Below are 101,016 nucleotides of genomic sequence, written 5' to 3'. Positions count from 1 at the left end.
CTGTCGGTGATGCGGGTTGCGGAGAGTGGTCACCTGGCTCTACCCACGGAGCCTGTTGGGTCGGCCCGAGCCTCCCTCCCTTTCTCGGAGCCGGGGCGACCCCTGCCCAACTTTGTAGCCTTTACGAAGCCCTCCACTCCATCTTTGGGTAGCCCGACTCAGACGGCGCGCCCTCAGGCCCAGCGGACTTGGCTGGGGGCTCTAGGCCTTCGATGCTGGCGGCTTCGACTCCGGTGTTGCAGGGCCCCCGGGGATCCAGGCCTGGATCCAGATCGGGGCCGGTTGACCTTGAGACACCTACTCCGGCGCCGAATTCATTGGCCCCCGCCTCCTCCGACGCCGGTGGTGTCCCCAACCGACATCGACCCCAGCCTCCCCCTCGATGTGGACACGGAGCCGGATCAACATCGACCGATGTCGGGACCGGCGCCGACCATTATTTTTGTACTCCAGTCCTCCCCTGGGGTTCTCTATCGCCCTGAGTGGCTTCCAGAGGAGGGTGAGGAGGACTGGGAGGGGTCTGTGGACCCTCTGGCAGACCAGTTAGAAGAACTGGACTGGAGAGAGGAGTTGGGTGAGGCCAGTGGTCTGGACACTCCCCAGACCTTTGCATGCTATCTCCTCCTATCGTGGCTACGGAGGTGGGTGCATCATATGCAGTGGTGTTGCGTAGGGCAGCTGAGGCCTTAAACCTTGAGCTTCCTATGGTGGCGGTCAAGACTAACCTGACCGAGGTGCTTCAACCGGCAGCGCCTCTTCGGAGCCCCTGCTGCCGTTCAATGAGGCCCTCACGAACATCCTTTTGGGCACTTGGTCCAAGCCCAACACAGGTGCTCCTGTGGATAGGATGATTGCCCGATGCCACTGCCCGGCCCCAGGTGACCCCATTTTCCTCTCCCAACACCCCACCCCTGAGAGCTTTGTGGTCCAAGCCTCGACTTCCAAGGGCGCATTCCCTACCGCACCACCTGATAGGGAATCGAAGAAGCTGGACCGCTTTGGGAAGAATTTTTTTTTTCTCCAGCTTAGGTCTGCGGTCAGTGAACACTGCATGTCTCTTGGGCCGTTATTCCCACTCTGTGTGGGACACAGTCGTGCAGGTGCTACCACAGTGCCCGGAGGAGGCCGGGGCCGTGCTCTTTTGCGCAGTTGCCGAAGTGTTAGACCCAGCGAAGTTCGCCATACGATGTGGGCTGGACACCACCAACTCGCTGGGCAGAACGATTTCAATGTCAGTAGCCCTGAGACGCTATGCCTGGCTGAGGTCCACTGGCTTTTCGGGTGATGTCCAAGCTACGCTTTTGGACATGCCCTTTGATGGCCGTCGCTTGTGTGGCGACAAAGCAGGCAATGCACTTGAGCGTTTTAAGGACTCCAGGGCTACGGCCTGCGGGGCCCAAGGGGGCCTCAATTCTACATCTCACCCGCGCAGTCTGCTTTTTGCCCCTTTCGTGGCTACTGAAGGGGTGCCCCGCCTTGTTCCGTCCAGAGCCACAGGACTGCGCAAGCTGTCCAGCCTCTACACAGCCAGGGATGTGGGACCCACCGTTGTGGGTCTGGGGGCCAGCAGGCGGGCCAGTCCACCAGCACCCCCTCTGCAGCAGCCTCCAAGCCCTCCTAGTCTGACCTTTCAATGCCACAATTCACCAGTGGGCAGCAGGATTCGCCATCACCTCCCCCACTGGCTCAACATCACGTGGGACAGGTGGGTTTTGCAGATAGTCTGAAGGGGCTACTCCCTCCCCTTCGAGACTACCCCTCCGTCCATGCCACCTCAATTCCATCACATGTCGGAGGATCACTTGGTCCTTCTCCAACAGGAAGTTGCGGCTCTCTTGGTAAATGTAAATGTATGTGTCTTGTAAAGCGCACTGCTGCCCTGAGGCGTCGTGGCGCTGTAGACCGCTGGGAAACCCGTCCTGGCTATCCCTGTGAGATGGTCCCTCCTGGGTATCTCCAAGGTGAAACCAGGCATCCCCGGCGAATGTGGGGGGCCGTTGTGGAGATGAGGCAAGCTAATGCCCAGAGTTGCCGAGTGTGATCCCTGGTTAGAGTAGGCACCGAAGCGAGAATTATCGAGTCCGCTGGCCCTGGTCCACGACCCTGCCGCGTCGGGAATTGAACCCTGGTCCCGGGCCGTCCTCTGCTTCCGGGTCTGCTGCCTCTAACCAGTGAGCCACACCACTCCACCAAGGTCAAGGGAGCCATCGAACGAGTTCTTGCCCCAGAAGTAGTTCCTGGTTGTTATTCCCACTATTTCTGGTGCCCAAGAACGACAAGGGCCTGCGTCCTATCTTGGATCTCAGGAACATCAACCGCTTCCTCCGGAAGGAGAAATTCAAAATGTTGACACTGGCTCAGGCCCTGTCTGCCCTCGACCCTGGAGACTGGATGGTAGCATTGGACTTGCAGGACGCTTATTTTCACGTCCCCGTCCTGCCAGCTCATCAGCGTTACCTACAGTTCACGGTGGGCCATGGGAACTTTCAGTTTACTGTGCTCCCCTTTGGCCTTACCAGCGCCCCTCGAGTGCTCACAAAGGTGATGGAGGTGGTCGCAGCTCATCTGCGCAGATCAGGGGTTCCAGTCTTCCCCCATCTCAACGACTGGCTATTGAAGGCGGGCTCGCCCCAGGCTTTTGTCTCCCACCTTCAGACTACGACTGATCTCCTGCATTCGCTGGGGTTCACCATCAATGTGCCGAAGTCACACCTGATTCCCTCTCGGAAGCTCATTTTCATCAGAGGGTTCTGGACAGAGCACAGTTTCGGGCTTATCTTCCCGGGCAGCAAGTCCGGGATATTCAGGCTATGATTCCAATCTTTCAGCCTCTATGCCGGGTTTTGATCTCACTGACCCTGAGCCTACTTGGCTTCATGGCCTCCTGCATCCTGCTGGTGGAGTATGCCAGCTGGCATATGTGGGCTCTGCAGAGGGACCTAAAGTTCCAGTGGGCACAGTATCAGGGGAATCTTTCAGATTGCGTCCAGACCTCGGAGGGCACTGCACACTAATTGCTGTGGTAGCTAACAAACTAGGATTGGGTCAACGGTAGGTCCCTCTCCCTTTCCCAACCAGAGTTCACTGTGGTGACAGATGCCTCACTTCTGGGGTGGGCCAGCCACATTTGAGATGCTGAGATCTGAGGCCTCAGGTCTCCGGCGGAGTCCGGGCTCCACATCAACCTTCTGGGTCCTTGGGCGATCCATCTTGCACTGAATGCATTCCTTCCTTCTGTCAAAGGGAGAGTAGTGCAGGTGTTGACGGACAACACCATCGCCATGTGGTACTGCAACAAACAGGGCGGGGTAGGGTCCTGGACCCTATGTCAGGAGGCACTTTGTCTCTGGAAGTGGCTGGAACATTAGGGCATGTCTTTGGTGGTTCAACACCTGGCAAATTCTCTGAACGCCAGGGCGGACAAACTCAGCTGCCGGTGCATGATGGATCACGATTGGCGTCTTCCCTCGGAGGTGGTGCAAGGTCTCTTTCAGCAGTGGGGAGAGCCTTGGTTAGATCTATACGCCACCGAAGAGAACGTGCAATGTCAACAGATCTGTGTGTTGGAATTTCCAAGGCGGCACTCGCTAGGCGACGCTTTTCATCGCCAGTAGAGTTGCGGTCTTCTATACGCCTTTCCGCCTATACCATTCTGCCCAGAATGCTGAAGCAGATCAAGCATGACTGGGCCCAAGTCATTCTTGTAGCCCCGGACTGGGCATGAAGAGTCTGGTATCCTGAGCTTCTACACATGGCCATCGATCCTCTTATCAGTCTGCCTCTCCGGGAGGATCTTCTGTCGCAGCAGCAGGGGACGGTCCTCCACCTGAACATGTCCAGCCTCCACCTCCTTGCGTGGAGATTGAGTGGCGACAGTTGACAGCTTTCGACCTTTGTCCCGAAGTCTGTAACGTTATCTTGACAGCTAGGCGTCCCTCAACCAAAACGGTATAAACCTGTAGATGGAGCAAATTTGTGGCATGGTGCGCAACAAAGGCTGTGGATCCCCTTTATTCTCCCCTTTCAGAGGTTCTCCTCTTCATTCTTTCTTTGGCCCAGCAGGGCTCTGCTCTGGGCACTCTAAAAGGCTATCTTTAAGCCATTTCGGCATTTCTTCGGCTGCCTGATAAGCCTTCTCTTTTCAAGTCCCCTATTGTAAATCGCTTCCTTAAGGGCATTACTCACTTGTTTCCTCTCCTTTTCGTAATGCCCCAGTGGGACTTGAACCTAGTTCTCACCTACCTTATGTGGGCTCCTTTCGAGCCGCTGCATAACTGTCCCCTCAGACTCTTAAAACTGAATTTTTAGTTGCCATCACCTCTGCTCACAGGGTGAGTGAGATTCAGGCTCTTTCTTCCAAACCTCCTTTCCTGGCTGTTCATCCGGACAAAGTTGTCCTTCGCACTAGACCTTCTTTCCTTCCCAAAGTGGTTAACTCTTTCCACATAGGACAGACCACCACTTTGCCCACCTTCTTCCCGCCCTGCATCTTTCTAAAGAGGAGGAGAGGCTCCACCGTCTGGATCCAAAACGTGCTCTTTCCTTCTATCTGGATCGCACAAAGCAATTTCGGGTGGATGACCAGATCTTTGTTGGCTATGTGGGCACCAAGAAAGGTCGGGCCGTGAAAAGCAGACCATCTCTCGATGGGTCGTTCTTTGCATCAAAATCTGTTATTCCTTGGCAAAGAAGGAACCTCTAGTGGGACTGCGCGCCCATTCCACCAGGGCGACGGCAGCCACTACTGCTTTGGGACGTGGAATCTCTCCTAATGACAACTGCCAGGCAGCCACATGGGCTTCATTAAACACGTTCACCAAACATTATTGTCTGGACAGCCAAGTCCGGAGAGACTGCTTCTTTGGCCGTTCAGTTCACCAGGACTTTATGGTGTGAACTTAGTTCGCAGACCCACCTCCGGGGTTGGTATTGCTGGGGTATCGATTCTAAGGTGAGGAATCCATAACTAATAGTCTCTTTCAGATGAACAAGTTACTTACCTTCGGTAACAATATATCTGTAAGGGATGTATATTAGTTATGGATTCCTCACCGCCCCACCCATTCTCCCCGTTCTGTGAACTGACTTCTAGGGTAAGGGACTTCCTTTCAGGGCCCTAGTTTTTGTGCACCAGTGGTCAGTGTCTTGCATGGCTCTACACTTCTGGTGTGGAATGTCATGTAAAGAACTGATGTCAGCGCGCAGGGGCGGCGTCTAAGTAGATATCGCGATGTTATTCCGGCGATCACGACGCCAACGACAAACGCGAAGTCGACCAAAGCCACCTACCGACGAGCAGAGATACTGCTGAGGAAAAAATTCTCTGGATCCAGTCTGACACCTGGGGGTAATTCTAAGGTGTTGAATCCATAACTAATGTATGTCTCTTACAGATATATCGTTACTGAAGGCAGGAGGGCTTTCCTAGAGGTGAAAAATGAGTAGAAATAGATGACAGTCACTCCCAGATCTGAACTACATTTGGAAATTACCACACAAATATTTAGACACATTTCATAGAAATTAGTGGGATGCACGTCTGAAGTAGAAACTATTTCTGTTTCATACAATGCACAAAGTTTTGTGTCCATATAAATGTGATCAAAAGCTTGATTGGATTAATTTTATCCAGTGTCGACTCCTAGCATATAGACAGACTGTATCATAGGTAGGCTGTTCATGACACTCTGTCTGTACTCAAAGAGAGAATGAAGTGGAGGCAATGTCTCGTACCAGCAATGTGGTAGTAAAGTCTTAATTATGGCAAAGATCCGTTCCAGTGTCTTCAACAATAGTGTAAGCCATGTGGGTTACCTGAGAGATCCTCGCTATTGCAAGTTATGTTTACATCAATGTACCTCAGGTTATACGTGGATAATATACACAGTACCGATCGATCTCACATTCCAACAGCTGCAAAATTCAGTTGACCTCCTTCAGAAGGGAAAACGTTGTTGATGATAGAGGCCCAGATTTTCAAAGGTTCTGCATCGGGTTTGCTTTACATTTTTTACAGCAGAGCCGACACAAAATCCTGTTTGGGATTTACAATCATTGCAATTGGCGATTTGCATTGCTTTGTAACAAAAAGATGCTTAATGTACTTCATTGCATCACTTTGTGTCAGGGGGCTTTTAATTGGTGTTGCATGGGTGTTCCAGTGCATCCATCCATGGATTTTGATGCAAATCCTTATCTACAAAGATTACATCATACAGGTGTAATGAGGAGAAATATCTTTATTTTTTTCTTGTTTTTTCCTCTTTGCACATGTGCTGCATTCTAAAACACATATTCATAGAGTGAATAGCATTAAAGCATAGTTTTCTCAAGAAGGAGTGCCTTCTGGCATAAAAACTATCCAGACTGCAATACAGACACCCTTGCACTATGACGCAAGAGTGCCTGCAGAGACCAGAGTTATGCCATTTCTTTGTAGACGTGGAACAGTTCTACTCTCTCCAGTTCATGCAATGCAGAGCAACAACTTTGCTTGCTGCCCTGCTTTGCATGAACTCTTAGTAAATCTGTGCTAGAATGCAAACAAAATGGAGCTCATTTTCCTCTGGCTGAACAAACTCTGAAGAAAATAGCAAGCTACTGCTACTAAAAGCCTGGTGTGGTTATTGACAAGAGACTCAACATGTCTTCCTGGAGCAGATCTGAGAGTATGCAGGTGGGAAGGTAGGGAAGAGGCTAGCCAGTAGAGGGTAAAATCATGTAACATTTATAGTAGGTAATAACTTTCACATGAATCACAGTGATAAAGCTCAAAATTGTGGGGCTTCTCATCCGAATTTGGTAAGAGGCCCCTAAAATAATGCGAATGGTGACCACCTCAGTGATACACATTGGCATTGATACTTCTGTGCTCTGCCCTGTCTGAAAATGCACACAAAAGGGGGGTGACAGTGTGTTTGTGTATTTATTCACAAGCATCATAAGCGCCTGAATTTCCAAACTAATTTCAGTGAAGGTAGGTTAATAAAATATTCATTAACGTTACAAAAAACCTTAGAAACTCCCTGAAAAAACAAAGGTTAATGTGATGTTATAGTTAGGTATAGAAATAAAAGACTGCCTTACATTAAAAACCTCAAAAATCCACAGAAAAAACAAAAGTTAAAGTGGCAATATAGTTAGGTGAAACTGTCAGTTTAAACATAACATTTTTAACATAAAGAACACTAAAGTTCATCAATTAAGGTTACTGACACCTATAACTCGTGCTCCTCGTAGCCCCTCTCCTTTTTAGGTCTCGCCTAGCTTTGCATCGCAAATGCGCTGCCATCGCTTTGCGAGGCATGCAGTATATACTGTAGTGTGGAAGCTTCGTGGAAGCTCCGCCCACTTTCTGCCCATTGGCTTTTGTCTTTAATGCTGCCTTCCGATTGGTTTGAGGCTTGTTAATCCCTCCTCATCCATCATTTGTATCCTTCCGCGGCTATTGGCTCCTTTATTCCTGACACTATTTTCTTTTAGGTCTCGCCTAGCGTTGCAGCGCGAATGCGCTAAAATCGCTTTGCGAGTCATGCAGTATATACTGTAGTGTAGAAGCTTCGTGGAAGCTCCACCCACTCTCTGCCCATTGGCTTTTGTCTTAAATGCTGCCTTCCGATTGCTTTGAGGCTTATTAGTCCCTCCTCATTCATCATTTGTATCCTTCCACGGCTATTGGCCCCATTGCTCCTAAAACTATTTTCTTCCCTTTCTCCCACCCCACCGCCCCTTCCCTCAGTCTGTGATTTCTCACCCTCCCCCGCCCCCCCACTCCCGTTAGTGTTTTCTTGCCAGTCAGCACTTGCGTTTTAATCTTTATTATTGCCACCTTGAAATATGCGAGTTCAAGATACGTGCTGTACAAAAACTTCTTGTATTTAATGAACTAGATTTTAATGTTACTCTAAATATAATAAGACTCGGCAACATTCGGGGTGTGCATGGCAACTGACGCCTCATAGTTCACAAGTGGCATTGTTGTCGGGCAGGAGGAGCAGCAGTGTTTTAACTCATGGTTAAAACAAGCACTTTTAATAACTTCCTCTCATTCAGTGCTATCATCTTGTGTACTGAGGTGACGCGCTAAAGAAATGCACTTTTTTGAATTCTGAAGAGTCATTATCGCACATTTACATCATGTTTACTGTATGATTAACATGCCGATCATTTTCACGGCTCGCCCACTGGCTCGTATACACTTGGCTTGCCTCTGGCTGGCTCTACCTGTTAATTAATATATTGGCTCGCGCACCTCTAACAAAAAGAGATGAATGGATACATGACAGTGAGCACGGTAGATGGTAGAGAAATAGACTGGTGCAGACAAACAGACAAAGTCAGTCTCCATTGCCTCACGTCAGAATCATCACTTTCAATAACCTGGAAATCTGCCGGCAACTCCCGTATGCCCCAACCTCATCCCCCTAACCTATTATTAGCAGAAGCTGCAGATTCTGAGCTGTGCCCTACTGGTGCAGAAGAGCACGGCAGAGTCTGTAGAAGCGCTGGGATCCCTAGCCTCTCCGGGCGGGCACCTAAGCCTTCCGGGTGCCTTCATACTCAGGATAAATGAATGCATTTTGTTCTGTGCTTTATTCTCCCCTCTGTGAGCACTGTCTGGTAGATTAAGCTCTGTGTTAATAAACACAGTCAGAGAGGTGGTTATGTACAAACACACAACAGCCACAATACCGTACGTTTTGAACGTGTAGTTAAATACCTGCTCATCGAGTACCTCATTGGCTGATCATTTCATGGCACTACCAAAATTACATTTGGACACATTTGTTCAACTGTAAAACACTCCCTTCTATGGGTAATTTACCAACTCTGGGCTTTGGGGTTAGGTAACCTACTGTGGATGCTGTGTAAAAGAGTAAATACAAAAATTAATGCAATGAAACTTAGAAACCAGTACTGTCTAAAACAGTGTGAAAACTGACACGCATTCTAAAATTTTGTTAGTTAATGTCGAGCAATGTACTCTTAATATCTTAATGAAATCTGCATACTTTTAACCAATAGCACCGGGCGACCTTTGACAGCTAGGCAATGAATACATTTTCATGTACCCATGAAGCCCCCCTGCCCCCGCCCCCATGGGAAACTTCATTGCCTCCCAGTGTTTGGGGGATAACCAAGACGCAGGAGAGTGAGTCAAATAGTCTAGAAAATGAAAGAGAAGCCGGTATTCGGATTCACATGCTTAGATCCCCATTGCGTTGGTTAGTCTGTAAGCACTACTTTTATTAATGAGTTTTGCATTAGTAAAGCACCACAGTGTGCATGTGTGGCGACACTTCACCCATGAGGTACGTGCCAAGCAATTGTTGACACAATCCACACTTTGCATCTTTTTCAATATATTTATTACGAAGTTCAGGACCTTTACAAGGGATTTTGCACACTACATACATTCACTCCAAAAATAAAATGTGTAGGTAAAAAACATTGCCATTTACAATGTCAATAGCTCTAACTCACAAATGCGAAAACTATTTGCATTGCAAATGCTTGTTTGTCTAAGTTGTTAATCAAGACACGTGCCCACCTTATTCCCTTATAAGTCATTCATATTTGTAAGCATAAAATTGTTAGCTCTGCTTGATTTATTTCCAAGGATCTCCACTGTACCCTGAGCATAGTTACCTTCTGGAGAAGGCGCATGGACAGCCTGCTCTGTAATTCGAGTCTGCCAATCGTACCTCTTGTTCCAATTGCTCTTTATGTGATCATCTCTAAGCCTCTGAGTAATTTTTATTACACCAGAGTAATTGGAGTAATTTTGTTAATTATGTGTTACTCGTTGATGCGGAATTACTGATAATACTGGAATTATATCTCCTCATGTAATTAAGAGTTTAAAAAATCCATTAAAAAATCCTACAGTGAGAGCACATTTAGCAAGCTCTAGCAGCTGCTTATGCTGCTGTTTATGTTCTGGTGCATTTTTTCTTAGACCAACATGCATCCTTTCATCCAGTTGGGCTGATAGAGGGCAAAATAGTGCTAAGTTGCAGAAGTAGTCTTCTCTTGCTACACATAATTATGCAAGTTACACCCACCCCTAGTCATCTCATCTTCCTTACAATGGTCCTCAGCCCAGTGGAGTGGCCTCAAAGGCCAGATAGCTTGTCATTATCTACTAGGCACCCCTTCCCCTGCCATTTCTCCCTCCTCTGCAGCTCTATTCTAGCCACTGCGGTGAGCTTTTTCAATGCCAGGTGCTTTTAAAATGTAATATAATTGGCAGCACACCATTCTAAATGTACAGAGACTGTTTTCTATAATTTCAAGATGGCCACCACATTGCATGATGGAATACAGTGGGCATATGAAAAGTATAGAAAATATTGTTTTCTACAAGATGACTGTCAAAGTGGCATTGCAATGTCACATTGCATGACGCAGCATGACAGCCATCTTGAAAGTATATAAACAGTGCTTTCAATACTTTATGCCGGATGGCAACAACCATTGGCAAATCCAATAGCTTACCTGTTTAAAGTAGACCTTGGAAAACTTAAAATTATGCTGTTGTTATTCTTGTAATTTGGGGGATTTTGTAGTATGCTTGTTACACACAATTTCCCAAATGACTCCATTACACCATGAGTACATCGCCTTTTGCAGCAAATTTATAGCATGGGAACAATACAAACAGCCAGAACAAGCAGCTGTTGTTTGTGGCGAATGTGATGTTTGTGCTGTTTTATCTTAGCACAAATGTTTTCTTACATCATTGACTCGTGGACACATTTTGTGCTACAATACAGTGCTAAGTGACAGGTTGTAAATTTGCCTAGTTGGATGCAATTTTGCATAGCTTTTCCAAACTTTTTCACAGTTGCATGAAAGCAACTTTGGGAAATTTTGCACACCCCTGATTTAAAGACAGGTTTTTTTGGGGATATTTAGTGTTGAATGCAGTATTTGACAGTGGAATGCTAATTCCCCCTCTCGGATTTATATATTGGTATATTTTGCATCTTCATTCTTGCCGTTTGTTTCTTGATTTCATTGATGATTTAAGATTCCCACATCTTTATAAATTTTCCCAGTCTGCAGTAGATTTTCAGACACTAAACTGTGCAATGTATCCTTTACTCTGAATACTCCGCTTTCGTTGATGAGAATTGTGCCCAAAATTCCTTCTTTATTAATCTGACCAATGCCGTTTTTATTTCCTTTATTGCATTAATTTTTTCTTAGTAAATTTGTGTGCCCTGTCATATCCATTACAAAGTCATACAAGTTATGTTCCTTCCACCTCCTATACATGCATAACATAAACTGGTGATGTAGTCTATTGTTAGGGTATAAGTTTTGAGTGATAGAAGGTTGAGTAGCTGAATATGTTCAATAGCATAGAAATAGCAAAAACTGTTCTCAGTTGTAGCAAATAAGTGTAATCAGTGTGGTGTATGGTATTATAACTCTAAGTCAATGCCATTCAATTAGGAAATTGTAAGTATGTGTAGGTATTTACACACCGCACACCTAGCTGTGAAGCAACAGAGTGCTACATATTACGTGAGGGTGCAGGAGACAATCTATGCAATCATGTACATCAACTGGGAATAACACAAATCCATTTTACACACAGTTCAGGCACAAGTAGATTAAATTATTTTCCCAGAATCACATGATGTTGATTCTATAACCGGGTCCGGGATCCAAACTTAGGTTCCCAGGTTCCAAAGGCAACAGCTTAAGCTGCAAGGCTACATCTCCTCCTCCTTCGATTATTCTCCTTGGAGTCCATAGCTTTTAATGCTTCTTGATTTTTATTCACACTCCTGTCAGATGTATAGATCCCACTGCCTCTTCAACGGGATCAGTAAAATGGCCCATTAGACTGTAAAATTATGAGTCTCCTCATTTGAAAAGATAGGACAGTCCTATATCTTTATGTGCTGAGTAAAGACAAAGAGCGGCAGCTAGGCATACATTACCGCACCACCCAGTATGGTCACATAAAGAGTTATAAACTAGCCATGCTGCCCACCTCAAATGACCAGCTGCCTCATGGCGACAAATTAGAAATAATTGAACCATGGCTGGTTGATTCACAATTGAATGTTTGACCTGATGAAAATTGACTTGGGTGCCACTGGCTCGAATGTATAACTACGGATAATCTACTTAAAAAATTGAAGAAACCTTTTTGGAGTTTTGCCTGGAATTTGGCGTGTTCCTTCTTGGCTTGACTCGTACTCTGTTGAATTGGTGCCCTGAAGAAGCCCTTGTATTTGGGCGAAACGCATTGGCGGCGTCTGTATATTTGAAGGATTTTGAATTTTTAGAGAAGAAGAAATAAAAGAATAAAAGACTTATCTGGTTCAAACTGAAAACTTTGGACTCTGTTCTTAGGATTATGATTATGTTGCCTCTCATCATTTTTATATTTATGTGCTGAGTCTCTGCAGTCATAGAGATACTTCCTGTAAAATACCTGTCTCAAAAGCAGACAATCATAAACTTACACAAAAGTGTAAGTTTACTTTGCAAATCACACCCCAAGTCACCAAATGCAGGTTTTCTATACATGTACTCTAAGTATCAATGAGACAACATTTTCTGAAATTATCATATAATTTAGAAAATCACCACACTTTCCTAGTGTGCTTAAAATAGATTTAAATCTAACGGTTCTGTATGTAGTCCTTAGGCACATTTAACAAAGTGATGTGATTTCTAAAGACACGCAATGTCAAACGTTGTTCTCTGTGTCAAATTTGAATTTCTTACTTTCTTACTCTGGCATCTCTGGAATACGAGTTTTAGAAATTGGGTTCCTCGTTGACTGGGGTATTAGCAGTAACCTCAATCCTAGTCAGGGTAAGTCACTGTGAGAAACTACGTTGTTGATTGAGGTGTGAGCCCTGGTCAAGCAACAGACACAATCCGTTGCAAGGTGAACCACAAAGGATCACTAAATTAACCTGTGTGTAACCCTGGGTAGCTTGGCACAAAAAGCAGTCAAGCTTAACTTAGAGGCAATGTGTTTATGCAGTACACAAAAAGTAATAAAGTGAAAACACAATACAAGAAACCAATTTAGAACAAGAGTGCATTTTAATCAATTATTTGACACCAAAATGACAAAAAGCTAATCAGTAGAACCAGAGTTATGAATTTTTTGAGTTTATGCCTCAAAATAGCACCTAAAAGATGAAAGCGCCAGATGTGAACATCTGATCACATTTAGCACCACAGCCAAGGGTCCAGGAGTGTTTGGAAACCTCTTGGGGGTTCAGGACTCACTCAGGCTGGGTCTAGGTGCAGGTTCAAGATGGTGGGAGCTTGTAATGTCCCTGTGGCTCTGAACAGTAGGCCAGCAAACTAGCCCTTGGACTCACTTCTGGAAGTCCTGGGTACAGGTGATAAAGCAGAGCTGACCTCTGAGGGTTCAAGGCAGGCTCCAGGCTGCAAAGCAGTCCTTTCAGATACAGCAACAGTCTGGCAGAGTGCACAGCAGCAGGCAGTCCACTGAGAGTCCTTCCGCAGGTCCAGTAATCAACTGAAGTGAGGGTCTGAGAGCCCTATGTTTATACCCTGGTACCCTGCTCCTAGAAGGTGGGAGACGTTTCTGGAATGGCTCTTTGAAGTTCTGTGAGCTTGCTGCCTCCCCTGCCCTAGCTCCTAGCTGCCTGCAGTGACAATGCAGGGTTGTTAGGCCTATTGTGAGGAGACAGGGCACACAGCCTATTCAGTTGCAAGTGGGGATATGCTCAGCTCCGCCCCTCCGCCAGTTAATTGCTTATTAAGGCTCAGCTATTCCCACTAGTGTATGACTTGTCTGGGAGGAATTGACAAAGTCTAACTGTCAGCTACACCCAGCCATGTGATCCAAGACAGACTACAGGCACAAAGGGCTAAGAGCAGGAAAATAGCAACTTTCTAAAAGTGGCATTTTCAAAGTTTTCCTATTTAGGAATTACAGCTTATTAAATGTAGTAAGGAATCCCCAATGTTATCCTGCGAGGGGTAGGCCTCAAAGTAGTGAAAAACAAATTTGGGAGTTTTTCACTATCGGGACATGTAAAACTTAAAACTTAAAAGTACATGTCCTACCTTTTAATTACTCAGCACCCTGCCCCATGGGCTTCCTAGGGCCTACATTAGGGGTGACATATAGGTAATAAAAGGGGAGTTTAAGGCTTGGAAAGGGGTTTTCAATGTCAAGTCGACTTGGCAGTTGGACACCGCATTCAGGCAGAAGTGGCAGGCCTGGAACATGTTTTTAGATGCTACTTAAGTGGATGACACAGTAAGTGCTGCAGGGCCACTAGTAGCATTTAATTCACAGGCCCTGGGAATATGATACACCGCTCTACGATGGACTTATATGTAAATTAAATACACCAATCAGCTGTATGTCGATCAATCCATTTTTAGGGGAGTGAGCTCAAGCACCTTAGCACTGGTTAGCAGTGGAAAGTGCACAGAGTCCTAAGGCCACCCGAAGCAAAAATACAGGAAACGTTGAGGCAAGCAGGTAAGAGGTTTGGGAGATGACCACTCCTAGGGGTGACAGTTATAACAAGTGCCCCTCCACCAGCTGAAAGTGGGGAGAACTACCCATCCTCCTGGGAGTTCTCAGCACTAAGGCAAAAGAACCTGGATAGACCATCAGCATTAGTGTAGTGTGAACCAGGCCTATGTTCCACCATAAAGTCCATTCCCTCTAAGTAGATGGCCCACACAACCATTTTGGATTCTCACCCCACATTTGCATTAGCCACCTTAGGAGCATGTGGTCTGCCCGAATCTTGAAGTGAATCCCTAACAGGTATGGTTTCAGGTTCTTCAGTGCCCAGACCACAACAAATGCTTCTCTCTCAATATCACTTCACCTCTGTTCCCTGGGAAGTAACCTCCTAGAGATGAAAGCTACAGGTTCGTCTAGCCCCTCATCATTAAACTGTGAAAGTACTGCCCCTATGCCATGCTCTGAGGCATCTGTTCAATGAATTCTTTGGAAATGTCAGGGGCTTGAGCACAAGGGCTGTGCACATGGCCTATTTTAGAGAGTCAAAGGCTTTCTGGCAAGCCTCTGTACAGATCACCTTTCTTGGCTGTTTCTTGGAAGTCAGCTCAGTCAAGGGGCAACAATGGTGCCATATCCCTTGACAATCCTCCTATAATATCATGTGAAGCCTAGGGAGGCCCTCACCTCTGTTTGAGGTTTTGGGGGCTACACGTTACCGCTTGCCCACTAGATGTCCCAAGCACACCAATGACCCCTGCCATATCTGGCACTTACTGGCCTTGATAGTCATGCCTGCATTCTGCAGAGCCTGAAGCACTTCCTGGAGGTGAAAGAGGTGATCCTCCCAGCTGCTACTGAAGACAGCTATGTCATCCAAGTAGGCAGCACTGAAGGCCTCCGTACCAGACAATACCTGGTCCACCAGCCTCTGGAAGGTGGCTGGGGCATTTGTCAATCCAAAGGGCATCACTTCAAACTATGGCCCTCTGGGATGGAGAGGGCTGACTTCTCCTTTTTCCCCTTCAGTAAGGGCAATCTGCCAGTAGCCTGAGGTTAGATTAAAAGTGTTCGGGAACCTGGCAGCCCCTAACCTATCAATTAGCTCATCAGCTCGGGGATGGGGTGAGCATCAGTCCTAGTGACTGAGTTGAGATACCTGTAGTCCACACAGAACCGGAGTTCTGGGATGTCAACCGGTCGGGCAGCTTTTGGTGCCAGCACTACAGGGCTGAACCAGGGGCTACTGGAGGGCTCCATCACTTCCAACTCAAACATCTTAGAGACTTCCTCTTTGATGCTGGCCCCCACTTTGTCAGACAGCCTGTATATTGTGTTTTTTACAGGGGGCCTGTCTCCTGTATCAATGTCTTGGGTCCAAAGATGTGTAAGCCCAGGAGTGAGGGAAAACAGAGAGGCAAACTGCCCCAACAATGGAAGACAATCTCTCTGCTGTTCTCTGGTCAGGGTAGGGGAGAGGCCCACACCTTCCACTGACCTATCTTTCTCTTTTGATGACAGGAGGTCAGGGAGAGGTTAACAGCATGGTGACCGCAGACCTTTCAAAGCGGGGTTTGAGACACTTGATATGGAGGACCCTTAAAGGGTGTCATGGGTCTTATGATCCACCAAGTAGGTAGCCTCCCTCTTCCTCTCAACTCTCACAAGGCCCAGTCCAATGATCTTGGAGGGCCTTGGGCTCCACTGGCTCCAACACCCACACTTTTTCCCATGGCTGGAATTACACAGAGGTAGCCGTCTGGTTATACCACTTCTTCATCACCTCCTGGCTGGACTCCAAGTTCACTGAAGCCTTCTTTCAGAACTTGGCCATCTGGTTCTGGAGGGCTAGCATGTAGCTAACTAAATCTTGTGAAGGCTTCTTGGGAGCTTGCTTCCAAACCTCCCTAACCAGGCTGAGAGGTTCACTTACAGGGAGACCATGCAGGAGCTCCAGGGTTTTGGTACATCCCTGTAAGCAAAGAGTAGGAATTCTAAGAGGACGTCTCACTTCCGCCTCATGGGCTCAGGCCGGCCCATAATCATGCCCTTCAGTGTCCTGTTGAATCTCTCCACATGCCCATTTGTTTGTGGGTGATAGGGTTTGGAAAACTTATAAGTAACTCCACATTGACTATATATAAGCAGACATAAAGTTGGTGCCCTTTCAGTCACCACTTCTTTGTGGAAACACACTCTAGTAAAAATCCCCATTAGGGCCCTAGCCACTGTGGGTGCAGTTGCAGTCCTCAGAAGTATGGCCTCTGGGTATTTTGTTGCACAGTCTACCAAGACCATATAAGCCTGTTGCCCGAGGCAGTCTTTAGGTCCAGGGGCCCAATAATGTCAATACCTACCCTTTCACAGGGGGTGCCAATGGCGGGTAAGGGACACAGTGGAACTTTCATCTTTCTCCCTGTCTTCCCAATGACGTGTCAGGTCAAGCAATTCTTGCAGAATGCATCTGAGGACACCTTTATCCAGGGCAGGTAAAAGAGGGGAGCAAGCCTGGCAAAGGTCTTGTCCTGCCCTAGATGCCCTGCCAGGAGAATCTCCTGAGCCAGCTCCAGTAGGAAGGCCATGTATCATTGGGGAACAACCTGTGCCCATTTTACCCCATGCACAGGTGCCTCAGACACACTGTACAGGAGGTCATTCTCACAACAGATGCAGTGATCTTCAGAGTTATTACCAGCTGCCTGGGCCTCAGCTTGCTGTCTCATGCCCTCCAGGGCTGGGCACTCTCTGTGTGCCTTGCAGTACTCCTCTCCGGTGAGCCCCCTTCTGCTTGCCATCCAGCAACCTCAGGCAGGTCACTAAGGGAGGCAATGTCCTCTATAGTGGGCTTTAGGGTATCCTTCTCCAGCGCCCCATCCACCTCCTCTAGGGGACACTTAGGGCTGGCTTCCCATGTCCCTTGCCCTTCCCTCTCTTGGCAGCTATCTGGGCTGTCTTTCCAGGCTTCAGACCTCTTTGACTCCTTTTCTGGGCAGCCATGGACCTGGTGGTCACACAAGCACACTCAGGCAATCCCAACATTCCCAGTTGTGACTTGAGATCCACTCTCTTTCAGACAGTGTGCTGAAGATCTTTCCCTAGAAAACAATCCACAGGCATGGCAGGGTGCACAGCAACTTTGAGAAGGCCTGAGACCCCCCCCCCACTCAAAGGGAACTAGAGCCACAGGATAGTGGCTATTCCGGTTGTCTGCTACTACAACCTGGTGTAATGTTTTGTGAATCACTTGCTCTGAGGACACCAGATGACACCTCATTTAGTCATACTGGCTCCTGTGTCCCTCAGAGCCTCCACCATCTGCCCATTGATGGTGGCCCACTGCCTATACTTTACAGCATTGGAAGGCAGGTGGGCATTGGAAACCATCTCCTTGTCACCCAGGGATACTAGGGTAACCTCACTGACTCCACACCTACTAACCGGAGGCATCTCGTCCCCGAGCACAACACTTGCCAACCTTTATCTCCAGTAGGAGACTGTGTCTGCTTGGGGCACTTAGAATTACTCTTGTAATGGCAATATGTGTTACACTCATAGCACTTGAGGTTAGAATTGTTGTGATTCTTGTCAGAGAAGCCTTTCTTCAGGTGGCCAGATTGGGACTGGGACCCTTTCCCTTCAGAACTATTTTGGGTGCCTTGAGAGGGCTCCTTTTAATCTCCCCCTCTTTCTTCTGGCAGGAACCCTGACCACCCTTTGGGTGTCCCTCCCAGATGCCTTCTTGGACACTCTAGTGCTTGTCCAGAGGTCCGCCTCATCAGCAAGCATCCTTTGGTCAGTCAACTTGCTATCTACAGGTGTTAGTGCACCTCAGGAAAGCAAGTATTGAACATGTGCTCCCTTAGAATTTGGTTGTACAGCCCAGTATAATGTTCTACCTTGCTGCCACTCACTCATCCCTTCAGTGCCTTACTGAAATATTCTAGAAAGTTCACTCAGGTCTGGGTGGAAAGTGTGTGGCTGCCCCTGAACTTCTTTCAGTATCCCCCAGGGGCAACCTAAATTTATTAACAAGAATGGCCTTCATGGGAGTGTATTCTGTCTGGTTTTCTACCTCTAGTGTACCTCGCCCCACCGTGGGCATATACCTTCACAAGCTACCCCCACAGTAGCTTTGTGAAGGTATATGTGCACCCTTAGAGCCACTTCATATACTGAGAACCACTTGTCAATGTCATCTCCCGCCACACAACTGGACACCAAATTCTTGGGTATTCTGACCCTTCCTTCTCCAGTGGACACTGAAAGTATGCTGCCACAATTACCGCTCGATTCCACCTGTGTGATGTCCAGTTCCTTGAGTTTATGTGCCAACTTTTTCTTCTCCAGCCTTAGTTTGGCCAGCTCCATTTAGAGCTTTCTTTCCTCTTTTTTGTCCTCCACTTCCTGTGGGTCAGGCCCCTGGCAGGCACACTGCTTCCTGCACCGTCCTGGTCATCAAGGGCATCTAGGTCATCTGTTGGGGTCAAGTGGGGCCCTCCTGACAGCTTAGGACCCTGGACTGTGTCCTCCTCCTCTGTCTGTGCTCCTTCCTCATCATTGTCATCCACCTCATCTTCCTCTGAGGTGGCCTGCCATCTCAGCACTTCCTCAAAGGCCTCATGCGGGCTGAGCCTCGGGGTGTTGCCACAGGTTACTTGAGTAACTGACGAGGATAGGAGCGTGGTCACTATAGCAGCAGCTGACACCCGAAGTTGCAAGGAGCCGTCCACACGTGGGCCAGCAGTTCAAACAGACAAAAGATTTTGCCGCATCCCTGCACTCAACCCCCCAATTAAGAACAGGACGCGGAGTGGATACGCTGCACCCTAAGGCTAAGCCTGGTAGCTAAGTTACTGCGATCTTCCCAAGTCCTGAAGAGGCTTAAATTAAAGTGGGGCCGAACCGCGTCGACAGTTCCCTTAGAAGGAGTCATCCAATCTTCAAAAGATAAATAATTATATGGACACATAATCAAAAGGTTCTGGGCAGGATTGACCACCAATGTGACACCATTCAAGGACTACCTCCTATGTGGACTGTGCATTAAATAAGGTGTGCAACCACATCTTGCTTAAAACTGAAAGAAGTCTGAAGACAAGATTGATTGTGTTTTAGTTGTCACTTTTGTGTTGAGATTCTTGGTGATTTCTTTCCTTTCTCTTTTCTTTTTTCCCATCTATTTTTAACATACACTCATGGTTTTATATGTGAGGAGGGAGGATTACTATGCCATAATGAAGTAAAAAATGTTTAATGTAAATCATACTCACATCCCAGTGACTAATTAATTGTGTTAGCTCACTTTGCCACCCTCGTTCAGACACAACTATATGCAAATCAGTCTGGATATGCCCAGACTTGGGCCCCTTGCTCACTTTGCCACTGGATTCAAGCTAGCCTGGGTGATGAGGGCTGTAAGCCCGAAACCGGGTCCAGGGAAGACATGGCTTGGCAGTTTGGACTGGACTGTTCCCATGAGGCACAGGGTTAAGACTGATTTGCATATAGCTGTGTCTGAAGTAGGTTGGCGAAGTGAGCTAAAGAACGATGATGGATTCAACCCTGATCTGTGACTGGGGTGAGTGTCTTAAAGGTTTCAGCGCTCCATCCATCATCCCCTTGTGTTTGCTTTGTTCGCCCTAAGTGTGCAGGATATGCCCAGACGTGGGTCCCTTGCTCACTTTGCCACTGGATTCAAGATAGCCTGGCTGATGTGGGCTGTTAGCCCGAAACCTGTCCCAAGATGCTTGTTTCCGGTACAGGGAACACAGGGCTTGGCAGTTCGGGCTGGACTGTTCCCATGAGGCACAGGGGCAAGACTGATTTGCATATAGCTGTGTCTGAACAGGGGTGGCGAAGTGAGCTAAAGAACGATGATGGGTTCAACCCAGATCTGTGACTGGGGTGAGTGTCTAAAAGGTTTTAGCGCTCCATCCATCATATCCTTGTGTTTGCTTCAACTACTTGGAGCATTGCTGTTTTAATACTGCTATATGATCTGAACCCCAATTAATAGTCTTGAAACAGGTTATTCCTGATGATATGCTCTGGTAGCAGGATATCGACTGCCTTCTCGATGATTTTTCAGAATATGGAAGGTGGGTTTTTTAGATGGAAGATGGCATGGGTAGCTGAATCAACTATTCATTTTTTAACAGTGGAACGGTCTATCTGGTCTTCAGGCTGTTCTGGAAGGTGCACTTGGTTGGTGCGGCATTTACAATGTGGAGGAGGAGTGTGAGGGCTTCTTGAAGAAACTTGGTGATGAAGGAGGGACGCAGTCATCTTTAGAAGAGATGGCTTTTAGCAAGTTCAGAATGTTGGTGATGCCTGTGTCGGAGATAGTGTTGAAGGATGATCAGTTAGTGGTGTGGCAACTGGATAAAAGTGATGGGGTAGATGGCAATCATGAATTGGTGGTCCTAGATCAGTTTTTGTTGAATTTCTTTTTGAAGATGAGGCTGTTGGATATTGCTGGGATTATGTATTCTGGGATGGGGGTGACGCACTTGTTGACGTCCTTAAAAAGGTTTGTGCTTCAGCTAAATGCTCCCTTGGTTGCAGTTGGTAGCTTTAGCCATGGTGATATTTGAAATATGGTTGGAGCAAAGTGATTTCAGAAAGGTAAGATCATCTTTGCATTTTGATCTTCTCCATTTCTTCTCCTATGCTTTCAGTATGTGCCGGGGAGAAACCTCTCATAGAGTTAATTCACATTTTAGCTGGTTGGTGTATATATCATGTATATTGCAGACAGTTGCTGGTTCTTTATATCCTGTTTTCACTAGATACATATCTGATTAACTTTGTATTATTCTGAAGGAAACGCGTTGTTATGCAACAAAAAGAATCAACTGATTGCTTCACAGAGCCACGTTCCTAAACTATTGAACATTCCTAATATCACAGAAATATAATCAGGGAATGGCGTACTCTCTGCAGATAACTAAGTGTGACCTGGAAAGGTAGGTTTCAAAGGGAGCATTTCAGCCTTCAAAGGCTAATAAAATGTGGACCACAGAGTAAGGTAGTGTATTATAGTGGGCTGCAAATTGAAAAAAGCAAAACAGCACTTCCAAACAAATAACAAATCATTAACACGTGTGGCCTCGGTTTACCAAACAAACTTTTAACTAATGAATTTGACAAAGTATTATAGGCACCATGGAAATAGTTAAAAGAGGGTGCTGTCCTTTGTGTGTAGTGTGTGTGATCCTTCTCAGTGAATCATACACTCAAAGTCATTAGAGAATAATGCAGCAGTACAACCACATTATGAAAGTAAATGCAAAAACAATTTAACCTGGTTGTAAAAATGCATAGTGACATTGTAGCAATGAAAGTAAATGAAATGGCAATGATAAAGTCAACAAATTAAAATGCAAATTATTTAGTATAACAGCTATATGTGCAATGATGAACAAAAAGATTTAGAGGAAAATGACACACGTTTTTAATGTGCAAACTGCACCAATAGCTATTAGTAAAGGCCACAGAAATGCTTAAATAGAAGAATTATTTAACTAAAAGTAAACTCGATATTGCTGAAAGGTGCACAATGCAATTTAGAAGCTTAACCTTAATGTGACATGCTTAGAAACATTTGTCATAACTGCAGAATGTTCAATTTAACAAATGTATTATTTTTACTAAGCAACATTTTATCTGTAATGACTAAAACGTCCTATCTTCTCATGCTTCACATAAAGCTTGAATAGAATGGTTGTACATTTTACACAATTTGCTTGTGTTAAATGAAATGTATTTCCTAACAGTGATTTTGCAAGTTGATTTTTCTCTTCTTTAGCATAGTTCAATGTTCAACCAATTAAACATTTATCAAAGGTGTTTGATGCCTATGATAAAAAAGGCTTATGAATAAAGAGCCACATACTTAAGATGTCTTTAATAAACTTTGTGATAAATGTTTGCATGCTCCATGGTATTTTGTGGGAAAGGTAGAGCTGAACCTGCTCACAGACGAGTGCTGCCACCTGACTGGACGAAAGAGGAGAAGTTTCCCACAAACTTTGCAACATATTTTCTTGTCTTTTAAATTAGTGTGTGTTCTTAGTGTAGACACATACACTTTTCCACCACTCCTTGCCCACTCTCTCACTCCTTCCCTTGTCCTCGACTGATCGTTGTGGCTACTGCTGCTTCTGTTCGTCGTTTGCATATGCGCAATTTTACAGATTGCTACTGCTAAAGATGTATTGACTAATTTGAATAAAAAGAAACTTACTAATCTCTTAATGAGAAATAAAACTTTAAACCTACTTCAAACTCTAATCATTGACTGAACTTATAATCAATGTTGTGATTTAACTTGTGGTGATGAAATAGCTCCTGGATCAAAACAGAGCGACAAAGATCCATCACCTGAAATGAGATTTCCATGGAACAAACCAGTGCAGGAACAGGGCTTGACCCTGTAAGTGAAGAGAAGTTTGAACCATATTATTTAAATTTCACCCCAAATCCGCGCTATCAGCAGATAAATTGATCAACTCTGTGAGCAATGGCACAATTTATATGATGCTGTGGGTTGAGGATCCGGTGAAATCAACTGGAAGAGCAAAGAGTGTGGTACCAGCACAAACAGGGTCGATTGTAAAGCATGAGGAGGAGAGACAGGGAGCAGAGCGCCACTGGTGTCAGCAGCAATAGGGTTAAAAGAGTAGAAACAGAAGCAGTTTGATTCAGGACAGAGGTGAAATCCTGTCTGTTTCTTCTTTTGAGTGGTATATCTATTTATAAATTATGATCCACCAGGAGATGTAACAACCAATTGTTTGCGAGCGACAACATATAAAAAGCCGTGATAATCTGCCACATCATGCAACAACTCAACCTGCCTAGGCAACACCAATAGCTCCTCAATGTCATAGCCAGCATCACCAAGCACTTTCCTCACAAAACACTCTTCAATACATAGATGTGGAAACTTGAAGCTCCCAACCATGAAATACGTTGCTTCAGCACAAATTATCAGTATGAGATGCCCTTCTTTTTTTAACAGTGATGAGACATTTTTCAGGGCACTGCAAAACCCCTCTTCGTCTGTCACGTGACATTCCAAACAATGTGGTAACAGCAGGCAGTCGGCCAGAGGCAGCGCAGTAGGACACAACGGGTTACTTTTGCTGACATCATATTTTAGAACTTGCTTGATTTTGGTTTGGAATATGGTTTCCTTCTCAATCCATGCTTCCCTAAAAAAATATAAACACTCAATAAATCTCATGTGTAAAACCACATGCAGATAAACAAGCATCAACAAAGTCAATAGGCCTAACTTTTTTGTGGCAATGGATACAAACACTGGTATCCTGAAACGCTTCTTGCTGCGAATAGCACAATGAAGGTAGATCAATTTCTTTTTTTAAAGGTGGGGATGTATAGTAAAGCTAATGTTTTGACTAGAAAAATCAGTAAAATCTAACTATCTAGACACTCCATAATAGTATAGCTGTTAAACTGAAAGACTGTTCACTTTTTGATAGAAAGCTGGAAGTTGGTACAGACATTCGCCTTCGTAATAGTAATCATATAAGAGCACGAACCTTGTCTATGACATCATATAATTTAACCGAAATCCAAGATGACCAACTTCCGATTTGCGTCAAATGTGGCCCAAAGGTTCATGTGTACACATCAGTGCTGGTCATGTGTATGCCCATGTTTATCTAGACTGTGACGTCATAAGTATAAAGCCAAAATGGCTGCTTAAAGCATGTACAAAACTTTAAAATTAAAATCTTTTATATATTTGATGTCTATAAATATTCATACTTATTGACCAGTATCAACATTTATTAATATGTATTATATATTAATATGTACCTTTCTTTTTTTTCAGATTCAACACGTCTTCTGTACTGCCTGAAAATGAGTAGCGTGTCGAAACAATACCTTATTGCTATACTCACACCAGTGGTCATGCTGTCCAGCAAGATGATGTTGTTGCAACAAATTGGTCCACCTGTGTTTTTTTTCTGGAAAGCACTTCAGAAAGACTTATTAGCCCAGCATTATGGGTCTGGATATAGTATTTTAGCCCATAACCTGAAGAGATTTAAAGAATTGGAATTTGTACCTATGAATATCGAGCTAGAACGGCTTTTATGATGGTCTGCTATTGAGCAGACATTAAGGACTAACAATGCAGTGTGGCATAAATCATGTTTTAACAAGTGTGACAATCTAAAGCTGCAACGGGCTCAGAAAAGAAAACATAGTGATGCAGGTCTATATAGTTGCCCAGCTAAAACACGTTCGGAATTTCTAGTTCCGAATAAAATTCCTGAAACAAAAGCATGTTTCTTTTGTAACCAATAAGATACATCTGTATTGCATAAAGTGAAAACAGATGATTTGAATGCTAACGTTTGTCAGTGTCCTGAGTTAGGTAAAGAGAGCACTTATTGTCTTTGATTAGGCTGGGAAACAGGCATTACAACAAAATGTTCACAACGCATGTTATTACATTGTATGCAATTGCAACGCAAGTGCCATTACAATGTACTACTATCACAATGCATAGGCTTTTACCACGCATGCCTTTACAACTAATTCCGTTTTAAAGTCATGAATGGTAAAGGCATAGGCATATGTGTTTCACCTGTAAGTAAAACACACATATATATATGGTAATTTTGGGGTTGAGGGTGGGTTTCGTTTTTTTGGGTGGGAAAGGTCATTTTAGGGTTTAGCGTGGGTTTGAATTTTGGAGTGAGAAGGGTAATTTTAGGGTTTAGGGTGGGTTTTTGGGGTGAGAAGGGTAATTTTAGGGTTTAGGGTAGGTTTGGGTTTTGGGTGGGAAAGGTAATTTTAGGGTGGGTTTGGGTTTTGGGGTGGGAAGGGAAGGGTAATTTTTGGGTTTAGAGTGGGTTTGGGTTTTGGTTGGGAAAGCTAATTTTAAGGGTTAGGTTGGGTTTGGGTTTTGGGTTCGGAAGGGTAATTTTAGGGTTCCGGGTGGGTTTGGGCTTTGGGGTGGGAAGGGTAATTTTAAGGTTTAGGGTGGGTTTGGCTTTTGGAGTGGGAAGGGTAATTTTAGGGTTGAATGTGGGTTTGGGTTTTTGGTTGGGAAAGCTAATTTTAAGGGTTAAAGTGGGTTTGGGTTTTGGGTTCGGAAGGGTAATTTTAGGGTTCCGGGTGGGTTTGGGCTTTGTGGTGGGAAGGGTAATTTTAGGGCTTGGGTGGGTTTGTTTGTTTTGGGTGGAAACGGTAATTTCAGAGTTTAGGGTGGGTTTGGGTTTTGGGGTGGGAAAGGTAATTTTAGGGTTTAGAGCAAATATGGGTTTTGGGGTGGGAAGGGTAATTTTAGAGTTTAGAGCAAGTATGGGTTTCGGGGTGGGAAGGGTAATTTTAGAGGTTAGGGTGGGTTTGGGTTTTTGACTGGCAAAGGTAATTTTAGGGTTTTGGGAAGGTTTGGGTTATTGAGTTTTTGGGTGGGAAAGGTAATTTCAGAGTTAAGGTTGGGTTTGTGTCGGAAAGGTCATTTTAGGGTTCAGGTTTTTGGTTTGGAAGGGTAATTTTAGGGTTTGGGGTTGGTTTTGGTTTTTGCATGCAAAAGGTAATTTTAGGGTTTATGTTGGGTTTTGGGTTTCGAGGTGCGAAAGCCAATTTTAGGGCTTAGGGTAGGGTTGGGATTTGGGGTGGGAAGGGTATTTTTTGGGTTCAGGGTGGGTTTGGGTTTTGGGGTGGGCTGGGTAAGTTTAGGGTTTAGGGTGGGTTTGGGTTTTGGGTGGGAAAGGTAATTTTAGGGTGGGTTTGGGTTTAGGGGTGAGAAAGCTGGTTTTAGAGTTTAGGGGGGTTCGGGTTTTGGGCAGGAGGGGTAATTTTAGGGTTTAGTGTGGTTTTGGCTTTTGGGGTGGGAAGGTTAATTTTAGGGTTTAATGTGTGTTTGGGCTATTGGCTGGCAAAGGTAATTTTAGGGTTTAGGGTGGGCTTGGGTTTTTGGGTGGGAAAGGTTATTTTAGATTTAAGAGTGGGTTTGGGTTGGGAAAGGTCATTTTAGGGTTTAGGGTGGGTTTGGGTTTTGGGGTGGGAATGGTAATGGTCATTTTAGGGTTTAGGGTGGGTTTGGGTTGTGGGTTGGGAAGGGTAATTTTAGTTTAAATCAGGTATGGGTTTTGGGGTGAGAAGGGTAATTGTAGGGTTTAGGGTGGGTTTGGGTTTTTGGGTGGGAAAGGTAATTTTTGGGTTTAGGGTGGGTTTTGGGTGGGAAAGGTAATTTTAGAGTTTAGGGTGGGAATGGTAATTTTGGGGTTTAGGGTGGGTTTAGGTTTTTGGGTGGGAAGGGTAATTTTAAGGTTTGGGGTGGGTTTGGGTTTTTGGATGGGTAGGGTAATTTTAGGGTTTAGGGTGGGTTTGGGTTTTGGGATGCGAAGGGTAATTGCAGGGTTTAGGGTGGGTTTGGGTTTTGGGGTGGGATGGGTAATTTTAGGGTGGGTCTGGGTTTTGGGGTGGGAAAGCTAGTTTTAGGGTTTAGGGGGGTTTGGGTTTTGGGGTGGGGCGGGTCATTTTTGGGTTTAGAGTGGTTTGGGGTTTTGGCTGGCAAAGGTAATTTTAGGGTTTAGGGTGGGTTTGGGTTTTGGAGTGGGAAATGTAATTTTAGTGTTTCGGGTGGGTTTGGGTTTTGGAGTGGGAAGGATAATTTTAAGGTGGGTTTGGGGTGGGAAGGGTAGTTTTAGGGTTTAGGGTGGGTTTGGGTTTTTGGATAGGAAGGGTAATTTTAGGGTTTAGGGTGGGGTTGGGTTTTTGGTGGGGAGAGTAATTTTAAGGTTTAGGGTGGGTTTGGGTTTTTGGGTGGGAGGGTTAATTTTAGGGTTTAGGTTTTGTGGGTAGAAAAGGTAATTTTAGGGTGGGTTTGTGTTTTGGGGTGGGAAAGGTAATTTTAGGGTTTAGAGTGGGTTTGGGTTTTGGGTTGGGAAGGGTAATTTTAGGGTTTAGGGTGGGTTTGGCTTTTTGGATGGGAAGGGTAATTTTAGTGTTTAGGGTGGGCTTGGCTTTTTGGGTGGGAAGGGTAATTTTAGGGTTTAGGGTGGGTTTGTGCTTTGGGGTGGGAAATGTAATTTTAGGCTTTATGGTGGGTTTGTGTTTTCGGGTGGGAAAATTAATTTTAGGGTTTAGGGTGGGTTTGTATTTTGGAGTGGGAAAAGTAAATTTAGGGTTTAGGGTGAGTTTGGGTTTTGGGGTAGGAAGGGTAATTTTAGGGTTTAGGGTAGATTTGGGTGGGAAGGGTAATTGTAGGGTTTAGGGTGGGTTTGGGTTTTGGGGTGGGAAGGTAATTTTAGGGTTTAGGATGGGTTTGGGTTTTGGCGTGGGAAAGGTAATATTAGGGTGGGTTTGGGTTTTGGGGTAAAAATGTATATTTTAATTGTATATATATATATGTGTGTGTGTGTATATATGTGTATATCGTATCAGCAAACAACTCCTTCCGTACTCGAATGGACCCTAGGGGAGTGGCGTACATGCCGGCGGAGAAAAACCGGCTATTCAATAATTGTAATTTAACCTGTTCCAGTAAGTACGCTCTCAGGAATCAAAAAGAACCAGAAATGGTTTCAGGAAAACTGCTGTTTATTTAAACACAACGCGTTTCACCGTCTGGCTTGATCACGTGTTAGTGACATCACTGAAATTGCCCGCATATATATCAACACATAACTATGAACATAGAAAGAGGACATCGTAAGTAAAATCATATTCCTCACAAGTTCTTGATGTGAAACAAAATTAATGTTGAATACACATTAAGTTACAGTATCTCTTTGCAGACTCGATCAAAATGACATGTCATTGTAAAAGAAAATGGTCAAATCATGCAATGTTGTTAAATACTAAACAGCAACGTAGGACTGCACATCACAGTTAAAGTCTACTATTGAAGGCATTGTTCATTGTCACCCCTCAATAAAGTTGTGTCTTGTTGCCGTCAATTTATGTGTGCCTTGAATAAATGGCAGTGCACTGCGCATAACTACTAAATAATCTCTCAGATCTAGCGTGTTCCAACAAAGGGTAATCCCGATAAATCTCGACATCGTGTTAGGATCATCCATACAGATGCACACGTGAATTTCGTGTAACATCTCTGTCAAAGAGAAAACTACAGGATCAACCTGTTTGCTAATGACAAGTGTCACGTGTCAGTATTATACCAACCAATTTTCACGGTGTCCACCCAACAGAGCCCTGTTGGCAAGTGCCTGAAATATCCAGTTAATCTGCTTATGTGGCTGGCCAAGGACCCGTAAGTCATTCCCAAAAATTAGTGTGTGTCATATTGTATGCGGTCTGATTTATAAACAGTGTGTCGTGCTCGTTAGACAAATAATAATAAAAAAATGTGAATAAGAAGAAAATAGAAAAAGAGTGCAATAATGCCACTGAAATAGGTGCAGGAAAAGGGGGGGAAAAGAGTGAAGGGGAGGAAATTTGTAGGGATCATGTGGGTAGACCTCAAATGTCTAGACCCCGTCCTCACTTCCTGTAATTGAAACATAAAACCACCAATTAGAATTATGTCAGTAGAAACAACAGCAGTGTATGCTTCTTATATACCAATTACGAACACTGTAACTATACAGTCATGAATTTAGAGGATATTTATATGTATATAATACAAAAAGAAGAAGAGCAGCATCAAAGCCATCATTGAGTTATGATATACAATTCATTCCTTGAGATGTACGGACAATTCTTCTTCCTGATTTAACCCACCCGGGGTCTTAGTCTGAAAGTCAATTATTAGTTTTGATTCTCGTTGTCTCAATTTTAAAACTCTGTTGCCCCCTCTGGGGTTTTTCTCTACCTGTTCTAGGAGGATGAAACGTAGTTATTTGGTATTAGAAGAGTGTCTCTCCCTAAAATGTCGTGCCACGGGGTATTTCTGGTCAAAATTGGTAATGGCTCTGCAGTGCTCCAGTATACGTTTTTTGGCCATGCAGGTGGTGCTGCCAATATACCACAGTTTGCAAGTGCATTCGATGGCATATATGACATACACAGAACTGCATGTCAAGAATTGGGTGATGTTTTTGTTAATCCCGTTGTACGATACTTTTTTTTGTGATACACTGTTGTTGCAAGCCCTTCAGTGGCCGCAAGGATACAACCCCTCAAGACCTTGTATGTTTGTGGGTGGGTATATGGTGACGTCGCTGTGGACGAGCAAATCCCTGATATTCTTGTTTCTGCGGTATGTTATACTAGGTCTGTCTGGCACACTGCCTCCAATCACAGAATCATTTTTTGAGGATACTCCAATTTTGCGTAATAATTCTCTTGATGGTTTTAGAGTCTGACCCAAAAGTCATGATCATTCTCGTGGTTTCCTCCTCTGTGTTGGCTGTAGGAAGTGTGTCAGAAATGGTCTGGGCCCTTTCTGTTCCTGCGGCTCTGGCCAGTGCCTTCTTTAATACCCAATTGGGGTACCCTCTTTCGCTGAACCTAGTTGCAATGTTTTGGCTTTCCAGCTTGTATGCCTCCTCAGTGTTACAGTTCCTTCTCGCTCTCAGCAGCTCCCCAAACGGAATACTCCACTTGAGAGTTTCTGGGTGGCTGCTGAGGGCGTGAAGGACTCTGTTGCCTGCTGTGTTTTTGCGATACAGGGATGTGTGTACTCGGTTGTCAATGATTTCCAGTTTGACATCCAAATATTCCACCTGTGTTTTACTGATGGTCCCACTGAGGAAGATATTTAGATTGTTGTTGTTGAGTTTATTGATAAACTCTTGTGCTTCCTCAGCAGAGTCCTTCCATACAATAAACAGGTCGTCGATGTAGCGAAGCCACATCGACACCAGTTTCCAGTCCTGTTGTAGGGATGGATGGGAACGTATGTTCTCCTCCCAGCTTCCCATGAAAAGGTTGGCGAAGCTGGGAGCAAAGCACGATCCCATCGCCGTCCCGTTTACCTGTCTGAAGAGGGCGCCGTTGAACAAAAAAATATTGTTCGTCAAACAGTATTCCACCATCATGAGGAGCATCCGCGTATGTTCACGGAGTCTGATGTCTCTGTTCTTTAAATAGTGTTCACAAGCCTCAAAACCCTGTTTGTGGTTAATGATGGTATACAAGCTATGTACATTTAATATAATGAACATGCTGTCCTTGTCCCATTCTAGGCCCTCTACTTTCTTTAGAAAGTCCTTAGTGTCTTTAATGTAACTATCCAATGTGGTCACATATTCTCTCAGGAAGTAATCAATGTATTTAGACACATGCTCCGCCACGCTCCCCCTTGATGATACTATGGGCCTCCCTGGTGGCTTTTCTGGATCCTTGTGTAACTTGGGGAGAAGATATAGGACTGGGAGGACAGGATAATCTCGTTTTAGGTATCCGTATTCCTCCCACGTCAGAATCCCTTTATTCTTCCATTGAGTTAATAATTCTCATATGGTGGTAATGCTGTCATTGTACTGTTGGAAATTTACTATTTCATAGAATGTAGTGTCCATGAGTTGTCTATCTGCCTCACTTAGATATTGATCCCGATCTAAAATCACTATGTTGCCCCCATTATCTGAAGGGCGTATGATGATACTGTCATCATCCATAAGAGATTTGAGGGCTTTTCTTTGCTCAAAAGAAAGATTGGAATCACTGAAGCCTCTGCGTTTGTTGTTGTTTTTATTCTTATGGTTGTTGTGCCTAGCATCGTTGAGTGCCTTGCTCACGCATTCGTGAAATGTGTCTATGCTGTCGTGTGGTAATGTTGGTATAAAGCTAGACTTTAGTTTGAACTCAGTGTTAGCAGATGCATCAGTTAATATATCTAGTTCGACCAATAGCTGGGTTGAAGTACTCTCATACTCTGTCTCATTTACACCACAATTAAGTTCAACCATTGTGTTAAGAACTTCAACATCTCTTAAGTTGAAATCATGGGCATCTATGTTGTTAACCGTATCCATGCCATGTCTAGCATCAACTCCCTTGATCTTATGCCATTTCTTTAGTTTCAGCTTGCGTACATATTTAAAAAGATCAATCCTATCATTGATGTAACTTGAGGGACCAGAGGGACAGAAAGATAGACCAAGGCACAGAGTTCTTTTCTCTATTAAGTTCATGGGTCTTTTAGATAGATTTACAATTGTTCTATTTACCATTGTTTCATCCATCAATACGTTTTTTTGGCATATGTTCGGCCTCTTCCCACTGTGCCACGGCCCCTGCCTCTTCTGCCACGTTGTCTGATTCTGATTCTGCGATTGCGCCGTGACCTCTTCCTCTCCCCCGCCCCCGTCCTCTCTGTCCTCTTGTTTTCGGGGTTGGGGTCTCTCTCGTTGTTTGGCGGCCTCTCCGCAGTGTCCGATATTCGTCTAAAAAAGTCAGTTGTTTTTTATTCGGTACTGAGGGGGTTTCGTTCTGTGCTGACACATCCGACTCGCATTCGCTGGAAATAGCTCCTTCACTTCCCGACATTTCATTTGGGGAAACCGTCTTCTCCACTTCATGTTCACCTTGTTTGTAAAGGTGGTCATATTTATGGCTGAATGTAAGAATACGCCCGGAGTCGTAATCGCCATAGTCGCGGTTCAGTTTTCTTTCTTTCCCCGCTTTTATATCTTCTTCGTGTTTGGTTAATTTCTCTTTGATGTTAGCTAACGCCTTATCCAAGGTTTCTTTGTCTATGCTTTTTTTCAATTCGTCCATTATGGCTTTAATATCTGCCAAAATCACCTCTCGATCTAACCAGGCGTACTTGATGAGAATTTCTAACATCCTCCTAGAGCTCAGAGCTGAATTGTTCGACCATTCCTCCAGCATTTTGGGATTAGTTTTCTCATATGTTGGCGTCGTGAAAATCCTTAGCCCCCTAGGGACCATCTCCTGGTCAACATAGTGCTGTAGTGATGTTGCTTCCCACCACTTGGTTATTTCACTTCTTTTCAGTTTTTCATATTTGCGTAGTTTGTCCTCCTTGGGTTGTGATTGGTTATCTTTATCGTTAGCCCAGGTCACTGGTCCCGTTCTCCTGGTGAACATGGTCTGTGCCGCTAATCTGCGCTCCTCATCCTCATTCATGACTGACCTACAGCAGTTTAATTTTACTTCTTATTAAACTCGTTTGATGGTTCTAATGTTCCCCCTACAAATAGCAGGTTCTCTCTGCCTCTAATGTATACAACGACGGGAAGTAGCTGTAATAGTGTCCTTGTGGTTAAGTGCTGAAAAAATGGTGAATATCTTAGCTGCTGCATATACCGCAATCAGCAATAACAAAAGCACCGTGCCAGGTTACGCGGTAGGTACAGAATCCCCGTTAACCCCGAAGAGCGAGGGAAACAACGCCCAACCGGCGTTCGACGTCCCGTCCCCGCTCCCTCAAGGACGGACGACTCAGACAGACTCCCGCTTACCTGTGTTTCCGGGCTGTTAGTAGATATTTTCACCACAGCCTTCACTGCCCGTGTTGTTCCTTCGTGGCCGGTCCGACAAAAGTTCGAGTCCTCAATTAAACATCGTATCAGCAAACAACTCCTTCCGTACTCGAATGGACCCTAGGGGAGTGGCGTACATGCTGGCGGAGAAAAACCGGCTATTCAATAATTATAATTTAACCTGTTCCAGTAAGTACGCTCTCAGGAATCAAAAAGAACCAGAAATGGTTTCAGGAAAACTGCTGTTTATTTAAACACAACGCGTTTCACCGTCTGGATTGATCACGTGTTAGTGACATCACTGAAATTGCCCGCATATATATCAACACATAACTATGAACATAGAAAGAGGTCATCGTAAGTAAAATCATATTCCTCACAAGTTCTTGATGTGAAACAAAATTAATGTTGAATACACATTAAGTTACAGTATCTCTTTGCAGACTCGATCAAAATGACATGTCATTGTAAAAGAAAATGGTCAAATCATGCAATGTTGTTAAATACTAAACAGCAACGTAGGACTGCACATCACAGTTAAAGTCTACTATTGAAGGCATTGTTCATTGTCACCCCTCAATAAAGTTGTGTCTTGTTGCCGTCAATTTATGTGTGCCTTGAATAAATGACAGTGCACTGCGCATAACTACTAAATAATCTCTCAGATCTAGCGCGTTCCAACAAAGGGTAATCCCGATAAATCTCGACATAGTGTTAGGATCGTCCATACAGATGCACACGTGAATTTCGTGTAACATCTCTATCAAAGAGAAAACTACAGGATCAACCTGTTTGCTAATGACAAGTGTCACGTGTCAGTATTATACCAACCAATTTTCACGGTGTCCACCCAACAGAGCGTATATATATATATATATACATACATACATATATGTGGGTAATTTTATATATGGAGAGTTATTTACCCACCTTCACCACTTTTAGCAAGTGTATGCCTTTAACACGCATGGCTTTGCATTGTAATGGCATGCGTGGTAAAGGCATATACTTGGTAATAGTTCACGTTGTAATGGTAGTTCGTTGTAATGGCATTGGTATAGTAAAACCTGCATTGTAATAGCACGCGTGGTATTTGTATGAGGTGTAATGTCATGTATTCTATTAGACTATATGACATAGGGAAGATCCACTTGGGGGTCTTGCTCTTTTATGATTACTATTACAAAGACGAATGTCTGTACCAACTTTCAGCTTTCCATCACAAGGTGAACGAATTTCGGTAGAAAACAGGCCTAACAGCCGTACTAAAAGAGAAATCTTGGCAATTGAACTTTGTTGAGAAAAAGAAACCTGGTAATCTAGAGGTTGTAGCTGAAGACAATCAGAACAGTTTTCAAAATTCTTTAACATTTTCCCAAACGTAAGATCCTAAACGAGAGATGATTCTCTACATCTGTGGTAAACCAGGCAAAATTGTTTGAAGGAGTACTTGCAAGGACTCTAAGGGTTTGGAAACACAGTGGAACAAAGGAACTACTGCAAGTCTGAGGAATAAATAATTAACACAGTTGAGATTTAATAATTAACACAGTTGAGATTTAACACAGAAAGAAAAGAAGCACAATAGTACATTTTTTAAGAGAGTAGAAACATGCGATCTGGGTACATTTTGGAGTCCACCTGAGCACCAAGATTTTTCACTAACAGGACTGGTTCAGGGTGAGAATTTGTAAAGCACAGCCCTAAGAGTATTTGGGAAGTTGTAATTGAAGAAATTATCTGACCTGAATAGGTTTAACTTATAAAGGTTTAGGAGCATCCATTTTATTTCGTTACCAAGGCCTGTTGAAGAGAGGTCTTTACATGGCTTGGCCCTTTTCGAACAAACCCTAAATGCCTTCTATATACAGAAAAATACATAAACAGGGACATTGCCATCTAATGGTGTAGATTATCTAAAGGACACAAATATGTGTTGAAAAAGAGGACAAAGGAAGAAAGGAAAGAACCTTGGGAACAGGAAAAGCCTTGTGACTGGGATATACAAACCCAGATGAACTATCTGGATTCTTCAAGACAAAAAGGGGGTGGGATTCAGCTTACCACAAATAGAATTTTCCACCAGGTGCTGGAAAGGTGTTATACGCCGCAAAGACATCTAGAAGGATTAGGGCCCAACAAATTTGCCTTTGTCCACCAGCATTCTGAGTTTAGTCCATACATATGGCGGAGTGCAGTGTATTTAAAAAGTTGGTCATGTCCTTTTAAGTTTTACGTGTACTGGTAGTGAAAAACTCTTACATTCATTCGTTCGTTCATAAGCATTATTTGATTCGTAAAAATGAGCCATAAAAGCATCACAATATTACAGCTAGTTTATTTAAGCATTCAAGTGAATATTAAAAAAACATTTTTAAGACACTAAACATTTAAAAACCAATTAAATTATATGTAAAATCATATTTCGACCATGTTCACAGACTTGGTAAATTTCCAAAAGTTAAAAACTGAATCATCTCCATTTAATTCATTATGTTTCCCATATCATACAAAGCGTCTCTAAGGTGATTAACAAAAGAGAGAAACATGGCTGCCTTAAAAAAAAATATTCACATCGATCAAATCATACAGGTACCTAAAAGCTTGCCAATAATAGATCGTTCTTTCAGCTATAAAAAGAGGTATAAGATAAAACTTCCTGGGGGCTGAGTAAAACCTGCAGAAAAGCATACCATGTTGGGTGGACTGGGCAGACAGCTCATTGCAGGGGCATTTCGTTGCACTTGTACCCCATCCTGCTTTCCATGAGAACACTATTTTGCGATGAAAGATTAAAAGACGGTATCGTATCAAGAGATACATATGGTGGATGTTTTTTATTAGAGTGAGGTACAAGTTGCATCCAGTCCCCTCATTTAGGTCCACATAGCAACCTACTGAGACATTATTCTTGTCTATTTAAGTCCTTTTCTCTGCATGTTTTGAGTACTAACCCCCTTAGGTATCTTTTGGAACAGGTAACAGTATCCTCCGGGAATACCCAAAGGTCCCTTCCTTCCTGCCCCTGTTCCTGTAGGGATATTGTAGCCATGGGATTCTGTTTGTCTGGTCTAAGCCCATGCAGTCTCTAATAATACCTCTGGTAAATTGGGTCTCCTATTTACACCAAATAGAGTGCCACAACTGCAATGGTTTGCTTTCTAGGATGTCAGAAATATAATCAATATCTAGTTCAAAATGGACCATGAAGTCTGCGGTTGAGGATGACTCCACCAACAGGCTTTCAGAGAACTCGGGGGGTATATGTCCAATGAAGTGGCGGCAAAACGTGTCGTTAGACTCCTGGGCTTAACGACATGCTCCGCCACTTCGGAAACACAAGGCTACACCATATTTACAAGAATGTGGTGCAGCCTTGTGTTTCCCCATGTGATGATGCTTAGTTTAACAACTTAGCACCAACACAGGCACCCTTGCACCAGATTGCAAAGGTGTCTGTGTGCAGGGGAGGATTGGTTATGTTAGGAAGGTGTCCCTTCCTGCACATAAACAATCCTAAAATGTCATTTGGTAACTTTCATGTGTGCTGCTTCATGCAGTTACACATGAAAGTTACAAAATGGAATTTTTTTAAAGGTTTGTTTATGTACAGGAAGGAACACCTTCCAGTACATAAACATACCATGGCATTTTGCTATTTAAATGTGTGCTGCACAAGGCAGCACAAATGGTACAAGCAAAAACAAGGAGAAATACTGCATTTCTTCTTGTTTCGCCAACTTAAGACAAGGATTTTCCTGGTCTTAATTTTGGCTCTGCCTCCTATGTACTCCACCCTTGTACATAGGGGGCAGCGTCAAATACAATGGGTGTTGGTGTAGAACGCCCACCACAACACCCACTGCACGCCCCATTACAGCTAAACATAGCTTGAAATGGTGCCTTATGTACAAGGCAGTGTTAAGCCACATTAAGTGGCTTAACGCTGCCTTGTACATAAGGCAAGGCCCCTATCGCCACAGGAACGTCATAAAAAGCGACGTTCCTGTGGCGATAGGGGCTTGTACATTTGCCCCTCATTTTCTTATTTTTGCAGGGGACTGTTGTCTCTATTCCCCGGATCCCTGCCCGTAGGACGCTGCAGCAATGCTTTTCTCATTAGAACGTTTTAACATCTCTGCAATGGGTTTGAATCTTATCTTGGAGGCAAACATGACCAGGGCTTCATTATTCCTGGACATGTTTGAGACACTGACTGGTTTGTTGCATTTCCAATCTAGATCATAGGAGAACTGGATCCTCAGATAAATAAAAACATCAGTGTTTTGTAGATTGTTTACTCTTGATGTAAAAAGAACTTTGTTTAACCCTGGGTCGACCATAATTCATGGTAAACTTTTTGGCAACATTTATCTTCATCCCCTTACCCTCCAAGTATTCCATGAAGGAATTAATCAGAGCCTGCAGGCTATTGGGAGTGGGTGCCAAAACTGCTGCATCATCGGCATACAGCAGGATTGGAATTTGGCGTCTCCCAATTCTGGGGGTGGCTACACATAGTGCCTACAGTGATTTCTCCACATCATTGATATAGAGAGAGAATAGGTAGGGTCTCAGCATGCACCCCTGCCTCACCCCCTCCCATTATTAAAGGGTGGAGTTAATTCCCTTTTGGCTCCAAAGCACACCTTGGCTGTTAGATTTCTGTATAGGGGGGCCAACAATGCAACAATCTCCCCTGGCGTCCCTAACTTATCCATGCACTCCCATAATCCTCTATGTTTCACTAAATCGAAGGCCCAACTAAGATCGAGAAAGCGTATATATAATACACCCTTCTTGGCCTGGCAATACGTACTCATCAGGAAGTTTAGGTTAAGGAACTGTTCCACCGTCCCCACACCTTTCTTAAACCCAAATTGGGATTTTAAAAGAACGTTGTTGTCATCTGCCCACACTTGTAATCTCTCCAACTAGACTCTCCCCAATAGTTTGGATGAAGATTCAAGTAGAAAGATTGAGCAAGAGCCTTTGGGGTCATCCCTTGATCCCTTTTTGAATATGGGGATAATAAGTAAGGTAAACCAAGAGGAGGGAACGTATCCAGCTCCCATTGAATTGAATACATTAGCTAAAAGTAGGGCCCATAGGTCAGGAAGTAGCTTGTACGTGTCCATTTGTACTCCGTCTGGGCAGGCGCCTTACCATTAGGGTATTAGAAATGGCCTTCAGCACTTCTTCATGGGTAAATTCCAGAACTGATAATACTGCCCCATCCTCCCAATCTGGGGGTCCCTCTTCTGAGTTTGGATGTGAAAATATGGCACCAATAAAGTCAGCCCATTGAGTTGGAGTTATTGAGGACTCCAAATCCGGGCCTATGCCCCTAGAGAAGATTGAGGCATTCACCGTTCTCCAGAAAAAGGTACTATCCTCAGTCTCTGCTGCTCGTAAAAGATTAACCCATGCCTCCTCCTGTAACTCTTTCTTCCTATTTTTGAGTATCTTTTTATAGGAGGTTCTTGCTTCCTGTATCATCAAGATGTCCCTAGACATTGATTTAATAACTTAACCAAGTAACTCCATGCCTTTGTGATTTGGTGGCTAAACCATCCCTTCGGGTTTTTATTTTGACGGTTAGGTCTTGCAACCAGGTTAAGATTGATGGAGTTCAAGATGTGGATGTGGGCTACCCAAGATTCTTCATAATTAGGGTATGGGGCTAAAGCTGTCATAAAATGCTCAAGGTTGCATGAAATTAGATTTTGCGTTTAAGCTTGCTGGATCGACCCCTCCCCCATTTGATTCTTACTCCATTCTTTCCAATTAAGTGATCTTACTGATTTTCCCTGTATCTAACGTTTTTGATATATTAAACCTTATGGTGAGGATCATAGGGTTATGATCACTTATACTGTTTGCTCCCACCTGTATCCCTGAAATGCATCCTCTGTCATGTTTTGAAGTCGCAAAGTAATCAATCACACTACTAGAGCCTCAACCTATGAACATTGGGATTGGGGGATATTTGCCAATGCTACCTTGTTCCAAAAACCTCAAACTGAACTTCATTAAGATATCATTTAGAGGAAAGCCGTAAAAGCTATGTTTTAAAATAGGCCAGGGTGGACCCCCCCCCCCCATGTCCCTATACAAGCAAAGTTCCTTCAGTCCTGTGGTGCGTGCTGTTATATAAAAGCCCAGCCCAAATGACATTAGGATCCCCCTTAAGCTGTCCAAAAACGTATCCAAGTCTGCATCTGGTGATTCTACCACGTCCCTCCATGTGTTGTCAAATATGTTGTTATAAAAATTGTTAATTGGTATATCTTGCTTCCTTCTTAGGGTGAATAATAATAGGAGTTGATAATATTGAGATGTACGGTGAGTCTTCTTGATTTGTGGATCTAGACTAGTGGAAATGAAGGTGAACAGCCCACTCTTGGCTCTGTCCCAGCTGGAAGGAGTTGCACTGGTATTAAACATTACAAAGCCATCTAAATCGATCTGAGCAGTCCCCCAGGTCTCCTGGATACAGGCGATATCAGCTGATTTGACATATTTTAGCCAGACCTGTGTATTCATTTTGTTGGTAATACCAGCTATATTCCATGTAATGACTCTGATCATTGTCTTCTCCTTCTCCGAAACGGCCTAGCCATGTTCTTTAAGTCTGGGCAGGGGGGACTTTGTATTGTACGTACAGGGGGAGTTTGGCCATTTAGTCATCCTTGACAATCCAATTAACTAAGGTGGGAAAAGCTGTTATAGGATGGCAGAGGAAACAGGGGCAGCCCCAGAGACCCAAGAGTTTGTCTGGCTGGCCTGTAGAAGAAGCCAAGTTGAAGCGCTTTGATGGAGGATCTCCGTCCAGTTCGTCCTTGTTAGGATGTCCTTGGTTATTAGCTTTTCTTTTAAATTAACGAAACTAAGTTGTCCGTTTTCTTAGAGTGGCCCACTCAGCCCACCCTTCGAACCAAAGAGATGTTAATATGTGTCAGTGCATTTTCCTCTGTTCTGCAGTTGAGCAAGTCTAGGACCTTATTAAGGAGTTGATTTTGGTCTTCTCTTCCCATCTCAGAGGGTGCACTCCCTTTAACACAACTACCTATGGTGCAGCTTGTGGGGGCAGGTGCAAGATTGACAATGAGAAAGTGTCTGCAGTGTCTTTAATTGTTTGGCCTATGGAGGAGCTGGGAGCTTTTTGGCATGTAACCATTCCATCGCAGGAGTTGATCCCTTATGTGCATTAATGAAAACTATGACTTGTGCACCATTTTCAGTATTGGACAACCCGACCGAAGAACTAGGGGGCATATTATCAAGAAACGGAGTTAACATTATCGCCGCTTTAGTGGCAGAAAACTGCCGCTAATGCGGCGATAATGGGCTTGATAATATGCCGCAGAGAATTTCCATAGAAGCCCATGTTCTGGTGTCAACATGGGCTTCTATGGCAATTCTCTGCGGCATATTATCAAGCCCATTAATAACCGCTTTAGCGGCAGTTTTCTGCCACTAAAGTGGCGATAATGTTAACGCCGTGCTTGATAATATGCCCCAAAATTCCTTGTCCTTAGGTGGGTCTGGGCTACGTGGATTTGCAGCCTGACTCCCCTCCCCCTTTGAGAGAATTTTCCATTGGAGTAATTCCCCAATAAGAGTATTCAATGGAGCCTGGCCAGTTTCTACCCCATTTTCAAGTGGCTTTCTTGAATTCCTGAGTATCTCAGCCTTGGGGCCCAGTTTAGACAATGCCTCTCGACGAATCTCTTGTGCCTATTCCCTATTGGTGTGCACATGCACACTATCTGTAGTAAAACTGTGATATATTTGTTTCAGTTTCAGCACAGGAAAGTATCCTGTGGAAGTATATTGGGTTAGCTTATCCACAGCTCCATAGGTCACTAGAGGTAGGCGGACCCTTTAGTCACACATTCGTCATGGTGTCCCGGCATCCTCTAGTACTGCATAAATATACTAAAGACTTACACAAGGTTCCAATGAATAAAAGTTTTCCTTTTGGGTCAGGGAAACCTTAAGGCAATTTTAAATATCAAGATCCCTAAACATCAATAACCTGCTCCGCTGTAAATCAGGCATCAAGTCACACCCAGAATCAATAGGCTTCTTGGGTGGGAACCCTATGATGAAGCATGCCACTAACTGATGTTGGTGAGGGTTCTTCTAAAAACTAAATAGGAACCCTTTCTTCATCTGATCAATGATTTTCACAGTATATACATAGCAGGCTCTCTCTTTGTAATGAACCCACTCTTCGGTACACATCTGGACCTGTGGAAGGCTCAGAAGAAGGACGGATGTGCTTCTTTGCTGCAAGAAGGAGTGCCACTCGGTTGCCCTGATGTGCTGCCCTCCTGCCTGAGTGAGAGGGAATGGACCTAAATCTTTATTCCAGGACCATCAGAGTGACTCCATCAGCTAGTTGGCTGGTCTCCTGATCAAAGCCTCAGGGACCGAATAGGGTTGAACAAGCTTGTACCCAGCACCGGGGCTCTCGCAATTACATGTCTTGCCCTCCCAAGTGGTGCCATCCCAGTCCTGGACCTTTGGAAGTGGACCTGAAGGTACTCTGCCAGCCTTGCTGTGGTCTTAACAGAATCGGGCAGAAATCAATCAATCAATCAATCCCTGCATTTGTAAAGCGCGCTAAATACCGAGAGGGTCTCAAGGCGCTGGGGAGGGGGGTGCTACTAGTCGAAGAGCCAGGTCTTGAGGAGTCTTCTGAAGGCCAGTAGGTCCTGGGTCTGTCGTAGGATGGTGGGGAGAGTGTTCCAGGTCTTGGCGGCGAGGTAGGAGAAGGATCTGCCGCCGCCGGTGGTTTTTCGGATGCGAGGGACTGTGGCGAGGGCGATGTTGGGTGAGCGGAGGCTTCGGGTGGGGCTGTGGAAGCTGAGTCGGTTGTTGAGGTAGGTGGGTCCGGTGCTGTGCAGTGCTTTGTGTGCGTGGATCAGGAGATTGAAGGTGATCCTTTTGTTGATGGGGAGCCAGTGCAGGCCTCTCAGGTGGAGTGTGATGTGGCTGCGGCGGGGGACGTCGAGGATGAGTCGGGCCGAGGCGTTCTGGATGCGTTGGAGTCGTCTCAGGAGCTTGTTTGTAGTTCCTGAGTAGAGGGCGTTCCCGTAGTCGAGTCTGTTGGTGATGAGGGCCTGGGTAACGGTTTTTCTTGTGTCGAGGGGGATCCATTTGAAGATCCTGCGGAGCATACGGAGGGTGTTGAAGCAGGACGCGGAGACGGCGTTGACTTGCCTGGTCATGGAGAGACTGGAGCCGAGGATGACCCCCAGGTTGCGTGCGTTGTCCGTGGGTTCCGGGGCTGTGCCTAGTGATGTGGGCCACCAAGAGTCGTCCCAGGCTGATGGGGTGGGTCCGAGAATGAGGACCTCTGTCTTGTCTGAGTTCAGCTTCAGTCTGCTGTCCTTCATCCAGTCGGCTACGGCCTTCATTCCTCTGTGGAGGTTAGCTTTGGCGGTGTGGGGATCTCCGGTGAGGGATATGATCAGCTGGGTGTCGTCGGCGTAGGAGATGATGTTGAGGTTGTGTTGTCGTGCGACGTGGGCGAGGGGGGCCATGTAGATATTGAACAGCGTCGGGCTGAGGGAGGATCCCTGTGGGACGCCGCAGATGATCTCGGTGGTTTTGGAGCGGAAGGGTGGGAGGTGGACGCTCTGGGTTCTGCCGGAGAGGAAGGATGTGGTCCAGGCCAGGGCCTTCTCTTGGATACCGGCGTCATGGAGGCGTGCTGATAGGGTGCGGTGGCAGACCGTGTCAAAGGCTGCTGATAGGTCCAGGAGGATGAGGACGGCTGTTTCTCCTTTGTCCATCAGGGTCCGGATGTCGTCAGTGGCGGCGATGAGGGCGGTCTCGGTGCTGTGGTTGCTGCGAAAACCGGATTGGGAAGGGTCCAGGATGTTGTTAACTTCGAGGTAGCGGGTCAGCTGTTTGTTGACAATCTTCTCGGTCACTTTTGCCGGGAAAGGGAGCAGGGAGATGAGCCGGAAGTTCTTGAGGTCTTTGGGGTCCGCCTTGGGCTTCTTCAAAAGGGCGTTGATCTCGGCGTGCTTACAGCTTTCTGGGAAGGTTGCTGTCTCGAAGGAACAGTTGATTGTTTTCCGGAGGTGGGGCGCGATGGTTGCGCTGGCTTGGTTGAAGACGTGGTGAGGGCAGGGGTCCGATGGGGATCCGGAGTGGATGGAGTTCATGGTTTTGATGGTGTCTTCGTCGCTGACACTGGACCAGATGGTCAGGCGACTGGTGTGATTGGTAGTCGCAGGGGTGGTGGATTCGGTGGTGGGTGCGGGGGGGGGCAGAGTTGAAGCTGTCGTGGATGTCGGTGATCTTGCGGTGGAAGAAGGTGGCCAGGGAGTCACACAGGTCTTGAGATGGCGGGATGTCGTTGGTGTTGGAGCTGGGGTTGGAGAGTTCTTTCATGATGCTGAAGAGCTCTTTGGTGTTGTGTGCATTGTTGTCTAGGCGGTCCTTGAAGGCGGTCTTCTTGGCGGTCCTGATGAGTTGGTGGTGTCTGCTGGTGGCGCTCTTGAGGGCTGTGTGGTTGTCTGGTGTTCGGTCGTGGAGCCATTTCTTCTCCAGCTTCCGACAGGTGTGCTTGGAGATCCGGAGGTCCTCGGTGAACCAGGCGGCTTTCTTTTTGGTGTGGTTGGTTGTAGAGGTCTTGAGAGGGGCGAGGGTGTTGGCGCAGTCGTTGATCCACTGTGTGAGGTTGGTTGCAGCGGTGTCTGGGTCGGTGGGGTCGGTGGGTGGTCTCAGGGCGAGGGCGGTAGTCAGTTGGTCCTCGGTGACCTTGCCCCAGCAGCGGCGTGGTAGCTGTTGGGTGCGGTGGTGTGTGGTGGGTTTTCTGAAGGTGAAGTGGACGCATCTGTGGTCGGTCCAGTGTGGTTCGGTGGTGTGGTTGAAGGAGACGTGGGGGCTTGGTGAAACATTGTCTCTCAGAAGTCACATTACCACCCCACAGCTCATCGGAATCCTTGCTAAAACTTTATTCGATTTTGTTTTTTTATAAATCATGCAAGTACATAAAATCCATCATGATAAAAAGGCAGATACAATTACAAAAGATCACATGCTGACAACACATAACATACCGCTTTATAATCTCCCCCAAAAAACATAGATACTTTGTAACAAATTCATGAAGTAAAAAAGGGGTTTTAAAAATATGTGACGAAGCTGTGCAAACATGCGGCATATTATCACAATGTTCAAAGTGTCACATTTAAGAGAAGAATTATAGGAGCAAAATGGAGGATTCCTAAACTTGCACCATGTTCCCTCTGGGTACAGCAACTGGTAAAACGGACCCAACCGAAAAAAGTTAAAAGAGGACGCTGATAGTTTGGTATATCCTAAAGCAGGTATGGTTCTATGCCTGGGACCGTCTTGACCATATTAAATTTACGGTGGTTTGACCAAGGATAAGGTTTATCTCTCGTCTGCCATTCTTACATTAAAATACTTCTTTAACCAAGCCACATCGTTTTTTAATGATATTTGATTAATTAAAAACTAATTCTGGTCAGTCTAACTTGATAAAATTATCTCTAATATAAGCTAGCCACGGTATGTTATATGCTTCATCCAGGTGCATGCAATTAAGTATAAATTACTCTATTCAAACTCAGAACATCTTTTAACCAAATGCTGCACCAGAGGAAAAGGGGACACAACCGTATATAGTCTGTAATATAACTAAGTTGAGTTCTTCATGTAAGATTTCTGCTGGGATATATTGCCCCAAACCTTGAAGTCATATGAGATATTTTTTCTCTGCTATACCAAGGGAATCTATGTTTGCGTAGCCCCATATTTCACTACCATGGGTGGAAATTGGTATACATTTGGCCTTGTATACATCCAACATGATTTTCAGAGGTTTATGACCCAAGTGGGAAGAAAATTCATTTACTCCAGCACATGCTCTAATGAGCGAGTCCTTATTGTTTTTAATTATTGGTTGCCAACTAAGGGGTATATTTACAAAGGAAGTGGCGGAGTGAGGCGTTAGCTTTCCTGGCTCAACGCCTCACTCGGCCATTTCAGAAATGCAGGGCTGTACCATATTTACAAGAATATGGTGCAGCGCCCTGCGTTTTCCCCGCACTGCGCTACACTTAGCAGCATAGCACCAATGCAGGCACCCTTGCATCATAGTGCAAGGGTGTCTGTGTGCAGGGGAAGATTGTTTATGTACAGGGCGTTCCCCCTTCCTGCACATAAACAATCTTGAAATGCCATTTTGTAACTACTATGTGTCCTGCTTAATGCAGCACACATAGAAGTTGCAAAACGGCATTTTAAAAAAATGATTGTTTATGTGCAGGAAGGGGGACCTCCCTTTACATAAACAATCATTGGCCTTTTGCTGTTTTCATGTGTGCTGCAAAAACGCAGCACACATGAAAACACCACAAACGAGGAGAAATGAAACATTTCTCCTCGTTGCGCCAGGGTAAGACCAGGTTTTCCCTGGTCTTAATTCTGGTACTTCCTGCTATTTACGCCTTGCTTGTAAATAGGGGGCAGCGTCAGAATCATTGGGTGTTGTGGTGGAACGCTCACAGCAACACCCATTGCCCTCCCCTTTCACGCTAAGCATAGCGTGAAAAGGGGCCTTATTTACAAGGCAGTGTTAAGCCACGTTAAGTGCCCCACCCTGCACGAAACCCATACAGAATATCAGACAAGACAATCTGTCCCTCAGACCATGGCTGGACTGTTCATATGAGGCACAGGATCAAGACTGGTTTGCGTATAGCTTGTTCTGAACCGAGGTGCCGGAGTGAGCTAAAGAACGATGATGGATTCGAACCAGATCTGTGACTGGGGATGAAATGTTTCAGCGCTCCGTCCATCATCTTCTTGTGTTTGCTCTATAACAGGAATGGTCACTCCTGTTCCCCTTTTTATAAACTGGTACAATGACAGAGTGTCACCAAGACTCAGAGAGAGCACAGCCAATAGCAGCATTAAGATAGAGAGTAAGCAGAGGGGCCCATAACTCCACACGGGCTTTAAACAAGTCACCTGGGATCCTGTTTTCCCCAGGAGCCTTTCCTCTGGGTAGGGAGTCTATAGCATCTCCAACCACCCCCCTATGGAATGATAATCTGACGGCCTGATCCCCAGATGGTAAGCCATTGGCCAAACACTCCCCCTGATATAATGCAGAAAAATTATCTTCCCAAGACTGGGCCAGAGCCAGGGCTGCGAAATCTGTCCCCCTCTCTTCTGTAAAAAAAAGGATGGTTAATCACTTGCCAAAACTGCGTACTGTCTTTCCTGGTACTTTCAGAAAGTAAGTCCTCCCACAGCTCTATATGCAATGTCTTCTTCCAGTAGGTAATTGCTGCTTTAAATACAGCCCTGCAGAGATTAACTTTACTCTTGTCTTGTGGGTTATTTTTAACTGAGTGAGGAATACCTTACGTGCCCTCGTGCAGGAACTATCGATCCAACGGTGGAGCAACAGAGAACCCAGCTTTGCCTTATTCAAAAGGGCAGTATTAATGTGTCTACCTATTTTGTTGTAAGCCGAGAAAATACTTTGATAGAGGGCGTCTACATCCAGGCAAGTCCGGATTTCAGAAGGAAAACATGTAACTTTGGGGCATATCAACAAGCAAGCGATAAAAAATTATCGCTGCTTTTGCAGCCGTTTTCGGCCGAAAAGCGGCGATAATTTTATCGCCTAATCAGCAAGGTCACGCTAACGCGTGAAACCTTGCTTTAGCGTGGGGATTCCTAAAGCCCAGCTTTGCATCTCTAATGAGATGCAAAGTGGGCGTTCCTGACCTGGCATGACAGGAGAAGTGTCGCTAAGCGACATTTCTCCTATCAGCAAGCCTAATGCTATGAAGCATAGCGTCAGGAAAAGTAGCGATAACCCCTGTTATCTCTACTTTCCTTACGCCTGCTTCAGGACTGACTTAGCCATGATAGCCTATGGAAGGTGGATATCATGGCTAAGTTTGTGAGTTCCTATCAACTAGCTAACGTGAGATTATCGCTGGATTTCCAGCGATAATCTCACGTTAGCCAGTTAGCGCTAGGATTTTCATCGCTGATGAGATAAGCGTTGCCAATAGCACGCTATCTCAGCGATAAATATCGGCGCTAGCCGGCGATAATTATCCGAGCCCTTAGTGCGCTCAGCGATAATTATCGCCGGTTGTTGTTGATATGCCCCCAAATTCTTTAGAAATAACTCGGGGCAATTTTCCCCCAATTCAGTCCCCGTCTCTGATCGGTGGACTTGACCCTGTTGCCAAACAAGAAGCAACTCTCTCAGTTATCCACCGGAAACCTACACCAAAGGATTATGGTCGCTAATTATTTTTCAGTCCACTGAGAATGATGAGTTGGAAAAAGGTATAATCCCATTGATACTTAGATGAAGTCAAAAAAACAACCCACCTCCAGGACCCTTAAATGTGGGAATAACTATAGCCTCATACAACCTCTCCCTCCTCAAAAGATTAACCAGATTGTATTCTGCGGACAGGTCGTTCATTATAGCCCCCTATTGAGTACGCTGACTTTTGTCATCTTGATCTCTAACTATTTATTAAAAATGACCCTCTTTTTTTAAATTGGTGTGCGATTTTTCTTGTTTTATGTTTCACTTTATTACAGTTTGAATTGCTGCATAATACTTTACACATTGCCTCTACATTAAGCCTGACTGCTCTGTGCCAAGCCACCATACAGTTAAGCGCAGGTGAATTTCTGGTTTGCTTGTGAATTTACCCTGAGAAGGACATGTTTGCTGCTTGAGTATGGTTTCACCCCCCCACACCCCCAACCATTAACCCAATTTCTTACACCTGGCATCAATACCAACCCTGCTAAGTGTTGGAAGTTGGATTATTAGTAGGGGTAAGTATGTGTCTACCACTAGAAAAATGGCCACTAACACAATTTAAGGCCCCGACAAGATCTCAATAAATTCTTCCCTTGCTCAACCCTTGGTGGCTGGCAACGAGCAGGCAGGCTTAACTTAGGAAACAGGTGTGTGAAGCATTTAAAAATACCAATACATTAAATAAGTAAGACACAACACACAACAAAAATCCAACACCAATATATAAAAGTAGGAACTATTTGTATCTTCAAAAGGACACCAAAACGAGAAAAATCCAATTTAGGGAACTGGAGATATGAATTTTTAAAGAATAAACACTTTCTAGTGCTTAAAAAACAATAGCGTCAAATTGGAACATCTGGTTGCTCTTGACCAGGACAAAGTCAAAGTCTGAGGCCGGCCACCATGAAGTCCTGATCGGATACACTAAGCGGGTGGCCTAGGTCAAAATCTTACCTTCAAAACTTTTCTGGACAATTTTCTCTCAACGTCGACCGGGCCTCTCCAGCAGGCCTGATTCGCAGTGGCTTTGTTGGCTTGGTTCAGCAGGAGCCCCCAGTCTACTCCTGGAAGTCTTAAGGTCCGGAGCTTTCAGCGGGACGAACCTGAAGTCCAGGCCAGGTCACAATTTGACATAGTCGGCTTGACTCTCTACGTCAGGTTGGTCTCCTTATAGAGCTTTTTCCCAGAGTTGCTAAAAAATTCTCCAAACTTCTGGAATTTCTTCCTGAAGTTCCTCTTGAGGGTTCAAAGTGTTCAAAACACACATGCAAGGATCTCTAGAGTCTTTGAGTTGCTCCTCATAGGTTGGGACTACAGTTCCCACAATGCACCTTGGCAAATCCTTTAATGTCAAGGTGAAGGTAGTTAGCTGGGTTCTGCTTGCTGAAGATGATGCAGGTGAAGCTCTTTTAACCTGTTGCTTTCAGGGAGTCCACTACTTCTCTTTGAGAAGCAAGACAAAGTTCTTAGGACTTTAGAGGGCAGATTTACAATACCCCTGCATCACTTTTTGTAATGCAGCGTAAACAATGTGCCACGATGCGGCCCATTTACAACATGACGCATCTAGGGAGATGCGTCACCTTGTAAAGCCCTGCGCCACATTATACCAGTTTCAGGTATAATGCATACAGGGTGGGCGTTCCTACATGGGAAAGCCTCATAGAAGTGACACAGTGACATCTACAAGGTTTCACTGTGCCACTTGTAGGACACCACTGCGTCAAAACCCTATGCCTGCTTGGAGCAGGCTTAAGGAGTGACGCAGTGTATTAGGAATAGGCCTCCCCATGCATTGCTGGAGTTGCGTCGTGCTTGCAACATGACTCCGGCATTGCGAGACTTTTGCGCCAAGCGATGTGTCAACATTTCTGCAAAACCCTTGGGCCATCATGAATGCGCCGTATTTACCATACGGCGCACCATGGCTCAAGGATAGACAAATGCATCAGAAAGTTTGAAGCATCTCTTGGCGCAGAAGTCACGCATTGCTGGAGTCGTGTCGCAAGCACGATGCAACTCCAGCAATGCATGGGGAGACCTATTCCTAATATACTGTGTCACTCCTTACGCCTGCTCCAATCAGGAATAGGGTTTTGATGCAGTGGTGTCCAAAAAGTGGCACAGTGAAATCTTGTAGATTTCACTGCATCCCTTCCTACGAGTCTTTCCTGCGTGGGAATGCCCACCCTGCAATCAGTATACCTGACTCAGGTATAATGTGGCGCAGGGCCCATTTTGTGGCAACGCCTCCAATACGTATAGCTTCACCCTGTGTAGCGCTCTTCATGGAGAGGGCAGTCTCTCTAGACACCCAAGGTGACCTACATGGCCAAACCACTACAATGCACAGCCTTTCCCTGCAGACCTCTCTCCACACAGAGCCCACTCCGTCCGTACACATAAGCCCCATTAAGTGGCTAAGCTCCTAATACACTCCCCTTCACCCTGTGCAAACTCTTTCAAGGAGAGTACATGCCTGCCAGATCGCCATGAATGTTCAGGAGGCCACACATGTTGCAAAAACGTACACTCATTAGCAAGACAAAAGGCATAGAAAATTCACTGAAGATGTGGCTTACTAAATACCTTTCAGTGTGAAAACTATATAGCAATATGTTTCATTGAATGTTGTTATCAGTGATGTCATCAGTGATATCATCAATGAGGTCGTTAAGCATGTAATGAGTAATGCAATTTGTGCAATCATAAGTAGTGCAGAGAGCTCGCTGAACTATAACTGGTGAATTTCAGTGTTTTTTCTGGTTAAACCTGCCACATTATTCTGTTGTTTTCAGGTACTTTCTAGGGTTTTTTAATGTAAGTGAAGGTGTTTTTTATAAACAACTATAAATCTTTAAGTGTTTGTTCAGTAGTGTGCTTTACTTTTTCAACTTAAAGCCCATCATTATTGTAATTGTTTTTAACATTCCACGGGTCTCATGGCACTCCCATGTGACTCCTAGAACCAATATGAGAATCCTGCAGGATTTCTGTCTGGGTTTTACTTCTTCTCTAGGTTCCAAGAGGACATTTTTTTAAAAGCTTTGGTATGAAAAACGGATTTCTATATAAGTGTGAGGCTAAAGCTTTTCTCTTCAGATCAATTACTGAGGATCCCTTTTTGTGAAATTGCCTTGATTTTGGGGTATTGAGGTGCTGCAAGAATAGTGCGGGTGTACTACGAGAGTACTGTTATATATATATATATATAATATATGTTTAGCTGAAAGTACTGCCTTGCTCCATTTACAAAGTTTCTACCTTTTCATCCTCATCTGGGATTAGTACTTGGATGTGAAGACATCCTGTGTTGGGCCCACCAGCTTTTTATTTGATTTCTTTAAATTCTTTATCGAATTTGATGGAAACGCAATCTGGAGAATTAAGGGATGAATCGGAGGGACATCATCAAGAGAGATCACCTGCCATCAATGAGTTTCTTGTATGGCAGTATTTTGTTTCCCTGCATGGAAAAGAAAGGGAGTGCTAAAATTGTGAAGTTAGGAGAAAAGGACTTCTTATGGACCAGTAGCAAAAAAAGTACAAAAACATGCACCTAGCACATCCTAAATAAGTTATGGTTTGCTGGCAAATTTGATTGGTTTCTCTGACTTAAACTGTTACATTATAACTGACATTTTCATCTAACTACAGCGTTCCTCTAACTTTTGTTTTTTCAGTGAATAAATATGGTAGTCACCATAGTCAGAGTTTCCATAGGAGGAAGGGTTTTTAGTTTTGCTAATAACGTTGAAACTGTTTAACAAGGCTTCACAAAAATGTAAAAAAATTAAAAATCTTCATCTATCTTAGCTCTTTCTTTGAAAGATTTAGATTTTACCCATCAAACGGGGCGAGCAACAAAAAGAAGGGCACAAAAAAGTTGATTTTGCATGTTAATTCACATAGGACATTTTCAGAAGTGATACAGAAAAAACAGCTGACTGGAATTGCACCAAATTTGGCAGGAATTTAGAACTTTACTTAGAAAGTGTGGGGGATATGTACAGGGAAGTTGCAGAGCGTGTCATTTGACTCCTTGGCTTAACGCCACGCTCCGCCACTTCTGAAACGCAAGGCTGCACCATATTTACAAGAATGTGGTGCAGCCTTGCGTTTCCCCCTGTGATGGCGCTAAGTTTAGCAACTTGCAGGGGAGTATTGTTTATGTGTAGGAAAGTGTCCCTTCCTGCACATAAACAGTCCTAAAATGCCATGCGTCACTTTCATGTGTGTTGCTAAAGTGACAAAATGGCATTTTTTGTAAAGGTTTGTTTATGTACAAGAAGGGACACCTTCCTGTACATAAACAAACCATGGCATTTTGTTTTTTCCATGTGTGGTGCACAGGGCAGCACACATGGAAATAGCAAAAACTAGGAGAAATAATGCATTTCTCCTCGTTTCGCCAACTTAAGAGCTGGGTTTTCCTGGTCTTAATTTTGGCGCTGCCTCCTATGTACGCCACCATTCTACATAGGGAGCAGCGTCAAATACAATGGGTGTTGTGGTGAAGCGCCCACCACAACACCCACTGCACGCCCCTTTCACGCTAGCCATAGCGTGAAAGGGGGCCTTATGTACAAGGCAGCATTAAGCCACGTTCAAGCTTTTAAACTGGCAGAATAAAATCAAGATATTTGTTGACCTTGTGTTATCTTGCAGAATTAAGTTGGATTTAATAGCCCATTAGATGGCTGATTATTTACAAACATCTTGACCCTGGCTTTCGGTTTGACCATTTATTTCTACATTGCCTCAATCATTTTATCCAATGTTTGCCTTGCTGAATTGAATGCTACTAATTCTTAGTTCATCATTGGGTAAATATTAAACCTTCTGCAACCTCTTCCCTCTCAGATGTAGTTAGGGCTATCATTTGGCCCAAATTCGCTTGAAGATCTAAATATAAACAAACAAAAAGGAATTTGTTTTGTGAATAACTGGTTTTAGTTCAATAATATTCTGATCAAGTGATGTGTGTTCATCATTAGAAATATTGAAAATTACCATATGTTAGTAAACCTGCTAAACTATTGTCTAAGATCACTGGAAAGGAAAGCACTATGAACAGTAGTTGATACCGACTTAAGTGCACAATACATACCTGTTGCCCTCAATTTCACAAACCATCTTTGTTGCATGACTCCAGTCAATAGCCGCAGGTGCATTTGTCCGCCATTTCTCAACCTCTGAGATGCACTTATCAACGGAGCTGGCAAAAATTATGTCTGTGAAATATTCAGAGGCTGGAAGAGCCCATTGGAAGAAAGGACCGATGGACAGTACAATCAGCATCTTTCCCTTTACAGCACCTGGTAAGAAAATGTTTCATTATTTCAATCATAGCAGCACTTTAAAAATAAAAAAGAAATGCCTTTTGAGTAATCATTTCTCAGTTCTGTTTGTAACTATATACTTGGTCCCAGGTCATACAACATCTGTACATTCTCAGAAGAGCATTTATATATAATTGTGTGACCAGTGTAAATACGATTTACGCCCATTCGTGGAACTCTGTGGAATCTTGCACAGTTTTCATGTACTCCGTGAAATTTCACGGAGTGAAACTCTGTGTTCTGCCCACCTCTAATTGTTATATCGTAGAGGATAACCACTGGATGGTGCAAGTCAGTCTTGATGTAGCTCTAGCATACTCTCCTTCATCCCTAGGTTGTATTCAGGACATAAAGTACTGAGAGCCCCAAGAAAAAAGAACACTTCAGGCACATATTAGAGCATATAGGAAACAGAATGAGGCTTCAGTCCCATAAGCTCGATTTTGGTGGGCTGCCAGTCACTTTTCTTGGAAGGGCCTCATGGTGGCAGATTGACTTGAATCGTGAGTAATATGAGGGAGAAACAACTTGGTGTACGGATTCTGCAGTCACAGAACTATGCTTGGGATCACAGAACCGTGTTATCCTACCACCTGAGTACCCATGAGCCCAGGACTGACTAGCTATAGTGTATCACTTGCCCTCCTACTTAGGAGCCCAGGACTGACTAGCTATAGTGTCTCACTTGCCCTCCTACTTACTCACAGAGGAACAAGTGATGAGACACCCCAGAACACAACACTCCCGACCCTCTCAGGAATCGCAGTTGCAGGACACATCCTTTCATTCTCACACTCGCACTAGTCCACAATAAGATCTGACAGAGACACGAGAAAAGTTTAAAATATTTATTTTAGCTATCATGCTCTAATATTCAGTATAAATGCCACAATGAGTAAGAAAATGCCTAACACAAATATGGTCAGCTTAATAAGTAGTCCATAAATCATAAAAAAGGTGTCAATATACAAGACAGGGTAGCCTGACTCCCTCCCCTTCTACAGATGCAAAGTTATTATATATTAGAAGATCTCTGTTTTTTTTCTGCAGACCCGTACCTTAGCATGCACAGATGAAAGTTCTACAGCTCAGGTGCTGTCACAATCTCTTCCCTGGAAAAATCCCTCTCCAAGTGTTTTGACCAAATCTGTACATAGCTATATGATAAAGTACGTGTTCCCAAACAACAACTGCATTTGAGTGTTTTGTCTAGGTGCTGAGGCCTGACCAGAACAAAATAACAAGGGGCATTGTTGTTTGATCTTGTCTACGGTGTGCAGACTAAATCCCAGGAAAGAACAGAACGCAAAAACAACAACAAAGTACAGTGTGGCACAAAGCAAAATACTTTTGTATAGTAATGTGCGCAAAGCAGAGGGCAGTCTGCAACATGCTCATGCTAACATAGAGAAAAGAGAACTGTGATCTCACCCGGCAATACAATGGTCACCCAATACCGGAATTGCAGTGTTGGTTGATATCAGGAAAGTTTGCTTAATTCCTTCGTCACCATGCATGCAGAGTGGGGCTTTGTCTTTTTAAAGAAGCACCATTTTGAATGACGATAGAAGGCTGTATAGCTGTTTGCTTTTCACTTATGTCAGAGAGAATTATAGACTGCAATAGCAGCTATACAGAACAACTCGAATAGACTGGCAACAAATCAGCCGTCAATGCTTTAGCCTTATATTATGTGTCTCCACAGCTTGGAGGCACAAGATATGTGGAAGAAGAACTTCAAAGACAGCTCGATTTACCCTCTCCCACATTGGGATGTTGGTTGACTGGGGTGTGAGCCCTGGCCAAGCAACAGCCACAAACCCTTGCAGTGTAAACCACAAAAAGTAACTAAATTAACCTGTGCTTAACCCTGGGTATCGGCACAAAAAGCAATCAGGCTTAACTTAGATGCAATGGGTAAAGTATTTATGGAGGACACCAAACAGTAATAAAGTGAAAACACAACACAAGAAAATTCCCAAGCCAATTTAGACAGAGTACATTTGAATACATTATTATTTGACCCCAAAACAACAAAAATCTGGAGTTAAAGAACTGGAGTTATGAACTTTTAAAGTTCTTAGAGAAATCTTGTGCCTATAAGATCAAAGCTCCAACCACGGATATCTAGTGATGCGAGACTGTGTCAAAGTCAAAAGTTAAGGCCGACCATGATGTAGCATGGTTTGGATACAAGAAGTGGATTGGGCCAGTGGCATAACGAAAATTGAAGGGGCCCCCCTGCAAGGTACACAGAGGGGCCCCCACTCCGGATTTAATCCGGAGTTGTCAGGCCCGAGTGCAGTGCTGGGGGGGCCACCTGCAGCTCGGGGCCCCCCCCCCGCACCGCGGGGGCTGCGGGGGCCTGTGTTACGCCCCTGGATTGGGCCCGGTCAGCGCTTACCTACGAACTTAGAAAAATATTTGAAGAATAATGTCTGAGATGGTAGATGTTCAACAAGGCATGGCAAGGCTGCAGGAGTGTCGAAGAAGGGAGCGCCATCGTCAGAGGGCCGCGAAGTGAAATTGCAGTGAAGATTTTTGCCTTGGGACTTATTCGCCAAAACGCAAGTCGAAAATCTCCAGCTGGAAGAGGCAGAGGGCTGTATCCAAAGACAGTTCCATGAGGTCAGATACTTCTTTGATGAAGGATCACTGAAACAGATTTGCTGCTGCAGAGAAGAATGTAGTGGGAGAAGCCAGAAAGTCAATCCGACCAGTGATTCACCTCAGGCAGATAAACAAGCAGGTGAGTCACGGTCTCCTCCTGTTCTCAGAGCATTTGTTTGCCAAATTATAGCAAAGTTTTGGAAAATGGACATCTGGCCATATTAGCATCACAACCAAGGATACAGGACTGGTGGGACACTTCTTGGGGACCAGGACTCACTCAGGCTGGGTCCAGGTGCGGGTTCAAGATGGTGGGAGCCTGTTATGTCCCTGTGGCTCTGAACAGGAGACCAGCGAACCAGCACTTGAAGTAACTTTTGATAGTCCTGGGTGCAGGTGTAAATACAGAGCTCAAATGCTCTGAACAAAAACTAAATCTTTTGGGTATACCTTGAAATATGTTTTTAAAAACACCAGTATCCCTGCTTGCAACCGGCCAGAAATAAATTATATAGAACTCCCAAAAATGGTTGAGTCCATTGAAGTGGTGTCTACCTACTCAAATGTTGAGGAAATGCCAATGATGAAACACGCCACAACGAATCTTGGGTGAGGTGATGTCTCTCAATATGTTTGGACATTTGTGATATACCAGGAGACCAATAAATGCATCACCCGGAAAGGAACACTTACATCTATTGTGCTTATATGGTATGGTTAAGGATCACTTACAAAAGTTTTTTTTTTTTTTCTGTCCCCTTCTATGCAAAAGCACTGTTGTCATATCACAGAGGTGCAATTATGGCATCATATTGGCTTTATTGCTGCAGTGGGGATGTATGACACAATCATGCATGCTTTTACAATGCATGCTATTACAACATGAGCAATACAACGAACGCGTTGTTACTGCACATTCTTTTACCACGCAAGTCGTTACAATGAATTGTTTCAAGGAAGCGCTGGACTTTGGAATAGTATATATTCCAACTCCCGTCTGTGCAACAGTAGGGAAGATGTTGGATTTCAAATTCATCAACACGTTCCCTAATGCAAGTCGTTGTTAACGACTTGAGTGGTAATGTAACGCGTGGTAATGTCACACATGGTAACAACACGTTCTTTGTATTACCCGCGTTGTAATGGTAGTGCGCAGTTGTGGCTGCGTAGTAAAGGATGTTTCCCCTGCAGTGGTCTATGGCACACCTTCTCACTGCAGGGCGAGGGTGCTGCCTGTGGCACTACCAGAGCTGAATTAGTAAGGATTATCAAGGAATCTGCTGACTGATACATCTACATTAAGCAACCCCAAAACACTTTGAAAAGGTGCTAATTTGCCTCTAAACCATGTTTTTTTATTTTTATATTTCTTTATTGACAGTTTAGGAACTTACGTTGTTCAATTTACATACATCAGACATCTGCATATATTTCGTACAGTCTGTTTGCATTTTTAAACATTGTTACATCAGGTTCATATTCATTACAATACTCCAACTTGCTTCCGAAGCCAAAGGATAATTATGCAATTCCCCCATTACCCCTACCACACTCCCTCCCAACTTCATATTTAATCGCAGTTGTTCAGTGTCACTTCCCTTATTGTCGAATTCGGTACAGTGCATCATTATCCGTCTTGTGGGGGATTGCTTTTAGGAGATGTTATCATAGGTGTTTGTAGGTCCTTTATGTCTGCTAGCATGGCCGCCCATACCCGCAATTTGTCCTCCAATTTCTCATCTCGTCTCACTCTCCTCATTCTTACCGCCTCCGCCGCTGCCCACTCGCCCATATCTTTCAACCAAGACTCAATCTTCGGGGGAGTAGTCCCCATCCATGATATAGCAATTTGTTGTTTGGCTGATGCTAACCCAAGCATTACAAATTTCCTAGTCAGTTTATTTTTCTTGGGAGCAGGAAGGAGACCCAGTACGGACTATCCCGTCTCCTCCTTTATTTTCTCCAATAATGAGGTCCAATACTGAGACAGCATCGGGCATGTCCATACCATATGGATAAAATCAGACTCAGTAGCTCCACATCTGGGGCATCTATCAGATCTTGTCGGAAAGATCCTACTAAGGGTTCCGAATGCGATCCAGCCGGGAAAAGTACGAGCCGTAAGCGTGTTTCCCGACCGACTCGTACAGCTGTACGAGCGTCCAAATACGATGCGAGAAACGCAAAATCACCGACCGAATCGTTTCCGGGTTTGAACCGCTCCGTACGTCTCATCCGTAAGCAAACCATGCCGTGCAATGGAGGCGATTCCCGACCGAGCCAGTACGATGCACGATTCGGACAGCCGGATCGAGTCGGAGCCTCCAACACGTAAACGCTCCAGGAAGCAGACTTTGGGGGTCCGTGCTGGACCCCCCTTCACCCGTAGTCATATGAGTCGATCACAGGGTGGAGCCAAGGGTCCCCCCTACACATGCATGTACAGTTTGAGTGGCACAAACGCATCCCCACTACAGGGGGCGACCTTGTGCGCAACATACCTTTTTCGTCAATGGGAGTCTATGTACGCGTCGCACAAAAGGCTCCCATTGACTTCAATGGGGCTCCGAGCGACCCGTGTCCGTCAGCGCTCGTTCGCATCGCACTCGGGTGCTCGGAGCCCCTCAGCGCAAGTCAGTCGGAAAACTCACCGGATCCGAGTCGGACGGAGCCTTCTCCCAGCGAGATCGGAATCGGCCCCTTAGTGTTCTTGGGGAGAGGTACGCCTGGTGTACAAAGTTATACTGGACTAGCTTAAACCTAACATTCAAATTTATAGCTTTGTCCCCTTCGTGTACCTTAATCCAGCCTATAAACCATGTTGATACTGCATATTCCTATATAAGACAAACGCAGCATTTATAGTATCTGAATGATGTCTGTCTTTGTCACACTAATTCTTATTACTAAGGCTTGACTGAGAGCAGAAACAACAATTTTTCTTAACTGTCTGTAGGAAACCCCTGCTGACTTATTTTGCTTCTGCATCACATAGGCATCACTCAAGAAAACATATTGCATACTTCCTTATGTGAAACAGTCAGCATTACGGATGTCATGGTTGTAAATGATAACACTCCACATTACTGCAATTTCACAAAATGTAGGTGTCAGAACTGTGCATATAGAAAGTCAATGTACACAATAATACATGTGTGCATAAAAACCGAAATCGAATCACTGTTGTCGAAATCACCTGATATGACCTCTCCATCAACCCTGAGTCAGAAATACGTGGTCAGGTGTCTTGCTCTGCCTTTCAGATAATACAGAATCTCCCACATGGTGGCTCAAACACGGCGAAGCAGGAGACATAAAACAACAACACCTTTAGATAAGGGTTTTATTTTACAGAATGCCAAGACTCTCTTTTTAGAATAAGGCTTGGTGTTTATTTATGCAATGCTCTCACAGAAAGGCTTTCCCAGATGCCAAAATGAATCACATTCAAAAACACATTGAGATATATATTTATATGCATGCAATAATAACACACTTGATGAATGCAACAGTTAAATGCATGAATAATACTAATGAATAAACAAGCAGCAAATAATATGAGATAGAATGCAAGCAAAAAATGTGGGACATCCTGCAAGAGATCAGAAAGATAAATACACTCAATCACAAAGAAAACACCTCAAATAATCAAATCCCCTTGCCAGACATCACAATGGCAATAATCAAAACTCAAACACCTCAAATGATCACAGCCACTGGAACCATGCATCACAGTGGCACCAGTCAGAAACAAGTCACCTCACACGATCGGTCACTCGACATCCTTGCCAATTCACGCTGGGGGGGAGGAATTCACAGCTGGCTTGGACTCTCGACCAGTACTCAGGTTCCGTTTGTCTTACAGCAGAACATCTACTCTGTAAGTGAGCTCCCAACTCAGCTGTCAACAAACCTCAGCTTTATAGACTCAAAACACACACTAGAAGGTTCAAGAGTCTTCCTCCCCACACAAGGAAACTTACTAGAACTGGCCAGCTTCCAAGCAAGCATGCCAGGGCAGAAAGGAGTTCCCACGTTACCTCTATATTCTCGCATGTTCCAGTCTTTATCTTAACGAAGCTCACGAAAGCCTTCCAGGGTACATTAAACAATCTCTCACAAAAACAATCCTTGAACGTGATTAACCCAAACAACTTGCAAGCATGTCTGTGCACGCAGAAAAAGCTCAAGCCAGGTAGAGTCAGAATTCAGAATGACATGAGGCCATGTCAAAGCCAATAGTAAGAAATTAATAATTGTACAACACAGTGCACATTTGTGCACTACTGCTCATAGCAGTACATACTTCATCTCACAATGTACAACACTATGCACATTTGTGCACCACTGCTCATAACACTGCACTTCGAGACCACAAAATACCTTCCACACCTCTCTCTCTCATGCTTTCAAATGCACATCCCACACGTTCTGATCTTGGCAAGGCTGTTCTACTCCGTGACAGCTCCCACTGAAAGACTGCAAGATTACAAGAAAGAAACATTTAAGAGAAAGAAGGTATATTCAGGACGTATATTCAGGCTAGGATAAAATAACACACCAAAGTCAATTAAAATAATGGTAGTCAAAGGTCATCACAGGGTGTCAGACCACAAGAGTGCCTCTAGCACTACATCAGGCAGGCCCTATGACCAAGGCCTTTTGCAACTGATTGACAGATCACAGGTGTGGTGGTACGTAACCAACAGGAAAAATGCATGAACATGAAAAACCTAGATTAGTCTTATAGATAGGCAGAGACACCACAATGGTCCAGGAGATTGGTCCTAATAAAGCACATATGCTCGGAGGTGTGCATGTCACCAAAACACCATAAAGTTAGATGCCACATGAACTTAGGAACACTCAGGCAATCAGTCAGGACACAGCACAAGCAGTGAAGACACGCTCTCCATGCTTGACATCTGTACACATTACCCACTGGCCCTTATTGTGTTCACGCAAGGTCGAGACCCACCTGCATTTGTTATCCGGTGGGAATAATTTATGACTTCATGTCTTGGACCACATTCCTCTTCCTAATAAGGGCCTATGAATTGTTTTATGATGATCCTAGAAATGTATATAATGGCGCTCAGATCAATTGTACTTTGAGACCACGTTTAGACCTCAACTCTGTAACTGTGCTCCCGGCCGAAGTGTTTAATTAAACTAACTGTTCCTGTTTTGCCAAACGACTGTTGGTCTTTGTTGGTCTTTGTTTTTACAAGGTAAATTAACATTTGAGCAACATTTTGGTGAGCCAGATAGGAGAGATTGGTGGTTCGAACCCGACTGCAGCCGAAGGAAAGAACCCCGCCCGGACGGATTAACATCTGCATAGCAAGGAAGGTGAGCGGACGCCACAATTGATTGAAAGTTGTGCTGAATCTGTGAGGCGGAGGTCCGTCCTGATGCCTCTGTAAAGTGAGTAAGAGACTATATCCGATCCTTAGTCCAAGCATTTGGCATATGACAAACTAGGAAGAAGCGCAAAAATGTAATCAGTGCGCCCTTCCATTGACAGAAATCTGACATATTGCCTATTTTATGTGTCCGAACTGAGGAGTCACAAGGCGGCCTCACAGCCGATCACCTTTCTTTGATAGTCAGCACACTAGGAAAAGTGAAGGTTGTTAGTTGCTTGGACTGCTGGGCATGACACAGATGGTATGCTTGTCCCCTGGGTGTGATACAGGGATGAGGCCCCACCGCTTGGACCACTGGGCATGGGCCCTGGATGTGATATAGCGCCAGCACCTCAATGTCATTTTTTTGTCTAAAAGGGTTTTCTCAGTGCTACCAGTTTCTTACACTGTCGATATCTGACAAAAGTGAGAGGTGTTGTTTGCTTGGACCTCTGGGCATGATACAGATGTTATGCATGATCCCTGGGTGTGATATAGGGTGTAATTCTGACATTAGGGAAAATTTGGACCTTAGAGATTGTGTGTTTTGTGCTTGGCCAAGAAGGGCCTGTAGTTGTAGAGTTGTTCCTTTTTTCCACGTAAATTGTTATCTTCGTCTTGGAGCTAATATTGATAAACTATCAGGCTTACGTATTCCTTTGTACCGCACAGAGCCTCTACTCGTCATCAGGTAGCATACGCTAAGGAGTGGGCTAAGGTATTTTTTCTTGACAAAGTCATAATTTTTTCTCTGTCATTGTTTTCTCTCTTTTTTCTTCAATGTGGTTGTTCATTGATACATTCTTAATGTTGTGGTGTTAGTAAACTGTTGCAGCTGCAGTTCTGTCTTGAGTGTTGGTTTTGTGAATGACCTAATATGCTTATGAAGGTACCACTAATTCTTACAATCGTCATTCCATAGCTCCTTTTTTTCAGCTGAATTCACACGTTTTGAACTAACAGTTGCACTTTCTTTCAGGTTGTGACCCTTCAAATGATTTTTTGTTTGTGTTTGTGAAACATTAATTCAGATGCAGCTGTATCTAGCATTGAGCTCGTAGAAATAGTTGTAACCAGTATTCCCCTGGTTTTTATTTCCCCATTTCTCAGCGCCTGGAGACCCTCACAGGTGAGTAGCGCGCTTACAATTCCATGATTGATTGAACAATCAGAGTAGAATCTGATATTTAATCCCGGTAAGCTAGTGCGTATCTGTCCCTTAAAAAGCTCCCAGCTACCATGAAGTCATCGCTAAAGCACATGCAAACTAGGCTCCCCACACGGGTTAAAAACATAGCAAGTATTGCCATGAATGGCACGCACACACTAAGGTACATGCGTTCTCCTGGCCAGAGGTTGCAAGCTGTGACTCTAACATAATCGAACACACAAGAACACACATTTGGACCAAATACATAGGCAAAGCCCAGTCCGACAATACTATGCCAGAACCAGCAAGTAACGCCCGTGCCTCCTCCACTGTATGTAGGAATGGGAGTGCTCTCCCCAATGCCTGCAACCACCGATTTAGGCAATACCAATCCACCTGTCGAGGGAGCAAGAGAGCCCCCTGCTGAAAAACGAACCAGAAAACTCAGACATGGAAGGCTAACAGGCCAGCAGGCCCAGGAGCACCCCAGTCCAGTCCTAGAGCTCCTTGAAGCTCAATCCCTCATCCATCGCATTCAGCCCATCAAACCCCAGCAACGCAGAAAAAATGTGTTCCAATCTTCCAACTCACACTGGCCGAAACCCCGCGCATTCACAGAGCCAGAGCAGGCGGAAGATCCTTCTCTCACATTGCAGCCAAGACGTGGAATGAGCTACCGGCAGACATCAGACGCGCCCCCTCCCTGAACACCTTCAGGAAGACCCTCAAGACCTGGCTCTGCGGCTAAACAGATCTGCGGAACCCCCCCCACCCCCCCTCAGCGCCTTGAGACCCTCACAAGTGAGTAGCGCGCTTACAATTCCCTGATTGATTGATTGAGTTCAGGTGAGCCCAGTCGGGTGACAGGGAGATTCATAGCGGGTCTGGACAGCGATACAAGTAGCGAGAGTGAAGCTACAAGGTCAGCTCAGCAGGCCAAGGGGGCAAATAGGGAGCCTATGCCAGAAAACAACAAAACACCAACAAGCACACACATCCTACTGTCCACCCCAGGCTGATTGGAGGAAGACACAGTGGTCACAGTGCTTGTGAACAAGACACCATACAATGTCCTGGTAAAAAATGGGGTGACGAGGTCTTGTCTATGGGAAGGGACAGTCTCCTTATCAAAACACACTGCAACTATACAAGGAGTTTTGGGTGCTGTGGCATGGATCCCCATCAAAGAGCCCTTGGAGCTTGAATTAGGGGGGAATAGTATGATTTAACACTTATCCCTCATCCCCAACTAATATATTTGGGGGAGACCTAATGACTAAGCTAAAAATGTTCATCCAGTTTTCCGACTTTGCTGTAGAAATGGCAAAAGACTTTGTCCCATTCTATCTCGGTGTGGATTGCACTGTGCTAATCCTATGATTAAAGACTTTGATAGAATAGCAGACATTTGAAGTGAGCAGATCTAGAGTGTCGCTGGTGTTGAGAGTGCTCTATAAAGGAGCTGCTTTCCACCTAAACTTGAGAACTACCAAAATTGCATAATTTATTCACTGAAAAAAACATAGGTTTCAGGGGCGTTATAGTTAGCTGGACTTTTCACTTGTACAAAACTATTGAAATTCCCCCGTTATAGTTAGTTCAGCTAACTATAAGTCGCGCGCCCGCAATGCACTGCTGATGACATCACATATTACATCACTCATGACATGGGCAGTGACATCACTCATGGCATCACTGATGACATCTCCAATGACATCACTGATGACATCATCCAGTGAATGTGTGTTTTCCTGAAAATTAAATATGTTTTATATATGTATATCTCAAGGTCGATGGAAGAATAAATGGGTATATAAGTTTCTAAATGGATCTTTTTTTTGTTGAAAAATTGATTGTATAACTGACTGATTAAGTGTATCTTAGTGAATACATGGCTTAGTGAGTAATGTTTAAATATGTAAATATCTGTATCAGTCTCTCACTTTGTGTATAAGTGGCTGCATGGGTTGGTGAGTAGCCTCATGAGTGTCTATATAGGTTATTAGTTGGTTTTTTGAGTATCAGTATGAGTGTCTGAGTGTCTGTATGGTTCGGTGGGGGGTATTACGTAGTGCATAGATGCATGAATGAATGACTCACTGTTTGTATGTGTTGAAGACAGCATGTGTGCAGGACTGTATGGGTGGATGAGTGTGTGTATGGGTATGTTAGTGAGTGAATGACTGTCTCAATAGTGTCTTTTTGAGTAACTACCTATGTTTTACACTAGTATATGTGACTATTGGTGTATATAAGTGAGTATATGTGAGAGTGAGATATTGGAAGAGTTCCTGTATGAATAAGTATGTGTTTCTCTAAGTGATTGTTTAAAAGACTAAGGGGCATATGTATCAAGCAAATTTTTAGTCGCAAACGCTGCGATTCGCAAAATACAGCGTTTGCGATTAAAAATTCGCAAAACGGGATGTATGAGCCACATCCCAACGCAAATTTAAGGAATCGCTAATTTAGCGATTTCTTAAGTTTGCGTAGGCATTTAAGAAATCGCAAATTGCGATTTCTTAAATGAAATGTAACACTCACCAAAGGATTGCGATTAATCCTTAAGAAATCGCAAAGTACCACCAACTACTAGTTGGTGTTAATTTGCGATTTCTTTTAAAAATGCATGTTTTGTAATTTTACAAAGTGCCACGTGACGCACATACATGCCCTTAGGGCATGTGTGTGTGCCATATGACCACACATGCTAATTTCAGGGGTGTATCAGGGTGTCATCTTGACACCCTTGCACCTTTGAAATTATTCTCAAATAGCGATTAGCAAATTGCGATTCGCTATTTGAGAATTACTTCCCATTCATTCCTATGGGTCTCCTGGCCCATAGAAATGAATGGGCAGGTATTCCTTAATTGCGATTTCGCAATTTGCTAATCGCAATTAAGGAATTTTAAGAAATCGCAAAAAGTTTGCAATTTTTTAAATACATCCCGTTTTGCAATTCTCAAATAGCGATTCCTTAAAAATCGCTATTTGAGAATCGCAAATGGTGATGTTGATACATATGCCCCCTAAGTATGTGTAAGTTTCTGTAGAAGTAAGTGTGGTGGTGTGTGTATAACTGTATATGCAAGTAAATGGATGTTTGATTCTTTATTAGCATGAGTGACTATATGGATGAGTGGTGTTGTGAAACAGGATGTATAGGTGTATGAGTACATATGATGAGTGAGTACATTTATGAGTGACTGTATAGGACTGTTGGTGAATGAGTGGATGTGTATGTGGATCTTAGAATTACTGAATAGGTTGTTGTAACTGGTATTGGTATGTCCATAGTTTAGTTTCTATTTTTGAATGTGTGTATGAAAGGTTATATTAGGGTGAGAGGAGGTCTGCCACTCTATCACAAGGATGATGTCATCAGTGATGTCATCAGTGATGTCATTTGAGGTGTCATCAGTGATGTCATGAGTGATGTCACTGACCATGTCATGAGTGATGTAATATGTGACGTCATCAGGAGTGCATTGCGGGCGCGCGAGTTATAGTTAGCTGAACTAACTATAACGGGGGAATTTCAATGGTTTTGTACGAGTGAAAAGTCCAGCTAACTAAAACGCTCCTGAAACCTATGGTTTTTTCAGTGAATTTCTAAGGTTTTTTAAATCCTAATTCCTAACTATAATGTGCCTGAAACCTATGGTTTTTTCAGTGAATTTCAAAGGTTTTTTAAATGCTTATTTCTAACTATGCCTACAGAAATAGGACATGTGAAGAAAGAAGAAAAAACGCACAGAAAGAAAAAAAAGAAATGCAGACAGAAGCAACAGAAGACCTCAAAGACAAAGAAGAGTGCAGGAAGAAGGATAACTTGCAGAAAGAACAAACAGAAGAGCAGAAAGAAGCCTTATTGCAAAATCATCCTGTACCCTCAACTTTTTCAGACAGATACTGGTGGTAACTGAGTCTGACTAACCAGTCCTGGAGCCAGTGCTATGTTAAAAGACGCTTAGAATACAGTGAAAACACCTACATTCACTATGGAACACTATGCGTTGGGGTCCCCCTGTGATTAGCATGACCTCCTCTGTAAGCCCCTAGTATAGAATAGGGCAGGGGGATTAAAACTACCTCTTAAAACGTGCCACAGGGCGCGTTTGCACACGTCACCTCAGGCCCCATCCCCTCCCGTCCCCACTGTGTAAACATGCCCTGTGGCCGTTTTAAGTTGAGAGATTAAGTCCCCTTGAATCCTAAGGATCCCTAGGGTCAAACTAGCCCACTAGGTACCTCCAGTAAGCGCCACAGAGCTGCGTTGCAGAGAGGTGTAAAAAGGGGCGTGGCCTCAGAACACCTTTCTGCAACGCAGCTCCCTGGCGCATAATGGAGATACCTGTTGGGCTAGTTGGCCCTCAGGGACCCTCAGTATTGAAGGGGAATTAATTCCCCAACTTACAACTCGCCAGGGGGCGCGTTTGCAGAGTGCTGCATGGAGGGGGCGTGGCCTCCGGCACGATGCCGGTCTTTTATTTATTTTTATTTTTAAGAAGGGGGCTGTGTGGCCCCCCTTCTTTTTCTAATTTATTGGCCCTGGGGACCCCATCCCCCAGGGCCTGCCCCCTAATTTTTGATTAGAAAAAAAAAAATTGTAAGGGGGCCATGTGGCCCCCCTGCCAAGGCCTTAATCGCCCCCGGGGATCCCAACCCCCGGGGCATGCCCTTTTTTTGTTTTAATTCTTTAGGAGGGGGGCTGCGTTGCCCCCCTCCTCAGGCCACTTATGGCCCCAGGGACCCCATCCCCCGGGGCCGGCCTTTGTTTTTTATTATTTATCTTTTATATATATTTATAGAAACACCTAGGACATGCTGGACAAACCGTGCGTACCTATCACCATGACGATTTGCGTGGTATTCATTAAAAGGTGACTATGCATACAATGAATCCACGTGGAATGTATTTACACCGAGAGTGAAGCTCTGACGTGTCTGATGCCCTACCGTGCCTAATCCCGGCGCCCCTGCCGGTGGGTACTCTCCAAGTAGACACCCTTGTCGTTTATTCATACAAACATGGGTAGCTATTGCCGGGCACATACAGGCGCCAATCACGATCCTGTAAAAACCGGGTACGAACCGTCGGACGGAGCATATTCTCCGTCCGACGCGTACCCGGTCGTCAAAATCTACCAACATGGAATTACGATTCGCACGGAAACACCATTTCCGTACGAATCGTACAAAACCCCGACCGACGAAAATAAACCTACAAATGCGATCCGGGAAAGCGCCGACCTGACGTCGGGACGCTCGCAGCCTGCCATTCACGAACCAGGAATTACGATTCGCACCGACGTCATGCCGCACGGTGAATATTATCCGGCAGCCAAAAACTGCCGGGAAATCAGGACGACGCGAACAAGGAGTACCAGTACGCGACGGACAGACAGGACGACGCGAACAAGGAGTACCCGTACGCGACGGACAGACATGGACCCGAACCTACGTGTCATCCCGGCCCTCATAGCAGTCGACCTCCTCTACAGGTTCCGACGCAGATGCCGCAGAAGGTCAGAACAACTAAGGGAGGGGGGAAAGTGGGGGGGGTGGCAGGACCAGGGCAGGCCACAAACCCCCCACCAAAGTCACACAGCACACATGCCCTGGACATACCTGACTCCCAGGCCCTGGTCACTACGAGGGGGTGGGGGCGTGTCCAGCTAAGCCAGCGACCGCCACAACGGAAGTTCTTGACGACGCGAACCGGCAACACAACCAGACAGGTACGTCCCGTACCCACACCTTAAGAGCGTGGGTACGAGTCGTACCACGCCCACACCTACGTCACCCCAACAATGGCGGGACGGCTCGTACCCACGTGGCAAAGGCCTGGGTATGGCCCGCACAAGCATCACATAGCGTGGGGACGGATATGTACGGACCGTACCCCCACCCCGTATGCATGGAGCGTACCCCCAACCCCAACAGTGTAAGTACGACATGTACCCCCACCCGCGTATGCAAGGAGCGTACCCCCAACCCCAACAGTGTAAGTACGACCCGTACCCTCACCTCGAATGCATGGAGCGTACCCCCCATGCCAACAGTGTAAGTATGACCCGTACCCTCACCCGCGGACGTATGGAGCGTACCCCCACCCCAACAGTGTAAGTACGACCCGTACCCTCACCTCGAATGCATGGAGCGTACCCCCCATGCCAACAGTGTAAGTACGACACGTACCCCCACCCGCGTATGCAAGGAGCGTACCCCCCATGCCAACAGTGTAAGTACGACCCGTACCCTCACCTCGAATGCATGGAGCGTACCCCCACCCCAACAGTGTAAGTACGACCCGTACCCCCACCCGCGTACGTATGGAGCGTACCCCCACCCCAACAGTGTAAGTACGACCCGTACCCCCACCCCGTATGCATGGAGCGTACCCCCAACCCCAACAGTGTAAGTACGACATGTACCCCCACCCGCGTATGCAAGGAGCGTACCCCCAACCCCAACAGTGTAAGTACGACCCGTACCCTCACCTCGAATGCATGGAGCGTACCCCCCATGCCAACAGTGTAAGTATGACCCGTACCCTCACCCGCGGACGTATGGAGCGTACCCCCACCCCAACAGTGTAAGTACGACCCGTACCCTCACCTCGAATGCATGGAGCGTACCCCCCATGCCAACAGTGTAAGTACGACACGTACCCCCACCCGCGTATGCAAGGAGCGTACCCCCCATGCCAACAGTGTAAGTACGACCCGTACCCTCACCTCGAATGCATGGAGCGTACCCCCACCCCAACAGTGTAAGTACGACCCGTACCCCCACCCGCGTACGTATGGAGCGTACCCCCACCCCAACAGTGTAAGTACGACCCGTACCCCCACCCGCGTACGTATGGAGCGTACCCCCACCCCAACAGTGTAAGTATGACCCGTACCCTCACCTCGAATGCATGGAGCGTACCCCCATGCCAACAGTGTAAGTACGACCCGTACCCTCACCTCGAATGCATGGAGCGTACCCCCACCCCAACAGTGTAAGTACGACCCGTACCCCCACCCGCGTACGTATGGAGCGTACCCCCACCCCAACAGTGTAAGTACGACCCGTACCCCCACCCGCGTACGTATGGAGCGTACCCTCACCCCAACAGTGTAAGTACGACCCGTACCCTCACCTCGAATGCATGGAGCGTACCCCCCATGCAAACATTGTACGTACGACACGTACCCTCACCCGCGGACGTATGGAGCGTACCCCCACCCCAACAGTGTAAGTACGACACGTACCCCCACCTCGAATGCATGGAGCGTACCCACATCCGTGTATGTCATGAGCGTACATATTGTGAAATAGGAGGGGTGTGTGCAGAGTCCTACCAGCAGTGCCCTGAGACAGGAGGGGTGTGTGCAGAGTCCTCCCATCAGTGCCCTGAGACAGGAGGGGTGTGTGCAGAGTCCTCCCAGCAGTGCCCAGAGACAGGAGGGGTGGGGGCCTATCACTCCCAGCAGTGCCCTGAGACAGGAGGGGTGGGTGCAGAGTCCTCCCAGCAGTGCCCTGAGACAGGAGGGGTGGGGGCCTATCACTCCCAGCAGTGCCCTGAGACAGGGGGGGTGGGTGCAGAGTCCTCCCAGCAGTGCCCTGAGACAGGAGGGGTGTGTGCAGAGTCCTCCCAGCAGTGCCCTGAGACAGGAGGGGTGTGTGCAGAGTCCTCCCAGCAGTGCCCTGAGACAGGAGGGGTGTGTGCAGAGTCCTCCCAGCAGTGCCCTGAGACAGGAGGGGTGGGTGCCTAACACTCCCAGCAGTGCCCAGAGACAGGAGGGGTGGGTGACCATCACTCCCAGCAGTGCCCAGAGACAGGAGGGGTGGGTGCCCATCACTCCCAGCAGTGCCCTGAGACAGGAGGGGTGGGGGCCTATCACTCCCAGCAGTGCCCTGAGACAGGAGGGGTGGGTGCCTATCACTCCCAGCAGTGCCCTGAGACAGGAGGGGTGGGGGCCTAACACTCCCAGCAGTGCCCAGAGACAGGAGGGGTGTGTGCAGAGTCCTCCCAGCAGTGCCCTGAGACAGGAGGGGTGGGGGCCTATCACTCCCAGCAGTGCCTTGAGACAGGAGGGGTGTGTGCAGAGTCCTCCCAGCAGTGCCCTGAGACAGGAGGGGTGGGTGCCTATCACTCCCAGCAGTGCCCTGAGACAGGAGGGGTGTGTGCAGAGTCCTCCCAGCAGTGCCCTGAGACAGGAGGGGTGGGGGCCTAACACTCCCAGCAGTGCCCAGAGACAGGAGGGGTGGGTTCAGAGTCCTCCCAGCAGTGCCCTGAGACAGGAGGGGTGTGTACAGAGTCCTCCCAGCAGTGCCCTGAGACAGGAGGGGTGGGGGCCTATCACTCCCAGCAGTGCCCTGAGACAGGAGGGGTGGGTGCAGAGTCCTCCCAGCAGTGCCCTGAGACAGGAGGGGTGGGGGCCTATCACTCCCAGCAGTGCCCTGAGACAGGAGGGGTGGGTGCAGAGTCCTCCCAGCAGTGCCCTGAGACAGGAGGGGTGTGTGCAGAGTCCTCCCAGCAGTGCCCAGAGACAGGAGGGGTGGGTGCCTATCACTCCCAGCAGTGCCCTGAGACAGGAGGGGTGGGTGCAGAGTCCTCCCAGCAGTGCCCTGACACAGGAGGGGTGTGTGCAGAGTCCTCCCAGCAGTGCCCAGAGACAGGAGGGGTGGGTGCCTAACACTCCCAGCAGTGCCCATGGAACGCAAAGGGTGGAGTAGCCACAGATACCATGCCCACAAATGTCAGTCAGGTGCACAAAGACCCTGCAGTACATGTACCACATGTGTGCGAGGCTGGGAGTATACGCATGCATTGGGCCAAAAAGATAACATGTACACATGAAGTCATGTCAATAGTCCACATACACAAGTACAATGACTACCAAGGATGCCACGAATGATGCAGGTGGAGAATGGCTCAGCATGCATGTGCAAAGTTGAAGGAGTCCGTCACACACCCAGCTAATGTACACACAGCTCGGCGCTAAATATTGGGAACACCCTGCAGGGAAGAAGTCAGGGTACACAGAGGAAGGAAAACACCTTGGGACAATTGCAACATGCAGCAACTGCTTACATGAATTGAGAAAGCTAGCTAACACCGTGTGATGGCACACAGATCCCATGGTCCCCCCTATGAGCAGCACACTACTACATTTCCCACACACCCAACACATGAACACCACCCACAACCATGTAGCAGCCCCACCGACAGCAATGCCAGCAAAGCAGGAGTGTTCCAAGGGCAAAAAATAAATAGCTTTATTCAGCATGATCCAAAAACTGGTATGTAGAAAGTTCAATATTTACAAAGCCCATAGGGCAGTCCAGGAGTCACAGCTGGATGGGGGACACAGTGGGATGCGTGTCCCCTAGCTTGCCTGCACAGTTACAAGCCGTTGTCTTCCACAGGGGTGAGGGCATCAAGTGGGGGGGAATGAACAGGCACCGCAGGGACAGGAGTGCGAAGGGTAGGCGACGTGGGTGCAGGGATGGAGGACTCCACCACAGGGGGTGGGGCAGGGCCAAAGGTGGATTCTAGGAGCGCGCTGCACACCTCGGCAAGGTCCTCCAGGGACTCCCCTGCACCCGAAGGAACCACAGGCCCCAAGGAGGGGGGGGGGTCAGAGGGATGGGTCGCAGCGCCACTGGGGGAGGGTGTGGACAGGGGGGGGGGACTCAAGCACCCTGACCGTGGACTTCCGTGACCGCTTGCGGGGTGGTGTCACTGTGGGGCTCAGGGACAGAGCGGCCATGAAGGAGTCTTTGGGGGAGATGTGGCCAGGAGAGCTGAGGGGAGGGGATTTGGAGGGAGTGGATTGGGTGGAATGCGGACTCCCACTCTGGCTGCGTGTCACACGTTTGCCCCCCGACCCAGTGGGTGTGCCTACTTCACCCTGTGTGTGCGTGTCAGGAGGTGTGCGGCGGACCTTCCCTGCTGGTGTGGTGCTTGTGTCTGTTGTGGTGGGTGCATGCTTACGTCTGTGTGTATGTGGGACAGGCATGGGAGTGGGAAGTGTGGAAGGAGCAGGGGTAGGGGGTGGGACGTAGCGCTGCAGGAGACCCACTGCTGCAGTCAGTGTGGAGTCTATGGACCTCAGCAAGTTGCGTTGGTCAGCCTGCGATGAATGAATGCCCTCCAAGTATGCCTCCATGTTGTTGAGGACCTGGCTGTGGGCATGGAGGACATTAAGGATCGCAGTCTGACCAATCTGCAACTGCCGCTGGATGTCCACAGACTCAGCATTGGCGGCAGCAGTGGAGACAGGGGCAGGGGGTGCGGTGCCTGGCAGGAAGGAGACATGTGGTGACCGGGCACGTAGGGAAGGGACACGAGCAAGTGGGAGGCGGCTGATGCCAATGGAGGGGGCGGTGCGAGATGTAGGGCTGCTGTCAGATGGTGGTGCAGCCACCGCCCACTCGGAGAGATCATCCTCGGACCCGTCAGCTTCATACTCTGTTGTGCCAGTCGACAGGTCCCCGGGTTCACTCTCCTCCGCCTCTGTCCCACTCGAAGCGCCAGGCACGATGCCACCGCTGGCACTGGTGCTCGGTCCCTCCGCGCCGTCTGTGTCCATGTCTCCCTCCGTGTCCCCCGACGATGCTGTGGGCAGGGTGAAGAGACAGAAATTAATCATACACCTGTATACATATGTCACATGAGTCAAATCTACTTAGGTCACAGTGCATAGCCTGAAACAAAGGAAGAGTTACAACTACAAAACAAGGTACATATGTAGGCCCTGCAAGACACAGTTGTGTGACCCACCATGCCATGGAAAAACTATGGAGAGCATGACACAATAGCAAATGAGATGACATGGAATTTTGACTGAGGAGCAAGGCCCTGGGGACAATCCAGCACTGCATCTGCACCACACAGCGTGGCAGGCAATAGGGATGAGCAGGGACCACATCCAGGAACTAGAGGCACATGCAGCATAGGTAATACTGATAACATGCCCACCCTGACTGGCACAATGTACCTTTAGTGTATGTCCAGACAAACATCACACACAGGCCAGTCCTAGCAAGGAGATGACAGGTCTTGACATGTAGGCCATGCCCGCACCACCCACACCCTACATGAGACTAATCTGTGGAGACACAGGAAGCACTTACATCTCTTAGTCAGGGTGAAATACACATGGGATGCAAAACTTCAATATTGCACACAAACTACCCAAGGTGCGGCTGTCCAAATTATCATGTACAAATGGGCATCATCAGATGATTGCAACAAGACACAAAGGCAATGGCCACCGTGAGTATGTAATTGGAAAATCAGGTCAGGCTGGACAGTGGACACTTGTAATACATCTCACGTCAATATACATGGTGCCAGGGGACAATGGCACAGAGCACAACCTATGCTGTAGACACAGAGATTGTCGACATTCTCGGATTACACACATGATACCTAGGAAAAGATGCCCCTGGGGACAGTAGTGGCCACACAACTCCATGCTCCTGAATGGAAATGACTGCAACACACGCTAACATCCCTGCACTATGCGTAACGCACACTCATGCACATCATGTCACAGGCCACCACATGGGACATGCCTGCTGGAAGGTCTCGCACTCGAGAGATTAACTGCCATGTCTGGAATCAGCATTAGTGCCAACTTACATGGAACCCACAAGTCCAGAACTGGACAGGGCACAGGCAAGGTCACTAAACCTGTTACACACCACCCCCACACATGATGCTGCAGGCATTGTACACTTGGAGAATGTGTCAGGCTACATAACTTTGTGATGGAGTGACTACACAGAGACCAGTGAACACATTGCAAGGTGGGGAAGGGAGGCAGGAGAGGCCTGCAACACTGTGGGTAACAGGATCTGCACAGCACCATAAACCCTGGAAGTGTATCCATGGAACAGTGCACTTACAAATGCTGGTGAAACACAACAAACACACACATGTACCTACCCCCTTCCGGCTGCTGCATCTCCTGTAGGCGCCTGTCCAAGTCAGGAAAGACCACCGCCAGCACACGTTTCTGGATGTGGGAGGGACGGCGGCGCCCGCGGTTCTTATGGCTCTCAGGTGAGTCCCCCAGCAGGACCCATGCGATCCTCCGCGTCCAGCACCGGATATCCTGCCAGCATTTCCTCACCTGGGGCAGGCGCCGCTTCCGACCATCCGCACTCCTCACGGCGCTGACGGCGTCCAGCCATATCTTCTCCTTGGCAGAGGCGTCTACCTGTGAGGATGGACAAGTGACACTACCTCAATACACCTGGCACATGTCACAGGGACACAGATTATAACACATTTGCTGTTTACAACAAGGCATAGTATGCATCCAACACATTGCACCTTTGTCATAGGGACATGATCCTCTGGGGGAAGGCCAAAAGCAGTACGTGCCATTGAAAGGACACAGGTGGAATGAGGGCAACTACACAATCAATGATCCAGGCTCACACTGTGCATCACACCCACCCCTCCTGTCTCAGGGCACTGCTGGGAGTGTTAGGCACCCACCCCTCCTGTCTCAGGGGACTGCTGGGAGGACTCTGCACCCACCCCGCCTGTCTCAGGGCACTGCTGGGAGGACTCTGCACACACCCCTCCTGTCTCAGGGCACTGCTGGGAGTGTTAGGCACCCACCCCTCCTGTCTCAGGGCACTGCTGGGAGTGTTAGGCACCCACCCCTCCTGTCTCAGGGCACTGCTGGGAGTGATAGGCCCCCACCCCTCCTGTCTCAGGGCACTGCTGGGAGTGATAGGCCCCCACCCCTCCTGTCTCAGGGCACTGCTGGGAGTGATAGGCCCCCACCCCTCCTGTCTCAGGGCACTGCTGGGAGTGATAGGCCCCCACCCCTCCTGTCTCAGGGCACTGCTGGGAGTGATAGGCCCCCACCCCTCCTGTCTCAGGGCACTGCTGGGAGTGATAGGCCCCCACCCCTCCTGTCTCAGGGCACTGCTGGGAGACATCAGGCATTCCCCCTCCTGGGACACCCCCTACAGTACATAGCATGTGTGTCACACCTGGACACAATGGCAGAAGTCACAGTCACTAAAAAGGGACACAGTCTGTGCCAGTGGACACTGCACACACCTGATAACCTGGTCGCCCATACAGCATGGGGTACCGTGGGAGGATCACATCCACCAAAGCCATGTTCTCCTCCAGGGTGAATGGCTGTGACCTCTCCACAGCCCTTGACATGGTTCCAGGGAATCAGTAGCAGCAGCTGGGTCGTGGAATACAAAGATGTGCAGGCAAGTGCTCCCTCATGGGACCTGGCTGCCTTATATCTGCCTTGCTGGCCCATCTCATGCACAGGAGTACAGAGTGATTGGTCACTCACATTTGCATCCTATGTTTCCTCCAATCCCTTCAAACCTAGCAGTCTGTGGGTTCTCAATCAGTTTTTTTCTCCTGCATGATGTCAGCCCCACAAACACATTGCAACAAAGTAGATTCATTCCAACTGACTTCTGCCATGCAGCTTCCTGAACAAATTCAAAATTTGAACTTGGTCTCCATGACAACCAGCATGCATGTAGGCCTTAATACTTGTCCCTCATGTGTCCCCTAAGTAATTTGGAGCTTCACACACAGGTACGGCGCGTTCCGGGGCCCTAGGGCACCCCATATGCATAGCAACGGCCCGTACACGCGTGCCTACGTTCACTATCACTCTGGGTGTCCTCGCGTATGCGTACTCGTAGTGGTACGGGCCGTACACGCGCCTGTACGCTCCCTATCACTACGTGTACGCATACGCGAGGACACCCAGAGTGATATGGAGCGTACAGGCGTGTGTATGGTCCGTACCACTACGAGTACGCATACGCGAGGACACCCAGAGTGATATGGAGCGTACAGGCGTGTGTACGGTCCGTACCACTACGAGTACGCATACGCAAGAACACCCATAGTGGTAGGGCCGTACACGCGCCTGTACGCTCCATATCACTATGGGTGTTCTTGCGTATGCGTACACGTAGTGATAGGGAGCGTACAGGCGCGTGTACGGCCCGTACCACTACGAGTACGCATACGCAAGAACACCCATAGTGGTAGGGCCGTACACGCGCCTGTGCGCTCCATATCACTATGGGTGTTCTCGCGTATGAGTACTCGTAGTGATAGGGAGCGTACAGGCGCGTGTACGGCCCATACCACTACGAGTACGCATACGCAAGAACACCCATAGTGGTAGGACTGTACACGCGCCTGTACGCTCCATATCACTATGGGTGTTCTTGCGTATGCGTACTCGTAGTGGTACGGACCGTAAACATGCCTGTACGCTCACCATCACGATGGGTACACATACGGCAGCACTCCCATAGTGATATTGGCACGTACACAGGCCCTCTTAGCAGCAGTACGGCGGTTTTCACACATCACAGTGGTGACAGGCAGCACACAGGAAGGAATAGGGCGGACATACTTGTCCATGGATGGACATCAAGGCATTGTCTGTGCATTACTACATGTGTGGGGCACAGGTGTGACAGGCTGTGATGTGGAACATTACTCCTGAGTCGAGAAGGCACCAGATGTATGATGAGATGTGTACAGATGTAATGTGTGACGGTGCAATGTGTGCCAGGCATGCCCTTGACTCCTTTGACATGTGTGCATGTTGTACTGCACACTTGGGATGAGCGTCACTGGCATGGCACGGACACCAACACACGGAAGTGTCCCCTGATGCCCGGTATAGGGGTTACCACACCTGACTTGTCACTACCCACGGTGCACAATGTGACTATGTCATGTATGTGTGGGGGCTTCCCATTAGGTTGATGTTGGAGCACCCTCAAAAGCTGCAGCTGTTGCAGCAACCAACATGTGTATGTGTGTAGATTGACATTGGACACTGTTCCGCACACCATGCCACATGTGGTATCGGATGTGAGGTTCGTATGTATGCATGGGACACGGAGTAGCGTGACAAGGACATGTCTGCATCCTCTCAATGAAGGTGTGGTGAGTCATGACATGTGCACCTTCATGGCAAGGTGTGTGGGCTGTCCTAGTGTAATGTCATGTGACCTGTGGCTCTAGTGTTCCGCTACCAGTCTCTGCAATCGGCATCCTACTTCTGCTGATGTGTGGGTGTATGTCACTCCTGTGTTGCGTCTGGCTGTTCACTTGCACTGGGACACAGCTAATCCCATGGCATGGCATGTGGAGGTTCTCAATCTCCGTGTGTAGCTGGGTCTTGGTAGGAGTGTCACCTGGCAGCCATACGTGTCCAGGGCATGTGGCACATACCTGACTCCGTATGTAGCATATGTGTATAGACAGATTAACATGTGCTCAGTACAAATTATTTGTTGTTGTGGGGCACTCACTCTTCCGTGTCACTTCCAAATTCCTGCAGAGCGCCGCCTCTTCCCCGAGCAATTCCGGACTTGGCTGCCATGCGGGAGAATGATCGGATCCGGTGCTACCGCTTCCCCCAACGGTTGATTCTGGAGTTGACGGCGAGACTGGCACCACACCTGCAACCGCTGCACAGGTATCCTACGGCACTGACACCCAAGCTGAAGGTAATGGCAGCCCTACATTTTCTAGCCACGGGTACCTTTCAAAATACCATAGCTCATGTTGGTGGCATGTCCCAGAGCATGTTCTGCCTTGTGCTGCATGATTTCTTAGAGGCCATGTTGATTCACCTGGATGACTTCATCAAGTTCCCAACCCCTGAACAGTTGACTGGGGTCAAGCGTGGATTCTATGCCCTGGGAGGGATGCCCCATGTCATTGGGTCCATAGATGGGACACACGTAGCTTTGGTACCACCACACGCACGGGAGGTAGCGTACCGCAATCGGAAGCACTACCACTCCATCAATGCCCTTGTGGTGTGTCTGTCCAACATGGTGATTTCACATGTCTGTGCTCGTTTTCCAGGATCAGCACACGATGCCTACATCATGAGGCGTAGCAGGGTGCCTGAAATGATGATGCAGCTGCGCAACGAACGAGCATGTGTTGTTGGTGGGTACAGTCTGTCTGTCCTGTATTTTGCATAGCCTACCAGCACGACCGCTTCACCAGTTCTAACGATGTCCATGTGCTTCCCATGTAGGGGACGCTGGCTATCCCAACATGCCATGGCTGCTCACACCTCTCCGCAACCCCATCACGCCGGCCCAGCTTCGCTACAACACCGCCCATGGCCGGACAAGGCGAGTGATAGAGAGGACGTTTGGCCTGCTGAAGAGCCGATTTCGGTGCCTCCACAAGACCGGCGGCGCGCTCCCATATGCCCCTGCGAAGGTCTGCAAAATCTTCATGGTCTGCTGCATGCTGCACAACATGGCAGTTGAGAAAGCTGTGCCACTCATCCTGGATCAAGATGACGAGGACCATCCACCCGTGGAGGACGAAGGGCTTGGCAATGGGGCTAGTGATGTGGAGGATGTGGAGCCGCAAGAGGACATCCGGACTCGGCTCATACGCGACTTCTTTGCTTAGTGGTGAGTACCAGTGTCTGAGTGTGCACACATTGCTTCACGTGTGGCATGTGTTGTGATGTGTGTCTCCACCTGCATGTATGGCACGTGAGTCAGAGGTGTGTGTGGGTGTGTCACTGGAGTGATGGTGGCAGTGATGGTTGTATTTCCCCAGTCATAATTGTGACCTAGCATGTTGTCATCCATACATGTGTCGAGTACATGCACATGCAAGTGGCTGTGCTTTTTGTGGCTGACTTCTTGTGTGTCTCTCATCCCCAGGTACTTGCGCATGCCGTCTGCTGGTTGCATTGTTGTGGCACTGCTATTCCTCATGGACACGTCATCGTGTGCTGACTCAGCGTTACACGCACGGACAAGTTTGGAAGTCTCCTTAGGGTAAGGGATGCATCAGGGGTGTATTGGGTGTGGCAGTTGTTCACGATGTATGCACACTGCCCCTGTCGATGTTTGGTTCCTCTGCAGCCATGTAGCATCACCATGGGACACGACATGCAGCTGTGTACACCTGAATAGATGGTCTGACTGGTTGACAGTCATCAGTGATGGGATAGTGGATTGTGATGATGGCATCAATGTGTGTAACACTGCCCTCGGACACGTACGGTTTGCATTGGCTTGACATGGTGTGGGACTTCTACATCAGCGGATCAATGGTGTATGGCAGTCTCTCCGTGAGCAGCTGTGGGTGTTTAGCTGTTGGCCGACAATTGTGTGCCAGTTCCATGGCTATCACGCATTTGTGCTGCAGAAGGGGGGTGCCAGTGTTGGACCCACATGTTACTCCACATGAAGTGTTCATGTGTACTTCAAGTTGCCTCTGCAATCCCGAAAACATGACTAATAAAGGTGTCCCTATGCCTCCAAGGTGCCTCTTCTCAGTCAATGCTGGTGTGTTGCCATGGTGCATCCAGCATGTCTGGCATGGTTTCCCCTGATAGTGGCTATGTGTCTATGTGTCGAGTAGCAAGATGCAAGCTGTGTGTGTGGGCTGAGACTGTGTATTATGCATGATGTCCATGACTGTGTGGGTATTGTGACATGTGCCATCCCCATGCATCCAACGTTGGCCAGGCCCCCATTCTCTGCATCCACCGGACTCAAGCTTGCAGGACATGGTTCTGCCACCTGTCTACACATACCTGGGTGCCCCCGAGGACACTGGACTGGATCCCTGACCTCTGCGCATGACTGTTGCTGTACTCAATGTGTCTGTCAGCACGGTTGTGCGGCCACCCCCTCAGCTGGTTGGGCCCATCACGGGTGAGTATGGTGCTCCATGTCTGTCTTGCCTAATACACTGTGGCCCGTGTGTCCTGTGCCAGACTCAGGCCCCAGGGTGTGGATGGTTGAAGTCAAAAGAGAACTCAGGCATGTTTAGACTTTAAAAGACACATGTAAGGTAATAATGCAACCAGCAGGCATCTTCTCTTCATGGTGTGAATTTTTATTTTTGTGGGGGGGGGGGGGGTATGACGTGAGGGGCTTTCCGGGAGTTTGGAATCCAAAGTTCAGTAAGGGAGTTAGTGTCCTTGCCATTGGAAATCCTCAGAGTCCATGCCACAGTCTTTGTCCACATTGGTCAGACAGTGACCAGCAAGGCCATGTGGCAGAGAATGTCTCTTGATGCTGTGATGCTGTTGCTCCAGTGGGCCAGGTGCCAGGCCAGGTGTCCTGGGAGATGGTGATGTAGCACCGACCCTCACGGTCCTTTCCGTGGACGACCCGGCCTCCTGCGGGGAGCCTCAGAAGCAGGCCGTGACGATGTTTGGGATGCTCCATCGGATGTTTCCTCCTCTTCCTGATCCCTCCCTGTGGGTGGTGATGTTCTACGCCTTCTGGCACAGGGAGGGTTGCCCATGTTGTCGGCCATCCGACGGAGTGTATTGTGAATCCCCTGGAACACCGTCACTTGCTCAGCCTGTCTGTCCTCCATCCTCCGTTGGTGTTGCAGTAGACAGGCATGTTGCTCCGCATGTTGCTGGGCCTGCTGGGTCTTTATCTCATCGAGGGTCCCCTTGATCTCATTGAGGGTGGACACAACCTGGGCCATGCCCGTGGTGTCCTGCCGGTATGTGTCCAGGATGTTACGGACATGGGAATATACCGGTTCCCCAGCCAACTGGTCAGGCTGGCGCCTCCGCCGTCCTCCACTCCCACCACCCCTGCCCACTTGCACCTGGCCTGCCCTTGTGGGCACATCGGGTCTCCGGGACCCCTGAGGGGTGGCATTGGCGTTGTCGCCTGCCTCCTCCTGGGTGCCCGGGACACCGTGTCCCTCCTGGCCAGCCTGGCTGCTTTGTGGTGGTGGGGCAGGGATCCTGGGTGTCTCCTGGGATGTGGCAGGAGTGGGGGTGGTGGTTGGCCCCGTTGTACCTGACGCAGGTGCTGCAGGTGGTTGGACACCAGAGGTGCCAGGTTGGTCGGGGTCGTCCACAGAGTGGTGAGAGTCGTCGCTGCCGGTGGGATCGGGCTCCCGCAGATCCGGGTCCTGTGAGTCTTCCCCCCCAGTGTTGGGGGGTGAACCACAACGTTGACCTGTGTGTGAGAGAGACAATGTTAATTTTGGTCCATGCAACATCCATGTTTCATCAGTTTCAACGTTGGCACATTTCCTCTTGGAATTAGGATCTGTCTTGCATTCCACTCACAGTGCACTTGTGCATGGGTGTGTCCCTTGGGCACCACTTTGGCCCCTTTAACTATGTGTGGCACAGTCTTACTTGCTGCGTCAAGTGTGACTGCAGTCAGCAGTGGAGTGGGCAGGTGTGGCGAGCCATGCATTGGCGCCTTCCGTGTAGCACTGTACATGTGCACATGGAGTGGATCCACACACTTATATAATGCAGGTAGCTGTTGTTGTGCTCGTGAACAGGTTGTGACATGGCCCTGTGTTTTGCCATGGAGAAGAGGGGGGTTCTGGCACTGGCCACCCTTGGCTACATGCACGCAGTCTACCTGCTGACGAGCAGACATTCCCACACACCACACGGCTGATTTGCTCTCCCTGTGTCTCCCTCCCTCTCTGTCCCCCTCTCCCTCCCTCTGTGTGTCAGCCTCCTCCCTCTGTCCTTGTCCCTGTGTCTCCCTCCCTCTCTGTCCCCCTCTCCCTCCCTCTCTGTCCCCCTCTCCCTCCCTCCGTGTGTCAGCCTCCTCCCTCTGTCCGTGTCCCTGTGTCTCCCTCCCTCTCTGTCCCCTTCTCCCTCCCTCCGTGTGTCAGCCTCCTCCCTCTGTCCGTCTCCCTGTGTCTCCCTCCCTCTCTGTCCCCCTCTCCCTCCCTCTCTGTCCCCCTCTCCCTCCCTCCGTGTGTCAGCCTCCTCCCTCTGTCCGTGCCCCTGTGTCTCCCTCCCTCTCTGTCCCCCTCTCCCTCCCTCCGTGTGTCAGCCTCCTCCCTCTGTCCGTGTCCCTGTGTCTCCCTCCCTCTCTGTCCCCCTCTCCCTCCCTCTCTGTCCCCCTCTCCCTCCCTCTGTGTGTCAGCCTCCTCCCTCTGTCCATGTCCCTGTGTCTCCCTCCCTCTCTGTCCCCCTCTCCCTCCCTCTGTGTCCCCCTGTCCCTCCCTCTGTGTGTCACCCTCTGTCACCTCAGCCCAGCTTCCTGGGCACACACTGTTAGCAGATCTTTGAATGGCCCTTGGCTTGTTGATGTGAGTTTGTTTCTGATCTCCAGGCACCCATTGGGTGTAGTGTCTGTCTCTGCGCTGCTGCTGTGGTGGTGTGTGCTGCCACTCTTTCACAATGTTGGCTGTTCATTAGCTGCTGTCATGTGCAAAACAGTGCCTTCACCCCCATGTGTTGATGCAAGGCGTCCGCCATTTGCTGGCGAGTCTTTCCTGTGTGGGGACACAGTGTTTGTATGGCTGTGACCTAGGCCATATGGGCAGAGGGCATTGTTGTCTGCTTCTGAGTTGCACTATGTGAATTTTGGGGCCCACCCTCCCGCCATCTGGGTTACCGTGTCATGTGTTGGTGTCTTCTGTGTCCTGTGACTTGACATTGTCCAGCTGGGTGCATGGGGCATGGTGGCGGCAGTGGCATGTGCGTGTTCATGGAGTGTGGTTGAGTCATGCGATAGCTTGGGGTGGTTGCGTGCCTGTTAGTGATTTTGGTTGTGGATGACGTTCCCCCATGTGAGGTGCGTTGTTTGTGTACTCACCCGGGTCTCGGAGTCCTCCTAATCCTTCGACTGCCTCCACCGGCTGTATGGCCATCACCCTCTCCTCCCAGGGCTGGTAGTGTACGGGTCTGCGGGAGGGCCCTCCTCCAGTGGCGTTGGCCTGGTTGTGTTCCTCCAGCATCTTGGCTCGGACCCTCCTCCGCAGATCGTACCACCTGGCTTGGCATTCATGCCTGGTCCTTCTGGTGTCCGCAACAGCATTCACAGCATCGACGATGGTCTGCCACATGGCTGTTTTTGCTGCCATGCTGGTCTGTCTGACCAATGTTCCAAAGAGCTGTGGCTCGACTCTGAGGATTTCATCGACAAGGACCTCCAACTCTCGGTTACTGAACTTTGGATTCTTGTTAGTGGGCATGGTGAGGGGTGTGGGTGTGGATGGTGGGGGGGGTGTGGATGGTTGTGGGTGTGTGGGTGTGGTTGTGCAGGTGTGTGTGTGTGTGAATGTGATGAGGGGGTGTTTGTGAAGGTGGTTGTGTGAAGGTGTGCAAGTGTAAGGTGTCGTGAAGCTTCTAGTTTGGTGCTGTAGGTTGTCTGTGGGGCCTGGCAGCAGTGAGTCTGTTGCAAAGGCTCATGGTTTGTGTGTGTGGGCCCTTTTTATTGGTCCATTGGTGGGTGTGGCTGTTTGTTTTTGGCAGTTGCAGGTCAGTGAATGTGTTTTTTTAGTGTTTGTTGGACATGTTTTGTGGCTGTGTGCCATTCGAATGGTGTATTCTTGTGTTGTTTTGGTTTGTCCTGGTTGTGTACGTGCGTTTTTAGCGTGTTGTAAGGTGTGTACATGGGCCATTTGGTTGTACGGTGCTGTCCTTGTGTGTGGCTTGGTACGACTCGTACATGCGGTTGTGATGTTGGGGCCTGGGGTGCGCTCCGTACTTAGGAGGTTGTGGTGGGGGTGCGACTCTGACGTACACGGGTGTACATACAGGGGGGTACGACACATACAGGGGTGGGGGTACGACTCGAACGTACAGGGGTGTACATACACGGGGGTAGGACACGTACAGGGGTGGGGGTACGACTCGAACGTACAGGGGTGTACATACACGGGGGTACGACACGTACAGGGGTGTACATACCCGGGGGTAGGACACGTACAGGGGTGGGGGTACGACTCGAACGTACAGGGGTGTACATACACGGGGGTAGGACATGTACAGGGGTGGGGGTACGACTCGAACGTACAGGGGTGTACATACACGGGGGTAGGACACGTACAGGGGTGGGGGTACGACTCGAACGTACAGGGGTGTACATACACGGGGGTACGACACGTACAGGGGTGTACATACACGGGGGTAGGACACGTACAGGGGTGGGGGTACGACTCGAACGTACAGGGGTGTACATACACGGGGGTACGACACGTACAGGGGTGGGGGTACGACTCAAACGTACAGGGGTGTACATACACGGGGGTACGACACGTACAGGGGTGGGGGTACGACTCGAACGTACAGGGGTGTACATACACGGGGGTAGGACACGTACAGGGGTGGGGGTACGACTCGAACGTACAGGGGTGTACATACACGGGGGTAGGACACGTACAGGGGTGGGGGTACGACTCGAACGTACAGGGGTGTACATACACGGGGGTACGACACGTACAGGGGTGTACATACACGGGGGTAGGACACGTACAGGGGTGGGGGTACGACTCGAACGTACAGGGGTGTACATACACGGGGGTACGACACGTACAGGGGTGTACATACACGGGGTAGGACACGTACAGGGGTGGGGGTACAACTCGAACGTACAGGGGTGTACATACACGGGGGTACGACATGTACAGGGGTGGGGGTACGACTCGAACGTACAGGGTTGTACATACACGGGGGTACGACACGTACAGGGGTGGGGGTACGACTCGAACGTACAGGGGTGTACATACACGGGGGTAGGACACGTACAGGGGTGTGGGTACGACTCGAACGTACAGGGGTGTACATACACGGGGGTAGGACACGTACAGGGGTGTACATACACGGTTGTGAGATCGGACGCACGGGTTGGATCGTGATTCTTCAGTCGGACTTCACTTTTCACATTTGTACGGTAAATCGTCCGAGGACGTGTCGGACACATTTTCCGACCCGAGGACGTGTGGGGAAATATTCCGAATGCGGTTCGTATGGACTTTTTACCATGCGAATCGTGATTGCCAGTTTGTACGGCACTTGTACGATTCGTACGGTAAAAAGACCGGATACGAGTCGTACGGGGAAATTTTTTACCGGATCGTAATTGGCACCTTAATACACATGCACACCAACCAAACAAAAATTCAACAAAAACTATGCAAGAAACCCCCCTCACGGTTAATAAAACACACATCCACCGCCGGATGTGTAATACTTTTTATTTTACTCTCTGGAAAGGAGACGAACCTCACTTGAGAGTCACAGCGTGCTCCTGGCTGAGCCCAATGCTGTGTTACACCCACCAGTGCCCGCCGAGTGCCACACACCTCTGTGTTGTATTCCACCAGCTAGTGCGTATGCTATGACACTCTCTAGCCCATGTGCACTGTAACACCACCCCGTGAATATGTCATGCCACACTTGCCTTCGCACGGGTTATATTGCCCCATCTAACGTGCCTTCCTCGATGCCTATGTTATAACGCACAGCGCTATGCCATACATATTACAATCTGGGATCCATATCTTTGTCACAGTGCATATGCAACGTTACACTCCCCAGCACATATTTTATATTACAACTTTAGAGACTAGTTAGGTTACACAACACTGCCCTGTGCATATTACACTCCAAGGTGCATATCGCATAGCACGCACTAGTGCCTGTGCTATCTCGCGCTCTCCAATTAATCTGCCATTGCGCACAATGTATTGCATATTATATTTCACGCCCCGGTTCATCTTATAGCACACTTTTTGGTGCATAGTTTATACCATACACTATATCTATTTCATTTTCAATCGTGCTCTCAGGACTATATTCTATATAACACTGCGTTCACCTTCCCTTTTCACGGGCATTACATTTTGCGATGGGGGCTGGAGGGTCAAAGGGTGTTTCTGCCAAGTGAGCCCGGAGTCACAGTCACAAACGTCCTCTTCTTCCTGAATAAAAGTGAGATTATGCTGCATACTTGTTCATATTTTAAGTAGTTCGCACAGACACACATGGTCCTTTGTGCATGCCCCTGCACCCTCCTTCTTGCCCATCATAGCCATTGTGCTGCCACTAACCCTACCGCTTGCCATGCATGGTCTTCTGTGCTGCCACTGCCCCTCCCACCTTCCCTGTGTGGTCAGCTAGCTGCCCCTGACCCCCTCCCACCTGCCCTCCATGGTCTGTGTGTATGCCATCATAGTCTCACGGTTGCTCTCCATGGTGTGTCTTGCTTCTAGTGCCCGTCCTGCCTGACCTCCATGGTCATCTTGCTGCTCCTGTCCTGCCCCCTTGCCCCCAGCCCTCTGTTTCCATGTGCAGGCCTCTATTCCCTCCTTCCTGGCTTGTCTGTTCCATTGTAATGCCCCTGATCCGTCCCACCTGCCCTTTATGGTCAGTTATGCTGCAGCTTTCGCTCTTGTCTGTCCATTATGGTCAGCTAGCTACCATTGCCTCTTTCCCCTCTGTTCTCTGTTGTACATGTGCATGGTCCTGTCCCCTCCCTATTGCTTTCTATGGATTGTTGTGCTGCACTCCCGTCCCGCATGCCCTGTGTGGTGTATTGTGCTGCTGCAAACCCTGATGCCTGCCCTGTACGGTCAGTTTGGTGCACCTCTCCATGTCCCTCCTGTCCTCTGTTATCCGAGCCCATGTCCCTACCCCAATTCCTCCTGCCTTCCATGATCCAATGTACCATACTTGCGAACATTTTGAACTTGGTAAGAGGGAGATTTTGAAAAAAAAGTGGGGTATTGATTTTCCCCTTTGAGTTACATTGAAAAAGAGGAGATTGTAGATAGGAGACATATCAAAAAAAGCCCATTTGAGCTTAAAAACATTGGATGTTTTCTTCCTGAATCGGGTCTGTTGGCATGTATGGTTGTACTACCACTGCCTCTTGCTTCTGCCCACAATGGTCCATTATATTGCCACAGCCTCTCTTGCCAGTCCTGTATTGTTGATTTGTTGCCCCTGCCCCCCTTTCCCCTGCCCTCCATAGTCTGTTGTGCTGCCACTTCCCTGCCCGCCTGCCCAGTGTGGTCAAATTGATGCCTCTGCACCCTCCTACCTGCCTTCAATTTTCAGAGTCCGTGCCCCGGCCTCTGCCTCTCAACAGTATCCTAATGAACAACTAGATTGCTCACATTCTATATTTATTACAAAAGTGTGGAACGCCTGACGTCATCTTGATGTAATCAAAACTGTAATACCTAGAGCATTTCCTTTAGAAATTACATATATGAGACGGTCTTATTTGCATCAAAATTATGGTTAGTGCTCTAAAAAACTAAAATGAGGACATATTTTCTGAGTTTTCAAATAGCGACAAAGCACTTTTAAATTATTTGTTATCTTTATGTTTTTTTATCCAGTTGACCACTTGATTAAATGTTGCACTTAGGGAAGAGGATGTGGTGTTACTTCCAGAGCTGCAGACTTTGCAACTGGGGAACCAGGTTGGAGTTTCTGCTTCAGCTCAACATTCTGTGATTCTGGTCAAATCACTTAATCTCCCCATGTCTACAACCAAAATGAATTTGTTCTTGTGTGATGTAACCAATGCTCATGTAAAGCACTCCAATACCTGACAATTCTGCACTATATAAAACTACAAAAACACAAAAAATAAAAAGTGTTTTGCACACTTCTGTCATTGGGCTAAAGATTGGTGATATTTGTGCTGCATTTGGGCTCTTTTGTCTCTGGTGGCCATCTTGGGAGATTTATTTGTTATGAACTTTCCTAATTTCCTCATTTACTGCAGTCTCCTCAGTAGGAAATACTTTCAGTTTTTTACTTTGATTCCATCAAGAAGGCATTCAGATGTGTCACACATTTGCTATAAATTCAGAATGTTAGCCCTCTAGTTGCTCATTAGATCACTGTAGTAAAACTACTGCTCACCAGGGAAGTCTGCTGCTGGTATTGAAAGTGCATGTTTCAGTCTGCATGTCAGAATTTTTTAATGAAATAGAAGAGGATTTGAGAAGTCACTCAAAATGTGCCCTAATTTTTCTTTCTGCAGCACTAATCATACTTTCTATAACAAAATGAACGCCCTCATTTTTTTCCTTTTTAAATTAAATGTTTTAAGAGTTACCACTTTATTCCAATCAAGATGGCTTCAGGTGTGCAATACGTTTGTCATAAGTAGGACTGTTAGCGCTCTAGTTGTTCTTTAGAACAATCTGGGAAGCTGCAGTAGAACACAAAGGAATCAACTGACAGTCTCTGCCCTTGTTGGATGTACATGAGAATGTCAGACTTCATTCTCACATGACTGAGAAAGAAAATGTGAATTTACAGAAAATATGCTCTCAGTTTAGCTTATCGATCACCTTGCAAACCTCTGTGGGAAAAGCATGAGAAAATAGTTTTATCTCAAACATGATTCATGATATCCCAGCAGAAGGCTTTTTCACATGGTAAAATCACCTTAGAACACACCACAATTCCTAAAAAAAAGTATAGTACCATCAACAAATGATTTATAATGTAACTAAAGTCTTAAAACCTTCTATTAACTGCAATGCTTTATAATGAGGTGCTATCATGTATATTGGTCCGAAGATGGCTGACAACACTTCTTGGATGAAGATCAGATCTCACGATGAGATGTGTGGTTAGGCTCCGCCCAGATATATATGTGATTTTACTTTTGATTTTCTCAGGAACTACTGAACGGATTTACACCATTTAACCAAAGGCATGACTCTGAACCAAGGGCTACCCTTTTGCCAAATTTGATGTAATTCCGTTCAGCAGTTCGGGCTGTAGCTGCGATTAAAGGTTCCTATGGAAAATTGCATGGGGAAAATATGTTTTGGGACCCCCCTTTTTTCTCGGCCCCCGCTTGACGAGTCACCCCGAGACTTTCAGGATAGGAGCGGACCCGTGCGCCCCACCAGTTTTGAAAATTTGGCGAAGATTCGTCAACCGGCGCCAAAGTTATTCCAAATAGAATGTTGCTGATTTCCTATGGATAAAAGGTCCTAACTATAACTACCTACTGGTGACCGCCAGTAGGTAATACACATACATACATATACCAATAACATACCATCTATATAAAACATTCTAATTAATTTTGAACATTATACTATTTAAAAAATCTTTAAACTTAGTCAACATATTTTTCCAATTAACAAATATTAATAATTTAAAATATTATAATTTAAAATAAACAAAACATAATAATATAAATTATGACAATGCAAAATTAACTATAACATTTAATACAAATTCCATTCCTACTGCAATTTAAAAAAAACTAGGCAAACTATTAAACAAAATACATAAAAATGTACCGCTCCCTTTTAGCCTTTTAGCACAACACATAGATATTAATACTGGATAAAAATAAAATGTACAAATCTCCCTCCAATAAATGCAATAGTAGTAAAAGAGATAAATTGCACACTGAAAATATTTACTGCACCCATTCCAGCCAATACAACACCAAAGAAATTGTTAAAGAGCAGAGGGGCAAAATTTAATATTCCCACTCCAGTCAGTGCAACATTAGGGAAAGTGTTGGATTGCGGAGGGGTTAAAATTACTATTCCCTCTCCAATGAGCACAACAGTAGCGAAAGTGTTGGACAGCGGAGGGGTAAAAATGACTATTCGCACTCCAATGAGCGCAAAAGTAGGGAAAGTGTTGGATAGCGGAGGGGTAAAAATTACTATTCCCACTCCAATGAGAGCAACAGAAGGGAAAGTGTTGAATAGCGGAGGGATAAAAATCACTATTCCCACTCCAGTGAGTGCAACAGTAGGGAAAGTGTCGGATAGTGGAGTGGTAAAATGTACTATTCCCACTCCAGTCATTGCAACAGTAGGGGAAGTGTTCGATAGTGGACAGGTATCAGCAACGTACTAGTCCCATTCCAGTGAGTGCAACAGTAGGGAAAGTGTTGGATAGCGGAGGGATAAAAATTACTATTCCCATTCCAGTCAGTGCAATAGTAGGGAAAGTGTTGGATAGCAGAGGGGTAAAAATTACTATCCCACTCCAGTCAGTGCATCAATAGGGAAAGTGTTGTATTGCAGAGGGGTAAAATGTACTATTCCCACTCCAGTCAGTTCAAAATTAAAAACAAACAAAATATCATCAATAAAATAAAAATAGTCTTTAAAAAATGTTTAAAAAAACAATATAAATATGTTAAAAATAAAAATAAATGTAATATTAAAAATAAAAATAAAAAAACATAATATAATGTTCAATACATATCTGAATTCCTACAAATATCATATTAAATAAAATAAAAAAGATTTTTTAAAGAAATAAATATTTTATTTAGAAATTATTTACTAACAAAAACATTAATCATTTAGCTTACTTTCTTCCTACCCTATAACACCACACAACTCAGAACCCACATCCCCAAAAAAAATGTATTTGCATAATTAACATAAATATTTATCAATTAAACAAATACCATCAATAAAAAAATTAAAACAGACAAATGTGCTTCCCACCCTTTACTCATATAATCTCCACAACCCACACACAAAAAATAAATAAACGATTACCCTAATTATCAATTAATTAATTATTATTAATTATCAACAAATTATTAATTAATTAATTAAAAATAAATTGCTTACCACCTTTTACCCCTAAATATCCCACAGCCCATGACTAACATTAATTACACAATTCCCATGTTTAATTGTCAATTAATCAATTATTATTAACTAATTAATAATTAATTAAAAATAAATAACTTCCCACCTTTTACCCCTATAAACCCGAAATCCACACCTCAAAAAATATAATTAAACAACTAACAAAATGAATTATCAATTATTTATTATTAATTATCAACTAATTAATACTCCATTAAAAATAAATTACTTCCCACCCTTTAACCCACACCTAAAATTCATTACACAATTACCATGAATAATTATCAACTAATTCATTGATTATAATTAATTACTAATTTAGTATTTATTTAAATAAAGTACTTCCCAACTCATACCCCTATAAAACCCCAAAATTCACTCATAAAATTTACCGCAAAAATGAAAACACAATTAGCATGATAAAATCTCAATTAAATGAATATTAATAAATAAAAAATAGATTTTTTTAAACAACTATATTTTTGCAAACGATATTAATGACTTCTATATTTTTTAAATCCATATTTCTTACCTTAAATTCGATATTCTTGACCACGATATTCCTGCTGTTGATATTTCATCCCATATCTGTGAATGGAGGTGAATGTTTGAAAAGTTTCAGCACACCGTCCATCATCTCCTTGTGTTTGCTTTGCGCGCCCTAAGTTGGCAGGGTATGCCCAAATGTGGGTCCCTTGCTTACTTTGCCACTGGATTCAAGCTAGAGTGGCTGAAGATGGCTTTTAGCTCAAAACCGGTCCCAGGATGCTTGTTTCCGGTCCAGGAAAGACATGGCTTGGCAGTTCGGGCTGGACTGTTCCCATGAGGCACAGGGTCAAGACTGATTTGCATATAGCTGTGTCTGAACTGGGGTGGCAAAGTGAGCTAAAGAATGATGATGGATTCAACTCAGATCTGTGACTGGGGGTGAGTGTTTGAAAAGTTTCAGCACTCCGTCCATCATCTCCTTGTGTTTGCTTTGTTAGCCCTAAATTGGCAAGGTATGCCCAGACGTGGGTCCCTTGCTCACTTAGCCACTGGATTTAAGCTAGCCTGGCTGAAGAGGGATGTTAGCCCGAAGCCGGTCCCAGGATGCTTGTTTCCGGTCCAGGAAAGAGATGGCTTGAACTGGTCCCATGAGGCACAGGTTCAAGACTGATTTGCATATAGCTGTGTCTGAACTGGGGTGGCAAAGTGAGCTAAAGAATGATGATAGATTCAACCCAGATCTGTGACTGAGGGTTCGTGTTTGAAAAGTTTCAGCACTCCGTCCATCATCTCCTTGTGTTTGCTTTGATATTTCTGTATCAACATATTTAAAACTCAATATCTGTGTAAGTCAACATTTCCAACTCAATATTTTGACTGAATACCATTTACGAGTTGGGGGAAGACTGAGGTTTTTCATTCACAATTAGGAAAAAAATCACAAGAGACAATTGGGTGTTGGAGGCCGTAGATGGTTTCAGAACAGAGTTTTGGGGAACACCTGTTCAAAACCGACAACCAAGGTAGTTAGTATTGGATTTGGAAAAGATGGAAATGAAAGATGCAGAAGTTGCCCACAAGTAAGAGAAAGGGGCCTTAGTATAAGTAGAAGAATTAGAAACATTAGAAGGTTTTGTGAGTATGGAGTTTCCCATAAAGTAGAGGGACAACGGTTGAAGTCCCATAATAAATTTGAGGGTGTTACATTTGTGATAGACAGACATGAGGGTATCCATTTGTTGTGGGACATTTTGAAGGACAAAGTTTGGTTGGTGAAATTGGATTTAAAGGATGCATATTTTACAATACCCATGGAAAAAGACTGTCAGAAATATTTACGGTTCAGGTGGAGAGGTGTCCTATATCAATGTCTTCGTCTACTTTTTGACTTGTCCTCAGCTCCTTTGTACTTCACCAAGGTTATGCGCTCCAGTAGTACCCTTTCTGAGTGATAGAGACTCCCAGCTGTTAATCTGTTTGGATGACATATTGCTAATGTCTCAGAACAGGTTAGATTTGCTGAAACATCTTGCATGGACAAGGGATCTTTTAGAGAGTGTAGGTTTTATAATAAACGTGGAAAGTCTGTATGGTCCCTACGTAGTGTCTAGAATTTCTGGGTTTTCAAGTGGATACTCAATTATCTCAGTTAATTCTTCCACAGAAGATGATAAGGAAGATAAGGAAGATGAGAAGTGTTATTTTGGATAAGAATGTGGTTACCTTGAGGGACCTAGCAAATTCATTCAGGCCATATCCCCAGCTTCATTACATTGCAGAGCTCTTCAGAAACTGAAGGCTGTGGGACTGAGGAAACAACTGTGGTATGCAGACCCAATTTCATTATCAGTGGATGCTCAGGAGGATCTAGAGGGGCAGTTAGAAAATTTAGAGCCATCTTTGTGAATGTTCCCGAATTTATTTTAGAGTCGGATGCCAGCAATTTTGACTTGAGAGCACGATTGAACAAGTTAGAAACAGGGGGCAAATGGTCCAAGGAAGAACAATTGCTCCGCATAAACTGTTTAGAGATGTTAGCTGGTATAAAAGCATAAATGAGCTTCAAAGATTTATTGGCAAACAGTGTAACTTCATTTAGATAATTTACAGCCGTTTCATACATAAATTGATTGGACGGCTCAAGATAAAAAAAAATTGGCAGAGTTGGCAAAACAGATATGGTATTTTTGTTGGAATCTCAAAATCTTTTTGAGAGTGGAATATATTCCAGGGCAGGAGAATGTGAGTGTGAATTTGATGTACAGAATTTCAGCGACTATAAGTTGAATCCAGAGGTTTTCAGTTTGATTCAGAGATTATGGGGTCCAATTCAGGTGGACTTGTTTGCGAGCAGAATAACCTACCAAGTAGCCAAATACTTTAGTTGGAGACCGGATCCCAGGGCAACAGCAGTAGATGCCCTTATCCAGGTTTCAGGAAGAGAAAGAGTATGTGCTTTTCCCCCTTCTCAATGATCCAGAGTGTGTTCTAATAACCCCTTATTGGAAGTCTCAGGTTTAGTTACCAAGTGTAATGAAACTCGCAATAGAGATACCCCTGGTGGATTCACAGGGAGAGGAACACTCTTTGGTTTTTAGAAGGGAGTATGAACTTTCTTGTTTTTAGGATTTCAGGGATACTAGCAGATATTCAGGTATTTTAGGAAAAGATAAAGACCTATTGGATGATTCCTGGGCTCCGGGCACCAGAAAAACATACAAGGGAGTATGGAAGAAATGGGGTAGTTGGCACGTGGAAAGGGATTTGTATCCCGTGGAAACTCAAGCAGTTGAAGCAGAAAACTGTTTGGTGGATTTGTTCAACTTTTTTCTTTCTTATAGTGCAATTAACTATTACAGATCAGTTGTGTCAGCAGGACATGATTTAGTTAATAATTTTGCTCTAGGGAGTGAACCTTTGATTAGGAGAGCAATGAAGGGAATTAGACTTAGAAGACCCCCTATGACCTATTATGATTCGTTATGGGATGATGGGTTAGTATTCAGATTGTTCATTTCATGGCCAAGCAATAGTTATCTTTCACTTAGGGGCCGATTACGATGTCATTCAGAAACTCTTCCGACCAAATCAGTTTTTGGATCGTTTCCGACCAAATCAGGTTCTGCGAGTCCGACCGACCGATTACGATTCTTCCCAACATCGTTCGGTCGGACTCGCATTGACTTCAATCGGAGACTGTGTTCCAAATGAGAACACAGGCTCTCATTGAATAAAGGGGTGGTTGGGGAAACCTTGCACCATGTGGAGGGCACTCCATGGAGCCTGCCACACTGCATGGTTTAAGAGAGGGGTCCCTGGGGAACACCCACAGGCCGCAACCGGAGACTTCATGGTGAAGGGCGGCCTGCTACGGGCCCCCAAAGTCAGATTTCGACAGCTGTTTCATGTCGGGCAGACTGAATCGGAAAGGCTGTCCGAATCGGTCATCGTAATCGCTCACTTGGAAAACGTGTCCATAGAGCTGTACGATTCGGTTCTGAAAGACTCGGGCTGTCCGAATGCATTTCGGAACTGATTCGGACAGCCCGAACGGTTTATGTGCATCGTAATCGGTCGGTTGGAAATGTGTATGATTCTGAGATTCCGAATCCCATTTGGAGCCTTTCCGAACAACATCATAATCGGCCCCTTTGAGAGATATCTTTGAAACTGACAACTTAACTTCTTATTTTCCTTTAGAAGGGTTTCTGATGTTATAGCCTTGGAGATTTCATATGTCCAAGACAATTTTTTACCCCTATTTTTATGAATGCGCCAAAGTATGTGTCGTAAATTGTATGAACGATTTAATCAGGATGGAGGGATGGAGAAGCTATGGTCCATTCGGCTTCCATACGTCAGTACAAATAATCAAAAGAGGGGGGAATGGACCACTCGTCCTGTGTACCAAAGTCAAATTTGTTACTAATCAGTCTAAGAACCCCTCATTCACGTACTCAAGATTCGGGCGGTATATCTTGATTCTCCGCCTTTCTGTAACGTGACAGCATCATCATATGGTTTAGTTTGTGAATATGTTGACCTTCACCTGGAGGTTGACCAACTGGCATTAATGGAAGGTAAGTGGTGTGCTAGTGTGTAGTGAGTTAAAATTCCCTATGCCACCATGTAGGCAGGTGCTTTAATAGATTCGGTGGTGTGGAAAGGTAAAAACAAAGTGGTGCGTGCGTAGATCGAGTTTCTGATCTACCTTATGAAGCCTTATAAAGCAGCTTCAACAGAGGCTGTACAAAGGGTACAAGCACTGTTTATGATCTCACCAAAACCTCAGAATCAAATGATGCTTTTAGAAGTCGCAGAGCCCACCATTTGACTACATAGTAAAAGATCCTTCCTAATTTGGTTTTTTAATGAACATAAAACTCCACGTGGCATACTTCCTATAGACAGTCTGTCTACCCTTTTTACATTGTCCAAATAAATTCCACTTGGATGAACTTTTTAATTCAATTTTTAGTAATAACACCAAGGGTTAATAATGAATATATTAAATATACACGTTTGGTTCTTGACGACAATTCAATATTGGTGATGGACATGACCACTGCAGAAAGTCTATCTACTCTTTTTATCTTGTCAAAGAGTAGATAATGCTGACTCATCACAGGCCCACGTTACCCGGGGCGCCGTGCACAGGGCCAGCACAAGTTAGGACCGAACTCCTACCGGTGAGAGACGCTACCAGGATCATGCTCGCCTCACTTCTGAAAGTAAGACAAACTAACCTTTCTGTATCCCTTCAGAGCAGGTCCATACAGCCGACCAGCACCTTGAGGAAGCCCTGAATTGGGAATATCGAGGTATTTATAACAAACATAGATTGACTGCAGCGTTAGTTAATAACAAGTGCACAGTAGCACTACCAAAACAAATTTGAACCTTCGCTCTTCCGTTTGATAAACAAAGCGCCAAGCTAACAATAACGCGCTCACTACCCAGCTTTCAGTAAATTACAGCTTCTCAACCAGAATGCACGCACTGCCCTGATTTCCATTTTTTAACCATCATGTCGCTATCACTAGCGCGCAGACTTTAGCCATATCATCCGGCTCACAGTACCAAAATTGTATGTATTTATTTACATCCGACGACGATCACGAAATGCTTCATTCTTTCCTCGTAATGCAATTTCACCACGCTGACAATACAAGAGCTAAGATTGCGTTTTAACTCAATGTGCTCATTTCCTCTACCAATTTCTCTCAGTGTTTATTAGTATAGACCCAACCATTTCTTAAACGATGCAGAGACCAACGCTAAAGCATCATCAATCTGGGTTTAATTTTATTTTGTTATAAGAAAGTATACAATTGTGCCTTTCTTCCACTTTCTTTTATTTTCATCTACAGGTACTATTAATCGGACTGCACACAACGAAAGTGGTAAGTGAACCACTTTTAGTAGTTGCCACAACGTGCTACTACAAACTTACCGGTCCTGAAGAAAGCCTCTAAATCTTCCTGGACAACAAAGCTGAAACATGTCGACCACAAACAGTGCGGTAGATCAGTAACTCGATCTACGCACGCACCACTTTGTTTTTACCTTTCCACACCACCGAATATATTAAAGCACCTGCCTACATGGTGGCGTAGGGAATTTTAACTCACTACACACTCGCACACCACTTACCTTCCTTTTTATCTCTGGACGTTACTGCAATACCAGTTGGTCAACCTCCAGGTGGAGGTCAATATATTTACAAACTAAACACTATGATGATGATGTCACGTTACAGAAAGGCAGAGAATCAAGATATACCACCCGAATCTTGTGTACGTGAATGAGCGTTTTTTAGACGGATTAGTAACAAATTTGACCTTGGTACACAGGACGAGTGGTCCATTCCCCCCCTCTTTTGATATTTTTAAATTGTATGAAGAAATATGAAAACAAATTGATGCAATATAGAGCAGATAGAGAGGTGCAGGTACTACTGTCCTATGTGAAGCCTTAAGCAGTTTAAACAGCTACATTGTATAGATGGGTAAGGACAGTGATGAGAGAAGTGGGTGTAGATCATTCAAGGTTTGAAGCTCACTCCTCTAGAGGTGTAATGGCTAGCAAGGTCTTCTCGACAGGTGGTTCTCTAACAGAGATTGTGATGGTGGCAGACTGGTCAAATACGAATGCTTTTGAAAAGTTATATTTAAGACCTGTGGATCATGTTAGCAGTCTGGCACTGGATGGCTTTAACGAAATATGCATAATGGTAGCCTCCATTCTTATAATGAAATGGCAAATCCCCAATGAAAATGCAAAAAGAATCCTGATTTCATTAAAGACAATGGAGGCTAGCATTATCCTACCCTCCTATTCCTTTGTGGCATGAGGAAATAAATGATGGCCCTTATTTATGGGGATTTGGCGTTGGGCAGCTCAGCAAGTCATCTTGCTGCACTGCCCTTCGCCAAAGTGAAAGGGTTGAAATGCCTAGCGCCAACACAGGCACCCTTGCACCATGGTGCAAAGGTGCCTGTGTTGTTGGCAGGATGCAGCACACATAGAAAGAGGGAAAAGAGGAGAAATAAATAAATACGTTTCTCCTTGTTATACCTTACATTGGTAGGCTTGAGGATTGGGTGCTTCCCCAGGTTTACATTATCTCCTGATTGTCTCCTGAGAGCAGAGTAAGGCAATGCAGCACTTTGCGCTGCCTTGCCTTTCTCCATATCTATGAGGCTCTCCAAAGCCACACATAGTGGCTTTGCGTGGCCTCATAGTTATGATTCGCGACGCAGGGGGCTCGTAAATGAGCCCATCAATGTATAACTTGAACTGTAGAAAAAAAAAATAGTTAACATGAGTTAAGACATGATTTTGTTATATGAAGAAATGTGTGGATTAATATATGTTTTCATTGACAGATAAGTTACATTAGATTTTTGGCGGAAGATAAAGGAAATACCTTATTTCGTCACAGCTTAAAAGAGGAAGATGATTGTGTGCCTTGAATATATATATACTGTTTGAATTAGAGCTATATGATGCATTTGTTATGTTCTTTAAAGGGCTGCATGTTGGGGCAGCAGTAAAAATGTATTGCATAATATTAGGCTCTATTGACTATCATGAAATTGATGGAGCAGAAATGTTGTCATTCACCTATTTACAAGTTTGCACAGAAAATGGATTGTGACACAATTTTACATGATAATGACATAATTGTGTATTAGGTTTTCATATTTCAGGAAACATACAAATGAGGTTCTGATTTAGATACTGCATCGTAAAAGTATGCAGAATGTTAGAAGTAGATTTCTGATACCCCTCAACAGTTAATAAGCTGAAGTGAAATTTAACATTTAGTGATGTGTACTCATGCTTAGCCGAACGTTGTAGATAAACGATAACACAGAAATGTTCTATATAAGAATAAAGCTGATTTATGTTTTAGGAAACAAGATAATAACACTAGAATGTGTAACATGAGCACTGACATAGACAAGTAGATGTTATAGGAGGTTATGTTATGCTATGCACTTCGTAAAAAGTTTATTTCAAGTGTGCTTTTAAACTCTGTGTGATGTATTATTGTATAACGTGCAAAAGAGACTTACAAAATTATATGTGAAATGATAGTGATTGTTAAAATGTTATGAGTACCCTATAGTTACATGAATTAATTTCCTTTTATAACGAAGTGATGATTAATTGAAGAATGAATGCACTGTTCTTGTTCTATATAATGTGAGATTCATATTTTAGCACAATTTCATCATGCATGAGCTGTATTTCAAGAAGGCTTCAAGCTTTGCTTCCTTTCCTAGTATGAACGTATGAACTGAACAGTCCGAAGCCTATGAGAAGTTTTCGTGACGTTTCCACTTATGTTCTAACACTCAATCGTTTCTTTCACGTTTGTAGCTTACTTGTCTAAACATGCAACAAAAGTGTTACTTCCTAGAGCAATGCTTGAGAATGGACTGACAAGGGATGACAGCATGAACTTGCCCACTTCTTAAATGCAACAAACGATCATATGATAAAAAATATAGTGGTTCTAAAGAAATTGCGAGTAAATGGATTACTTAATTCTTCTGGATTTGTATACTTTAACTTACTACATCATCTCATCCTAAATTTTGAACTAAGGGGCGTCTCCCCTCTTCCCATTTTGCGGTATAGAGACTGACAATTTGGACTTCCATAACAGTGTGAAATATGACGAAATACTGAGTTCGCTGAAATCAAGATTATCTTTGCATGTTAATTGGAGAATCGCCATTGTTTCTGTTCCCTGGCTTCTGATGAGAGATAACTTTTTATATTTTGTCCTTCTGGAGCTACTGGCAAAAGCTAAAGGGGGAAATCCTTATCTCACTCATCCTATACATTTTTAAGATGGTTTTCTTTGGCGATTCCTGCATTTTAACTGTCACCTGCATTAGTCGTTGTAGAAAGTTACTGTTTATTTATATGTATTTGCTTCATTTGATGATGTCATCTTGGTTTGTAGTATGATATCATACACCAGAAGGTGCCAGTGTGTTGTAAAATTGTCTATGTGTATAGTATTTAAATATTTTGACTGGGTCTGGGTCAGATAACTTTCTATATTTTACTGTTTAGATGGTTCCAACAAAAGCATGTACCCTGATCTGACTCATCCTGTCAGTTTCGTCTTCTGTCTACTCACAAGGTATTGATCACACCAAATGCCAGTTTTTGATCACTCTAATCAATATAATGACTATCCATTAGTTTCAGTGAGCAGATTTTACAGGGATCAATGCATTAACATAGTACATATGCTCGCACCTCAGTAATAATTCCCCACACCTTTCAATAGGGTGCCTGCATGTTTGAATCAACCGACCCAACGTGTGAATCGCCAGCAGGGACCGGAGATGATATGTGTGTAAGAATCAAGTGGGGTAAACATGACACATACCTGAAGAGAAGGTTTTGCACAAAAGAGGAAATATCTGCATGCTCGTATCTTCAATGAAGGTGGCTTCCTTCCCAATGTATGTCTCCATAAATAATCTTGGCTCCAAATATCGGTCGTGGAGCTCTTTCAGATCAGAAGAGGATGCCATCGTTTGCAATCTATGTGCAATCAGACTTTACGTCTGCAATGTGTTAACCTCTGTTATAGCAAAATGGCATCCATTTTAAACTGTGGACTAATAGCGTTCAATATGTAAATGCGGCAAACCTATTTGAAAATTAATTTATTTTAATGGATGCCAACCTGTATCTGATGACAGTTGCTAGCTACTGAAGTGCTTAATTTTATTCATCTCTTTGCTGAACTTGATTCTTTGAAGCATGATACGTGTGATGTGAATGCCAACAGAATGACTTACCCACAGGCATCCAATGGAAGCTGTATAAACAAAGGGGGATATTCACAAGGAAGTGGCAGAGAGAGACGTTAGCCTTCTTGGCTTAACGCCTCTCTCCGCCACTACGGAAACGCAAGACTGCACCATATTCACAAGGACATGGTGCAGCTTTGCTTTTCCCCCAGCGATGGCGCTAAGTTTCACAACTTAGCGCCAACGCAGGCAACCTTGCACCAGAGTGCAAGGGTGTCTGCAAGTAGGAAGGTCTGTTTTCACATAAACAAACCTAAAATGCCAGTTTGTAACTTACATGTGTGCTGCACTTTTAAAATGAGTTTTAAAAGTGTGAAACAAACATGTTGTGGTCTCCGTAATTTTCCATATAGCAGGTTTTACATAAACAAAAAGCTTTGTATATCCGGCTCAATATAACTAAATAATAAATATTAATACCTCAATTGTCTCTGTGTAAGCCCCTTACAGCCACTGGTTAGCAGAAGAAACATGCCCGCTTCCGCAGACCCCATCATGCAGCTGCCCAGATCGAAAGATGGCAGAAGCATGAGACAGATATGGCCGTTCATGTTCCTCACACTGTTAATTACCGCCTGCTTCTGCCTGCCTCCAGTGTCCACTGACACCACAAGCAGGTGAGAGCTTTTTTACTATCTCCTTGCCCCAGATGCCAACACTGAGCTGTTCACATGCTGTTACCAACTGTTGCTCAAACGTGGATTTACCTTTAAAAAATAAAAGAGAAGAGGTCGTTTGGCAAATCAGAAACAATTGGTTTCATTAAATGCAGCAGCCAAGAAAGCAGGCAACAGAGTCGGCGTCTGAAGCCTGCCTCATTTTATACAGTATGTTGGAAAGTGGGTTATTGGTAGGGGTACGTAGGCACCTACAACCAGCAATAAGGCCACTAACGCAGTTTAAGGTCCTGTAAAGGTCTCAATAAATTAGTCCCTTGCTCAACCCCTGGTAGTTGGCAGCGAACAGTCAGGCCTAACTTAGGAGACAGGAGTGTAAAGC

At 45.8% G+C, this 101,016-nt stretch overlaps 1 protein-coding gene across 1 annotated transcript; it reads right to left on the bottom strand.

Moving 5' to 3' along the window:
* Positions 1-18,889: 18,889 nt before the first annotated feature.
* LOC146855029 (indolethylamine N-methyltransferase-like) lies at positions 18,890-99,795 on the bottom strand. Its single transcript, XM_085652522.1, has 3 exons — positions 99,588-99,795; positions 52,368-52,575; positions 18,890-23,706 (listed from the first exon to the last, which is right to left on the bottom strand). The coding sequence occupies exons 1-3, from the start codon at positions 99,733-99,735 to the stop codon at positions 23,253-23,255; spliced, it is 810 nt and encodes a 269-aa protein (XP_085508648.1). The 5' UTR covers positions 99,736-99,795; the 3' UTR covers positions 18,890-23,252.
* Between the last annotated feature and the right edge of the window lie 1,221 nt (positions 99,796-101,016).

The sequence above is a fragment of the Triturus cristatus genome, chromosome 4_1 (genome assembly GCF_964204655.1).
Source record: "Triturus cristatus chromosome 4_1, aTriCri1.1, whole genome shotgun sequence".
Lineage (NCBI taxonomy): Eukaryota > Metazoa > Chordata > Amphibia > Caudata > Salamandridae > Triturus > Triturus cristatus.
The sequence above is the reverse complement of the archived record's forward strand: the minus strand, read 5'-3'. Positions and strand labels throughout refer to the sequence as shown.

Coding starts and splice junctions, on each gene's coding strand:
- LOC146855029 (XM_085652522.1), bottom strand. CDS start 99,735: ATGGCATCCTCTTCTGATCTGAAAGAGCTCCACGACCGATATTTGGAG. Junction 52,576..99,587: donor GTGCAAAACCTTCTCTTCAG/GTATGTGTCATG, acceptor TTTTCTTACCAG/GTGCTGTAAAGGGAAAGATG. Junction 23,707..52,367: donor TGTGAAATTGAGGGCAACAG/GTATGTATTGTG, acceptor ATATTTTTTTAG/GGAAGCATGGATTGAGAAGG.